At 40.0% G+C, this 120,958-nt stretch overlaps 15 protein-coding genes and 1 pseudogene across 19 annotated transcripts; 10 read left to right on the top strand and 6 right to left on the bottom strand.

The window, feature by feature from the left end:
• Window positions 1–891: 891 nt before the first annotated feature.
• LOC148189379 (extracellular calcium-sensing receptor-like) lies at window positions 892–5,344 on the bottom strand. The gene is made up of 8 exons (XM_088078333.1): window positions 5,247–5,344; window positions 4,467–4,761; window positions 4,080–4,369; window positions 3,485–3,780; window positions 2,831–3,036; window positions 2,489–2,710; window positions 1,890–2,013; window positions 892–1,796 (listed from the first exon to the last, which is right to left on the bottom strand). Exons 1-8 carry the CDS (start codon window positions 5,303–5,305, stop codon window positions 892–894), a joined length of 2,397 nt encoding a protein of 798 aa, XP_087934459.1. The 5' UTR covers window positions 5,306–5,344.
• A 697-nt stretch (window positions 5,345–6,041) lies between these two features.
• On the bottom strand, window positions 6,042–10,480 carry LOC148189380 (extracellular calcium-sensing receptor-like). Of its 3 annotated transcripts, none has more exons than XM_088078287.1 (8): window positions 10,341–10,480; window positions 9,605–9,899; window positions 9,218–9,507; window positions 8,626–8,921; window positions 7,972–8,165; window positions 7,630–7,851; window positions 7,031–7,154; window positions 6,042–6,937 (listed from the first exon to the last, which is right to left on the bottom strand). In XM_088078287.1, the coding sequence occupies exons 1-8, from the start codon at window positions 10,445–10,447 to the stop codon at window positions 6,042–6,044; spliced, it is 2,424 nt and encodes an 807-aa protein (XP_087934413.1). In that variant the 5' UTR covers window positions 10,448–10,480. The 3 variants fall into 3 exon arrangements, with proteins under 3 accessions (XP_087934413.1, XP_087934412.1, XP_087934414.1); XM_088078286.1 differs by having other exon boundaries at window positions 7,972–8,177; window positions 8,596–8,921; window positions 10,341–10,447; XM_088078288.1 differs by having other exon boundaries at window positions 7,972–8,177; window positions 10,341–10,438.
• A 655-nt stretch (window positions 10,481–11,135) lies between these two features.
• LOC121963169 (extracellular calcium-sensing receptor-like) lies at window positions 11,136–16,865 on the bottom strand. Of its 3 annotated transcripts, none has more exons than XM_088078290.1 (8): window positions 16,750–16,865; window positions 15,911–16,205; window positions 15,528–15,817; window positions 15,018–15,313; window positions 14,427–14,620; window positions 14,080–14,301; window positions 13,495–13,618; window positions 11,136–12,031 (listed from the first exon to the last, which is right to left on the bottom strand). In XM_088078290.1, the coding sequence occupies exons 1-8, from the start codon at window positions 16,806–16,808 to the stop codon at window positions 11,136–11,138; spliced, it is 2,376 nt and encodes a 791-aa protein (XP_087934416.1). In that variant the 5' UTR covers window positions 16,809–16,865. The 3 variants fall into 3 exon arrangements, with proteins under 3 accessions (XP_087934416.1, XP_087934415.1, XP_087934417.1); XM_088078289.1 differs by having other exon boundaries at window positions 14,427–14,638; window positions 15,009–15,313; window positions 16,750–16,856; XM_088078291.1 differs by having other exon boundaries at window positions 14,427–14,632; window positions 16,750–16,847.
• A 700-nt stretch (window positions 16,866–17,565) lies between these two features.
• On the bottom strand, window positions 17,566–22,035 carry LOC148189381 (extracellular calcium-sensing receptor-like). Its single transcript, XM_088078334.1, has 8 exons — window positions 21,896–22,035; window positions 21,157–21,451; window positions 20,773–21,062; window positions 20,224–20,519; window positions 19,547–19,740; window positions 19,200–19,421; window positions 18,539–18,662; window positions 17,566–18,470 (listed from the first exon to the last, which is right to left on the bottom strand). The coding sequence occupies exons 1-8, from the start codon at window positions 22,030–22,032 to the stop codon at window positions 17,566–17,568; spliced, it is 2,463 nt and encodes an 820-aa protein (XP_087934460.1). The 5' UTR covers window positions 22,033–22,035.
• Window positions 22,036–23,474: 1,439 nt separating this feature from the next.
• LOC121964171 (extracellular calcium-sensing receptor-like) lies at window positions 23,475–28,266 on the bottom strand. The gene is made up of 8 exons (XM_088078335.1): window positions 28,160–28,266; window positions 27,347–27,641; window positions 26,958–27,247; window positions 26,382–26,677; window positions 25,597–25,802; window positions 25,230–25,451; window positions 24,475–24,598; window positions 23,475–24,379 (listed from the first exon to the last, which is right to left on the bottom strand). The coding sequence occupies exons 1-8, from the start codon at window positions 28,264–28,266 to the stop codon at window positions 23,475–23,477; spliced, it is 2,445 nt and encodes an 814-aa protein (XP_087934461.1).
• A 706-nt stretch (window positions 28,267–28,972) lies between these two features.
• Window positions 28,973–33,692, bottom strand: LOC121939904 (extracellular calcium-sensing receptor-like). Its single transcript, XM_088078336.1, has 8 exons — window positions 33,586–33,692; window positions 32,887–33,181; window positions 32,505–32,794; window positions 31,977–32,272; window positions 30,921–31,126; window positions 30,574–30,795; window positions 29,954–30,077; window positions 28,973–29,877 (listed from the first exon to the last, which is right to left on the bottom strand). The coding sequence occupies exons 1-8, from the start codon at window positions 33,690–33,692 to the stop codon at window positions 28,973–28,975; spliced, it is 2,445 nt and encodes an 814-aa protein (XP_087934462.1).
• Window positions 33,693–37,751: 4,059 nt separating this feature from the next.
• Window positions 37,752–41,756, top strand: LOC148189382 (extracellular calcium-sensing receptor-like). The gene is given in 10 exon segments (XM_088079011.1): window positions 37,752–37,948; window positions 38,046–38,340; window positions 38,495–38,581; window positions 38,837–39,106; window positions 39,259–39,465; window positions 39,550–39,825; window positions 40,183–40,410; window positions 40,508–40,551; window positions 40,553–40,629; window positions 40,843–41,756. Coding segments are annotated over 10 exon segments (2,592 nt in total). The 5' UTR covers window positions 37,752–37,754.
• Window positions 41,757–44,279: 2,523 nt separating this feature from the next.
• LOC121938255 (extracellular calcium-sensing receptor-like) lies at window positions 44,280–48,488 on the top strand (annotated as a pseudogene).
• Window positions 48,489–51,007: 2,519 nt separating this feature from the next.
• LOC121938295 (extracellular calcium-sensing receptor-like) lies at window positions 51,008–55,494 on the top strand. The gene is made up of 10 exons (XM_088078337.1): window positions 51,008–51,047; window positions 51,244–51,409; window positions 51,507–51,801; window positions 51,956–52,042; window positions 52,298–52,567; window positions 52,718–52,924; window positions 53,012–53,287; window positions 53,646–53,873; window positions 53,971–54,094; window positions 54,581–55,494. The coding sequence occupies exons 1-10, from the start codon at window positions 51,008–51,010 to the stop codon at window positions 55,492–55,494; spliced, it is 2,607 nt and encodes an 868-aa protein (XP_087934463.1).
• Window positions 55,495–58,034: 2,540 nt separating this feature from the next.
• LOC148189383 (extracellular calcium-sensing receptor-like) lies at window positions 58,035–62,321 on the top strand. The gene is made up of 10 exons (XM_088078338.1): window positions 58,035–58,074; window positions 58,267–58,432; window positions 58,530–58,824; window positions 59,077–59,163; window positions 59,434–59,703; window positions 59,825–60,031; window positions 60,119–60,394; window positions 60,752–60,979; window positions 61,077–61,200; window positions 61,414–62,321. Exons 1-10 carry the CDS (start codon window positions 58,035–58,037, stop codon window positions 62,319–62,321), a joined length of 2,601 nt encoding a protein of 866 aa, XP_087934464.1.
• A 1,663-nt stretch (window positions 62,322–63,984) lies between these two features.
• Window positions 63,985–67,986, top strand: LOC121964917 (extracellular calcium-sensing receptor-like). Its single transcript, XM_042515094.2, has 9 exons — window positions 63,985–64,094; window positions 64,360–64,654; window positions 64,810–64,896; window positions 65,134–65,403; window positions 65,584–65,790; window positions 65,880–66,155; window positions 66,535–66,762; window positions 66,850–66,973; window positions 67,052–67,986. Exons 1-9 carry the CDS (start codon window positions 63,985–63,987, stop codon window positions 67,984–67,986), a joined length of 2,532 nt encoding a protein of 843 aa, XP_042371028.2.
• Window positions 67,987–70,928: 2,942 nt separating this feature from the next.
• On the top strand, window positions 70,929–75,504 carry LOC121964167 (extracellular calcium-sensing receptor-like). Its single transcript, XM_088078339.1, has 9 exons — window positions 70,929–71,038; window positions 71,221–71,515; window positions 71,645–71,731; window positions 71,999–72,268; window positions 72,792–72,998; window positions 73,466–73,741; window positions 74,060–74,284; window positions 74,392–74,515; window positions 74,594–75,504. Exons 1-9 carry the CDS (start codon window positions 70,929–70,931, stop codon window positions 75,502–75,504), a joined length of 2,505 nt encoding a protein of 834 aa, XP_087934465.1.
• Window positions 75,505–81,456: 5,952 nt separating this feature from the next.
• On the top strand, window positions 81,457–88,127 carry LOC121940731 (extracellular calcium-sensing receptor-like). The gene is made up of 9 exons (XM_088078340.1): window positions 81,457–81,587; window positions 81,869–82,163; window positions 82,297–82,383; window positions 82,631–82,900; window positions 83,172–83,381; window positions 86,202–86,468; window positions 86,683–86,907; window positions 87,016–87,139; window positions 87,217–88,127. The coding sequence occupies exons 1-9, from the start codon at window positions 81,478–81,480 to the stop codon at window positions 88,125–88,127; spliced, it is 2,499 nt and encodes an 832-aa protein (XP_087934466.1). The 5' UTR covers window positions 81,457–81,477.
• A 3,876-nt stretch (window positions 88,128–92,003) lies between these two features.
• On the top strand, window positions 92,004–97,892 carry LOC148189384 (extracellular calcium-sensing receptor-like). The gene is made up of 9 exons (XM_088078341.1): window positions 92,004–92,158; window positions 92,434–92,728; window positions 92,878–92,964; window positions 93,205–93,474; window positions 93,778–93,984; window positions 95,080–95,355; window positions 95,758–95,982; window positions 96,078–96,201; window positions 96,982–97,892. Exons 1-9 carry the CDS (start codon window positions 92,049–92,051, stop codon window positions 97,890–97,892), a joined length of 2,505 nt encoding a protein of 834 aa, XP_087934467.1. The 5' UTR covers window positions 92,004–92,048.
• A 6,585-nt stretch (window positions 97,893–104,477) lies between these two features.
• Window positions 104,478–110,259, top strand: LOC148189385 (extracellular calcium-sensing receptor-like). Its single transcript, XM_088078343.1, has 9 exons — window positions 104,478–104,632; window positions 104,908–105,202; window positions 105,352–105,438; window positions 105,593–105,862; window positions 106,176–106,382; window positions 107,461–107,736; window positions 108,138–108,362; window positions 108,458–108,581; window positions 109,349–110,259. The coding sequence occupies exons 1-9, from the start codon at window positions 104,523–104,525 to the stop codon at window positions 110,257–110,259; spliced, it is 2,505 nt and encodes an 834-aa protein (XP_087934469.1). The 5' UTR covers window positions 104,478–104,522.
• A 4,440-nt stretch (window positions 110,260–114,699) lies between these two features.
• On the top strand, window positions 114,700–120,615 carry LOC148189386 (extracellular calcium-sensing receptor-like). The gene is made up of 9 exons (XM_088078292.1): window positions 114,700–114,809; window positions 115,082–115,376; window positions 115,526–115,612; window positions 115,847–116,116; window positions 116,429–116,635; window positions 117,696–117,971; window positions 118,373–118,594; window positions 118,698–118,815; window positions 119,581–120,615. The coding sequence occupies exons 1-9, from the start codon at window positions 114,700–114,702 to the stop codon at window positions 120,489–120,491; spliced, it is 2,496 nt and encodes an 831-aa protein (XP_087934418.1). The 3' UTR covers window positions 120,492–120,615.
• The last annotated feature ends 343 nt before the right edge of the window (window positions 120,616–120,958 follow it).

Below are 120,958 nucleotides of genomic sequence, written 5' to 3' on the forward strand. Positions count from 1 at the left end.
ACACAGTCTAACATTGTCTTATCTCCCACTGCTTCCTCTTACTCACCTCCCTTTGCACTGTATTGGCTCAGGCATGGTGGTGTAGTTGTGCTTTACTGTGTGCATTAAGAAGTGTAGGGAGAAAACACCACCAATGACATAGTCACCATCAATTGAGAATGCAGGTAGAAGAGTTTTACCCATGAGTTTACATTTCACAGATGAAGCCTCAGTGTTAACCGCAGCACCAGTCCTATCCTCTGTAAACCCAACCCTTTGTCCCAGAGCATCCTCACAACCACACAAACCCAGAGACAGGATCAGGCCAATAAAGAGAGCTGAGATCTCCATCCCCCTCTGCGTGTAATCTAAAGTATTTTATCACTGGTTTATATAGATTTTCAAATAAAAGCCTCCCTCCTTCCTCTGAACGTCAGCTTCCTGCATATGGGAAAAATGATGTTCTCACCCCTTGGTCTTCGATTAACTATTGTCCAAACCTTTTCTATGGGTTGTATGTACAATAGCTCGTATTTGAATTTTTCTGAAGAAATACAAACCTCCATTGCGTAGTTTGTGCAATTTAATATTGTTTTAAATATTGCAGACACGGAAATATTATTGAAATTGTAATATTGATATATATATATATATATATTGCCAAGAAAGAACTCAGTACCACTCATTAATGCAATTCATTTTGATTTATTTACTCACATTGTTTTATGTTTTCAGCCCATGAAATGTGAAAAATTTGTCAATGAGACACAAAAAGCAATGAACAAAATTAAAACACTTAATATGAAATAACCTGAACATGTATATCAAAAAATAAGCAGAAGAATGTGTTGAAAGTGCACACAATAGGCTTTATACTGTTGCCATCTTAACTGTTTCCAAATCTCAGATGTATTAGTGTTGATTTTTGTTCATTAAATGTTTCTTGGTGTTCTTCTCTGGCTTGAACAATATGATGAAACATTTTGGAGCAAATATACAGAGTATTAGTCCAAAACTGGAGGCCAGAATGGCAAAGATCTCCACAGCCACTGTAAATTTCCCAGGAGAGCTGACATATGCTGGAATAAACGTGATCCAGACAGCACAGAAGATCAGCATGCTGAAGGTGATGAGCTTGGCTTCATTAAAATTATCAGGTAGTTTTCGGGCGAGGAGAGCTAACACAAAGCAAAAGCCAGCCAGTAGACCTATGTACCCGAGAACAGCCCAGAACCCAACAGCTGAGCCTAATGCACACTCCAAAATGATTCTCTCCTTGTATGTGGTCAGGTTTTTCTTTGGAAAAGGGGGACTAACAACCAACCAAATAGTACATATCAAAACTTGAATGAATGTGAAAATGACTACAGTCATTCTCTGCTGTGGAGGACCAAACCATTTCATCACATTACTGCCTGGGAGTGTAGCTTTAAAGGCCATTAACACTACGATTGTTTTTCCAAGAACACAAGACATACAGAGGACGAAGGTGATCCCAAATGCTGTGTGGCGCAGCATGCAGGACCACTCAGAGGGTGCTCCAATGAAAGTTAATGGACATAAGAAACAAAGAGTCAGGGAGAAGAGCAGCAGGAAGCTCAGCTCAGAGTTGTTGGCCCTGACAATCGGGGTTGTCCTGTGACGATAAAACAAAACTGCTGTTACAATGGCCAGACAGGCACCACCGACTGAGAATACAGTCAGGATGATTCCCAGGACCTCATTGAAGGAAAGAAACTCTGCGGGCTTTGGGAGACAAGTGTCTCTCTTTGCATTAGGCCAGAACTCCTTGGGGCAAATGAAACAATCAGGGGAATCTGTAAAAAAGATAAATAAAAAGGATCATTTGGCAGTGTCGTGCTTTATTTTGGATGTTGTACAGTAGTTATGTGTTAGAGCAACAGAGGTACCTGTGTCATTACTGATCTCTCCCTCAGGACATGGTATACAATCATAACAGCAGATGGGTTTTCCTTTCTGCAGAACTTTACGAGTCCCTGGAGGACAGCTGTCACTGCACACTGACACAGGAACCTGTCACATAGATACAAGCAGATTCACACATATTCAGGTGTGCCAGGAGCCTCTGAGGATTAAAGTACAGGTACGCATTTTCCAGTCTGTCTTAAAAAAACTTTCATGTCAATATGTGTATTGAAAGTGTTAATGGTTACTGCTACCTCTAATGGAATTCATACTGGCTGTGACAATAACTTCTACCTTTTCAGTGGAACTGCTGGGGGACAAATCTTTTACTTTGACAAATCCAGTTGTTATCTTCCAAAGTTAGTCTTTTTAGCTCAAATTATCTCTTTGTGTTTGTAGCTCTCTGTCACAGGTACACAAGGGAACATACTTGAAAAATACAAAGGGGTAATTTTATGATTCAGCCAGTATGACAAAGAGAATTAGGGACCAAAAACACATACTGTATCATTTAAAATTTTAAAAAATGAATTAATAAAAAAAATAATTTTAGATGTAAAATTAATTTGTTTGAGCTCCTTACTTGTGTGCCACCCTCCACCCAGGTGAGCTTCCTGGTGATCCTGAACTCCTGGCCCACTGGCAGTGATGCATCATAGCGCCCTACTGTCACTAACTCAATGCTCCCACTCTCACTTTTCTGCCAGTTAACCAGCTCGTATGTGGCCACAGGATCTCCGTTGGCATCAAATGACACATCATAACCATTTTGGGAAAAATTGACTTTCTTCAGCTGCATAAAAACCTATGAGGATAAATGAAAGACAAATAAAAAAAAAGTCATATATGATAAAAATTAATACTTCACAAAAGGTGCATTTTTTGAAGAGGTCATTGGAGCATTGACATACTTCTGTCGACTGACCTGTTCGGGCTCTATCCTGGTCAATTTGTCACAGTGAGTTGTAGAATTAGTTTCCTGACACACTGCATTATGGATGGCATGTGCTGTTGCATAAACAGCCTTGTACACCATGTTAGTGATTCGGAGCTGAGATGTGTCAGTGTACGTTCCCGGGATCGTCTGTATGTTTTCAGTTCCATCACACACCCTCTTTTCTGTGGCTGCACCTAAACACACAGAGACAGAAGGTTTTGGTTTTTTGTTTATTGTTGTTTTTTTACAATGACATGATCATTCTTTTTTGTGTGTTGTTATTCTTCTGATGGCATGAAAGATGTACCATATATCTAAACTAATATATTGATATTGCATAAATCATGCCTGTTTCACATTACCTTTTCTCACCTCAATATACTGTATATGTCAGCTCACTATCACAGACAATAAATAATATTAGAAAAAGGTGAAACACTGCTCTCCTATGATTTAATACAGACTTCACCTGTTTAATGCACTGAAAATAAAATGAATAAATAAATCATCTGAAATCATTCTCTGTATAATAGCCTAGTTATACATGTATATATGCTGTAACCAATACATGTTAGTAAGTACATTTTTTGTATCTGTATTCAGCTTGGTGACCTAGATGTTGTCTATATTCAACTTTCTCACTTTTTCCCAGCCTGCAGTTGAAAGCATCCTCCCAGAACTCAGTCAGCACCGGAGAGGCAGACACTTTAGAGGGAGAGAGATCCAGCAAGAAGTCTCTCAGACCTGGGATGACAGATTTCTCAATGCCAAATCCGATGGCTCCAGTACAAAAGCTGAACCTCAGCATGTCTGGGTCAGTTACCCAGGACTCACTGCCTATCCACTGGCGAGGTGGAGAGGGCTTGCGTGACAGCTCCTCCAGCAGGATCCTCATGTCTCCAGAGGCTGCAAATGCTACAACAACCATAGCTGTGGACCTGGAGAGAGATTAGAGCACATTATGTAATGTAAACAAGAAGTTTTAAGATATCTACAAAGGTAGTTAAAACCAACAAACATGCAAGATGCCTTAATATGTGGTTCCACTGACTGCATTTTTTATAACCATATTAGTAATTGTGAGAGAAATACAAACTGAAAAAGAATATGACTTATTTGCAACTAAGAAAATAAACAATTTGCCTTCATCCATTTAAAAAAAAAAACAAATTGTGGTTTTGTTTACATGAGGCCAGTGTCAAAACAGTTAACAAAATCACAACCAATGATGTAGAACCTGCGGATAACATTGGCCACTCTCTGGATCCTGCTGCGTGGATGGGTTCGATAAAAAGATGCTGAGTATTCCACACAGATTCCCTCTTTGCGTGCTGCTTCCAGGAAAGACGCCATGCCATTATTGCCATAATCTGAATCTGACCGGACAGCACCTATCCAAGTCCAGCCAAAGTGTTTCACCAGCTTGGCCAGAGCGTCAGCCTGGAACTGATCACTGGGGATTGTTCTGAAGAAACTGGGGTGCTCATGCTTATCAGACAGGCATGCACAAGTGGCAAAGTGGCTCACCTAAAGGAAAAGCAACAGTGTTATTCTTTAGTTAATGGGACAGATAAAAAGCACTCTATATAAAACACATGATTTTCAAAAAAATTTAAATATTTACTTGAGGGATGTTAAAGGACCCAAGGATGCGTGACATGCTGATAGATGGTGTGGATCCAGACTCACCAATGACAGCCATCACCATACCAGACTGAGAGCAGTTGTCACCGGTGTAAAATACAGGGTCCAGGCCATTTGAAAGCAGAAATGCCACATGCACTGCCACAGGCACAGAGGCGCATGAGTCGTAGATCTGATAACCGAGCCTAATGCTCGGCAGCAGCTCTGTGCTGTTGTTAATCTCTTCAATGGCAAAGATCATTGCACGTGAGAAGCGCAGTTCACGGGAGATAATGCTGCACACAGACAATCATGTCACTTTTCAAATATCCAAGTGACAATTAAAAAGAAAAAAAAACACATTGTAAAAGAAAATTGCAGGTCATATCTATGTGTTAACACTGATAGTTGCAAGTGCATCTTTAAAACAAAATTAGGCCTAAAGAGTCGACTGAACAACAAAGATCGCAACACGGTGTTGGATATCAGGCAAAAATCCATAGCAATTGTAAAGGATGGATTAACATCCCATTTATATTTATATATCCTATTAACGTATAGATATTGGTTGTTAAACACATTTATACTTTCAGTTAAAAAAAAAACCTCTTTCATGATAAACTGTACTTTTCTTTACATTTTTTTTAAACTAATACATGTATTTGTTGGATCCAAAAACTGGATTTGGACTGTGTGAAAGAATAGAATCATACAAATCAAAACATTTCAATCCCTACACAGTCTAACATCATCTTATCTCCCACCTCCTTCTCTTACTCACCTCCCTTTGCATCGTATTTGCTCAGGCATTGTGGTGTAGTTGTGCTTTACTGTATGCATGTAGTAATGTAAAGAGAAAACACCCCCAATAATATAGTCACCATCCATTGAGAAGGCAGGCAGACGAGTGCTACCCTGGAGCCGACATTTCATAGAAGAAGCATCAGTCCTATCCTCTGTAATCACAGCCCTTTGTTTTATGCCATCCCCAAAACCACACAAACCCAGAGACAGGATCAGGCCAATAAAGAGAACTGAGCTCTCCATCCCTCAGCTCTCTGCATGTGATCTTACTGCGTGTTACTACTGGTTTATATAGATTTCAGACAAAAGCTTCCCTCCATCTTCCACATTACATCAGCTCCCTGTGCGTCAGAGAGAGTATAATCTCACCCAGTGGTGTTTGACTCTTGTTCAAGTTTTACTTTTGAGCTATGTACAATATACAGTAATCTACACCAAGAACCCATGCTTGTTTCTCATTTTGTAAAGTTATCATTGTGAACACCAGATATCTTACTAATTTTGTCCTACCTTTACTACAATTAGTCCAACAAATGGAAACATTGACTTGTTGTTTGTGTTGTTTAATCCCAATGAAAATGATAACAGATACAGTATATGTATTTGTGCAAAAGCAATTACTTTGTAAAAGTGTTGAGACAGAAATCAGAACCATGGACTGACTTATTTATTTATCTTAATTTATATTTTCACCCCGAATAAAGGAACATTTGTAAAATCAGAAAATCCCATATTAAAGCACATATACAGGATCAGTTGTGGGTCAGTGTTGCTATTTGTTCATCAAATGTTTCTTGGTGTTCTTCTCTGGCTTGAACAATATGATGAAACATTTTGGAGCAAATATACAGAGTATTAGTCCAAAACTGGAGGCCAGAATGGCAAAGATCTCCACAGCCACAGTAAATTTCCCAGGAGAGCTGACATATGCTGGAATAAATGTGATCCAGACAGCACAGAAGATCAGCATGCTGAAGGTGATGAGCTTAGCTTCATTAAAATTATCAGGTAGTTTTCGGGCAAGGACAGCTAACACAAAGCAAAAGCCAGCCAGTAGACCTATGTACCCGAGAACAGCCCAGAACCCAACAGCTGAGCCTAATGCACACTCCAAAATGATTCTCTCCTTGTATGTGGTCAGGTTTTTCTTTGGAAAAGGGGGACTAACAACCAACCAAATAGTACATATTAAAACTTGAATGAATGTGAAAATGACTACAGTCATTCTCTGCTGTGGAGGACCAAACCATTTCATCACATTACTGCCTGGGAGTGTAGCTTTAAAGGCCATTAACACTACGATTGTTTTTCCAAGAACACAAGACATACAGAGGACGAAGGTGATCCCAAATGCTGTATGGCGCAGCATGCAGGACCACTCAGAGGGTGCTCCAATGAAAGTTAATGGACATAAGAAACAAAGAGTCAGGGAGAAGAGCAGCAGGAAGCTCAGCTCAGAGTTGTTGGCCCTGACAATCGGGGTTGTCCTGTGACGATAAAACAAAACTGCTGTTACAATGGCAAGACAGGCACCACCAACTGAGAATACAGTCAGGATGATTCCCAGGACCTCGTTGAAGGAAAGAAACTCTGCAGGCTTGGGGAGACAAGTGTCTCTCTCTGCATTAGGCCAGAACTCCTTGGGGCAAATGAAACAATCAGGGGAATCTGTAAAAAAGATAAATAAAAAGGAACATTTGGCGGTGTCATACTTTATTTTGGATGTTGTACAGTAGTTATATGTTAGAGCAACAGAGGTACCTGTGTCATTGCTGATCTCTCCCTCAGGACATGGTATACAATCATAACAGCATATGGGTTTTCCTTTCTGCAGAACTTTACGAGTTCCTGGAGGACAGCTGACACTGCACACTGACACAGGCACCTGTCACACAGATACAAGCAGATTCACACATATTCAGGTGTGCCAGGAGCCTCTGAGGATTAAAGGACAGATACACATTTTTCAGTCTGTCTTCAAAAAACTTTCATGTCAATATGTGTATTGAAAGTGTTAATGGTTACTGCTACCTCTAATGGAATTCATACTGGCTGTGACAATAACTTCTACCTTTTCAGTGGAACTGCTGGGGGACAAAACTTCTACTTTGACAAATCAAGTTGTTATCTTCCAAAGTTAGTCTTTTTAGCTCAAATTATCTCTTTGTGTTTGTAGCTCTCTTTCACAGGTACACAAGGGAACATACTTGAAAATTACAAAGGGGTAATTTTATGATACAGCCAGTATGACAAAGAGAATTAGGGACCAAAAACACATACTGTATCATTTACAATTTTAAAAAATGAATTAATAAAAAAAATAATTTTAGATGTAAAATTATTTTGTTTGAGCTCCTTACTTGTGTGCCACCCTCCACCCAGGTGAGCTTCCTGTTGATCCTGAACTCCTGGCCCACTGGCAGTGATGCATCATAGCGCCCTACTGTCACCAACTCAATGCTCCCACTCTCACTTTTCTGCCAGTTAACCAGCTCGTATGTGGCCACAGGATCTCCGTTGGCATCAAATGACACATCATAACCATTTTGGGAAAAATTTACTTTCTTCAGCTGCATAAAAACCTGTGAGGATAAATGAAAGACAAATAAAAAAAGTAATATAAAATAAAAATTAATACTTCACAAAAGGTGATTTTTTTTTTAAGAGGTCATTGGAGCATTGACATACTTCTGTCGACTGACCTGTTCGGGCTCTATCCTGGTCAATTTGTCACAGTGAGTTGTAGAATTAGTTTCCTGACACACTGCATTATGGATGGCATGTGCTGTTGCATAAACAGCCTTGTACACCATGTTAGTGATTCGGAGCTGAGATGTGTCAGTGTACGTTCCCGGGATCGTCTGTATGTTTTCAGTTCCATCACACACCCTCTTTTCTGTGGCTGCACCTAAACACACAGAGACAGAAGGTTTTGGTTTTTTGTTTATTGTTGTTTTTTTACAATGACATGATCATTCTTTTTTGTGTGTTGTTATTCTTCTGATGGCATGAAAGATGTACCATATATCTAAACTAATATATTGATATTGCATAAATCATGCCTGTTTCACATTACCTTTTCTCACCTCAATATACTGTATATGTCAGCTCACTATCACAGACAATAAATAATATTAGAAAAAGGTGAAACACTGCTCTCCTATGATTTAATACAGACTTCACCTGTTTAATGCACTGAAAATAAAATGAATAAATAAATCATCTGAAATCATTCTCTGTATAATAGCCTAGTTATACATGTATATATGCTGTAACCAATACATGTTAGTAAGTACATTTTTTGTATCTGTGTTCAGCTTGGTGACCTAGATGTTGTCTATATTCAACTTTCTCACTTTTTCCCAGCCTGCAGTTGAAAGCATCCTCCCAGAACTCAGTCAGCACTGGAGAGGCAGACACTTTAGAGGGAGAGAGATCCAGCAAGAAATCTCTCAGACCTGGGATGACAGATTTCTCAATGCCAAATCCGATGGCTCCAGTACAAAAGCTGAACCTCAGCATGTCTGGGTCAGTTACCCAGGACTCACTGCCTATCCACTGGCGAGGTGGAGAGGGCTTGCGTGACAGCTCCTCCAGCAGGATCCTCATGTCTCCAGAGGCTGCAAATGCTACAACAACCATAGCTGTGGACCTGGAGAGAGATTAGAGCACATTATGTAATGTAAACAAGAAGTTTTAAGATATCTACAAAGGTAGTTAAAACCAACAAACATGCAAGATGCCTTAATATGTGGTTCCACTTACTGCATTTTTTATAACCATATTAGTAATTGTGAGAGAAATACAAACTGAAAAAGAATATGGCTTATTTGCAACTAAGAAAATAAACAATTTGCTGTCTTCCATTTTACAAAAACAATTTGTGGTTTTGTTTACATGAGGCCAGTGTCAAAACAGTTAACAAAATCACAACCAATGATGTAGAACCTGCGGATAACATTGGCCACTCTCTGGATCCTGCTGCGTGGATGGGTTCGATAAAAAGATGCTGAGTATTCCACACAGATTCCCTCTTTGCGTGCTGCTTCCAGGAAAGACGCCATGCCATTATTGCCATAATCTGAATCTGACCGGACAGCACCTATCCAAGTCCAGCCAAAGTGTTTCACCAGCTTGGCCAGAGCGTCAGCCTGGAACTGATCACTGGGGATTGTTCTGAAGAAACTGGGGTGCTCATGCTTATCAGACAGGCATGCACAAGTGGCAAAGTGGCTCACCTAAAGGAAAAGCAACAGTGTTATTCTTTAGTTAATGGGACAGATAAAAAGCACTCTATATAAAACACACCATTTTCACAAAATTTAAAATATTTACTTGAGGGATGTTAAAGGACCCAAAGATGCGTGACATGCTGATAGATGGTGTGGATCCAGACTCACCAATGACAGCCATCACCATACCAGACTGAGAGCAGTTGTCACCGGTGTAAAACACAGGGTCCAGGCCATTTGAAAGCTGAAATGCCACATGCACTGCCACAGGCACAGAGGCGCATGAGTCGTAGATCTGATAACCGAGCTTAATGCTTGGCAGCAGCTCTGTGCTGTTGTTAATTTCTTCAATGGCAAAGATCATTGCACGTGTGAAGCGCAGTTCACGGGACATAATGCTGCACACAGACAGTCATGTCACTTTTCAAATGTCCAAGTCACAATTGAAAAGAAAAAAAAAAAAAACATTGTAAAGGAAAATTGCAAGTCATAGTTATGTGTTATAACTGATAGTTACAAGTGCATCTTTAAAACAAAAATAGGCCTGAAGAGTTGCCTGAACAACAAAGATCGAAACACGGGGTTGGATATCAGGCGAAAATTCATAGGAATTGTAAAGGATGGATTAACATCCCATTTATATTCATATATCCTATTAACATATAGATATTGCACATTTATACTTTAAGTAAAAAAAAACATTGTTTGTTAATACCTGCAATTGTTTATCAAAAAACTGGATTTGGACTGTGTGAAAGCATGGAATCATACAAATCAAAACATTTCAATCCCTCCACAGTCTAACATCATCTTATCTCCCACTTCCTTTGCGTACTCACCTCCCTTTGCATCGTATTTGCTCAGGCATTGTGGTGTAGTTGTGCTTTACTGTATGCATGTAGTCATGTAAAGAGAAAACACCCCCAATAATATAGTCACCATCCATTGAGAAGGCAGGTAGATGAGTGCTACCCTGGAGCCGACATTTCATAGAAGAAGCATCAGTCCTATCCTCTGTAATCACAGCCCTTTGTTTTATACCATCCCCAAAACCACACAAACCCAGAGAAAGGATCAGGCCGATAAAGAGAACTGAGCTCTCCATCCCTCAGCTCTCTGCATGTGATCTTACTGCGTGTTATTACTGGTTTATATAGATTTCAGACAAAAGCTTCCCTCCATCTTCCACATTACATCAGCTCCCTGTGCGTCAGAGAGAGTATAATCTCACCCAGTGGTGTTTGACTCTTGTTCAAGTTTTACTTTTGAGCTATGTACAATATACAGTAATCTACACCAAGAACCCATGCTTGTTTCTCATTTTGTAAAGTTATCATTGTGAACACCAGATATCTTACTAATTTTGTCCTACCTTTACTACAATTAGTCCAACAAATGGAAACATTGACTTGTTGTTTGTGTTGTTTAATCCCAATGAAAACGATAACAGATACAGTATATGTATTTGTGCAAAAGCAATTACTTTGTAAAAGTGTTGAGACAGAAATCAGAACCATGGACTGACTTATTTATTTATCTTAATTTATATTTTCACGCCTAATAAAGGAACATTTGTAAAATCAGACAATCCTATATTAGAGCACATATACAGGATCAGTTGTGGGTCAGTGTTGCTATTTGTTCATCAAATGTTTCTTGGTGTTCTTCTCTGGCTTGAACAATATGATGAAACATTTTGGAGCAAATATACAGAGTATTAGTCCAAAACTGGAGGCCAGAATGGCAAAGATCTCCACAGCCACAGTAAATTTCCCAGGAGAGCTGACATATGCTGGAATAAATGTGATCCAGACAGCACAGAAGATCAGCATGCTGAAGGTGATGAGCTTGGCTTCATTAAAATTATCAGGTAGTTTTCGGGCGAGGACAGCTAACACAAAGCAAAAGCCAGCCAGTAGACCTATGTACCCGAGAACAGCCCAGAACCCAATAGCTGAGCCTAATGCACACTCCAAAATTATTCTCTTCTTGTATGTGGTCAGGTTTTTCTTTGGAAAAGGGGGACTAACAACCAACCAAATAGTACATATTAAAACTTGAATGAATGTGAAAATGACTACAGTCATTCTCTGCTGTGGAGGACCAAACCATTTCATCACATTACTGCCTGGGAGTGTAGCTTTAAAGGCCATTAACACTACGATTGTTTTTCCAAGAACACAAGACATACAGAGGACGAAGGTGATCCCAAATGCTGTGTGGCGCAGCATGCAGGACCACTTGGAGGGTGCTCCAATGAAAGTTAATGGACATAAGAAACAAAGAGTCAGGGAGAAGAGCAGCAGGAAGCTCAGCTCAGAGTTGTTGGCCCTGACAATCGGGGTTGTCCTGTGACGATAAAACACTACTGCTGTTATAATGGCAAGACAGGCACCACCGACTGAGAATACAGTCAGGATGATTCCTAGGACCTCGTTGAAGGAAAGAAACTCTACAGGCTTGGGGAGACAAGTATCTCTCTCTGCATTAGGCCAGAACTCCTTGGGGCAAGTAAAACAATCAGGGGAATCTGTAAAAAAAAAAAAAAAAGTTATGAATAATAGGGATCTTATAGCAGTGTCATACTATATGTTAGATGATTTACAACAGATATGCATTAGAGAGGCTTGATAAACCGCCACATGGTTGTATGACTGTGCACCAGCCAAGTTGCACTTACAGTTTACATCCATGTCTGTGAAAACATGGATGCTCAACACACATTATGGTAGAAAATCATTACATATGAAAGTATGTAAATGTAATCATGAATAATTGTGTGGAGACATATGATATACACATATTAATGGTTTAGAAAATGTTGAAGACTTTAGAGTCCCTCACTGAGTCAAGGGTGTCTAAATATTAAGATGCTTCAAAACAAGACAGTGTTGATGTGTAGAGTACAATGATATACACAGTTGTATGTCATGTGAAAAGTAATGTATAAAGCTGAATGATTCTGCCATTACTCAAAGTTGTTGGTATGTCTTTGTCCATATATGTTCTGTGCCAAGAGCTTCTTGGATGCGATTTGTGTTGTCATTAAACCTACATTTTCATGTGAGATCAACTTTGGCTCATCAAGTTAATGCTGTTCTTCATCAAAATTAAGACTGACGAGAGTACAGAATAGAACAATTAGGTGTTGTCAGCAGAATCTCAAGAGAAAAAAGACTTGGTAGTAAAGAAAGTGTTATTTTGTCTTGTCCTGTGTGCTAAGTGACGGCATACTTTTATATTTAATAATTTTCTATGACTAATTTCTTTCCCGTGGCAGCACAGAAGATCTACACAATCTGCACATTTAAAGATAGGCACCTGAGATTAGTGCCACCAATCCAGTATCTTATCGAATATCTCCCCCTCTGTTCCTGACTGTTTTTGCAGAGCATTATTATGTCACAGTTGACCTTTGACCTCTTGGATAATAAAATGTCAGTACTTCATCATTATATCCTATTGAAAATATGTGTGAAATCTGAGCACTTGAATTCTTGAGTTATATCCCGAAACCCAACCTTGACTTTTGACCATCAAAATCACGTAAGTTTATCTTATATACCACTCGAACGTTTGTGCCAAATTTTAAGAAATTCCCTTAAGGTCTTCTTAAGATATTGCTTTCACAAGTATATAACGTATGCAATGTCTGCGTGACCTTGATCTTTGACCACCAAAATCTAATCAGTTCATCTTTGAGTCCACTCAAACATTTATGCTAAATGCAAAGGACTTCCCTTGAGGCGTTCTTGAGATATTGCGTTCACAGGAATGAGGCAGACAATCAAAGTCACTTGACTTTTGACCTATGATCACCAAAATTGAATCAGTTCATCTTCAAATCCAAATGGATGCTTGTACTAAATTTGGAGAAATTCTCTCAAGGGATTTATATTCACAAGAATGGCAGAAGAGATGGACGTATGTACAGACAGATAGACATACGGATGGACAACCTGAAAACATAATGCCTCTGGCCTTGTCTAGTACCTGTGGCATTGCTGATCTCTCCCTCAGGACATGGTATACAATCATAGCAGCAGATGTGTTTTCCTTTCTGCAGCACTTTATGAGTTCCTGGAGGACAGCTGTCACTGCACACTGACACAGGTACCTGGCACAGAGAAATAAACAAATTTGCACATATTGAGCTGTGTTACAAAGCTCTGAGGATTAAAGGATAGGTTCAAATTTTTCAGGTTTGTGCAGTGAAAGTGTTTCTGGTTACTGTGACCATTCCTCCTACTCATACTGGCTGTGACAAAAGCCTGCTCAGTGTAACTGCTGGGGGACTAAATTCAGTAGTCTGACTTGGACAAATCCAATAGTTATCTTCCAAAATCACAGTCTTTTTGGCAAAAAATATCTCCTTGTGTAAGTAAACCTCTGCTGCAGTTAAGCAAGGAAACACCTAATTGGAAAATACAAAACAGGGATTTTTGTGAGAAAAATACTTAAAGTTTGTGATTTATCTCTTCACAGCCAGTAATACCCAGGGGCCAAAACAGATATGGTATGCTTTGAGATCACAGAACTTGAAGTTTAGATGTTAACTATTTATTTTGGGCTTCTTACCTGTGTGCCACCTTCCACCCAAGTGAGCTTCCTGTTGATCCTGAACTCCTGGCCCACTGGCAGTGACGCATCATAGCGCCCTACTGTCACCAACTCAATGCTCCCACTCTCACTTTTTTGCCAGTTAACCAGCTCGTATGTGGCCACAGGATCTCCGTTGGCATCAAATGAAACATCATAACCATTCTGGGAAAAATTTACTTTCCTCAGTTGACTAAGAACCTGTTAGGATGAGGTTTAGTTACACAGTGAGGGAGAGAAATTTAACAGTGTACAATAAATGAATGTTTATTTCATACTGTAGCAAAAATGAACATTGGGGTGTTCAAAAATTTGTTTCTACTGACCTGTTTGGGCTCTATCCTGGTTAATTTGTCACAATGAGTTGTAGAGTTAGTGTCCTGGCACACTGCATTATGAATGGCATGTGCAATTGCATAAACAGCCTTGTACACCATGTTAGTGATTCTGAGCTGAGATGTGCGAGTGTACGGGCTCTGGAGTGTTTGTATGTCTTCAGTTCCATCACACACACTCTTGTCTGTGGCTGCACCTAAACACACAGAGACAGATGTGGGTTTTTTTGGTTCAGTTTGGACAATGACATGATCATTCTTTCTTGTGTCTTTTTTTTCATCTATGTAACTTGTAAATTGTACCTTATATCTTAACTACTGTATCAATATTGCATAAAACATGGTTATTTTACGCTACTTTTTAACCTTCATATATACAAGGTCACTCCTACAGCTCAGACAATAACTAACATTTATAAAGGGTAAAACACTATTTTCTTATTATTTAATACCGACTTCATACATTTAAAATAAAAGATCTGAAATAATTCTCTGTATAATGTCCTAATAAGACTTACATGTATTGTCACATTTACATGTTCATAAGTACACATTTTTGTATCTTTATTCAGCTATTCTCACTTTTTCCCAGTCTGCAGTTGAAAGCATTCTCCCAGAACTCAGTCAACACTGGAGAGGCAGACACTTTAGAGGGTGAGAGATCCAGCAAGAAGTCTCTCAGACCTGGGATGACAGATTTCTCAATTGCAAATCCGATGGCTCCGGTACAGAAGCTGAACTTTAACAAATCTTGGTCAGTTACCCAGGACTCACTGCCTATCCACTGGCGAGGTGGAGAAGGCTTCCGTGACAGCTCCTCCAGCAGGATCCTCATGTCTCCAGAGGCTGCAAATGCTACAACAACCATAGCTGTGGACCTGGAGAGAGATTAGAGCATATTACATAATATAAACATGAGGTTTTAAGATGTGTACAAACACCAGCTAACACCAGCAAACATGTGAGATGCCTTAATATGTGGTTCCGCTGACTGTATTTTTTATAACCATGTCAGTATGCAGAAGGTCAGTTTCAAGGAAAGGGCAAAAAAAAAAAAAAAAAGAAAAGAAAAACAAGCAGTGATGTAGAAACCTGCGGATAACATCTGCCACTCTCTGGATCCTGCTCCATGGGTTGGTCTGATGCAAAGATTCAGAGTATTCCACACAGATTCCCTCTTTGCGTGCTGCTTCCAGGAAAGACGCCATGCCATTATTGCCATAATCTGAATCTGACCGGACAGCACCTATCCAAGTCCAGCCAAAGTGTTTCACCAGCTTGGCCAGAGCGTCAGCCTGGAACTGATCACTGGGGATTGTTCTGAAGAAACTGGGGTGCTGCTCTTTATCAGACAGGCATGCACAAGTAGCAAAGTGGCTCACCTAATGGGAAACAACAGTATTCATATTTAAAATTTCGGACAAAATAATCAGTACTCTATATTACATAGTTTGCCAGAAATTCAAAATCTTTACTTGAGGAATGTTAAAGGACCCAAAGATGCGTGACATGCTGATGGACGGTGTGGACCCAGATTCACCAATGACAGCCATCACCATACCAGACTGAGAGCAGTTGTCACCGGTGTAAAATACAGGGTCCAGGCCACTTGAAAGCTGAAATGCTGCATGCACTGCCACAGGCACAGAGGCGCATGAGTCATAGATCTGATAACCGAGTTTGATGCCCGGCAGCAGCTCTGTGCTGTTATTAATCTCTTCAATGGCAAAGATCATTGCACGTGAGAAGCGCAGTTCACGGAAAATAAACCTGCACACAGAAAATAATGTCATGGTTCAAATTTTTCAATTAATAATTTTAAAAATAAAATACGTAGTGAAAGAGATCTGCAAGTCATAGTTAAGAGCAAAAATTGATTGAACACGTGCATCTTTGAACCAAATATAGACCTACATCAAAGATCAAAATGCAGAAATACGAATTGTTATTGTAACGCATGGATAAATAATAGCCAACAAAACCTATAGTCATATTTGTTTCATATCCTGTTAATATGTATATCATCAAAATCAAATGTATGTATATTATATATATATATATATATATATATATATATATATATATAGAGAGAGAGAGAGAGAGAGAGAGATGAATCATAGTGTGTCCTTTTCTTTTTTTGAATATAATACCTGCAGTTTATAAAGCAATAAAAGAGATTGGTGCTGAATGTGAAATAGAAATTATTTGTTTTAAAGGTGTCAGTATAAAAGTTTTTAAATGTAAGTACATTATACAAATCTTTACATTTCCATCCCCACACAGTCTGACATCCTCTCATCCCCCTCTTACTCACCTCCCTTTGCACTGTATTGGCTCAGGCATGGTGGTGTAGTTGTGCTTTACTGTGTGCATTAAGAAGTGTAGGGAGAAAACACCACCAATGACATAGTCACCATCAATTGAGAATGCAGGTAGAAGAGTTTTACCCATGAGTTTACATTTCACAGATGAAGCCTCAGTGTTAACCCCAGCACCAGTCCTATCCTCTGTAAACCCAACCCTTTGTCCCAGAGCATCCTCACTGCCACACAAACCCAGAGACAGGATCAGGCCAATAAAGAGAGCTGAGATCTCCATCCCCCTCTGCGTGTAATCTAAAGTATTTTATCACTGGTTTATATAGATTTTCAAATAAAAGCCTCCCTCCTTCCTCTGAACGTCAACTTCCTGCATATGGGAAAAATGATGTTCTCACCCCTTGGTCTTCGATTAACTATTGTCCAAACCTTTTCTATGGGTTGTATGTACAATAGCTCGAATTTACCTTTATTGGGTTGTTTGTGCAGTTTAATCTTGTTTTAAATAATGCAGACATGAAATTATTATTGAAATTGTAATAATAATATATAAAATTTGCCAAGAAAGAACTCAGTACCACTCATTAATGCAATTCATTTTGATTTATTTACTCACATTGTTTTGTATTTTCAGTCCACAAAACGTGCAAAATTTGACAATGAAACACAAAAAGCAATTAACAAAATAAAAATACTTAATATAAAATAACTTGAACATGAATATTAAAAAAAAAAACAGAAGAATGTGTTGAAAGTGCACACAATAGGCTTTATACTGTTGCCATCTTAACTGTTTCAAAATCTCAGATGTATTAGTGTTGATTTTTGTTCATCAAATGTTTCTTGGTGTTCTTCTCTGGCTTGAACAATATGATGAAACATTTTGGAGCAAATATACAGAGTATTAGTCCAAAACTGGAGGCCAGAATGGCAAAGATCTCCACAGCCACTGTAAATTTCCCAGGAGAGCTGACATATGCTGGAATAAACGTGATCCAAACTGCACAGAATATCAGCATGCTGAAGGTGATGAGCTTGGCTTCATTAAAATTATCAGGTAGTTTTCGGGCGAGGACAGCTAACACAAAGCAAAAGCCAGCCAATAGACCTATGTACCCGAGAACAGCCCAGAACCCAACAGCTGAGCCTAATGCACACTCCAAAATGATTCTCTCCTTGTATGTGGTCAGGTTTTTCATCGGAAAAGGGGGACTAACAACAAGCCAAATAGTGCAGATTAAAACTTGAATAAACGTGAAAGACACTACAGTCATTCTCTGCTGTGGAGGACCAAACCATTTCATCACATTACTGCCTGGGAGTGTAGCTTTAAAGGCCATTAACACTACGATTGTTTTTCCAAGAACACAAGACATACAGAGGACGAAGGTGATCCCAAATGCTGTGTGGCGCAGCATGCAGGACCACTCAGAGGGTGCTCCAATGAAAGTTAACGAACATAAGAAACAAAGAGTCAGGGAGAAGAGCAGCAGGAAGCTCAGCTCAGAGTTGTTGGCCCTGACAATCGGGGTTGTCCTGTGACGATAAAACAAAACTGCTGTTATAATGGCAAGACAGGCACCACCGACTGAGAATACAGTCAGGATGATTCCCAGGACCTCGTTGAAGGAAAGAAACTCGACAGGCTTTGGGAGACAAGTGTTTCTCTCTGCATTAGGCCAGAACTCCTTGGGGCACGAGAAACAATCAGGGGAATCTGAAAAAAAGGGTCTTTAGCAGTTGTACATTTAAAGTTGTCAATATGGATTTAGAAGAAAAAAGTACCTGTGTCATTGCTGATCTCTCCCTCAGGACATGGTATACAATCATAACAGCATATGGGTTTTCCTTTCTGCAGTACTTTACGAGTTCCTGGAGGACAGCTGTCACTGCACACTGACACAGGCACCTGTCACATAGATACAAAGTAAAGAGGTTTATTTGTCTTTATAACCATTCCTCCAGTTCATGCTGTCTGTAAAGGACTACCACTAACTGACAACACTGTGATGTAACTGTAAAGTAAGGCCTCAGCAGTCAGACTTGGGCAAATCAAGTGTTTGTCTTTGATAGTCAGTCCTTTAGTGCAAATTCCCTCTTAGTAGTACTGTACAATCTCAGCTAGGACATTCTTTTTGAATATAAAGGAGGAATTTTATAGTAGAAATACTGGAATATAACCTCCTGATTTGTATTTCTTGGACTTCCGAAGTTGCATGTTGGCCATGGCCGAATTTCAGATGGCACCTAAACACAAAATGAGGATGGTGGATTTTGCCACCATCTTTTACACAATAATCGTATTAGGAATGGATTTCTTCACAAGTAGTATGGACAGGAAGAACTATTAAAGTAACCAAAAAGGCATTCATTGTACAAATATACCCTTTAAAATCACAAAATTCGAATTCCAAATATGTTAAACTTTTAGTTTTGGGCTTCTTACCTGTGTGCCACCCTCTACCCAGGTGAGGTTCCTGCTGATACTGAACTCCTGGCCCACTGGCAGTGATGCATCATAGCGCCCTACTGTCACCAACTCAATGCTCCCACTCTCACTTTTTTGCCAGTTAACCAGCTCGTATGTGGCCACAGGATCTCCGTTGGCATCAAATGACACATCATAACCATTCTGGGAAAAATGTACATTCTTCAGTTGACTAAGAACCTGTGAAGATGAGGTAAAGAAAGAAGAAATGTAATTATATAGATTAAAATAAATATACAATATAATAAAATATATGTTATAGCAAAAAAAAAACATTGGGGTGCTCAGTTATTTTTTTGACCGACCTCTTTTGACCCTATTCCGGTAAATTTGTCACAATGAGTGGTTGAGTTAGTTTCCTGACATACTGCATTATGAATTGCATGTGCTATTGCAAAAACAGACTTGTATGCCATGTTTGTGATACGAAGCTGAGATGTGTCAGTGTACGGGCTCTTGAGCGTCTGTATGTCTTCAGTTCCATCACACACACTCTCGGCTGTAGTGGAATCTTAAAAAAAACCATAGAGACAGGTGTTTATCAGCTTTTGCAATAATATTCTCATTATTTCCTTTGTGTTTTTCCTTCTTTTTTACTCAACCCATCAAAAGTACCTTGTATCTAGTCTCACATATCTATATTATTCTAATTCATCTGTAGAACATGCTTAATTTAAAAAACATTTTATAGCGTTCATCCGCAGACACATCTTAAACTTATTTTTAATGGTTGCAGTTTCAGTCTTTGTCAGGTCTTTTTTTACCTGTGTCAACTCACATTCACACCAATCACATTTTCAAAAGGCAAAAAAAGATGTTTGCCTAAATTTATACTGACTTAACCCATATCAGTGTGGCTTAAAATCTAGAAATGACCTGAAATCAATCTAAATATAATAGTCTATTTACATGTACATATACAGCAACATCATGAAAAAAAAATATAGTGTGGTGACTTGGAGACTGTCTATGTTCAACTCACTTTTTCCCAGCCTGCAGTTGAAAGCATTCTCCCAGAACTCAGTCAGCACTGGAGAGGCAGACACTGTAGCGGGAGAGAGATCCAGCAAGAAGTCTCTCAGACCTGGGATGACAGATTTCTCAATGCCAAATCCGATGGCTCCAGTACAAAAGCTGAACCTCAGCATGTCTGGGTCAGTTACCCACGACTCACTGCCTATCCACTGGCGAGGTGGAGAGGGCTTGAGTGACAGCTCCTCCAGCAGGATCCTCATGTCTCCAGAGGGTGCAAATGCAACAACAACCATAGCTGTGGACCTGGAGAGAGATTAGGTTGCTTTGGATCATATTAAATGTAACACAATTAAATATAGAGGAAGGAAGTAAACACAGCCAAAATAATTGCCATATCAGTGATAACTATGAAAGAAATAAAGGTGATGAAAAAAAAGGATTTCCAATATGCCACTAATATCAAGACAGTCTTTCATTTTATATTTCACATAGTTTTTATGGTTTTGGGTGCAGAAGGTTGGTGTCAGCAGAAAAGCGAAATCAGTGATGTAGAAACCTGCGGATAACCTCAGCCACTCTCTGGATCCTGCTACGTGGGTTGGTCCGGTAAAATGCTTCTGAGTATTCCACACAAATTCCCTCTTTGCGTGCTGCATCCAGGAAAGATGCCATGCCATTATTGCCATAATCTGAATCTGAATGGACAGCACCTATCCAAGTCCAGCCAAAGTGTTTCACCAGCTTGGCCAGAGCGTCAGCCTGGAACTGATCACTGGGGATTGTTCTGAAGAAAGTCGGGTACTGCTGTTTATCAGACAGGCATGCACAAGTAGCAAAGTGGCTCACCTAAAGGAAAGCAACAGTATAAATATTTAAAAGGAGAGATGAAAAACCAGTACTGTATATTAAACATAGTTTGCCATAAATTCAAAATATTTACTTGAGGGATGTTAAAGGACCCGATTATGCGAGAGATGCTGATGGATGGTGTGGATCCAGACTCACCAACAACAGCCATCACCATACCAGACTGAGAGCAGTTGTCACCGGTGTAAAACACAGGGTCCAGACCACTTGAAAGCTGAAATGCCACATGCACTGCCACAGGCACAGAGGCGCACGAGTCATAGATCTGATAACCAAGTTTGATCCCTGGCAGCAGCTCTGTGCTGTTGTTAATCTCTTCAATGGCAAATATCATTGCACGTGTGAAGCGCAGCTCACGGGAGTCAATTCTGCAGACGGACAGTCATGTCACTGTTCAAATTTACAATTCACAATTCCCCTTTGAACAATCAAACATCTAAAATTTGCCTGAACACCAAAATTTAAAACACAGAATAAGATGTCTGCCCTGCAATTCACTGATTAATAACGGTCAAACTGTTATTTTCTTGTTAAATATGTTTAAATCAGTTGTTAGGAACACCTATATTTTCCAGGTAAAAACCATGAAAATCTTTTTTACAGCTACACTCTACTATTATTGGGGATATAATACCTAGAGTTTATAGTCATATACTCATCTGGCACATACTGTGAAATAATAATTCGTTTTTTGAAGGTTTAACTTAACACAAAAGTCTGCAACAGAAATGTGAGCACATCATACAATCAAAACATTTCCATCTCCACTCAGTCTAACATCCTCTTATTATCCACTTTTCTTTCCTACTCACCTCCCTGTGCACCTTACTGCTTCAGGCATGGTGGTGTAGTTGTGCTTCACTGTGTGCATGTAATGGTGTATGGACAATACACCACCGATTATGTAGTCACCATCCATTGAGAAGGCAGGTAGGCGAGTGGTACCCATGAGCTTACATTTCATGGATGAAGCCTCAGTGCTAACCCCAGCACCAACTCTATCCTCTGTAAATTCAGCCCTTTGTTTCATACCATCCCTAGAACCATTTAAAGCAAGAGCTGCAATCAATTCACTCAAACCCCGTGACAGGATCAGGCCAATAAAAAGAGCTAATGTCTCCATCCTTCAATTGTCTAGATGGGATCTTAAGTGTGTGTTATGACTGGTTTATATAGATTTACAGAGGAAAGCTTCCCTCCTTCTCCTATACGTCAGCTTACTGTGCATCAGAGAGAAAATGCTTTTACCCAGTGGTCTTTGATTAACTCTTGTGCAAGTCTTTTCTGTTGGCTATATTTAAAACATCCAGCAATGTGTACTTAACATACCAAGGAAACATGGTCTTAAAATGTATCTATATTAAAAAGGTAACTGCGCACCCCCCTGAATGTTGAGTCTTTGTTGACCTCCAGTGATAGAACTTTTCTTGACTCTGGGACCCAACTAACTGTGTACTGATACACCCTATCACACTTCATTGAAGTATAATAAGTATAATGTTATACAAAAAAGAGATTCAAGAGTATGTGTCAAAGGTGGAATGTTATTATGTTTCCTTTGGAGTAATGCTCGATACTGGCTGACAGGTGGTCATACTATAGGAAAGGTTCAGTACATTATGCCTCAATAGCACATAGTTTACATTTAGTTTATGTTGAGCACTGTTTGTCTTCACATGTAAGGTTGAGGTGTTCAAGTTATCACAAAGTTCAAAGACAAAACCTCGCCATAGAACCTTTCTACTTGGGACTCAGTGTTGAGAGCAGTTCCATTCCTCGTCGTCCAAATAAGTTGATCTCACAAGTCTTTAAACTATGGCAAAGGATGTAGAGAGTGGCACTGTTGCAAACAACCCTGCACTTCTGACAAGCATTCTCAAGCCATCATACAGGTAATCTAAAAAGAGGCTTTCTCAGTGGAATTCTCTACTGTAGCTGATGGCATCTTCCTGCCAAAGAGGAGCCCACTTTTCAAACTCGGTCTTGTGGTTAAAAAAGGCCTAATTAGAATTAGAGACATGCTTAAACATGCACCACTGGAACATGCAGAGAAGAACCCTGTAGTTCTACCCATATCAGCAAATGGGCTATCAGGTTTTACGGCCTGTAGATCGTCAGATGCAAAAGACTCACTAAGAAACTAAAGAGTTAAAAGTTAAACTTCATGTTGTACACTTGCTGCATTTCATCTGTTTGCAGTTTGAGAATATTGTGGCAATTATTATTTAATGAAAAGGTTGAGACATTTTTGTTATGTATTTTTAATTAATTTATTCACTTCAATTGTGTAAAAAAAAAACATATATAAATCAACAAGCTGAAGATCATGTTTGTTGTGCACATAATGAGTTTTATAATATTGCTATCTCTACTGTTTCTAAATTTCACATATTAGTGTTGATTTTTGTTCATTACATGTTTCTTGGTGTTCTTCTCTGGCTTGAATAATATGATGAAACATTTTGGAGCAAATATACAGAGTATTAGTCCAAAACTGGAGGCCAGAATGGCAAAGATCTCCACAGCCACTGTAAATTTCCCAGGAGAGCTGACATATGCTGGAATAAATGTGATCCAAACTGCACAGAAGATCAGCATGCTGAAGGTGATGAGCTTAGCTTCATTAAAATTATCAGGTAGTTTTCGGGCGAGGACAGCTAACACAAAGCAAAAGCCTGCCAGTAGACCTATGTACCCAAGAACAGCCCAGAACCCAACAGCTGAGCCTAATGCACACTCCAAAATGATTCTCTTCTTGTATGTGGTCAGGTTTTTCACTGGAAAAGGGGGACTAACAACAAGCCAAACTGTACAAATCAAGATTTGAATAAATGTGAAAGACATTACAGTCATTCTCTGCTGTGGAGGACCAAACCATTTCATCACATTACTGCCTGGGAGTGTAGCTTTAAAGGCCATTAACACTACGATTGTTTTTCCAAGAACACAAGACATACAGAGGACGAAGGTGATCCCAAATGCTGTGTGGCGCAGCATGCAGGACCACTCAGAGGGTGCTCCAATGAAAGTTAACGAACATAAGAAACAAAGAGTCAGGGAGAAGAGCAGCAGGAAGCTCAGCTCAGAGTTGTTGGCCCTGACAATCGGGGTTGTCCTGTGACGATAAAACACTACTGCTGTTATAATGGCAAGACAGGCACCACCGACTGAGAATACAGTCAGGATGATTCCCAGGACCTCGCTGAAGGAAAGAAACTCTACAGGCTTTGGGAGACAAGTGTCTTTCTCAGCATTAGGCCAGAACTCTTTGGGACAAGAGAAACAATCAGGGGAATCTGTAAAATAAAAAGAAGAAGAAGAAGAAGAAGAAAAATAGAGGGTTTTTGACAGGTGTGTATTTGATTTAGATATTCATTAAAACAAAAAGTACCTGTGTCATTGCTGATCTCTCCCTCGGGACATGGTATACAATCATAACAGCAGATGGGTTTTCCTTTCTGTAGAACTTTACGAGTCCCTGGAGGACAGCTGTCACTGCACACTGACACAGGCACCTGGCAGAGAGAAATAATTAATTTCACTTATTCAGGTATGCAAAAAATCAGGGGACTGAAGGATAGGTTCACATTTTTCAAGTCCGTCTTACTCACTGTGTCAATATGTATACTGAAAGTGTTGGTAGTCATTGTGTAACCATCCCTCCTTTTTGTAATCTGGCTTTAAAGAAATCCTATCTTAAAACTAGCTCAATGTAAGTGGGAATGATCAGAATTTTTGTCTAAGAATACATTTATTAGTTCATCAGGGGATGAAATGAGGCTTTGGCAGTCTTAGTTTGAGAAATCAAGTGGTTATCTTCAACAGCCATGGTCTTTTAAGCACAAATTCTGTGTTTTTGTTGCAATGCCTCAGTTGCAGCTCAGCAAGAGAGTGGATTTAGTTATGGGTTTATTCAAGGTCATAATGGACATGAGAAATAATTATAAATTTAGGTTTGAATGAATGAATGCATGACTTTATTTTGAATCAAAGAAAATTTAAACATATTATAAACATACAAACAAAACAAAACTCCAGTGTCCAAAAAGGAATAGGTAGAAGTCATATCCCTACTCCTTTCTTACTATTTCTTTTAACACATGCATCTTATGTCAACAAATTCCTTACTTTCCTTTACTTTCTTACTTGTGTGCCACCATTCACCCAGGTGAGCTTCCTGTTGATCCTGAACTCCTGGCCCACTGGCAGTGATGCATCATAGCGCCCTACTGTCACCAACCCAATGCTCCCACTCTCACTTTTCTGCCAGTTAACCAGCTCGTATGTGGCCACAGGATCTCCGTTGGCATCAAATGACACATCATAACCATTCTGGGAAAAATTTACTTTCCTCAGTTGACTAAGAACCTGTTAAGATGAGGTTGAGTTAGACAGTGAGGGAGAGAAATTTACATTAGGTCAAAATGAATGTAAAATGTAAAATGAATAAAATTTAATTTCATATTATAGCAAAAAAGAACATTTGGGTGTTCACATGTTTGTTGTGACTGACCTCTTTGGACTCTATCCTGGTGAATTTGTAACACTGAGTTGTAGCATTAGTTTTCTGGCACACAGCATTATGGATGGCATGTGCTATTGCATAAACAGCCTTGTACACCATGTTAGTTATTCGCAGCTGAGATGTGTCAGTGTACGGGGTTTGGAGTGTTTGTATGTTTTCAGTTCCATCACACACAGTCGTGTCTGTGGCTGCACCTAAAACACACAGAGATGGAGGCAGGTGTTAGTGAGCCTTGACAGTTACATTATAATGTAAATTATTATTTAACTTTCATGTGTACCAGCTTGTGTTAATACCAATGAGTCATTACACCTATTTATAAAGGGAAAAAAATGTATTTCTCTTCTAATTGCATACTGACATTATCTGTTATAATGTGTTTACATCTTTTTTTAAAGAGAGACTGTTGTCAGGACAAAAGCATAATAACTGCACACATAATAACATTTATAATACATACTACTATACAATTTTCAATCTCTATGAAACCCATTGGCCCTGGAGAAGATCTATACTGTATGCTTTTGTATAAGGTTTTAGTGTTGACATTGTGAATCCACTCCAGCAAAGTTTGCACAAAACACAGAAATCACCTCATGAAGTGAGGAATGGAAGAATAAATCTCACTGTTAATCTGGGGTTTCGCCTTAAAACATATGGGGATAATTTAACACAGGAAGCTCCACTCACACAGACAATCAAAAAGCAAGGCACAACCACACAGACTTTAATGTAAGTGCCTTTTATATTAAAAATCAGTACAACTGTCTCACTTTTTCCCAGCCTGCAGTTGAAAGCATTCTCCCAGAACTCAGTCAGCAACGGAGAGGCAGACACTGTAGAGGGAGAGAGATCCAGCAAGAAGTCTCTCAGACCTGGGATGACAGATTTCTCAATACCAACTCCAATGGCTCCAGCGCAAAAGCTGAACCTCAGCATGTCTGGGTCAGTTACCCAGGACTCACTGCCTATCCACTGGCGAGGTGGAGAGGGCTTGAGTGACAGCTCCTCCAGCAGGATCCTTAGGTCCCCAGAGGATGTAAATGCCACAACAACCATAGCTGTTGACCTGACAAGAAATTATAGAACGTTATTTTTTAATAGATAAAAATACATGTATAAAATGAATACTCTAAATATGATTTAAGATAGTTAACACCAAAACCATGAGATACTTTTGAAATTTGAAATGAACATGATGAAATTGAGATGAATATCCACGTTTCCACTAACATAAAAGTAAACCTTCCATCTCATATCTATAATTAATTTAATGAAAAAAAATGTGGTCAAGTGTGCAGGAGGTTAGTGTTAGCACAGGATTCAAAAGCACAATCAATGGCAGAAACCTCCGGATAACATCTGCCACTCTCTGGATTCTGCTACGTGGGTTTGTTCGATAGAACGCTTCTGAGTATTCCACGCAGATTCCCTCTTTATGTGCTGCTTCCAGGAAAGACGCCATGCCATTATTTCCATAGTCTGAATCTGAATTGACAGCACCTATCCAAGTCCAGCCAAAGTGTTTCACCAGCTTGGCCAGAGCGTCAGCCTGGAACTGATCACTGGGGATTGTTCTGAAGAAAGTCGGGTACTGCTGCTTATCAGACAGGCATGCACAAGTGGCAAAGTGGCTCACCTAAAGGAAAGCAACAGTATAATTCTTTTACAAGACAGACAAAAAAAAACAGTCTTCCATATAAAGCACACAATTTTCCAAAAATTCAAATATATTTACTTGAGGGATGTTAAAGGACCCGATGATACGTGACATGCTGATGGATGGTGTGGATCCAGACTCACCAACAACAGCCATCACCATACCAGACTGAGAGCAGTTGTCACCGGTGTAAAACACAGGGTCCAGGCCACTTGAAAGCTGAAATGCCACATGCACTGCCACAGGCACAGAGGCGCATGAGTCGTAGATCTGATAACCGAGTTTGATGCCCGGCAGCAGCTCTGTGTTGTTGTTAATCTCTTCAATGGCGAATACGATTGCACGTGAGAAGCGCAGTTCACGGGCATCAATGCTGCACACAGACATATATATGATACAGGGGAACTGCAACTCATAGTTATGGACAATAACTGATAGATGCACTGCATCTTTGAATAAAATATACATCAGAATTGTGCCTTGACAGAATTGTAGCATTGACTCCCGTGCCACGGGAGTCAATGCTACACACAGACTCTCGTGTCCCTGTTCAAATTTACATATGGACTATCACAGTTTTAACAGAAATACACAGGCTTGGATTTCTGTCCAAAATTCACAAAAAATTCAAAGCAGGGATTAAGAAGATTGATGTTTTGTCAGTTAACAAATAAAATAAAAATATTTCCTTTACATGGAGTAACACCCTTTTGTGATTAAAAAACCTGCAAGTTATAAAGCCATATCATCTGTCCCTTAATGTGAAACTATATAAATTATTTGTTCTTAAGTTTTCAGTACCACCATAACTATGACTGTAAGCACATCATACAAATCAAAATGTTTTCATCCCCACACAGTCTAAAATCTTCTTATCTCTCTCACACTCACCTCCCTGTGCACATTTGTGGCTCAGGCATGGTGGTGTAGTCATGCTTCACAGTGTGCATGTAATGGTGTATGGACAAAACACCACCAATAACGAAGTCACCATCCATTGAGAAGGCAGGTAGACGAATGCTACCTTGAAGTTTACATTTCACAGATGAAGCCTCAGTGTTGACTCTAACATTGGTCCGATCCTCTGTAAACCCAACCCTTTGTTTCAGACCATCCCCAGAACCATTCAAAACAAAAGCTGAGTTTCGCTTACACAAATGGAGAGTCAGGATCAGGCCAACAAAGAGAGCTGACGTCTCCATTCCTCAACTGTCTGCATGTGATCATAATGCGTGCTATCACTGGTTTATATCGATTTTCAGACAAAAGCTTCCCTCCTTCTACTGTGCGTCATTTTATGCATAACGGAGGGAGGTCTCACCCAGTAGCATTGGATTAACTCCTTTGACCTAATGTAAAATCTGCACTTAGTGACTGTATCTCTTTTCTTTTCTTTTCTTGTGAAGTTATCATTGTAAACACCACATGCCTTACTATGTCCTACCCTTGTTACAAATAAATCTTACAAATGCACTCCTTTGTTTGTTTGTGTGGTCTTATACAGTCTTAAATTATTAGGAATATGGATATAGTATTGAAAAAGCAATTACTTTAGAAAAGTATTGAGACAGAACTCAGAACCATACATTTATGTTATGACTTTGGACTTAATTTGTTCACTTTAATTTCAGCTCATGATAAAAGAACATTTGTAAAATAAGACAACCGCATATTAAAAGCACATAAACGGTATCGACTGAGGGGTTAAGATTGATTTTTGTTCATTACATGTTTCTTGGTGTTCTTCTCTGGCTTGAATAATATGATGAAACATTTTGGAGCAAATATACAGAGTATTAGTCCAAAACTGGAGGCCAGAATGGCAAAGATCTCCACAGCCACAGTAAACTTCCCCGGAGAGCTGACATATGCTGGAATAAATGTGATCCAGACAGCACAAAATATCAGCATGCTGAAGGTGATAAGCTTGGCTTCATTAAAATTATCAGGTAGTTTTCGGGCAAGGACAGCTAACACAAAGCAAAAGCCAGCCAGTAGACCTATGTACCCGAGAACAGCCCAGAACCCAACAGCTGAGCCTAATGCACACTCCAAAATGATTCTCTCCTTGTATGTGGTCAGGTTTTTCATTGGAAAAGGGGGACTAACAACAAGCCAAATTGTACAAATCAAGATTTGAATAAACGTGAAAGATACTACAGTAATTCTCTGCTGTGGAGGACCAAACCATTTCATCACATTACTGCCTGGGAGTGTAGCTTTAAAGGCCATTAACACTACGATTGTTTTTCCAAGAACACAAGACATACAGAGGACGAAGGTGATCCCAAATGCTGTGTGGCGCAGCATGCAGGACCACTCAGAGGGTGCTCCAATGAAAGTTAACGAACATAAGAAACAAAGAGTCAGGGAGAAGAGCAGCAGGAAGCTCAGCTCAGAGTTGTTGGCCCTGACAATCGGGGTTGTCCTGTGACGATAAAAAACCACTGCTGTTACAATGGCAAGACAGGCACCACCAACTGAGAATACAGTCAGGATTATTCCCAGGACCTCGCTGAAGGAAAGAAACTCGACAGGCTTTGGGAGACAAGTGTCTCTCTCTGCATTAGGCCAGAACTCCTTGGGGCACGAGAAACAATCAGGAGAATCTGAAAATTTAACCAAAAACATTTTTTAGCAGTTGTATATTTGTTTTCATAGATATTCATTCAAACAAAAAAGTACCTGTGTCATTGCTGATCTCTCCCTCAGGACATGGTATACAATCATAACAGCAGATGGGTTTTCCTTTCTGCAGCACTTTACGAGTTCCTGGAGGACAGCTGACACTGCACACTGACACAGGCACCTGTCACATAGATACAAACAAACATACATATCTGGGTGTGCTACAAAGCTCTGAAGATTTAAGGATAGGTTAACAAATGTTCAAGTCTGTTTAAAAAGTACTTATGTGTCTAAATGTGTGTTGTCATTACAGCTGTTGGTGAGACAAAATCCACAATTTTTTGTTTAAAAACGTGTTCTCGTGTTAAGCTGAAGCTAAATGAGGGTTCAGCAGTCTGACCTAGACAAACTGAGTTGTTAATCTCTAAAATTAGAGTATTTTTAGTATAAATAACCTCTTTGCATTACTGTTCCTCTGCTGCAGCTCAGCAAGTAACACTTCCTTGGAAAATATTATGATGGAATTTCTCTCTAAAAGCACTGTTTAGCAAATAAAGTTTGGTAATTTTCTCTTCTCAACTAGTATGGAGAAAAGGATGGAAAACCAAAAACACATATTATACCCTTTGACATAACCAACTCTGAAATTGTTAAAATGTTGCTTTTGGGCTTTTTACTTGTGTGCCACCATCCATCCAGGTGAGCTTCCTGTTGATCCTGAACTCCTGGCCCACTGGCAATGATGCATCATAGCGCCCTACTGTCACCAACTCAATGCTCCCACTCTCACTTTTCTGCCAGTTAACCAGTTCGTATGTGGCCACAGGATCTCCGTTGGCATCAAATGACACATCATAACCATTTTGGGAAAAATTTACATTTTTCAGTTGACTAAGAACCTGTCAGGATGAGGTTGAGTTAGACAGTGAGGGAGAGAAATTGAAAAATGTAAAATGAATAAAATTTAAATTCGCATTAAACCCCAAAAGAACATTGGGGTGTTCACATGTATGTTGTGACTGACCTCTTTGGATTCTGTCCTGGTGAATTTGTCACATTGAGCTGTAGCATTAGTTTTCTTGCACACTGCATTATGGATGGCATGTGCTATTGCGTAAACAGCCTTGTACGCCATGTTAGTGATTCGCAGCTGTGATGTATCAGTGTATGGGGTCTGGAGTGTTTGTATGTTTTCAGTTCCATCGCACACACTCTTGTCTTTTGCTCCACCTAAAAACAAACAGAGACAGATGCAGTTGATGTTTTAGAGTTCACAGATACATTTTTTTTTTCTCAGGTCATTTGTGTTTTTCTACAATAACTAATAGTTTTACCTGCCAAACCTGCCTTGTGAAACTGTTATATCTCTACTGACACATTTATTTATAAAACATGCTTATTTTACATTACATTTCAACGCACTGTTTTGCAGACATGTCTTAAGATGTCATTTTTCCTGTAACTTTTTTAGTTAGTCTCAGTCCTATGTTTGAACTTTTCTGCATACCAGCTCTGTCCACACACAGTTAGTCACATAGATAAAAGGCATAAAATGTCTTTTGCTTTAATTTAATCCTGACCTGATCTCTGGAAATGTTCCCTGGAGGAACTCTACACTCAGCAGAAGGCCAACAGGGTTATCAGAGACCCCGGTCACACCTGCTACAAACTACCTGTTGCTGTGTGGCAGACGGTAACACAGCACTTGATCCTGCACCAGGCTTCATCAGGCTTCATCCCACCAGTCATAGGACTGCTTAACGTAACTCATCAGCTCATCAGTATAACACAGTCACCTTTATACCTAACCATATGTTGACTATACACCTTTCTCTGTCTCTCTCAGGCTCTCTCTTGCGGCCTTTGCCATTAAAGGAACTTAAATGTCATCATAATAAGTGAGATTATTCACAAAGATGTCCCTCATCATGTCTTTGTTCAGCACAAGCAATGTCCCTGTCAATCTGGGGTTGGGTCTTAAAGCAGCTGCTGCTCCACACAGCTAGTCTATCAAGAAAACAACACTTACAAGGACCCAACTGTGATTGTCACATGTGAAAAAACAGAAGAATTTTCTCACTTTTCCCCAGCCTGCAGTTGAAAGCATCCTCCCAGAACTCAGTCAGCAACGGAGAGGCAGACACTTTAGAGGGAGAGAGATCCAGCAAGAAGTCTCTCAGACCTGGAATGACAGATTTCTCAATGCCAAATCCGATGGCTCCAGTACAAAAGCTGAACCTCAGCATGTCTGGGTCAGTTACCCAGGACTCACTGCCTATCCACTGGCGAGGTGGAGAAGGCTTGCGTGACAGCTCCTCCAGCAGGATCCTCATGTCTCCAGAAGCTGTAAATGCCACAACAACCATGGCTGTGGACCTGGAGAGAGGGTGCATAATAATAAATCAATGAAGACGTACAAAATAGTATTTTTAATTTTCAGTCAAGATAGTAAACAATGGCAATGGAAAAATGGAAAAAAACAGATATGTTTCCAATTTACCACTGTGACAGTTTTTTATCTTATATTTTACAGAACATTTTTGTGGTTTTGTTCACAAAAAGCCAGTGTCAACACAGAGAACAAAAGCAAAATAAGTGATACGGAAACCTCCGGATAACATCTGCCACTCTCTGGATCCTGCTATGTGGATGGGTTCGATAGAAAGATTCAGAGTATTCCACGCAGATTCCCTCTTTGCGTGCTGCTTCCAGGAAAGATGCCATGCCATTATTGCCATAATCTGAATCTGAATTGACAGCACCTATCCAAGTCCAGCCAAAGTGTTTCACCAGCTTGGCCAGAGCATCAGCCTGGAACTGATCACTGGGGATTGTTCTGAAGAAACTGGGGTACTGCTGCTTATCAGACAGGCATGCACAAGTGGCAAAGTGGCTCACCTGGAGAAAAACAACAGTGTAATTATTTTACGAGACAGACAAAAAAATAGCACTGTATATTAAACACTGATTGCAAGAAACAAAATATTTACTTGAGGGATGTTAAAGGATCCAGTAATACGTGACATGCTGATGGACGGTGTGGATCCAGAGTCACCAACAACAGCAATCACCATACCAGACTGAGAGCAGTTGTCACCGGTGTAAAATACAGGGTCCAGGCCATTTGAAAGCTGAAATGCCACATGCACTGCCACAGGCACAGAGCCGCATGAGTCGTAGATCTGATAACCGAGTTTGATGCCTGGCAGCAGCTCTGTGCTGTTGTTAATCTCTTCGATGGCAAAGACCATTGCACGTGAGAAGCGCAGTTCACGGGAGTCAATGCTGCACACAGACATATATATGATACAGGAGAACTGCAACTCATGGGCAATAACTGATAGCTACACTGAATCTGTGAAGCAAATATACATCAAATTTGTGTTAAAATACAAATTTCAAAGTACAAGACTATTCATAAGTCCATAATTCAAAAAGAATTTAAGACATTACCAATTGTCAACAGAATCTGAATTCTTAAATATCTGGATAAAAAATAAGCAGCCGTTAAAAACATTAAACACATGTCAGAAAGAACAAAAAAAAAATCTTTGTTAATGCAATTTATAAGGCAAAATACTGAGTTTACAGTGCTACACAATACACAATTTTAAGCACATTATACAAATGAAAACATTTCTATCACCACACAAACATCCTCTTGTCCCCCATTTCGCCCTCTTACTAACCTCCCTTTGCACTTTATTGGCTCAGGTATGGAAGTGTAGTTATGCTTCACTGTGTGAATGTAGTAGTGTATGTTAAAAACACCCCCAATAACGAAGTCACCATCCATTGAGAAAGCAGGCAGGCGAGTGCTACCCTGAAGCTTACATTTCACAGATGAAGCCCCAGTGCTGAACCCAGCAACAGTCCTTTCCTCTGTAAACCCTGCCCTTTGTTTCAGATCATCCCCAGAACCATTCAAATCAAGAGCTGACTTCAGCTCAAAAAAACCCAGTGACAGGATCAGGCCAATGGAGAGAGGTGACATCTCAATTCCTCAACTGTCTGCATGTGATCACACTATATGTGTTTTCACGGGTTTATATATGACATTTTCAGGCAAAACTTCCCTCCTCCTACTACACGTCAACTTACTGTACATCAGAGAGGGGGTGTTCTTACCTAACGATCACAAGATTTATTGTTCCACTACGATATAGTTTAAAATATATAGTAATATTATAATTATGTCATGAAAATAAATGTTGTAGTATTCCCTTTAAATGTTTAGATGTTATATAATTTGACTCGGCTGCAAATACTTTAAGTGTAACAGTTGAAAATGGTTGATTTAATTTTCAAGCAAAACATGGCTGACATGTTACATTTTTCACTCCCAAGTAAAGAGAAAGCATTGTATTGTTAGCCTATTCTTGAATTTGACTACTAAGTTCTGTAGCTGAGTCTGATTGATGGTAAACTAAGCCATGACATAGTCATACAGTTTAGAATGATGACAGTTAAGCCTAATCTAAAGCTGCCAAAGCAGAACTGGCCCTTACAAACTAAGGTATCCTACAATGGCCAATATACTGAACTAATATTTTCTTTGGGTTATCTTTGATTTCATGTCATTAAAACATATTTTGTCCACTTTTAGTTTGTATTTTTGGTAAGGGATTAACTGGACAACAAAAGATTTATGGGGTTATCTGTCTTGCATGCTTGTGTACATATCTGCTATCCATCGAATTGCCAAATGCAAGGTGCCATACAGGTATACTGTAAATCTTTCACTAAATAGGTCTCTCTGCTGCTACCATCTAGTGGACATTTTAGTCAAACTCAGGGAATATATGACAATGAATTGGATATGATCAGGGATGATATACAGCTCTGTAGTTATATTGCATAAGAAACCTGATAAAGGTATTGTGAAAGCATTAAAAGATGGTTTGAAAGAGACGTTAAAGACGCTAAATCTGTCAAAGTGGAATGACCATTGTTAAACGGAGGAGGTGGCTAACAACACCACAATGCAATCCTGAGCTCCCTCCCCAGACAGCTGAACACCCTTTCACACCTGGACCTGGTAAGCCTAACAATCCACAAGCCAACCATGTGGGTCAACGACTCACATGTGATCCTAACGACTCTGTCGGGGTTCACATCCACACAAAGTCTGCAACTCCCCAAAAGTCAGTTTGAATTTCAAACGCTGAAATGTCTCAAGAAACTCAGGCAAGCCCAGCTGCCTACAAAATGGTACTTTGCATTACCATGACCTGGATGACTGAGAATCTTCACCAACATTTTAAGGACATGTCTTACTTGAAGGTGGGCCCACACAATTCTTCATTCACAGTGAACAATTTTAAAAGTAAACCACAAACTACTCCTTGAAAAATAAACCTATATCTCATGCTCAAGCATTTTTGACCAGAAACCAAAATAATTTGCATTACACATGTTCCAAGAACAGCAGTTAAGCACTAAAAGAAAACTCAAAGGCACTCTTTTGCAATGTTAAAATGGCTTTATTTCTGCGCCATGGTCATGGTGAACCTTAAAAACACTCCTACGCGTTTCGGCATACAAGCTTTCATCAGGGAATCAAACTGATCTCAAGACACCAAAGGTCCTTATACTGGTAAACACAAATAGGAATTTTACACCTGTATCTAGCGGTTGCATCCTGGAAAGAGTGTAGGTGTTTACATATTCAAGCTGATGGCATTATTCAGGTCCACAATACTCATAAACAGTAAATATAGCAACAAAACAGTGAAAAAACAAAATACAAACACTGAACAAAAAACTTTAATTTACACATGGTGACAAATGTTAACATAAAAGCAGTAGAATCTAGGTCCTCATTTAAGCCTGGGTGTTTAGTGGCCTGTAATTTATAAATACAAAATGTTTCATGTTGGTTAAGCTTCCTTTGTCTGTCTCCTTTTCTGATGGAGGGTGGGATGGTGGTCAGTGCCAGAGGCTTGTAATGTGGATAGTTTACATTACCTCTGTGAATGACATACTTTTTTAAAGATTTTTTCTCTTTTTGGCTTTTCTTGCCTTTATTATAGTGCAGTTAGAGAATGACAAAAAAGGGGTTTAGAGAATGGGGATGACACACAGCAAAGGGCCTCAATCCTGAATCAAACACGGGCCACTGCAAAACATGGGTCGGACACTCTTCTCAGTGTGCTAGAGGCTGCCCCCCGACTGACTTTTGACTCCAGGAAGCACTTCTTTTCTAGCATTTTTGATGACTACAATATGACATTAATTTAAATTTTCTCAAACCGGATTACAGTTGTTTTGTTAACCAAAATTTTATTTTGAGAGCTAATTGCCCCAGAACATGAATACATTTGATTAGCAAAGAAGAGGGTGTACTTTAAAGTCATTTGAGCACTTCAGTGGTGCTTGCAGATGATTGTTCTACAGCATCACTGTCATGCTTAAATTACATGTAAGCACACCCTCTTGTGTAAAATTTCTTAATTTGAACACAGCATATGATTGGCTAGTACTAATTTCCCTCCGGTTTTCTTCTTTAGTTAATTTAACCGTATGTTTGAAAGTGGAGTTGAGATGTGAACAAGAATGCTTCTTTGACATGGCCTGCCATTTATACTGCAATAGAGTGAAGAAGAAAAAAGTGGACCAAATTGCTACAGCTTATGAAATCCTCTTAAGTACACTGTATAATGTAAGCAAGCGAGGTAACAACTGCATGGGCTTCCTGCAAGCTAACATGTTCCACGGGGTTGTTTGCTGTTAGCCTGCCGGCTAACTGTTTCAACTGAAACTTGCCAGCTTGAAAAATGCCATGTATATGAAAAAAAGTTAACAATCTTAAACTGAGATATCAGGTTAGCTTCGAGGCTAATAGCGAACATTGCAGTGACTTAGCTTGCAAATTGCCTGTTTGGGATGGGAATGGGCTAGCTAGCTAGCGTTATATCATTTTGCATATAGCATCCTCACTTGGGATTTCAAGGGCTGCAAAAGTTTCTGCCCACTTTTTTTCCATTTGAAGCTGCAAATTGTGACAAAGATCAGTCTTTGCAAAATCTGATTCTGTGACTTAAAACTCTAAGACTTCTTACACATTGTCTCAAGATGTGAGAGAGTGTCAGACTTCAGTCTTTTAAATGTTTTTCAAAGTATTCTAGCGCATGGTTGGCATTACTATCTTATGATGCACCATAGATTATTCTAAATGCATGAAAATGAATCACACTTTACTTGTCACCATAAAATATTATAAACGCATTACAATTCACTATAAATGCCCTTATAATGCATTATAGACATGGACTGGAGGACGTAATGGACAATATGTACAAGGCTGTCATGCCCCTGATGACATACTGCAATGTGTGCCACTATGCATTTGTGTCCATAGATTTAAGGGAGAATAGGAGAGTTTTTAGCTTTTAATGTTTGAGACAAGATTCACACTTCCAGGCCATGATTTGGATGCTAGTAAGAGAAAGACCATTCATAAAACATAAACACAGGAGAGACAAACAAATGATAACAAGACGTATTCATCAGTGAGGTGGAGGATCATCAAAAATTGATCAGTCGTCTAAGGGGAGGGACAGGAGGGGGTAGACGGGCATTGAAACCCAATGTCCTGCATTTAATCATTTATTCTTGATGTGATGTGTTTATGAAGCTAATCTGATATACGTATGTCTTGCCCTGCCCCAACACGACTGTCTCTGCCCAATGGGTGGTGCGAAACAATGACAAACACTACCAAAGGAGATGACATAGCCCCCTATATAAAGTTTGGTAATCTAACATAAAGCTTAGAAACAGGGGTGTAGGAAGGATTGCAGTCATGGGGGCATTTCTAGACACATTTTTCCTCTTGTTTGTTGACCTGATATTGACTATGTTCTCTTCCTTTTTTTCCTTGTCAGAGTCTTCCCCTCTTTTCACATCATGCAAATTAAGGAGACAATTCTATTTTAATGGGGTGCACAAGCCTGGTGATGTGATTCTCGGTGGGTTGTTTGAGGTCCACTACACCTCAGTCTTCCCTGAACTGACGTTCACCTCAGAACCACATCAGCTCAGCTGCCAAGGGTAAGTTTTACACACATGTATTCATAAACAGCATGTACAGATGATTATAAATAATTTATTACTTTTTAGTGGTTGATCATGACATTTTATCTACCAGCTTTGTTACTCAAGGGTTCAGGCACGCCATGACCATGGCTTTTGCTATTGATGAGATCAACAAAAACTCCAACCTGTTAACTAATGTGACTCTGGGATACAGTCTTTATGACAACTGTGCCACACTTGTAATCGGATTCAGTGCTGCATTGTCATTGGCCAGTGGTCGAGAAGAGCAGTTTCTGCTTCAGGACACCTGTTTGGGGACCCCTCCAGTTCTGGGGATTGTGGGTGATTCCATCTCAACATTCTCGATTGCCACCTCTGATGTGATAGGCTTATTTAGACTGCCCATTGTAAGTTTATTTTCTTAAAGTTCCAGCTTTTTCTTCAAGCCTTTATTTGGTTTGGAGTTATTTTTCAATTTATGATGCTAAATATTTAATAGATTAAATAATTTCTAGTAATTTGCATGAAAATTAAAACCTGTGTCCATACTATGTGTTTCAGGTGAGTTACTTTGCCACATGCTCCTGCCTGAGTAACAGGGGAAGGTTTCCATCCTTCTTTAGAACGATCCCAAGTGATGCTTTCCAGGTGAAACTCTGAAATAACAAATAAAAAAATGTGATTCGTAGAGATTATAGTGAGCTTTAATGTTCCTCCCAATGAAAGACATGATTTTGCCTTGTAAAGTAATCTACTTGACTTACTTTTTGAATCACAAATGACACTAAATGCACAGTGTAATGGTTTTAATAATATTTTTTATTGTGAAATATAAATCAGTTAGTTTCAAAATAAAGATTATCCTAAACTTTGTTCTAATCCCTTCACTCCCTAATAAATTAGGTTCGTGCTATGATTCAGATTCTGAAACGCTTTGGCTGGACCTGGGCAGGTCTGCTGGTCAGTGATGATGACTATGGACTCCATGTTGCGCGATCCTTTCAGTTGGACTTGACTCAGTCTGGTGAAGGTTGTCTGGCCTACACAGAGATTTTGCCCTGGGGTGACAACCCAGCTGAACTAAAGAGGATTATTGAAGTGATGAAGAAATCTACAGCTCGTGTGGTCATTGTGTTCGCACATCGGATCCACATGATTCAACTAATGGAGGAGGTATCTATCTCAGATTTTTTTTTTTTTTCTATTTACATTTTCTGGTCTATAATTTGTAGCTATTCAGTCCTACAAAGTTGATTGTATTTGCTCAATCAACATTAGTCTGAGAGATTAGTCTGTATAAATATTTAAAATTTTGCAATTCACAGGTAGTGAGGCAGAATGTGACAGGCCTGCAGTGGATGGCCAGTGAAGCATGGACAGCAGCTACTGTGCTCCAAACCCCCCGACTCATGCCATATCTGGGTGGCACACTGGGAATTGCCATTCGCCGAGGGGAAATACCAGGATTCAGGGATTTTCTGTTGAGAATACGTCCTGACATGCAGGACAATAATAATTTTGGCCATAGCATGGTACGGTAACCTTTCAATCAGATCTGTAATTACAATATTGAATGTTGTTACTTCTGTAAAGACTTTGTTTTAAATACATTTCAGGTTAGGCAGTTTTGGGAGCACACTTTTCAGTGTAGATTTGCTCCACCTCCAGCAGGTTGGGTAGAGGCTGGGGGAGAAGTGTGCACTGGTGATGAAGACCTAGAGAGTGTGGAGACTGAACTTTTGGATGTTTCCAACCTCAGGCCTGAGTACAACATTTACAAGGCTGTGTATTCTCTGGCATATGCCCTTGATGACATGCTGCACTGTGGACCAGGGAGAGGGCCTTTCAGTGGGCACAGCTGTGCCACCATGCAAACGTTGGAGCCATGGCAGGTGTGATATAAGTTGACACCCCACCTGTTTAGTTTTTTAAAAAATTTCTATTGCACCCTGAGCTACTCTTTTGAGGAAGTGATAGGCCTTGTTTAAGTCTTTGAGTTGAGACTGAATATTTAAGTGGCAACACAAAATAAAATGTATTTTCTTTTAATGTGACAAGCCAGTGGCAACAGTGGTTGATTAAATTTAGAGAGCTTACATTTTCATATTTTGAGTGCAGGATTTGAGGACTAGCATGAATAAATCCACAACCTATCACATAGAATATCTGAAAGCATGTGCACAATCAGGAACAGCATATTTTTCAATTCTCCTTGTCACAGTACTTATCTGTATTGTACCCCTTTATAGCTCACATATTACTTGGAAAAGGTCAACTTCACCACACCGTTTGGTGATCAAGTATCATTTGATGAGAATGGTGATGCCTTGCCAATATATGATATCATGAACTGGCTGTGGCTCCCTGATGGAGGAACTAAAGTTCAGAGTGTGGGGTTTGTTAAGAAGTCGGCCTCCAGTGGTGAAGAACTCACACTTGATGAAGACAAAATCTTTTGGAACTTTGACTCGAAACAGGTTTCTTATTTTTATTGTTGTTTTAATCTTGTATGACATATGGTGACATGATTAAACGAGTAGACTAACAGTTATACAACTCTGCCAATCACTACAGCCACCCCAGTCAGTGTGCAGTGAGAGCTGTCTTCCTGGTACTGCATGGCCAGAAAAAAGGGCAGCCTGTGTGCTGTTTTGATTGTGTCCCTTGTTCTGAAGGAAAGTTCAGCAATAGAAAAGGTTGGTTTCATTATAAAATCATATCTTCAATTGTGGAATAAGAATTTATGTTCAGGAATAGTCCCCTTCGTCTTGGTGATTTAGACAAAGAAGCACCTTTCTACCGCCACAGATATCAAAATTCCTGGTATTGGTGGCCAATCCAACATGGCTGTCAGTGTTCACAGTTGTAAATGATCCTGTCTTTAATGCACTGTTTCCCTGTTTTCTTAGACTCCAGGGAGTGCACCAGTTGTCCAGAGGACTTCTGGTCCAGCGCTCAACGTGACCACTGTGTTCCTAAGAAAACAGAGTTCCTGTCCTACCATGAGCCTCTTGGTATCTGCTTAACAACCACCTCATTAGTTGGGACATTTATCTGTGCTGTTGTATTGGGCATCTTCATCTATCACCGCAGCACACCCGTGGTACGTGCCAACAATTCAGAACTGAGTTTCCTACTCTTGGTGTCACTTAAGCTATGTTTCCTATGTTCACTGCTGTTTATTGGCCACCCCAGGCTGTGGACATGTCAACTGAGACATGCAGCATTTGGGCTTAGCTTTGTGCTTTGTATATCTTGTATACTGGTTAAAACCATGGTGGTTCTGGCCGTATTCAAGGCCTCAAAGCCAGGAGGTGGAGCCAATCTGAAGTGGTTTGGTCCTCTGCAGCAGAGAGGAACAGTTCTGGTTCTTACTTCTATTCAGGCAACAATATGCATCGCTTGGCTTGTCTCTGCATCACCAGCACCTCATAAAAACATGCAATACCACAATGACAAGATAGTTTATGAGTGTGTAGTTGGGTCAACTGTTGGTTTTGCAGTGTTACTGGGTTATATTGGCTTACTGGCTCTACTCAGCTTCATGTTAGCATTTCTAGCAAGGAATCTTCCAGACAACTTCAATGAGGCCAAACTCATCACTTTCAGCATGCTGATCTTCTGTGCTGTTTGGGTGGCCTTCATCCCTGCTTATATCAACTCTCCAGGCAAATATGCAGATGCAGTGGAGGTATTTGCCATCTTGGCCTCCAGTTTTGGTCTTTTGGTGGCACTTTTTGGACCAAAATGCTACATAATTCTGCTGAGACCAGAGAGGAACACAAAGAAAGCAATCATGGGTCGTGAAACCCCCAAGACATAAAGCGAAACCTATGATGCTGTCTGTATTTTACTGTGCTTTACAACCTTAAAATAGCTTAGTTGGGTTTTAAAGTTTCTTTATATAAAAGAAAAAAGCAGAACAAAATGAAGAGGAATAAAGTTTAAAATGAATATCCAAGTGTTCTATTATCATTGCTTTTTTGTAATTTACTAATTCCAGGGATTTGATGGAAATTAATAAACAAAATCCATAGATGTCTGACTGTTAGGTAGTTTTTTTTGCTCTCTGTTGACTCAAAAGATTAGAGGCTATACTTTATTCCAAATGGCATAGGCTTGGCACTAGTCTCTCAATTACCCTTTCATTGGTTGTGATTTCTTGAAGCATTCACAATTGTGCTCTTCTCAACTGAAAATTCTATTTCTTAGGTTTGAAAAGACCCAATAACAATGTTAATTTAAATTAACTTTCAGGTAGAAAACCCTTGTGTCACTTCCATAAAATTAAATGGCGCTGAGCAAACGCTGCCTTAATTGTTATTTTGCATTCGACCAAAAGGACTGACACCATGAACCCTATTCAAAGACTTATACATGCCTGTGAAGAACACACACTGAAGACTGAATCCACCAAAGAAGGTGCTGTCACAGGCTGTAAAACTGAAAATTGCATTTGAACTCCAGTCAGCTGGCCACAGCCGATTTGACGCATTCCCTGTCAACATACTGTAGTTCTTGGCAGTGACAGAAAGAAAGCAAGAATGCCATGTTTTGGGATGCAGGCTTTCATAAAGGGGCTGACCCTGCCTTTGCAACTCTGATCATTGGTCTGTTCCTTGAACAACATGGTGGTAGTTGGGCTTCTGTGATCTCTAGTGCCAGAGAGCACTTCTTACAGTGAAGCACACTAAATGTAGTCTTAAATCTTCAGGCCCAAACACACCAACAGACATCAGAGAGCTAGCGGCGATGAAAGCCCCATGCTGCATAGCCTTGTGTCGTGTTTGCCAAAAAGGTTGCATATGAACACATCTGGCCAACCACCCACAACAACAAGACCTATGGTCTGTGCCTGTGGAAATAGGAAATACCCCTCCATACTAGCAGCTGGTGGTGGTCTGTAGTTGCCATTCAAAAAGGAAAAGTGAGAGGTCATCTTGACACTAGTCATCACCATTTAGCACATCAGCAACCCAATACAATGTTGAATGAATATTCACCTTTCACCAGTGAACAACAAAACAAACCATCAGGAAACATTTCTGCAAGCGCTCATTTCTGCAATTGCTAAAGAAAACAATCTTGCCTAATATAAGGTTTGTTTCAGCCTCACTCCCTCTTGACTTTAGCTTTGTTTACATTCCTCACTTCCATTTCTCTTTTCGTGTGCTGAGCTGAACTGCCAGAGTATTTTCATTCACTGACAGGCTCCACTGTTGCCCACACAAATTCAAAATGCTAACTCAGTGGAAAAGAAGCTGACAAGGGGCGACGAGTGTTAAGTTGTGCATTCTGAAAGAAACAGCAACATTTCTTCACATATAGTACTGAAACATAATTGAAAAGAGGTATGAATTTTTCAAGTCACTTTTTAATCACATCTAGAGCAATATTTGTGAACTTTGTCAGATTTATATTTTTTTCGTAAAAAATATGCATAAGATAATGTCACTGTTGAATAAAAACGTTTTAAAAAAGTAAATCTAACTGTTAAATGTTGTATGTAAATGTTATATGTTAGATATTAAATCTAAATGTTAATATTAAATGAAAATCAGTTGGGCGCCATGTACACAGAACTTCAATACATCAAGCTCTCATTTTGGTACTTCTGCCAAGCAGCATAGTCAATTTGCATATTAGCTAAATATTTTGAATCATGAAATGAAGATGTAATATTTAGATTTAACATATACCATTAGATATAACATTTAGATTTAAGATTTAGATTTAACATATAATGCTTAGATTTAATAGATTTTGATTTAACATATAACATTTCGATTTAATATTTAACATTTCGATTTAAGATTTAATATTTAGATTTAACATATAACACTAAGATATAACATTTAATATCTAGATTTAATTTTAAAACATTTTATTTAACAGTGAAATGTTGCTGTTTCTTTCAGAGTGCACAACTTTACAACTGGCGACGCATAGGCCAACAGCAGCTGATTGGTTGGTGTGTCAGGGCCTTGAAGTTCACACAAGAAGAAAAAAGATGGCCATTATAATTAAAGAGATTTTGCCCTTTAGACTGTATATCCTTATACTCATAGTGTGAACATAACTATTTTTCTTGTGCTGCTTTGTTCATGTTTATTTTTCATTCTTATTGCACTTTAAGAGTTTTCCCTTGATGTGTAGATAAGACAAGAACATTACTTATCAGTCGTTAATTTTAGAATAATTATATTATGTTTGAGAGATAGAAAAGCAAGAAACTCCAACTTCACGATAAAAAATAATTAAGATCTTAAACATTAAAGTAATTAACAGAAAATACAGCACATAAATTATATATCTATGACATGCTGTGTCTGTCAAGCAATTTAATATGTGCCATGACCTGCCTCCATACGACTGCCCATGCCCTAGTGGGTGGTGTTGAAACAATGACATAACCACCAAAGGAGATGGTATAGCCCTGTGTATAAAATGAAGTTGCTGTGTATAAAGCTAAGAAACAGAAGTGAGGGAGGAGGACAGTTATGGAGACATTTGTACACACAGTTTTGTTCTTGTATGTTGACCTGATCCTGACTATGTTCTCTTCCTCCTCTTTCTTGTCAGAGTCTTCCTCTCTTTTCTCATCCTGTAAATTGAGGAGACAATTCTATTTTAATGGGGTGCACAAGCCTGGTGATGTGATTCTCGGTGGGTTGTTTGAGGTCCACTACACCTCAGTCTTCCCTGAACTGACGTTCACCTCAGAACCACATCAGCTCAGCTGCCAAGGGTAAGTTTTACACACATGTATTCATAAACAGCATGTACAGATGATTATAAATAATGTATTACTTTTTAGTGGTTGATCATGACATTTTATCTACCAGCTTTGATACTCCAGGGTTCAGGCACGCCATGACCATGGCTTTTGCTATTGATGAGATCAACAAAAACTCCAACCTGTTAACTAACGTGACTCTGGGATACAGTCTTTATGACAACTGTGCCACACTTGTAATCGGATTCAGTGCTGCATTGTCATTGGCCAGTGGTCGAGAAGAGCAGTTTCTGCTTCAGGACACCTGTTTGGGGACCCCTCCAGTTCTGGGGATTGTGGGTGATTCCATCTCAACATTCTCGATTGCCACCTCTGATGTGATAGGCTTATTTAGACTGCCCATTGTAAGTTTATTTTCTTAAAGTTCCAGCTTTTTCTTCAAGCCTTTATTTGGTTTGGAGTTATTTTTCAATTTATGATGCTAAATATTTAATAGATTAAATAATTTCTAGTAATTTGCATGAAAATTAAAACCTGTGTCCATACTATGTGTTTCAGGTGAGTTACTTTGCCACATGCTCCTGCCTGAGTAACAGGGGAAGGTTTCCATCCTTCTTTAGAACGATCCCAAGTGATGCTTTCCAGGTGAAACTCTGAAATAACAAATAAAAAAATGTGATTCGTAGAGATTATAGTGAGCTTTAATGTTCCTCCCAATGAAAGACATGATTTTGCCTTGTAAAGTAATCTACTTGACTTACTTTTTGAATCACAAATGACACTAAATGCACAGTGTAATGGTTTTAATAATATTTTTTATTGTGAAATATAAATCAGTTAGTTTCAAAATAAAGATTATCCTAAACTTTGTTCTAATCCCTTCACTCCCTAATAAATTAGGTTCGTGCTATGATTCAGATTCTGAGACGCTTTGGCTGGACCTGGGCAGGTCTGCTGGTCAGTGATGATGACTATGGACTCCATGTTGCGCGATCCTTTCAGTTGGACTTGACTCAGTCTGGTGAAGGTTGTCTGGCCTACACAGAGATTTTGCCCTGGGGTGACAACCCAGCTGAACTAAAGAGGATTATTGAAGTGATGAAGAAATCTACAGCTCGTGTGGTCATTGTGTTCGCACATCGGATCCACATGATTCAACTAATGGAGGAGGTATCTATCTCAGATTTTTTTTTTTTTTCTATTTACATTTTCTGGTCTATAATTTGTAGCTATTCAGTCCTACAAAGTTGATTGTATTTGCTCAATCAACATTAGTCTGAGAGATTAGTCTGTATAAATATTTAAAATTTTGCAATTCACAGGTAGTGAGGCAGAATGTGACAGGCCTGCAGTGGATGGCCAGTGAAGCATGGACAGCAGCTACTGTGCTCCAAACCCCCCGACTCATGCCATATCTGGGTGGCACACTGGGAATTGCCATTCGCCGAGGGGAAATACCAGGATTCAGGGATTTTCTGTTGAGAATACGTCCTGACATGCAGGACAATAATAATTTTGGCCATAGCATGGTACGGTAACCTTTCAATCAGATCTGTAATTACAATATTGAATGTTGTTACTTCTGTAAAGACTTTGTTTTAAATACATTTCAGGTTAGGCAGTTTTGGGAGCACACTTTTCAGTGTAGATTTGCTCCACCTCCAGCAGGTTGGGTAGAGGCTGGGGGAGAAGTGTGCACTGGTGATGAAGACCTAGAGAGTGTGGAGACTGAACTTTTGGATGTTTCCAACCTCAGGCCTGAGTACAACATTTACAAGGCTGTGTATTCTCTGGCATATGCCCTTGATGACATGCTGCACTGTGGACCAGGGAGAGGGCCTTTCAGTGGGCACAGCTGTGCCACCATGCAAACGTTGGAGCCATGGCAGGTGTGATATAAGTTGACACCCCACCTGTTTAGTTTTTTAAAAAATTTCTATTGCACCCTGAGCTACTCTTTTGAGGAAGTGATAGGCCTTGTTTAAGTCTTTGAGTTGAGACTGAATATTTAAGTGGCAACACAAAATAAAATGTATTTTCTTTTAATGTGACAAGCCAGTGGCAACAGTGGTTGATTAAATTTAGAGAGCTTACATTTTCATATTTTGAGTGCAGGATTTGAGGACTAGCATGAATAAATCCACAACCTATCACATAGAATATCTGAAAGCATGTGCACAATCAGGAACAGCATATTTTTCAATTCTCCTTGTCACAGTACTTATCTGTATTGTACCCCTTTATAGCTCACATATTACTTGGAAAAGGTCAACTTCACCACACCGTTTGGTGATCAAGTATCATTTGATGAGAATGGTGATGCCTTGCCAATATATGATATCATGAACTGGCTGTGGCTCCCTGATGGAGGAACTAAAGTTCAGAGTGTGGGTTTGTTAAGAAGTCGGCCTCCAGTGGTGAAGAACTCACACTTGATGAAGACAAAATCTTTTGGAACTTTGACTCGAAACAGGTTTCTTATTTTTATTGTTGTTTTAATCTTGTATGACATATGGTGACATGATTAAACGAGTAGACTAACAGTTATACAACTCTGCCAATCACTACAGCCACCCCAGTCAGTGTGCAGTGAGAGCTGTCTTCCTGGTACTCGCATGGCCAGAAAAAAGGGGCAGCCTGTGTGCTGTTTTGATTGTGTCCCTTGTTCTGAAGGAAAGTTCAGCAATAGAAAAGGTTGGTTTCATTATAAAATCATATCTTCAATTGTGGAATAAGAATTTATGTTCAGGAATAGTCCCCTTCGTCTTGGTGATTTAGACAAAGAAGCACCTTTCTACCGCCACAGATATCAAAATTCCTGGTATTGGTGGCCAATCCAACATGGCTGTCAGTGTTCACAGTTGTAAATGATCCTGTCTTTAATGCACTGTTTCCCTGTTTTCTTAGACTCCAGGAGTGCACCAGTTGTCCAGAGGACTTCTGGTCCAGCGCTCAACGTGACCACTGTGTTCCTAAGAAAACAGAGTTCCTGTCCTACCATGAGCCTCTTGGTATCTGCTTAACAACCACCTCATTAGTTGGGACATTTATCTGTGCTGTTGTATTGGGCATCTTCATCTATCACCGCAGCACACCCGTGGTACGTGCCAACAATTCAGAACTGAGTTTCCTACTCTTGGTGTCACTTAAGCTATGTTTCCTATGTTCACTGCTGTTTATTGGCCACCCCAGGCTGTGGACATGTCAACTGAGACATGCAGCATTTGGGCTTAGCTTTGTGCTTTGTATATCTTGTATACTGGTTAAAACCATGGTGGTTCTGGCCGTATTCAAGGCCTCAAAGCCAGGAGGTGGAGCCAATCTGAAGTGGTTTGGTCCTCTGCAGCAGAGAGGAACAGTTCTGGTTCTTACTTCTATTCAGGCAACAATATGCATCGCTTGGCTTGTCTCTGCATCACCAGCACCTCATAAAAACATGCAATACCACAATGACAAGATAGTTTATGAGTGTGTAGTTGGGTCAACTGTTGGTTTTGCAGTGTTACTGGGTTATATTGGCTTACTGGCTCTACTCAGCTTCATGTTAGCATTTCTAGCAAGGAATCTTCCAGACAACTTCAATGAGGCCAAACTCATCACTTTCAGCATGCTGATCTTCTGTGCTGTTTGGGTGGCCTTCATCCCTGCTTATATCAACTCTCCAGGCAAATATGCAGATGCAGTGGAGGTATTTGCCATCTTGGCCTCCAGTTTTGGTCTTTTGGTGGCACTTTTGGACCAAAATGCTACATAATTCTGCTGAGACCAGAGAGGAACACAAAGAAAGCAATCATGGGTCGTGAAACCCCCAAGACATAAAGCGAAACCTATGATGCTGTCTGTATTTTACTGTGCTTTACAACCTTAAAATAGCTTAGTTGGGTTTTAAAGTTTCTTTATATAAAAGAAAAAAGCAGAACAAAATGAAGAGGAATAAAGTTTAAAATGAATATCCAAGTGTTCTATTATCATTGCTTTTTTGTAATTTACTAATTCCAGGGATTTGATGGAAATTAATAAACAAAATCCATAGATGTCTGACTGTTAGGTAGTTTTTTGCTCTCTGTTGACTCAAAAGATTAGAGGCTATACTTTATTCCAAATGGCATAGGCTTGGCACTAGTCTCTCAATTACCCTTTCATTGGTTGTGATTTCTTGAAGCATTCACAATTGTGCTCTTCTCAACTGAAAATTCTATTTCTTAGGTTTGAAAAGACCCAATAACAATGTTAATTTAAATTAACTTTCAGGTAGAAAACCCTTGTGTCACTTCCATAAAATTAAATGGCGCTGAGCAAACGCTGCCTTAATTGTTATTTTGCATTCGACCAAAAGGACTGACACCATGAACCCTATTCAAAGACTTATACATGCCTGTGAAGAACACACACTGAAGACTGAATCCACCAAAGAAGGTGCTGTCACAGGCTGTAAAACTGAAAATTGCATTTGAACTCCAGTCAGCTGGCCACAGCCGATTTGACGCATTCCCCTGTCAACATACTGTAGTTCTTGGCAGTGACAGAAAGAAAGCAAGAATGCCATGTTTTGGGATGCAGGCTTTCATAAAGGGGCTGACCCTGCCTTTGCAACTCTGATCATTGGTCTGTTCCTTGAACAACATGGTGGTAGTTGGGCTTCTGTGATCTCTAGTGCCAGAGAGCACTTCTTACAGTGAAGCACACTAAATGTAGTCTTAAATCTTCAGGCCCAAACACACCAACAGACATCAGAGAGCTAGCGGCGATGAAAGCCCCATGCTGCATAGCCTTGTGTCGTGTTTGCCAAAAAGGTTGCATATGAACACATCTGGCCAACCACCCACAACAACAAGACCTATGGTCTGTGCCTGTGGAAATAGGAAATACCCTCCATACTAGCAGCTGGTGGTGGTCTGTAGTTGCCATTCAAAAAGGAAAAGTGAGAGGTCATCTTGACACTAGTCATCACCATTTAGCACATCAGCAACCCAATACAATGTTGAATGAATATTCACCTTTCACCAGTGAACAACAAAACAAACCATCAGGAAACATTTCTGCAAGCGCTCATTTCTGCAATTGCTAAAGAAAAACAATCTTGCCTAATATAAGGTTTGTTTCAGCCTCACTCCCTCTTGACTTTAGCTTTGTTTACATTCCTCACTTCCATTTCTCTTTTCGTGTGCTGAGCTGAACTGCCAGAGTATTTTCATTCACTGACAGGCTCCACTGTTGCCCACACAAATTCAAAATGCTAACTCAGTGGAAAAGAAGCTGACAAGGGGCGACGAGTGTTAAGTTGTGCATTCTGAAAGAAACAGCAACATTTCTTCACATATAGTACTGAAACATAATTGAAAAGAGGTATGAATTTTTCAAGTCACTTTTAATCACATCTAGAGCAATATTTGTGAACTTTGTCAGATTTATATTTTTTCGTAAAAATATGCATAAGATAATGTCACTGTTGAATAAAAACGTTTTAAAAAAGTAAATCTAACTGTTAAATGTTGTATGTAAATGTTATATGTTAGATATTAAATCTAAATGTTAATATTAAATGAAAATCAGTTGGGCGCCATGTACACAGAACTTCAATACATCAAGCTCTCATTTTGGTACTTCTGCCAAGCAGCATAGTCAATTTGCATATTAGCTAAATATTTTGAATCATGAAATGAAGATGTAATATTTAGATTTAACATATACCATTAGATATAACATTTAGATTTAAGATTTAGATTTAACATATAATGCTTAGATTTAATAGATTTTGATTTAACATATAACATTTCGATTTAATATTTAACATTTCGATTTAAGATTTAATATTTAGATTTAACATATAACACTAAGATATAACATTTAATATCTAGATTTAATTTTAAAACATTTTATTTAACAGTGAAATGTTGCTGTTTCTTTCAGAGTGCACAACTTTACAACTGGCGACGCATAGGCCAACAGCAGCTGATTGGTTGGTGTGTCAGGGCCTTGAAGTTCACACAAGAAGAAAAAAGATGGCCATTATAATTAAAGAGATTTTGCCCTTTAGACTGTATATCCTTATACTCATAGTGTGAACATAACTATTTTTCTTGTGCTGCTTTGTTCATGTTTATTTTTCATTCTTATTGCACTTTAAGAGTTTTCCCTTGATGTGTAGATAAGACAAGAACATTACTTATCAGTCGTTAATTTTAGAATAATTATATTATGTTTGAGAGATAGAAAAGCAAGAAACTCCAACTTCACGATAAAAAATAATTAAGATCTTAAACATTAAAGTAATTAACAGAAAATACAGCACATAAATTATATATCTATGACATGCTGTGTCTGTCAAGCAATTTAATATGTGCCATGACCTGCCTCCATACGACTGCCCATGCCCTAGTGGGTGGTGTTGAAACAATGACATAACCACCAAAGGAGATGGTATAGCCCTGTGTATAAAATGAAGTTGCTGTGTATAAAGCTAAGAAACAGAAGTGAGGGAGGAGGACAGTTATGGAGACATTTGTACACACAGTTTTGTTCTTGTATGTTGACCTGATCCTGACTATGTTCTCTTCCTCCTCTTTCTTGTCAGAGTCTTCCTCTCTTTTCTCATCCTGTAAATTGAGGAGACAATTCTATTTTAATGGGGTGCACAAGCCTGGTGATGTGATTCTCGGTGGGTTGTTTGAGGTCCACTACACCTCAGTCTTCCCTGAACTGACGTTCACCTCAGAACCACATCAGCTCAGCTGCCAAGGGTAAGTTTTACACACATGTATTCATAAACAGCATGTACAGATGATTATAAATAATGTATTACTTTTTAGTGGTTGATCATGACATTTTATCTACCAGCTTTGATACTCCAGGGTTCAGGCACGCCATGACCATGGCTTTTGCTATTGATGAGATCAACAAAAACTCCAACCTGTTAACTAACGTGACTCTGGGATACAGTCTTTATGACAACTGTGCCACACTTGTAATCGGATTCAGTGCTGCATTGTCATTGGCCAGTGGTCGAGAAGAGCAGTTTCTGCTTCAGGACACCTGTTTGGGGACCCCTCCAGTTCTGGGGATTGTGGGTGATTCCATCTCAACATTCTCGATTGCCACCTCTGATGTGATAGGCTTATTTAGACTGCCCATTGTAAGTTTATTTTCTTAAAGTTCCAGCTTTTTCTTCAAGCCTTTATTTGGTTTGGAGTTATTTTTCAATTTATGATGCTAAATATTTAATAGATTAAATAATTTCTAGTAATTTGCATGAAAATTAAAACCTGTGTCCATACTATGTGTTTCAGGTGAGTTACTTTGCCACATGCTCCTGCCTGAGTAACAGGGGAAGGTTTCCATCCTTCTTTAGAACAATCCCAAGTGATGCTTTCCAGGTGAAACTCTGAAATAACAAATAGAAAAATGTGATTCGTAGAGATTGTAGTGAGCTTTAATGTTCCTCCCAATGAAAGACATGGTTTTGCCTTGTAAAGTAATCTACTTAACTTACTTTTTGAATCACAAATGACACTAAATGCACAGTGCAATGGATTTAATAATATTTCTTATTGTGAAATATAAATTAGTTAGTTTCAAAATAAAGATTATCCTAAACTTTGTTCTAATCCCTTCACTCCCTAATAAATTAGGTTCGTGCTATGATTCAGATTCTGAAACACTTTGGCTGGACCTGGGCAGGTCTGCTGGTCAGTGATGATGACTATGGACTCCATGTTGCGCGATCCTTTCAGTTGGACTTGACTCAGTCTGGTGAAGGTTGTTTGGCCTACACAGAGATTTTGCCCTGGGGTGACAACCCAGCTGAACTGAAGAGGATTATTGAAGTGATGAAGAAATCTACAGCTCGTGTGGTCATTGTGTTCGCACATCGGATCCACATGATTCAACTAATGGAGGAGGTATCTATCTCATCTTTTTTTTTTTTCTATTTACATTTTCTGGTCTATAATTTGTAGCTATTCAGTCCTACAAAGTTGAGTGTATTTACTCAATCAACATTAGTCTGAGAGATTAGTCTGTATTAATATTTAAAATTTTGCAATTCACAGGTAGTGAGGCAGAATGTGACAGGCCTGCAGTGGATGGCCAGTGAAGCATGGACAGCAGCTACTGTGCTCCAAACCCCCCGACTCATGCCATATCTGGGTGGCACACTGGGAATTGCCATTCGCCGAGGAGAAATACCAGGATTCAGGGATTTTCTGTTGAGAATACGTCCTGACATGCAGGACAATAATAATTATGGCCATAGCATGGTACGGTAATAACCTTACAATCAGATCTGTAATTACAATATTGAATGTTGTTACTTCTGTAAAGACTTTGTTTTAAATGCATTTCAGGTTAGGCAGTTTTGGGAGCACACTTTTCAGTGTAGATTTGCTCCACCTCCAGCAGGATGGGTGGAGGCTGGGGGAGAAGTGTGCACTGGTGATGAAGACCTAGAGAGTGTGGAGACTGAACTTTTGGATGTTTCCAACCTCAGGCCTGAGTACAACATTTACAAGGCTGTGTATTCTCTGGCATATGCCCTTGATGACATGCTGCAGTGTGAACCAGGGAGAGGGCCTTTCAGTGGGCACAGCTGTGCCACCATGCAAACGTTGGAGCCATGGCAGGTGTGATATTAGTTTATACTGTTCCTGATAAGTTTTTTGAAAACAGCTGCTGCATTACGAGGTGTTACCTAAATAGATTTCAGGAAAAGAAAACTATGGCTGTAGTAGGTCAATTGATTCTCCCCATTGTCTTTAAATAAAGGACAAAATCAAGATTAAGTAAATTACCCTCTATTTCTTGTGACAAATCTAATTCATGGCAACAATAGTTGATGAAATTTAGAAATCTTACATTTGCATGTAAATCTGCACATTAGCACTACAATCTGTCACACAGAACCTCTGACTGCATATGCACAATTAAGATTTTTGAATTCCCTTTTCACAGTTTTTATCTATATTTTACCTTTTTTTGCAGCTTATGTATTACTTAGAAAATGTCAACTTCACCACATCATTTGGTGACCAAGTGTCATTTGATGAGAATGGTGACGCCTTACCAATATATGATATCATGAACTGGCTGTGGCTCCCTGATGGACAAACTAAAGTTCAGATTGTGGGGTTTGTTAAGAAGTCGGCCACGCGAGGTGAAGAACTGACACTCAATGAAGACATAATCTTCTGGAACTTTGACTCCAAACAGGTGACCTTCTTTTATTATTGGCTTTTGACTGTATGACACACAAATACTGAAACAAATGTGAAGAATAACTGTGACATAACGCTGCCAATCACTACAGCCACCCCGGTCAGTGTGCAGTGAGAGCTGTCCTCCAGGTACCCGCATGGCTAGAAAAAAGGGGCAGCCTGTATGCTGTTTCGACTGTGTCTCTTGTTCTGAAGGAAAGTTCAGCAACAAAACAGGTTGGTGTCATTTTAAAATTTTATGTTATCAAGTGGAAAATGAACTCGAATTTAGAAATATTACCCTTCTTGATGGCCAGATGATGCTGACAAGAAAGCACGTTGCCACTCCACTGGAGAATCACAGTATATTTCCTGGCATTGGCACTGGCCCACCCAACCTAACTGTCATTTATCACAGCCACAGTGTTCTTGCAGCAACAACCAACTAATATGGTATAATAGGCAACTTGTATCACAATCTCTTTTATTTTTTTGCATATTGTACAGCCCTAATCGGAGGAGCGTATTATCCTTAGAGTTTAGTAGAGGACATAGCCTATGCGAGATAGAACCCTTGTGTGTATTTCCATCTGCTTTCTACACAGGCAATGTGAGTTGTGACAGAGACCACAAGAAATGAAAAAAATGCCTGTTCTAATTTGCGACAGTAGGGAATTATTGTAAAAAGTTGCAGGGACAAAAATAATCTCTTGTTTTTTTTAGATTCCATGGAGTGCGCCAGTTGTCCAGAGGACTTCTGGTCCAGTGTCCAACGTGATCACTGTGTTCCTAAGAAAACGGAGTTCCTCTCCTATCATGAACCTCTGGGCATCTGTCTGACAACTGCCTCATTGCTGGGCACATTTATCTGTACTCTTGTCCTGGGCATCTTCATCTATCATCGTAGTACACCCATGGTACGCACCAACAATTCAGAACTTAGTTTCCTACTCTTGGTGTCACTAAAGTTATGTTTCCTTTGCTCACTGCTGTTCATCGGACGTCCCAGGCTGTGGACTTGCCAGCTAAGACATGCTGCATTTGGAATCAGCTTTGTGCTTTCTGTTTCTTGTATTTTGGTGAAAACCATGGTGGTTCTGGCCGTATTCAAGGCCTCAAATCCAGGAGGTGGAGCCAGTCTGAAGTGGTTTGGTCCTTTGCAGCAGAGAGGAACAGTTCTGGTTCTTACTTCTATTCAGGCAGCAATCTGCACTGCTTGGCTTGTCTCTTCCTCACCAGCTCCTCATAAAAACACTCAATACCACAATGACAAGATAGTTTATGAGTGTGTTGTTGGGTCCACAGTTGGTTTTGCAGTGTTACTGGGTTATATCGGCTTACTGGCTGTCTTCAGCTTCCTGTTAGCATTCCTAGCAAGGAATCTTCCAGACAACTTTAATGAGGCCAAGCTCATCACATTCAGCATGCTGATCTTCTGTGCAGTATGGGTGGCCTTTGTTCCTGCTTATGTCAACACCCCAGGCAAATATGCAGATGCAGTGGAGGTATTTGCCATCCTGGCCTCAAGCTTTGGCCTGTTGGTTGCACTGTTTGGACCAAAATGCTACATAATTCTGCTGAGACCAGAGAGGAACACAAAGAAAGCAATCATGGGTCGTGAAACCCCCAAGACATAAAGCGAAACCTATGATGCTGTCTGTATTTTACTGTGCTTTACAACCTTAAAATAGCTTAGTTGGGTTTTAAAGTTTCTTTATATAAAAGAAAAAAGCAGAACAAAATGAAGAGGAATAAAGTTTAAAATGAATATCCAAGTGTTCTATTATCATTGCTTTTTTGTAATTTACTAATTCCAGGGATTTGATGGAAATTAATTAACAAAATCCATAGATGTCTGACTGTTAGGTAGTTTTTTTGCTCTCTGTTGACTCAAAAGATTAGAGGCTATACTTTATTCCAAATGGCATAGGCTTGGCACTAGTCTCTCAATTACCCTTTCATTGGTTGTGATTTCTTGAAGCATTCACAATTGTGTTCTTCTCAACTGAAAATTCTATTTCTTAGGTTTGAAAAGACCCAATAACAATGTTAATTTAAATTAACTTTCAGGTAGAAAACCCTTGTGTCACTTCCATAAAATTAAATGGCGCTGAGCAAATGCTGCCTTAATTGTTATTTTGCATTCGACCAAAAGGACTGACACCATGAACCCTATTCAAAGACTTAAACATGCCTGTGAAGAACACACACTGAAGACTGAATCCACCAAAGAAGGTGCTGTCACAGGCTGTAAAACTGAAAATTGCATTTGAACTCCAGTCAGCTGGCCACAGCCGATTTGACGCATTCCCCTGTCAACATACTGTAGTTCTTGGCAGTGACAGAAAGAAAGCAAGAATGCCATGTTTTGGGATGCAGGCTTTCATAAAGGGGCTGACCCTGCCTTTGCAACTCTGATCATTGGTCTGTTCCTTGAACAACATGGTGGTAGTTGGGCTTCTGTGATCTCTAGTGCCAGAGAGCACTTCTTACAGTGAAGCACACTAAATGTAGTCTTAAATCTTCAGGCCCAAACACACCAACAGACAACAGAGAGCTAGCGGCAATGAAAGCCCCATGCTGCATAGCCTTGTGTCGTGTTTGCCAAAAAGGTTGCATATGAACACATCTGGCCAACCACCCACAACAACAAGACCTATGGTCTGTGCCTGTGGAAATAGGAAATACCCCTCCATACTAGCAGCTGGTGGTGGTCTGTAGTTGCCATTCAAAAAGGAAAAGTGAGAGGTCATCTTGACACTAGTCATCACCATTTAGCACATCAGCAACCCAATACAATGTTGAATGAATATTCACCTTTCACCAGTGAACAACAAAACAAACCATCAGGAAACATTTCTGCAAGCGCTCATTTCTGCAATTGCTAAAGAAAAACAATCTTGCCTAATATAAGGTTTGTTTCAGCCTCACTCCCTCTTGACTTTAGCTTTGTTTACATTCCTCACTTCCATTTCTCTTTTCGTGTGCTGAGCTGAACTGCCAGAGTATTTTCATTCACTGACAGGCTCCACTGTTGCCCACACAAATTCAAAATGCTAACTCAGTGGAAAAGAAGCTGACAAGGGGCGACGAGTGTTAAGTTGTGCATTCTGAAAGAAACAGCAACATTTCTTCACATATAGTACTGAAACATAATTGAAAAGAGGTATGAATTTTTCAAGTCACTTTTTAATCACATCTAGAGCAATATTTGTGAACTTTGTCAGATTTATATTTTTTTCGTAAAAAATATGTATAAGATAATGTCACTGTTGAATAAAAACGTTTTAAAAAAAGTAAATCTAACTGTTAAATGTTGTATGTAAATGTTATATGTTAGATATTAAATCTAAATGTTAATATGAAATGAAAATCAGTTGGGCGCCATGTACACAGAAATTCAATACATCAAGCTCTCATTTTGGTACTTCTGCCAAGCAGCATAGCCAATTTGCATATTAGCTAAATATTTTGAATCATGAAATGAAGATGTAATATTTAGATTTAACATATACCATTAGATATAACATTTAGATTTAAGATTTAGATTTAACATATAATGCTTAGATTTAATAGATTTTGATTTAACATATAACATTTAGATTTAATATTTAACATTTCGATTTAACATATAACATTTCGATTTAAGATTTAATATTTAGATTTAACATATAACACTAAGATATAACATTTAATATCTAGATTTAATTTTAAAACATTTTATTTAACAGTGAAATGTTGCTGTTTCTTTCAGAGGGCACAACTTTTCAACTGGTGACCCATAGGCCAACAGCAGCTGATTGGTTGGTGTGTCAGGGCCTTGAAGTTCACACAAGAAGAAAGAAGATGGCCATTATGATTAAAGAGATTTTGCCCTTTAGACTGTATATCCTTATACTCATAGTGTGAACATAACTATTTTTCTTGTGCTGCTTTGTTCATGTTTATTTTTCATTCTTATTACACTTTAAGAGTTTTCCCTTGATGTGTAGATAAGAACATTATTTATCAGTCGTTAATTTTAGAATAATTATATTATGTTTGAGAGATAGAAAAGCAAGAAACTCCAACTTCACGATAAAAAATAATTAAGATCTTAAACATTAAAGTAATTAATAGAAAATACAGCACATAAATTATATATCTATGACATGCTGTGTCTGTCAAGCAATTTAATATGTGCCATGACCTGCCTCCATACGACTGCCCATGCCCTAGTGGGTGGTGTTGAAACAATGACAGAACCACCAAAGGAGATGGTATAGCCCTGTGTATAAAATGAAGTTGCTGTGTATAAAGCTAAGAAACAGAAGTGAGGGAGGCAGTTATGGAGACATTTGTACACACAGTTTTGTTCTTGTATGTTGACCTGATCCTGACTATGTTCTCTTCATCCTCTTTCTTGTCAGAGTCTTCCTCTCTTTTCTCATCCTGTAAATTGAGGAGACAATTCTATTTTAATGGGGTGCACAAGCCTGGTGATGTGATTCTCGGTGGGTTGTTTGAGGTCCACTACACCTCAGTCTTCCCTGAACTGACGTTCACCTCAGAACCACATCAGCTCAGCTGCCAAGGGTAAGTTTTACACACATGTATTCATAAACAGCATGTACAGATGATTATAAATAATGTATTACTTTTTAGTGGTTGATCATGACATTTTATCTACCAGCTTTGATACTCCAGGGTTCAGGCACGCCATGACCATGGCTTTTGCTATTGATGAGATCAACAAAAACTCCAACCTGTTAACTAACGTGACTCTGGGATACAGTCTTTATGACAACTGTGCCACACTTGTAATCGGATTCAGTGCTGCATTGTCATTGGCCAGTGGTCGAGAAGAGCAGTTTCTGCTTCAGGACACCTGTTTGGGTACCCCTCCAGTTCTGGGGATTGTGGGTGATTCCTTCTCAACATTTTCTATCGCCACCTCTGATGTGATAGGCTTATTCAGAGTGCCCATTGTAAGTTTACTTACCTCAGTTCTAGCTGTGCTTTTAATGTACCCAATTTGAATATGTTAGGAATTTTAAAATGTTACGATATGACATATACAGTGAATCTCAACCACAGCTTCTCCAACGAGTCTTTATTTAGCTAGAGGTGATATTTTTTATATTTTTGATTATGACTTGTTAAGTAGGCAAAACAGTTTAAATGTTTTACTGACTTGCATGACAAGTAAAACTTGTGTCCACATGTATGTTTGTTTATAGGTGAGTTATTTTGCCACATGCTCTTGCTTGAGTGATCAGCAAAGGTTTCCATCCTTCTTTAGAACAATTCCCAGTGATGCCTTCCAGGTGAAACTCTATTCTAAAAATAACAATTGCAAAATATGTTTCATAGAGAGTTTAGTGAGTTAAAATTTCCTCTATGCCCAATCAAACAAATATTTTGTCTTGTATGGAAACGTATTGCATTTGATTTTCTATCATTGCTCAAACTGTGTTTTTTAGAAGAATGTGCAAAGAGGGACCAATTAATTGTCATTTTATTATGAGACACAAATGGCTAAGTTTCCATTGAAGTATTATTCAGTGGGGTAATCATTTTGCTCTCTATTCAATTAGGTGCATGCTATGATTCAGATTCTGAAACGCTTTGGCTGGACCTGGGCAGGTCTGCTGGTCAGTGATGATGACTATGGACTCCATGTTGCGCGATCCTTTCAGTTGGACTTGACTCAGTCTGGTGAAGGTTGTCTGGCCTACACAGAGATTTTGCCCTGGGGTGACAACCCAGCTGAACTAAAGAGGATTGTTGAAGTGATGAAGAAATCTACAGCTCGTGTGGTCATTGTGTTCGCACATCAGATCCATATGATTCAACTAATGGAAGAGGTATCTTTCTATTTATCTATCTACGTATGTAATTCTTGTGGGGATTCAGTCCGACAAAGTAGATTCTTTCTGTTTCACATTAGTCTGAATCAATATATGTTTAAATTTACTCAATTCACAGGTAGTGAGGCAGAACGTGACAGGCCTGCAGTGGATGGCCAGTGAAGCATGGACAGCAGCTGCTGTGCTCCAAACCCCCCGACTCATGCCATATCTGGGTGGCACACTGGGAATTGCCATTCGCCGAGGGGAAATACCAGGACTCAGGGATTTTCTGTTGAGAATACATCCTGACCTGTATGACAATGAAAATTTTGGCCATAGCTTGGTAAGACTGAAAAATTACAATCAGATCTGTAATTACAATATTGAATGTTGTTACTTCTGTAAAGACTTTGTTTTAAATACATTTCAGGTTAGGCAGTTTTGGGAGCACACTTTTCAGTGTAGATTTGCTCCACCTCCAGCAGGTTGGGTAGAGGCTGGGGGAGAAGTGTGCACTGGTGATGAAGACCTAGAGAGTGTGGAGACTGAACTTTTGGATGTTTCCAACCTCAGGCCTGAGTATAACATTTACAAGGCTGTGTATTCTCTGGCATATGCCCTTGATGACATGCTGCAGTGTGAACCAGGGAGAGGGCCTTTCAGTGGGCACAGCTGTGCCACCGTGCAAACGTTGGAGCCATGGCAGGTGTGATATTAGTTGACACCCCACCTGTTTAGTTTTTTTTTAAATTTCTATTGCACCCTGAGCTACTCTTTTGAGGAAGTGATAGGCCTTGTTTAAGTCTTTGAGTTGAGACTGAATATTTAAGTGGCAACACAAAATAAAATGTATTTTCTTTTAATGTGACAAGCCAGTGGCAACAGTGGTTGATTAAATTTAGAGAGCTTACATTTTCATATTTTGAGTGCAGGATTTGAGGACTAGCATGAATAAATCCACAACCTATCACACAGAATATCTGAAAGCATGTGCACAATCAGGAACAGCATATTTTTCAATTCTCCTTGTCACAGTACTTATCTGTATTGTACCCCTTTATAGCTCACATATTACTTGGAAAAGGTCAACTTCACCACACCGTTTGGTGATCAAGTATCATTTGATGAGAATGGTGATGCCTTGCCAATATATGATATCATGAACTGGCTGTGGCTCCCTGATGGAGGAACTAAAGTTCAGAGTGTGGGGTTTGTTAAGAAGTCGGCCTCCAGTGGTGAAGAACTCACACTTGATGAAGACAAAATCTTTTGGAACTTTGACTCGAAACAGGTTTCTTATTTTTATTGTTGTTTTAACCTTGTATGACATATGGTGACATGATTAAATGAGTAGACTAACAGTTATACAACTCTGCCAATCACGACAGCCACCCCAGTCAGTGTGCAGTGAGAGCTGTCTTCCTGGTACTCGCATGGCCAGAAAAAAGGGGCAGCCTGTGTGCTGTTTCGATTGTGTCCCTTGTTCTGAAGGAAAGTTCAGCAATAGAAAAGGTTGGTTTCATTATAAAATCATATCTTCAATTGTGGAATAAGAGTTTATGTTCAGGAATAGTCCCCTTCGTCTTGGTGATTTAGACAAGGAAGCACCTTTCTACCGCCACAGATATCAAAATTCCTGGTATTGGTGGCCAATCCAACATGGCTGTCAGTGTTCACAGTTGTAAATGATCCTGTCTTTAATGCACTGTTTCCCTGTTTTCTTAGACTCCAGGGAGTGCACCAGTTGTCCAGAGGACTTCTGGTCCAGCGCTCAACGTGACCACTGTGTTCCTAAGAAAACAGAGTTCCTGTCCTACCATGAGCCTCTTGGTATCTGCTTAACAACCACCTCATTAGTTGGGACATTTATCTGTGCTGTTGTATTGGGCATCTTCATCTATCACCGCAGCACACCCGTGGTACGTGCCAACAATTCAGAACTGAGTTTCCTACTCTTGGTGTCACTTAAGCTATGTTTCCTATGTTCACTGCTGTTTATTGGCCACCCCAGGCTGTGGACATGTCAACTGAGACATGCAGCATTTGGGCTTAGCTTTGTGCTTTGTATATCTTGTATACTGGTTAAAACCATGGTGGTTCTGGCCGTATTCAAGGCCTCAAAGCCAGGAGGTGGAGCCAATCTGAAGTGGTTTGGTCCTTTGCAGCAGAGAGGAACAGTTCTGTTTCTTACTTCTATTCAGGCAGCAATCTGCACTGCTTGGCTTGTCTCTGCATCACCAGCACCTCATAAAAACACGCAATACCACAATGACAAGATAGTTTATGAGTGTGTAGTTGGGTCAACTGTTGGTTTTGCAGTGTTACTGGGTTATATTGGCTTACTGGCTCTACTCAGCTTCATGTTAGCATTTCTGGCAAGGAATCTCCCAGACAACTTCAATGAGGCCAAACTCATCACTTTCAGTATGCTGATCTTCTGTGCTGTTTGGGTGGCCTTCATCCCTGCTTATATCAACTCTCCAGGCAAATATGCAGATGCAGTGGAGGTATTTGCCATCTTGGCCTCCAGTTTTGGTCTTTTGGTGGCACTTTTTGGACCGAAATGCTACATTATTCTTTTGAGACCAGAGAGGAACACAAAGAAAGCAATCATGGGTCGTGGAGCTACCTAGTTATAAAAGTAGCAGTTACATTAAAATGATTAACTGGCCTGAAATAGTATGTATTCCTGCTTTCATTCAGTTGTGATCTGCCCTTCGAATAACCAATACATATGTTTTTTTTCTACCATAAAGAACACATTTAGAAGACAGCAGCAGCAATAAAGAAATGTTTGTGTGAGCAGATAATGTACTATTGCCCTTTTTGCATCATCCTGTTTCCTAGGATTTGTAAGACTTTGATAGGCATTGCCTTAGTTTTCACTTTTTATGTGACTGTTGTAGTTGCTCTATTAGGTATGTCAAGAAGGATTATTTAAATTTCAAGGAATCTGCTTTCATGAAGTAAGCTAAACAAACCACTTTATGCTTACAAGAGTGTAATCACATTCCATTTTAACAACTATTAAACATGATGGTACATGTTTGTCCAAATAATTGAGTAAATTGATAAAGTTTGACTGGGGGCACCATTTTATAACCAAAGAAGCATGGCCTGTTCAGTTTGCTCTACATTTTTACAGTACCACATGAAAGGCAGGTAAACACCGCACAGTCTTCTAACATCATGCATAGGCTTCTATTTTTTTTTCTTTTGTTTACATTTATGACAAATAGCAGAATATCATTTGCATTCAATGTGATTTTGTGAGTTTTCGTTCACTGATTTGTGTCCCAAATAACATCATGAGTTCTCAATTCTGCCAGTGGCTCGTTTGCAGGCGCTAATAGTGATGGAGAGATGGCAAAACCTTGATTGGTTCCTCTCTCAATACATTTCCCATTTACAACAACTCTGACCCTTGGTGCAGAAAATAACTGCTGAAGCACTGAAATCCTCTAAATTTAAGCATCCCGTCTCTCCAGCCAAGTAAGTAAGCATTTACGCTTTTTATATTTAAACTTTTAACAACTGAATTAGTTATGATTGAGCTCAAAATAATGCCATGGCTATACCATGCCATCACTAGAGCAATAACTATAGTGTCAGAGGAACACCATTCCTGTCTATATCATGGTTGCAGACAGTATGATCCTTATTCACCTTTATGCATGAAAAGCTAATCTAAAACTACCACTCAAACATGTGGCACATACATTCAATGTTACTGACAAATTTCAATTACTTTTACTGTGTAAAAATAGAGAAAAGAGGACAAAAGCAAAAGACTCCCAATCAAAGCTATGTTGTCAATTGCAATTCCCAGGCATTTTCCAAATGTATTTAAATGATAAACATGATGGGTCTTAATTTTTTCAAAAAATAAATAAATAGGTAAACATTTAAGTGATTACAAATAAATAATGTGGCTCATAGTTTATATTTCCTAGAAAACTGGCTGATATGGCATAGCATTATGTTAAATGTGTTCCATTAATATAATTAAGTTGATATGTGTGTTATGTCCTGCCCCTAGAGCCTTGATGGGCGTTGTTGAAGACCAAACAGTGACAGAAGGCCTGCCCTGAGGATGACATATAAATTTTGGTAACCTTGAGCAAATAACAGAAACAAATGTGAAAGACAAGGGCAGTTATGGGCTCTTCACTTGATACATATTTGTTTTTGCATTTATGCCTTACCTTGGTCTTTCTCTTATCCTCCTCTTTATTCTGTCTGTCGTCCTCTTTTCCCTCATCTTGCGAATTGCGGAAAAAGTTCCATCTCAATGGAATGCACAAGCCTGGAGATGTGGTTCTGGGTGGGCTGTTTGAGGTCCACTACACCTCTGTCTTCCCTGAGCGGACATTTACCTCAGAGCCACAGCAGCCCAGCTGCAAAGGGTAAGTTTCACTCACAAGTATCATACACATGCAGGAGACAGCATGGGTCTATACAAGTTATGGTGTGTGCACAAAATAAAGTGAATAGTGAATCATGTAACTTTTAATTACACTTTTAGTGATACTTTTAAAACATGAAAATACAGTGTAAAAAGTATATTATTACAATAGTGTAACAGGTTTAGATTTTCTTTGTAAAGATCTACCCAGTTCTCTGGGTTACATATTACTTTTTGGTGGTTAAAAGTGAGACTTTGTGTGTTAGCTTTGACACTCTAGGGTTCCGGCACGCCATGACCATGGCCTTTGCTATTGATGAGATCAACAAGAACTCCAATCTGCTACCTAATGTGACTGTGGGATACAGTCTTTACGATAACTGTGGTGCACTTGTAATTGGATTCAGTGGTGCGTTATCATTGGCCAGTGGTCAAGAGGAGAAGTTTCTACTTGAGGAAAAGTGTTTAGGGACTCCTCCCGTTCTTGGGATTGTGGGTGACCACTATTCAACATTTTCTATTGCCATCTCCAATGTGCTAGGTTTATACAAAATGCCCATTGTAAGTTTCCTATCTTTTATACTTTGTACTGTTGTATATTTATGTATAATATTTGAATTAATGTAAATCCTGAGTGTAATACATTGTGAAAATACTGTGACGTCTGACTTTGATGAGATGCATACGTTGAGTTTATATTGTATGTTGCTTTACAGGTGAGTTATTTTGCCACATGTTCCTGCCTAAGTGATCAGCAACGGTTTCCATCCTTCTTTAGAACAATCCCAAGTGATGCTTTCCAGGTGAATTGCCATGAGTAAAATTAAGAACTGCAAGAATTTATGCCACAAGTGTACAGCAACTTTGTGAAAAATGCCCCAAGTGAAAGAATCCATTTTTCACTATTAATGTGATTAATTAACTTTCCTTGTGAAACTTGGATGTCTAAAATTTACAATAACTGAAGTTAGTTGTATATTTTATTACATACAAATAAAGTTGTCTGGGCACTAATCCCTTCACACCAATATATCCACTAGGTGCGTGCTATGATTCAGATTCTAAAACACTTTGGCTGGACTTGGGTTGGCCTTCTGGTCAGTGATGATGACTATGGACATCATGTTGCCCGATCATTTCGGTCGGATCTGGCTCAGTCTGGTGGAGGTTGTCTGGCCTACTTGGAGGTTTTGCCCTGGGACAGTGACACAAGTGAACTCAGGAGGATTGTACATTTGATAAAGACACCAACAGCTCGTGTGGTTATGGTGTTTGCTCATGAGTTCCACATGATTCAACTAATGGAAGAGGTTCAGATAATTTTTTTTAACATTTCTTAATTATGTGCTTATATTTTCCTTTATTACTGTAGACAAGATAATATTTGCTCCAAAACATTCTGTACTTTTTTAACAGAGGTATGACCAAATATGGTATATTTACATTTATGTTATTTAAAAACAATATCATACTTTTGTTTAATGCAATAGGTGGTGAGACAGAATGTGACGGGCCGCCAGTGGATAGTAAGTGAAGCCTTGACAACGGCTACTGTGCTCCTGACACCTCACTTTATGCCATACCTGAGTGGCACACTGGGCATTGCCATACGTCGGGGAAAAATACCAGGTCTAAGGGAATTCCTCCTACAAATACGCCCTGACCAGAATGACAGCGGCATCTTTGGAAATAGCATGGTAGAAGTTTAATCTTACAAATTTATCTAACATTGCAAGAATAATTTATTGTCATTTTATTTGATAACAAGTTTATATATACATTTCAGGTGAGACAGTTTTGGGAACACACATTTAAGTGTAGATTTGTACCACTTCCAGCAGGCTGGGTTGAAGCTGAAAGAGCATTATGCACCGGAGAAGAAGACATTGAAAGTGTTGAGACTGAGTTTTTAGATCTTTCTAACCTCAGGCCTGATTACAATGTTTACAAGGCTGTGTATTCTCTGGCATATGCCCTTGATGACATGCTGCAATGTGTGCCTGGGAAAGGTCCTTTCAATGAGCACAGCTGTGCTACTTTGCAAACACTGGAACCATGGCAGGTGTGATATCAGTTTACGCTCCAACTCTCTGTGTTTTAAAACAGCTACTAAACCTTATGGAACTTAATGAATGAAGTTTTTATAGTATAGAATATAGAAAAAGACTATACAGTATTTCTTTTTTTGTAATAATTAAATCAATAAAATTGGTCTTAATGTCATTATTTTATTTCAAAGTTAAGTACATAATACAAAACAGGAGCAAACACATTCTTATATTGTTTTGTTGGTGTGATGACAGACTAATGCTATTGAAGCAGTTAAAAATGAGCCTTAATTTCAGAAACAGAATTTATAGACATAAAAAGTCATACATTTTAATGCATATTATTTGAAGTAAGCCTCTAAATGAAATCTGTCCTAATCTCTTTTTTTGCAGCTTGTACATTATTTGCAAAAGGTCAACTTCACCACAACATTTGGCGATCAAGTGTCATTTGATGAGAATGGTGACGCCTTACCAATATATGATATTATGAACTGGCTGTGGCTCCTGGATGGAGGGACCAAAATTCAGAGTGTTGGCGAGGTTAAGAAGTCAGCCTTCAAAGGTGAAGAACTCACAATTCATGAGGACAAAATCTTCTGGAACTTTGAAACCAGAGAGGTTATTTCTGCTTTTTCTATCCTAGGTTATCCAAATCTCAGCAACAAATAACAACAATGCATTAAACATAAATTTTTCTTTCTACAGCCACCACGGTCAGTGTGCAGTGAGAGCTGTCCTCCAGGTACCCGCATGGCCAGAAAGAAGGGGGAACCTGAGTGCTGTTTTGACTGCATCCCTTGTTCTGAAGGAAAGATCAGCAATAAAACTGGTTGGTATTCAGTTTAAAACATTGCAATTCTGAAATTAAATAAAAACAAGTATCTAACTGGCTTCCCCTTTTTGTCAGACTCCATGGAGTGCACAAGTTGTCCAGAGGACTTCTGGTCCAGCACTCAGCGAGACCACTGTGTTCCTAAGAGAACTGAGTTTCTCTCCTATCATGAGCCACTAGGTATCTTTTTGACAACCACCTCATTGCTGGGCACTTTTGTATGTGCTGTTGTTCTTGGAATCTTCACCTATCATCGCAGTACACCTATGGTACGTGCCAACAATTCAGAACTGAGTTTTCTGCTCTTGGTGTCACTTAAATTATGTTTCCTGTGTTCACTGCTGTTTATGGGGCGTCCAAGTCTTTGGACATGCCAGTTGAGACATGTAGCATTTGGGATCAGCTTTGTGCTTTGTGTTTCGTGTATTCTGGTAAAAACCATGGTGGTTATAGCTGTGTTTAAGGCCTCAAAGCCAGGGGGCGGAACGAGTCTGAAGTGGTTTGGTGCTGTGCAGCAGAGAGGAACCGTTATGGCTCTGACCTGCATTCAGGCAGCGATCTGCACTGCTTGGATTGTTTCTGCTTCACCAGCCCCTCATAAAAACACGCAATACCACAATGACAAGATAGTTTATGAGTGTGTTGTTGGGTCCACAGTTGGTTTTGCAGTGTTACTGGGTTATATTGGCTTACTAGCTCTACTCAGCTTCCTGTTAGCATTCCTAGCAAGGAATCTTCCAGACAACTTCAATGAGGCCAAACTCATCACTTTCAGCATGCTGATCTTCTGTGCTGTTTGGGTGGCCTTTGTCCCTGCTTATATCAACTCTCCAGGCAAATATGCAGATGCAGTGGAGGTATTTGCCATCTTGGCCTCCAGTTTTGGTCTTTTGGTGGCACTTTTTGGACCCAAATGTTACACAATCCTGCTGAGACCAGAGAGGAACACAAAGAAAGCAATCATTGGTCGAAGTCATAAAATCAGCACTCAAAGTAAATTTATCAGTTAAACCTATCCAGTTTGTATTTTGCATTCAGTAAAAAAGTAATAGGCAATAAAGAAAAAAATGTATTTCTGTTTTTGTCCAATCTCTTTTTTTTTTTTGATAATTCCCATGGAATTGAAAGATTAAAAAAAAACTATTCTGTTTGCTATTAATTAGCTCATAATGAAGAAATAAATAATTAACTAACTTGTAACTGTTAACTAAGTATTGACCAATTAGCGATTAACTAATGAACCATTACATAACTTTTAACTTACAAATTACTAGCTTACTAAATGATAATGACTGTCATGATATTGTAACCCAAGTTCTACTAATACTTGATCAATACTGATACTTTGATCAATCACAAGCTCACATTAACCCACTGTAATTTGCTTAACTGTAGCCAGCCAATGAGGGCCTGCCAATGCAAATATGTTCAGGCCCCGTAGTATATAAGGGAATACATGACGTTGTCTGCCATTCTACACCCCTTTTGGTAAGCAGCAAAGGAGCATCAGTACCCTAGGCAGAGGGAACCACCTGTGCTAATAGAGCTAGGATTACAATATGGTAACCTTCGTTCTATCTCACACAGGCTCCACCCTCTACTGGACTCTATGGGTACAGTGGGTAAAGACAGTTAATTGAAAGCCCTGTCACAACATAACATCAACCAGCCACACCAATCTTTGCTAGTTTAAGGTTAGGCGCCACAGCCTGACTACTTCTTTACATCCTAGGCTACCCAGTGGGGAAATAGGAGGCCCCAGCCAACCCAGGAAGTATATCACCAAACTGGGTTGAGCCGTGGCCTAACCTTGTTGGGGTCGACTAGCTACAGACACCCTGCACACCACAATTTAATACAGGAAACATCGTGGTGCCAACTTCCTGTTTACAAATGTTCATACTACAAACAAACATAGTAACTTAGGTGTTTTGTGTTAGTAACTTAGGTGTCAGTTGTGTTATTATTTTCTGAAGGCTTCATGGAAATCAAGCTCAAACTTTAGAGTGTTTTGAAGTATTTGCCATAATTGTGACTTCAAATGCTTCAAGGCAATCTAATTTTCATTGGTAGTTTAATTCAACAGGGTATTAAAATCATTTTAAAATGTTGTTTATTGTCTGCTTTAAGGTATGAACTACTTGAATTCTGCCAGTAATTTAGTGTTTTTCTTTTCTTGTTTTAGGTTATTTTTCATGTCATTTTTAGTTTGTTTTTCATTTCTCCTAAATAAGATGTTTTCCTTGGTGAGGTTTAGACAAAGCCAGAGTTTGATATTTTAGGGAAGGGGGAATAGAGCTGAGTAAAGTCATCCTGCCTGGAGAGGTAATTGCATGCACTCACTAGGCATTGGGTTAAATAAGTAGTTAATGCCTCCGAAGGGGAAAATCTGTAACACACCTATTTCTGCTGAACTGATTATACCTATCAAGTTACTGGGTGCCAGGCCTATACAATACCCCTCCATCAAACAGGCACCATGCAAGGGAGGAATTATTATTTCACCAAATGTCTTGGTATGCTACCATCTAGTGGACATTCTCAGGGCTGATTTGAGTTTAATTTGGCATGTTTGTGACACAAGTTTGGGATTATACTCAATATGAGGTAGGTCCTCTGATACATATGAAACTGCAAAGTGATTTTGAAGAAAACTTATATGCTTTTACATATTGTGCTTGACATTAAGGTGAGTAAATATTTACTGAAAGGCTGTAAACATTAGGGTTGGTCCTATTTTCAAACCATTTAGATCCAGGATGGGTTTACCACATTTTACTAGGTGTCCCATATGATTCAGCAGTCAATCCTGAGAGGAACATAATGACACCATGTCCCAACACAAAGCAAACCTCTAACCATTACGCAGTATCACATAAATGTGGAGCTCTGTCCACACTGAGTCCATTAAGCACTTCTGTCACTTTTTGTCAATATAGTGCACAGCTGATATAGCTATCAGCTGTGCACTTGAGATCAAGCTGGAGATGTTAACACTTATAGGTGAGTAACAGACTTGCTATCTTCCTGCATTTGTAACATTCCTTTTTAATTTTTTCTTTCATGTTGCCAACACCAGCTGCTTCAGCTTGGCAGTAAATTACACACGACCTGTTGGACATTAGTGGCTTCATTAATAAGTTTACAAACATGATGCTTTATTAATTATGCCCTCATATTGTTTATTACTAGTGCCATTTGGAGTTGGACTTAGCTCTGTGACTCAAGATACTTTTAAAATTGCCAGCATGTACATAACAAATGTCAGTACAATCCATTTGCATAAGTCACACTGCTTGTATACTGGCAAAACCAGAAACTAACCCAACTCTAGTAAACATGTTTATTTCTACTGTAAGGCTAGGTAAGGCATGGATGGCCATCAAAGGAGCTGTAATTTTGGGCACTTCACGTTGGTATCATTTTTTAGCCCAAGAGGATGTCGCTTTATCAAAACATGATCTTTTCCCAACTGTAACCAGGTGGGGTTTTTGTTTGTTTGTTTTTCTTTCCTAAACATAACCACATGTTAACCAAAGCATTTTTGAACTTCAAAGTTTCAGGATATCCACTATATGTACGATGCCAACATTTATTCTGGCGATCAGATTGGGTCATCCACAACAAGGTTGCTAAAATAACCATATTGAAGTGTTATTAAAGGGGCACAAATGAATTCTGCATCAATACAAAAGTACAATGTCTGATAGGCCCAGCCCCTACTTTTGTGTATGCTCTGATGGGTGGTGTGCAAGATTCAACAAGTCAATAAAAGAAGTTGCCACTAGGTCAGAGAGGGGTAAACAGGAGGATAGTCATGTCAGCATTTTTAGATATCAACTTATTTATGCTTGTGCATTTCATTATATTATATTTCTACTTTTTATCTGCTATGCCTACTCATCTTTATCGAACCTCGTGCCAGTTACAGGGACAGTTTCGTCTTAATGGAATGCACAAAGCCGGAGATGTGGTTCTGGGTGGGCTGTTTCAGGTCCACTTCTTTTCAGTTTTTCCTGATCTCTCTTTTACCTCAGAGCCACAACAGCCTACCTGCCACAGGTCAGTCTTTAAATCATAAAGATATTAGGCTGACAGAATGACATTGTGTATTAATGCTAAGTATTATAATAATGTTTCCTATTTAACGTAATTGCCTTAAATAATCTGCAGTTGTGCACATACATGACAGCAAATTGACTATATCATGTTGTATTTTCCAACAGTGGTATTTTTTGTGTTAGTTTTGATGTTCTAGGATTCAGACAAGCTCTGACCATGGCCTTTGCTATTGATGAGATCAACAGAAACCCCAACCTGCTACCAAATGTGACTCTGGGATACAGACTTTATGATAACTGCCTCAAATTAGGAATTGGATTCCGTGCAGCGTTGTCATTAGCCAGTGGTCAAGAGGAGCAGATTAAATTATATGAGACCTGTGAAGGAAACCCTCCAGTTGTAGGAATTGTGGGTGATTCTTCCTCTACACGTTCTATTGCCATTTCCTCTGTCTTAGGTTTGTACAGAGTACCTATGGTAAGTTTTCTGCCATAATTATTTTGGATCATTTTGATTTCAGTTTTAATCATTAATCAACCTTAAAAAGTTTAAAGAGTGGATACATCCTCTGAATGTTTCTCAGAATGTACAGTCTGTCTTTCACAGGTGAGTTATTTTGCCACATGTTCGTGTCTGAGTGACCGGCAAAAGTATCCATCCTTCTTTCGGACGATCCCAAGTGATGCTTTCCAGGTGACCATCTATGAGCAAAATAAAAATACATTTAGAAAAGCATGTGCAGTCAAATATTTAAAGAAAGAAAATCCCTGCACTGCAATGACCTTTTTTTTTGTAAAAATCTGTCATATACTTTGTGTCATTGGAGCCGTTTGGGCTCAGCTGAAAGTTAATAATTAAACATTGTTGAACCTGTTTGACAGCTTCCCCACAGGAAGATTATTGTAGCCTGTGAACTAATCCCTCCACTCTGTATTTTTTTTTGTTTTATTTTTTTTTTAGGTGCGTGCTATGATTCAGATTCTCAGGCGCTTTGGCTGGACTTGGGCAGGTCTGCTGGTCAGTGATGATGATTATGGACTCCACGCTGCCCGATCCTTTCAGTCTGACCTCGCTCTGTCAGGTGGAGGTTGTCTGGCCTACGTAGAGGTTTTGCCCTGGGGCAATGATTCAGCTGAACTGAAGAGGATTGTGGATGTGATGAGGAAATCTACTGCTCGTGTGGTCATTGTGTTTGCACATGAAAGTCACATGATCAACATCATGAAAGAGGTTGGGTTTGTAATATGAATTAATTTTAACTTCAAATAATTTTTCAATTTTACATTTTAATGTGTGGAGTTTTCATTTTTTTCTGTCAGCACCAGTTTTTTCTGGATTTTCCAGCTTACTCCCACAGTCCAAAGATATGACGGTTAGATTAATTAGTGACTCCAAATTGGCAGTAGGTGTGAATGTTAGCGTGAATAGTTGTCTCCCTCTTTGTGTCAGTCCTGTGATAGTCTGGCAACGTTTCCAGGGTCCTATCCCACCCCACTTAGCTGAGATAGCCTCCAGCCTCTCTGTGACCCTATAATCATTAGGGTAATGAATGAATTAATGTGTAATTGCCGAACCAAATGCTTTGAGTTACAATAAAATAATAATAGATTCAATTAAATCACACCATTCGCTTATTAGAGGCACTGCAGGGTTTTAGAGTGAGATCATAATTGCAACTGTTGATGAATTAAGTCAGACAAGATATCAACCATGTCATGATGGTATGAATCTATATTATTCCTCTTATGCACAGGTGGTGAGGCAGAATGTGACAGGCTTTCAGTGGATGGCCAGTGAAGCTTGGTCTGCAGCTACTGTGCTTCAGACTCCCCAACTCATGCCGTACCTGGGTGGCACTTTAGGCATTGCCATCCGTCGAGGACACATACCAGGACTAAGGGATTTCCTGTCACAAACACGTCCTGACATACAACTTAACAACGGATATGAAAATAACCTGGTAAGAGTTTATCCTTGCAATCTGATCTGTGTGTAAGAATAACACAGTACTGTCATCACATTTATAACATGCAGTTTTAAATTAGTGCTGTAACTGCTCATGTATTTGTACCAAAACATCACAATACAAGGGTCACTGTCTGGTGCACACAGCCATGCGTTCAATACATGGGATGTAAATTGATGCACATAATGTGCCACTAAATTTCACAAATGAATTTCACAAGACAATTTTAGCCATGCATTGTGAGCAACATAGGTTAGCACAGCAAGCAATGTGCTTCCTTATGGGAAAGTGTTTGCTCAGTGTTTATACAGTGTACAACTGAAAAACAAAACAAAACAAAATCAATCAATAGGCATTTGGGTCCCCCTACCAAAATCGCACCGAACTGTGACTCCTAAACCAGGGTATTAACCCAATTGTTACTTTTGTCTTATGTTACCCCGTTTTTCAATACATTTCAGGTAAATCAGTTTTGGCAATACACATTTCAGTGTGGATTTGGACCACCTCAGGCAAGTGGGGTACACGCTGGGGGATCACTATGCACTGGGCGGGAAGATCTAGAGAATGTGGACAGTGAGTTTTTGGACATTTCAGACCTCAGACCAGAGTATAATGTGTACAAGGCTGTGTATGCCCTGGCGTATGCTCTTGATGACATGCTGGAGTGTGAGCCAGGGAGAGGACCTTTCAGTGGGCACAGCTGTGGCAGTTTGCAAAGACTGGAGCCATGGCAGGTGTGATATCATTTTAAAACTCCGCCACAACATTTCTTGCAGTGTATTATTTGTGGTATAGGACTGAATACAAGAGTATGACATTGCTAGTAAAGAACATTGCAGAGAGCCAAGAGGATTTTTCCCACTAATGGGTGACAGCATTGGATAGTATTATCAGGTCAAAGACAGCAATGTCTTGGCATTGGGGGTACACAATATTGTTAAAAGTTAAGGGATATGCAGTTTGATAATGGAATACGACTCTGTTCACTATGGTAAAAATGAGGTCCTTTAATTTTTGTTTTTTTCCTTTTCAACTTATTCTGAAATCCTTAGCTTGTGTATTACTTGGAAAAGGTCAACTTCACCACACCATTTGGTGACCAGGTGTCATTTGATGAGAATGGTGATGCCTTACCAATATATGATGTCATGAACTGGCTGTGGCTCCCTGATGGACAAACTAAAGTTCAGAATATAGGTGAGGTTAAAGAGTCAGCCAAAGGTGAAGAACTCACACTTGATGCAGACAAAATCTTCTGGAACTTTAAGTCCAAACAGGTTACTTATGATTTTCAGTCACTTTTTTTGTGTCCCACTGATAATCCATCATTAGCACCTGCAGTGATACGCAGGTAAGAATAACACATTTATTTTTCTACCTACAGCCACCCCGGTCAGTGTGCAGTGAGAGCTGTCCTCCAGGTACCCGCATGGCCAGAAAGAAGGGGGAACCTAAGTGCTGTTTTGACTGCATCCCTTGTTCTGAGGGAAAGATCAGCAATAGAACTGGTTGGTATTCAGTTTTAAACATTGTAGTTTGGAGATTTAATAGAAATATGTATCTAAAATATCTCCGTATTTTCACAGACTCCATGGAGTGCACCAGTTGTCCAGAGGACTTTTGGTCCAGCCCCCAGCATGACCACTGTGTTCCTAAGGAAACTGAATTCCTCTCCTATTATGAGCCTCTGGGTATCTGCTTGACAATCGCCTCATTGTTGGGCACAATTATATGCGCTGTTGTCCTGGGAATATTTATCTGTCATCGTGGCACACCTATCGTACGTGCCAACAATTCAGAACTTAGTTTCCAGCTATTGCTGTCCCTGAAATTATGTTTTCTTTGCTCACTGCTTTTTATTGGACGTCCCAGGCTTTGGACATGCCAACTAAGACATGCTGCATTTGGGATCAGCTTTGTTCTTTGTATATCATGCATCCTGGTGAAAACCATGGTGGTTCTGGCTGTGTTCAAGGCCTCAAAGCCAGGAGGTGGAACCAGTCTGAAGTGGTTTGGTCCTTTGCAGCAGAGAGGAACAGTTCTGGTTCTTACTTCTATTCAGGCAGCAATCTGCACTGCTTGGCTTGTCTCTTCCTCACCAGCTCCGCATAAAAACACTCAATACCACAATGACAAGATAGTTTATGAGTGTGTTGTTGGGTCCACAGTTGGTTTTGCAGTGTTACTGGGGTATATTGGTTTACTGGCTATCCTCAGTTTTCTGTTAGCATTCCTAGCAAGGAATCTTCCAGATACTTTCAATGAAGCCAAGCTCATCACGTTCAGCATGTTGATCTTCTGTGCAGTATGGGTGGCCTTTGTCCCTGCTTATGTCAGTTCACCAGGCAAATATGCAGATGCAGTGGAGGTATTTGCCATCCTGGCCTCAAGCTTTGGCCTTTTGTTGTCACTGTTTGGACCCAAATGTTACATAATCTTATTGAGACCAGAGAGGAACACAAAGAAAGCAATCATGGGTCGGGGCATTGAGTCATAAAACCTACACTTAGTTTAATGAGATAGAATTAGTCCATTTTCTCTGTACAATACAAAATAGAGGTAGAAAAAAAAGGTTGATAGTAATATCAGTGTTTGGTTGTTGGGAAAAAGATGATGAGAATTCGCGAACACAATAAATTAATCTATTTTTTTTCCCATGGATACAGTAAAATTATTGTCACCTTTGTCACTTTTCATGGTGTTATGTTGCATCTTATAAGACTTTAGTTACTTTTGCAGAATACATGACACAGATTGTGGGTTCATCCAACATTATTACATGCATTTAGTTTTGACCTGTCTAGACCTGATGTGGATACACTCCCCTTTTTTTCATAGTACCCCCAAATCCTCAAAGCTCTTTTCAGCTCCCAGGTTTCCAAAACATTAAAATATATAAAAAGCAGTCATGTATAACTTCCTGAGTGCAGTGTAAAGCAGTAATCGTCATTTTTTGCTCAAAGTGTGGTCCCGAAAAGTGTATCGGGTTGCCCACCAACCATTTTCTAATTCACAATGAAAATAAAATGATTCACACTGGGAATTGTTTTTAAACTTTTTGTGTACATATGGTGCCAGAGTGCATAAAACATCATCAAAATAGAGCTTGTTTAATTAAAAAAGGCCTGGAAATGTCCCCAAATTCTAGAAACGTCTTACACTCACTGCCCTAAGATCCTAGAGATATGCTAAAATCCTATTAACATCCCAAAATCTTGGAAACATGCATGGGGCTCCTGCAACTGGCCCATGGTTTCCTCTCATTTTGCAAAACTGACCCCCAAGCATAGCAAGTTGAGTATCCCTGGCATAAAGGAATTATCGGCAGCACTGATAGACTTATACAGTATCATATAAAAGCATCTGCGAAACTGACTGTGATTGCATCTGCATATTCTGACTATGCCAAACCTCTAAACTCCACTACACCACAATTTAAAGAATGGCATTGTCACAAGGTTACACCCAAACTTTACAACATAGAACCAGAGTTACTGTCTATAAAGTTTGCTTGATTTAGCACTAACTTTGCTGTCTCTACAAACATAAAAAAAGCTTGTTATTTTTTTATAATTATTTTAATTTAATTTAGTAAGTGCAAAAAGTGCTTCAGGTGTGATCACACACAGGTATTGCCGTCTAGTGGCAGAAGAAGTGCCGCGATCTCAGCATCTGAGATTCAACAATCTCAGTATCACTACTTACGATGACAGTCAACATACAACATCGCACAACTTTGTCAGTGCTAGATAATCGTTAGGTGCTGGGTTTTGGACCATCTGACTTAATCTACCCCAAAGGGCAAAGAGGAGAAGAGTCAGGTTAAGTGCCTAGGTGTTCTCGGAACAATTGAGTTTTAAATTGTCTCTTAAAAGTAGAAAGGGACTCAGCAGAACGCACAGAGTTTGGAAGTTTGTTCCACCATTTGGGAACAACAGAAGAGAAGAGTCTAGCTAGAGATTTAGAGCCGTGCTGGGCTGGAAGCACCAGGCGTCTTTCACATGCAGAGCATAGTGGGCGAGAAGGAGAGTAGACCTGGATCAGGGATTCCAGGTAGGCTGGAGCAGTTCTTGTGATTGTTTTGTAAGCCAAGAGAAGTGCTTTGAATTTGATTCTGACTGCCACTGGAAGCCAGTGAAGAGAAATTAGCAGCGGGGTGACATGTGCTCTTTTGGGCTGGTTGAAGACCAGACGTGCTGCTGCATTCTGGATCATCTGAAGAGGTTTGAATGAGCATGCAGGGAGGCCTGCCAGAAGAGAGTTGCAGTAGTCAATGCGTGAGATCACAAGAGCCTGAACCAGAAGCTGTGTGGCCTGTTGGGTCAGGAAGGGTCTGATCTTCCTGATGTTGTAGAGGGCATAACGACAAGACCGAGAAACTGAGGCCACATGAACCTTAAAGGTCAGCTGGTCATCAATCATGACACCCAGGTTTCTGGCTGAGTTTGTGGGCACAAGTAGGCTCGAGTCAAGTTGGACACTGATCCGAGGCTGAACAGATGGACAAGCTGGAAAGACCATGAGTTCGGTCTTAGACAGATTTAGCTGAAGGTGGCGTTCCTTCATCCATGTGGAGATATCAGCCAGACACGCTGATATCCGAGCTGAGACCGTTCTGTCATCAGGTGGAAAGGAGAGGAAGAGCTGAGTGTCATCAGCATAGCAGTGGTAGGAGAAACCATGGGAGCGGATCACTGCACCGAGTGAGGTGGTGTACAGAGAGAAGAGTAGGGGACCAAGCAGCGACCCCTGAGGAACCCCTGTCGATAGGCCATGTGACCTAGACACCTCTCCTCGCCATGACACTCTGAAGGATCTGCCTGTGAGGTAGGACTTGAACCACCATAGGACAGAACCTGAGAATATATATTAGCAATATTATACCTGATATTAATTACCCATTATCCATGCCACAGAACTTCAGAGTTATCCCAAAACAATTTAAAAGCAGGACAGACTTGGTGATCAACAGCGGGAGAATATTTCTTTATTCCCATGAACATGGCCGGTGTTGTCTTCATTCTCAAATTACTCAATGACTGCATTTTTATTTTTGAAGAGTAGCTGTTCAGATTTATTAAATGATTCACAGGTAACAATGTGGCAAGGGGTGACAGACTAAATATTGCCCCCATAGCAGGCTGATATCCTTCCACCAGCATTTGACTTTTAATGTAAACTGCCACTGTCAGCCAATGATGAATTGTTCGTAATTAGTGCATTTGGAGAGTTTGAAAACAGAAACTTTTGCCATATCCTGCATATTGGTTTCTTTGTTTGTTTGTTTTTAATTCAATAAAATTCCATGTGAATCAAACGAACTGCGGAAATGTGCTTTGCACCATGTAAACTGGAAAATATTTTTAATTCAAAACAGTATCAGAATCGCCAGTTTGGAAAAAAGAATAAAATATAAGGTGTCTGCTAGTCTACCTAGCGTTAGTCTCACCAATTCAAACTAACTGATAAAGTATGCACTATTATGACTTATGCCGGAGATATACTTGCTGCTAAATACATGTTTAGGGCCACTGACAGTCTCGGGGTGGCACACCAAAACTAAAGCCATAATTTTATAAATACTTTAAGCTCTATAAGTATATATTATGATTGTAAAGATACATCATTATCGGTATCTGTATCCATACAACCAACAAAATCATCTGTATCTGTCTCTGTCTTTATTCGTATAAATGACCGGAGGAGAGCGCGTTGTCAGTACTGGAAGTCACGTTAAATCAGATGTATTTTCTAACCTGTATTCATTGACGATGGAATTTTTGTGTCATCTATCTATCTATCTATCTATCTAGTGGAGGAATAGAAACATGTGGTCCATAGTTAAAATCAGAAATAATTAATAATTATTACACAAAGACAAGATGGCTGACAACAAAAATAACTGCAAATGAAAACTGCCAAATCATAGATGGCCACTCAGGTCGAGGGAGGTCCTGCCTAACTAACATGTGGTCGGTCAAAACAGGAGAAACCTCTGAAGCAGGAATTCTGAGTTCCCTCTCCGAGAGTGTTTATGTTAGCCAGTTATATGGTTTTATGTGTATCTGATCTTTGTTGTATAAAGATAAAGGTACCAGGGTTAGTACTTGGGTATCAGGATGTTTAGTTGCATGCAAGATTCTGTCTGTGTAAAGCATCAGCAAAGTAAAATCAACTTAGCTTTAGCAATAATTTAACCTAAAAAGTTCACAATAACTTTTGAAAAAAATCAAATCATTGACAAAAATGGCATTGACAAAGGTTAACAAGCTGCTTAGCCTGTACTGTTGTACAAATGCTATGCCCAGTTGTTCCACTACCAGTCATTAATGGAATGGAAGAGTTGCTTTGTTATGGTGCTTCTTAGCCGGCGGTTGTCATTTGTGGATTAGCCTGGCTTTGACGATGGTGTTTCCAGTGCAGTCTTTGCTGTGCTGTTACTATGGTGAGATTAATCAGAATCAGATTCCGGTTTCATTGCCAAGTACATTTATATATACAAGGAATTTGACTTGGTGTTTTGGTGTAAAACAATTGACATTAAGGAGAAGGTAGAAGGTAGATTTATTAGTCATTTTTTAAACAAAGTTTAAAACATTTTTTAAACAAAGTTTAAAAAACAAAACTACATTTGTCATTGATCCTGCTATATCTTTGGAGTTGAAGAATTTGCTGATTAAAATCAGCAGCTACTATGAAAATTCCATCTGGTTGCTCGGGCATATTGCTGCTGATGGTGTCATTCAATTCCTGCAGTGCATTTTTTGAATTTGCATCAGAGTCTTGTGTCTTGTGTGTGTATTAACCATGTCTCTGTGAAGATATGTGCAGAGCAGTCTCTGATTCCCTGTTGCTGAGTGAGCCTCAGTCACATCTCATCCTCTTTATTCTCCTCTGACTGGACATTAGCCAGCAGAATGCTTGGTAGAGGAACAGCTCTTGGTCCAAGTCGAGTTGGCCTTGCCCTGATGCTGGCTCTCCTTCCTTCACGTTGTCCGACGCTTTCGGTTTCGTTTCTCCCCTCTGGTCTCACTTGCCGCTCGGCACACGCCACCAGTGGGGATCCTCTTGTAGTCTGCTGCATTCAGTCCAAACCCCACACAACCTTTACCGATGTTGATATATGCTTCTCTGTCACAGAAAAGTCTTGCTTCAGTCAAAGGGGCCATGGACTCGAAATAATAGAATAATATAGCAAAAAAGTAGCAAGGAATTGAAGAGCTACTGGCTGTTGCATCTACGTGCACTGCCGCCATCAAAATAAAAAAAAAAGAGAATTTAAATACAATAAGACATAAGATAAAAATATAAAAGCAATTAAAAAATATTAAATAAAAAAATGAATATAACGATCACAAAATGTATGTACAAAAGGTACAGTAGAGGGATTGTGCAGTGCAAATATGTTCACTTTAAATAATTAACCTACAGTGTGCAGTATCATAGAAAGCCCAGTCCAGTGTGCGTAAATGTAACACATAAAAACTGATTTAGCCTTACATTAATAAAATGTTCTCAGACTCTGGGGCTGGATGAGAGCCTGTGTCATGTAGGCTGGTCCCTCTTTGTGTCCTTACAACGTTAGCAGTTCTGGACTTGGTTTCCTTCTCCTTGTTGCTTGAAGAGTTGTCTTGCAGCTTTGTGCCAATTATGACCTTTCCTATTATATCAAAAGCTAGATGTTAGCAGGTTTTAGCAGTTTTTTTGGGCAGTGGGAAAGAGGCTTTATTTGCATGTTCTTTATAGAAATTATAGAATTACAATAAGGAAACTGTATCCTTTTTTTGTTATTTTTATTTAGGGGTTAACATACTGGCCAAGCATTGCTGTCTGGTCAACATCACTTACATCACGGGACTTATCATAGGCAACTGAATAAGCCGTAGCTGAACTGATGTCCATAATCAGCCGGCTGGGGATGTTTGTAGCCGTTTTAATGGCTCTTTTACAGTCTTTGCAGAGAGGGGAGCTATCTTAAGCTGTAAGAGTTATCTAAAAATGTAATCCCCACATATTTGTCTAAAATGGGGAAATTAGAATTTTAGCTTGAGTGTCCAAGGGGACTGACTCTCTCTTGGAGCCAGCTTCATGTGGCCATTCAAGAAACTGCAGTTTCTAGTACTTCATGTTGTCTTCATTTTTAGCCCCAGAGGAGGGGCAAAACATCACCTTTTGCTAACCATAAGGAAGAGAATACAAAAATAATCTCAAGTGAAATGTATATTAGGCCCTACCCTTTGTTTTACTTATGCCCTAATGGGTGGTGTGCAACATTCAACAAGTCAATAAAAGGAGTTGACACTGGATCCGAAAAAGGGTAAATGGGGAGAAAGTCATGTCGACGTTTTTAGATGTAAACCTGTTTTTGCTTGTTTATTTCATATTGTATTGTTCCTACTTTTCCTCTGCTATGCCTTCTCCTCTTTATCCCACCTACTGCAATTTACAGGGATTGTTTCATCTAAACGGGATGCACAAGACTGGAGATGTGGTTCTTGGTGGGCTGTTTGATCTGCACTTCTTTTCTGTTTTTCCTGACCTGTCCTTCACCTCAGAGCCACAACAGCCAACTTGTCACAGGTCAGTCTGTCAGAGAAACAGCAAAAAGCAGAAACTAGGGGAAATCAATCTTATTACTTAAATACACTTTATATAATAAGATTTTACTCTGATATGTTTGTGTATTTATGCTATTTTATCATTCTTTTACAGTCTCTAGTTTTTGTTCAAGTATAATAGCTGATCTTAATAATTACTGCAAATCAGCTGGCTAATTGTTTGTGAAGTCTGCAACTGTGTATGTACATGTCAGCAAATTGACTGTTTCATGGATTGTTTTGTCCATTATTTTTTTGTGTTAGTTTTGATATTTTTGGATTCAGGCACGCTCAGGTGATGGTATTTGCTATTGAAGAGATCAACAAAAACACCAACCTGCTCCCGAATGTTACTCTGGGATACAGTCTTTATGATAGCTGCAACGCACTAGGAATTGGGTTCCGTGCAGCGTTGTCATTAGCCAGTGGTCGAGAGGAGCAGATTAAATTAGATGAGAACTGTACAGGAAACCCTCCAGTTGTAGGAATTGTGGGTGATGCTTCCTCTACACGTTCTATTGCCATTTCCTCTGTCTTAGGTTTGTACAGAGTACCTATGGTAAGTTTTCCACCCTCATTCATTTGGAACATTTTGATTTCCTGGTATTTTATGGCAAATATAGACATGGACTAATCACACTAATCAACAAAAGCTTTGAATGTTTTTAGGATGCTCAGTCTGTCTTTCACAGGTGAGTTATTTTGCCACATGTTCGTGCCTGAGTGACCGGCAAAAGTTTCCATCCTTCTTTCGGACGATCCCAAGTGATGCTTTCCAGGTGACCATCTATTAGCAGGATAAATACTCATTCAGAAAAGCATGTGCAATTAATCATTCAAAGAAAGAACATCACTGTACTGGCATGAGAAATATATTTGCGTGGTTCAAAGTCATATTGTTTGTGTCACTGGAGCTTTTTGGTCTCAGCTGACAAAGCTGAAAGGCAATATTGTATTAAACAATGCAGGAACCTGTTTGACAGCTTTGCTACAGCTTTGCCTCTTTTTTTTTTTTTTTTTTTTTAGGTGCGTGCTATGATTCAGATTCTCAGGCACTTTGGCTGGACTTGGGCAGGTCTGCTGGTCAGTGATGATGATTATGGACTCCACGCTGCCCGATCCTTTCAGTCTGACCTCGCTCTGTCAGGTGGAGGCTGTCTGGCCTACTTAGAGGTTTTGCCCTGGGGCAATGATCCAGCTGAACTAAAAAGGATTGTGGATGTGATGAGGAAATCTACTGCTCGTGTGGTCATTGTGTTTGCACATGAAAATCATATGATCAACCTCATGAAAGAGGTTGGGCTTGAAAAACAACTTAGTCACATCAAAAGATTTCGGTTACAATAAATTATTATAACAAATAGATTTAATTATCAATGATACATCTCATTTATTAAAGGCACTGCATAGTTTTAGAGTAAGGTGATGACATGATTATGACATGTATCAGTTAACTCCGAATACTATGTAAAACACAGGATTCCACCAGTTTATGAGTTAAGTAAATCGAGATATCAGCCATGTCATGACAATATGAATTTATATGTTTTTATAATGCACTTCACAGGTGGTGAGGCAGAATGTGACCGGCATTCAGTGGATGGCCAGTGAAGCCTGGACTTCAGTTACTGTGCTTCATACCCCCCAACTCATGCCATACCTGGCAGGCACTTTGGGCATTGCCATCCGTCAAGGACACATACCAGGATTAAAGGACTTCCTGTTACAAACATGTCCTGAGATACGACACAACAGATATGAAAACAACCTGGTAAGAGTTTATCTTTGAAAAAATTGATCTGTCTGTAAGAATAGTATAGTATTTTCATTATTTATAACACACGGTCTTAAAGTAATGCCGTTGCTGTAACTACATTTATAGCAAAACATTATGGCATGGCGCATGCAGCGCATCGGACCTGTGGGACTACACCGCATGCACGCGCATGTAACTCTTGGAGTCCCTAACACAACACAGGCTTCGTGCCGGCTGTAGTAATGGATATTTTTGAATCATAGTTCATCATTTTAACCATCTTACAACACATCCATATGCTGTTGGCTGTAAAGCCTGTAATATGGATGTCTCACCGTGTCTGTATCACAGACCGTATATACAGTCTACAGTCTGTATTCAAACAACCGGTTATCAGTAAGCAGCACGGAGCATTAGTGACAGTTATTAAACAGTACTGAACGTAGTATTTACTTAAAGTTGAGCTGTGTAATAATACACAGGGCAATGTTACAAGGCACCACCTTTTATTATATTTTTGTGGGCACATTTTAATTCTGTAAATTTATTTTTTTCAGGCTGTGATTATGATATGATTCCCTGATAAATTGTATGTATATTTATGTGTGTGTGTGTGTGTGTGTGTGTATAGAAAGATAGATATACCATTATCTGATTATTACGGAAATATTAAAACCGTCAGCACCGCTGTTGCTGTACCGCCGATTAGCCACTGTTGGTAATAAGCTAAACTACTACAAGAGGAATGCTCGTGACCAAGTGCTGTTTGCTTCGAGCACTAGGGTCATCTGTGTGAGCGAGCGAGTGAGTCGGAGTCAGTGCTCCAGTCACATGACCACACTCGGCCGTGCTCGGCTGTTGTTAATCACTAGTACGCATGCTCTATGAGCGACTAGATCTAGGTATTTTACACTTTTCTAAACCCGGAAAAAGAGTTTTCCCCTGCTTCATGCGCCACTCATAGGAATGAATGAATTCCCACCCCCATGGCTGTATCCAGATTTATAATCGATCTATGACATGGAATGGCTGCAAGCTGATTTTCCATGGAGTTGCAGCGGCTTGCTTCCAGCACCCAGCCCATAAGACTGAGCTCTTCACACTGGACGCACCACGGCACCCAGTCCCACTTGCTATCTGCAGCACTTGTTCAGCCAGTTATCATTCTGAACTTAAAATAATGCTTTTTTATCAGTGGTTTTGGCATAAAAGTGCACCTTTTGTGAGCACATGAAATTCTACTGGACAGCACCGGGTGAGAACGTGGCCAGACAGAACCAATTGCGGTGTCATTATTCGCTGCCAGATGGCTGGATGGCTGGATGGCACCTGCCACGTCTGCCCACCACACGCACAGGCAGCGTCCCTTGAAAATCTAACGGGATGAAAACCCATCGCAGGCGCATGAAATGTAGTAATGACGTAACATACCTCAGGAGTGTGAGGCCATCTATAGTGTGGGTGGGAGGGGCAGTGGAAGGGTTGAGCAAACTCGATATTTGATGCAGGAGTCTGGTGTTCACTTCCCATTTGATTGTGATGGTTTGTGTTTTTCTTTAACCTTACCATGTTTCTTCTGTCCCTAATTCTATCCTTCTGTGACTTTGTCACATAAACCTAACCATCCATGGCAGTATGTTTGGTCAATGACATCCCAGAGTTGGTTACCATGTGCTGTTGTTGTCTTAACATAACCACATGCAGCATCAGATCCCACGATGTGCATTTGTTGCCATCATGGTAGCAGCATAGTGCAACCTAAAGAGCAGTTACAGAAGGACACCCAAACATAATATTTAGATCAGTCCAGTGCAAAGCTGCAATCCGAGACAACTTGCAATAAGAACATGTTGGATACTTCCCCTGTCTGGTCTCTTCTGTGACCTCTAAGCGAATTGTGCAGGAAAACACACTAATAATCTGTAACGAATGATATAAAGACTATATTAGATAAGACGTCAATGATTTGATTATGATAAATGATAAAATATGCGTCTAATGCTTCCACGTTTGTTAGATCTGTCTGAACAGAGAAAAGGAAACACACACACACACACACACACACACACACACACACACACACACACACAATTACACACAAGCCAAAAATAGAGACAGAGACAAACAAGTAAGCAGAGAGAGAGCTCTTCATGTGATTAGAACATAGCAGAAAAGCACAATCTCCTGCTGACTGGTGTAAATGGCCAGGTGACTGCTGACGGGCAGCTGTGCAACAATCAGGACATTTTTTCATCCAGTGTGAACCCAGCATCAGTCTGCAGAGCCCTGAATCCCCACCCACACCACTGCACGGAGCGCTGTTTGCATGTTTATTAAAATTTGACTATGTGTTTATATGTTTCTCTTATGGATGAGCACACCACAACAAATTCCAAATCAAATGTGGTGGATGTGGCAATAAAAATTGATTCAACAGGTCCATGGGTCCCTTGCAGTACAGGGACAGTACAGACAGACAGAGAGTCCTTCCTTTTTAGTTAAATGAGCTTTTCTGCTTTCAGCTGCGTTTCTGTTTTACAGGCTAATTTGACCTGTTTCCTTTTGGGAAAGTGTTTTAAAATGTTCTATGTTTAAAATGAAAATAGTTCAACAAAGTTGCCAGTGGGGAGAATGCTAGAAGAGTCTGCCTGTCTTTCGACACTTGCACTTTTCTCGATTCAAAATGGCTGAACCGAACAAACAAACAAAACATATCATTATGCATTTGGGATGTGTTTCCCCTATCAAACTCACACTGAAAAGTGACTCCTAAACCAAGGTGTAACTGTGTCATATGTGTCATGTCACACACTTCTTTTCAATACATTTCATGTAAATCAGTTTTGGGAATACACATTTCAGTTTAGATCTGCACCATCTCCATCAAGTGGGCTAGAAGCTGGTGGATCACTATGCACTGAGCAAGAAGATCTAGAGAATGTGGCCACAGAGTACTTGGACATTTCAGACATCAGGTCTGAGTATAATGTGTACAAGGCTGTGTATGCCCTGGCGTACGCTCTTGATGACATGCTGCAGTGTGAGCCAGGGAGAGGACCTTTCAGTGGGCACAGCTGTGGCAATTTGCAAAGACTGGAGCCATGGCAGGTGTGACATCATTTCACACACGCACACACACACACACACACACACACACACACACATACACACCATACATAGTTTATATGGTCAAATGCTATGCCTTAATATTTCTTACAGAGTGCATTTTAGGGTATAGGACTACTTCAATTATTATATACCGTGTTTTATGGAAAGATAGATTGGTTTTATTTTTGGCTGTCCCTTTTTCTGAAATCCTTAGCTTGTGTATTACTTGGAAAAGGTCAACTTCATCACATCGTTTGGTGATCAGGTGTCATTTGATGAGAATGGTGATGCCTTACCAATATATGATGTCATGAACTGGCTGTGGCTCCCTGATGGACAAACTAAAGTTCAGAATGTGGGTGAGGTTAAAGAGTCAGCCAAAGGTGAAGAACTCACACTTGATGAAGACAAAATCTTCTGGAACTTTGAATCCAAACAGGTTACTTTTGAATTTTCAGTTACCCATATATTACCCATATAGTGTCCCACTGATAGCATGTCACAACAGCGTGAAGCAGAATAACACAATTTCATTTTCTACCTACAGCCACCCCGGTCAGTGTGCAGTGAGAGCTGTCCTCCAGGTACCCGCATGGCCAGAAAGAAGGGGGAACCTGAGTGCTGTTTTGACTGCATCCCTTGTTCTGATGGAAAGATCAGCAATAGAACTGGTTGGTGTTCAGTTTAAAACCTTGCAATTCAGAGATATCATGTAAGCATAAGTTTTTAGCACTTTTTCTTTTCACAGACTCCATGGAGTGCACCAGTTGTCCAGAGGACTTTTGGTCCAGCCCCCAGCATGACCACTGTGTTCCTAAGGAAACTGAATTCCTCTCCTATTATGAGCCTCTGGGTATCTGCCTGACAACCACCTCATTGTTGGGCACATTTATATGTGCTGTTGTCCTGGGAATCTTTATCTGTCATCGTCGCACACCTATAGTACGTGCCAACAATTCAGAACTTAGTTTCCAGTTATTGCTGTCCCTGAAATTATGTTTTCTTTGCTCACTGCTTTTTATTGGACGTCCCAGGCTTTGGACATGCCAACTAAGACATGCTGCATTTGGGATCAGCTTTGTGCTTTGTATATCATGCATCCTGGTGAAAACCATGGTGGTTCTGGCTGTGTTCAAGGCCTCAAAGCCAGGAGGTGGAACCAGTCTGAAGTGGTTTGGTCCTTTGCAGCAGAGAGGAACAGTTCTGCTTCTTACTTCTATTCAGGCAGCAATCTGCACTACTTGGCTTGTCTCTTCCTCACCAGCTCCTCATAAAAACACTCAATACCACAATGACAAGATAGTTTATGAGTGTGTTGTTGGGTCCACAGTTGGTTTTGCAGTGTTACTGGGATATATTGGTTTACTGGCTATCCTCAGTTTTCTGTTAGCATTTCTTGCGAGGAATCTTCCAGATACTTTCAATGAAGCCAAGCTCATCACATTCAGCATGCTGATCTTCTGTGCAGTATGGGTTGCCTTTGTCCCTGCTTATGTCAGTTCACCAGGCAAATATGCAGATGCAGTGGAGGTATTTGCCATCCTGGCCTCAAGCTTTGGCCTTTTGTTGTCACTGTTTGGACCCAAATGTTACATAATCTTATTGAGACCAGAGAGGAACACAAAGAAAGCAATCATGGGCCGGGGCATTGAGTCATAAAACCTACACTTAGTTAAATATTACACCTGATTTAACTATAAGTTACTCTCTCAGAATCAGTGCTACAGACTGTTGGTTCATCCAAAATTGTTATATGCATTTAGTTTTTACTTGTCCGGAGCTGATGTAGATATATTTTTCATAGTGCCCCCACATTCTCAAAGCTCTGCTCAGCTTCCAAGTTTAGAAAACATTAACCGGAACAAAAAGCAGTAATCTACAACTTCCTGAGTACAGGATAAAGCAGTGACACTCAACTTAAACAAAACAGACAGACAGAGGTCCCTAATGTCCTAAGGGTTTAAGCTAAGCCCCTAATGTCCTAAAAACCTAGAAGCTTAAAACTAAAATCCTAATAACATGTATGGGGCTGCTGCAACTGGACTCTGGCATCCTGTCATTTTGTGAAATTTGCCCCCAAGCAAAGCAAAGTAAGTGATATCAATTATTAGCCCCATTATCCATTTTGTAGACATTGGGAATGCCTTGAACAATTAAAATGAATGAAAAACGTGGTGATCAACAGTACAAAAATATTGCTAAATAACATGTTTGCGTCATTCCACCAGCATGTAGAAAAGGGTTGAAATGAGTTCATTAGGTAAGGTTAAAACAGAAAATTCTGCCATATTCTGCCTTTTCTTTTTAATTCAATAAAATACTGTGCCGATGAAGTGAGCGGTAGAAATGTGCTTTATTCCATCATGTCAACTGGGAAAAATTTTCAAGAGAACTAAATATCTTGTGACTATCCATGACCCTAGCCTTCTGATTGTTAGCCTCACCAGCCCTCTAATACAAACTAACTGACAAAATACACACAATTAATTACTTATGCCGGAGATGTACTTGTTAAATTACATATTATGGACATGTTTGCCAGTGCTGCCTTCAGAAATTTTCATAGATCGAGCCATTAAAAAATCTTTGGGTGGCACAGCAAAACTAAATGCCATTATTTCAGGGATTAAAAATAAGATGTTAAATTGCATACAGAACTCAGTCTGGTTAAAGCATCAACATACTAATATCAACTAAGCCTGGCCAAAGCCAACTACCCAATAAACTGACTGCAAAATGATCACAACAATAACTTATTGAAAATATCCAATCAACGGATGTGCATGGACAAATGTGAACGGCCTTGCTTACTCTGCACTGTTGTACAAATGCTATAGGAAGTTGTCATTCTACCAGTCCATTAATGGAGGGAAAAGTTGCTTTGTTATGCTGCTTCTTAGCCAGCCGTTGTCTTTCGTGGATTAGCCTGGCTTGGAGGAAGGGGTTTCCAGTGCAGTCTTTGCTGTGCTGTGTTACAATGATGAAGTTTAGAGGGGGCTGGCCCCTCTTTTTGTCCTTTCAAAGGTCCGCACCAACTTTGCTTTGCTCTTGAGACCGTTGTGTCTTCCACGAGGAACTAACTGCTCTGGTCTTGGTTGGTGCTCTTGGTTTTGTGTCTGCTGGCATCAGGCCACATTCAGAGAGCTTTCTGGTATTTTAGCGGGAAAGGTTAGAAAAAGCAGGGGAGGGTGTAGCAGCTCCAGCTTCTTGGCATCTTACCTCTGTAGAGGTCCCAGATGGAACAGAGGGGGAAGAGCAACAGCTTGTTCTTTTTCTTTTTCCTGACAAGTCTTCACATGTCCAGTTTGAGGCTGCATAAATGAACACATTTGTTGAGTCCAGTTGTCCCAGAACCCATTTGGTGGCACAATCTCGTCAGGAAAGGAGGTAATGCCTCGGTAAAAAAACCCAACTGATTCTCATACTGCAATCCCACCTGGATTAACAGTGATGTTTTGGTCAGAAACAATAGCTTTCCAGGCCATGACCCACATCAAGGAGCAGCAATGTCTTGGTAATAAACAACCACTTGTTGTCGATGTTGAACGCAAATGGCTGATAATCAAAGGAAGCCACAGCAGACATTTACTCAGAGAGCTGAACTTAGAGGGCATGTCTTCATTTCTCCAATTTAAACCTGTATAAATAAGCAAATCATCTTCGAGATCCAGTGGCCCTAACAAAGTCGAGATCCTGTTGAGGAGGGTGAGCATGCAGATAAGCTTCCCCGAGGTGGTTTCTAAGGGTTTGTGCGGAAATTCTTTGGTTGTTCAAACCAATTGTTGCATCAGCAGATTGCTGATCTCAGACTTTCTTGCAGGTGAAGATGATATATATGTCGAGATCCCATGGAGAGCAACTGTAGCCATATATGGTCTGCAGTTCTGGGACCACTTGGATGAACTGCAAAATTAACAGGAATAATATTGGAAAGTGACCTTTTATTGTGACCATTTCAAGGCACACCTGTGTAGTAATGATGCAGTTCAGTTAGCATCTTGATACACAGCCTATCTCATTCCAAAGTTATTAAATACCTCCACTTTTGCAGCGATTTTGGCATAAGGTCCTGACTCTAAAAGCCACCTTTCGCGTCCGCATAATCCACCACTGAGTAGCGTCTGCTGAGAACACAGCCAGACAGAAGTATTTGTGGTGTTATTATAAACTGCCAGACAGAACTGATGGCACCTTCTGCAAGCAGCACGATACGTGGCCCCATGTTATGCCACTGGATGGCATCAAGTTGAAATGCTGCCAATGAAAACATAATATAAGGTGCACAAAAGGCCCTTTAGGGCAGGCGTGAGGGGCAGTGGATGGATCAAACAAACCCCTGACTTAAACATTAATAGCAGATGCAGAGGGTTACAATGAGTGTAATATGTAGATGTGGAAGTCAATTGCAAAGTGGCAATATGTGATGATTTGGGATGAGAACACGTGATATGCCACCCCTGTCTGAAATTAGCTGCCAAACTGTGATATATATATATATATATATATATATATATATATATATATATAGAGAGAGAGAGAGAGAGAGAGAGAGAGAGAGAGATACTCATTCTAAAGTAACATAGTTCTGATTACATGTATATGAGCTGACTTTGTCATTGGAAGGATGAGGGGATGGTGTTGCACTGCAGACCACTTTCTTAGGCCAACAAACAACACAACTAATTGTTTTTTGACAAGACATTACTGTGTTCTTAGTGATGACTGTTCCACCAAAAGTGGGTGTTTTTTTAGCAAGGTATTGCTATGATTCTAGTGGTGATTGGGGCACTAAGACCAGGTGTTTTCAGCCAAAAAATGTACTCTATATAAAAAAATGGACATAGCCACCAGGATTTCATCCATTGGTTTGGCATTTTGGCTGTCGCAAACTTGAATTTTGGAGCCAAAAGTGACCAAATTTGGTCTAGAGGGTAGCGCTGTGGAGAAGCAAAGTTTGGATTTTAATCATAGATGTAGCTAACACCTCCCAGAAAGCCTTTTACTTTAAGAGGCCACCACACATCTGAGTTATATTAAAATATATCCACAATATGTTTTTCTAAAATTGGAGAATTAGCTTTGGAGACCAAAACCATTTTTGTACCAGGCTGTATGCTTATTTTTGCTATTAAGTTATGCATTTTGACATGAGTGTCCATGGTGATTGTCTCTGTCAGAACCAGCCTTGCCATTTAAGGTACTGCAGTTTTTGGCTTTTCCGTATATCATGTTTCAGCCCCAGAGAATGTCGCTTTGGCCAAAACATGACCTTTTCCTAATCATAACCAAGTGGTTAATACAAAATTAATCTCAAATTAAATGTACGTTTTATTAGGCCCTGCCCCTTGTTTTACTTATACCCTGATGGGTGGTGAGCAACACTGAACAAGTCAATAAAAGAGTTTACAGCGGGTCAGAAAAAGAGTAAATAGGAAGAAAGCCATGTCTGCACCTTTGGATGTCTATTTGTTCTGGCTTGTGTATTTTATTTTGTTATATTCCTACCTTTCCTCCACTATGCCTTCTCCTCTTTATTCCACTTATTCCTGCCAGTTACAGGGAGTGTTTCATCTTAATGGGATGCACAAGACTGGAGATGTGGTTCTGGGCGGGCTGTTTGACACCCACTTCTTTTCTGTCTTTCCTGACCTGTCCTTTACCTCAGAGCCACAACAGCCTACCTGCCACAGGTCAGTCTATCAGGGAAACGGCAAAGAGCAGAAACTAGAGGAAATCAATCCCATTGCTTTAATGTATCTTTGATACTAAGATGTTACTCTGTTATTGTGTATTTATGCCATTTTATCATTATTTTACAGTATCCTGTTCTTAATACATGTATAACATTTGTATTAAATATATTTCTTTCAATTCAACTAGTGACATTATTTGCAAAATCTGTAATTGTGCACGTACATGTCGACAAATCTACTTGTATTTTCCAACTGTGGTATTTTTGTATTAGTTTTGATGTTCTAGGATTCAAGCAAGCTCTGACCATGGCCTTTGCTATTGAAGAGATCAACAGAAACACCAACCTGCTACCAAATGTGACGCTGGGATACAGTCTTTATGATAACTGCCTTACACTAGGAATTGGATTCCGTGCAGCATTGTCATTAGCCAGTGGTCGAGAGGAGCAGATTAAATTATATGAGACCTGTGAAGGAAACCCTCCAGTTGTAGGAATTGTGGGTGATGCTTCCTCTACACGTTCTATTGCCATTTTGTCTGTCTTAGGTTTGTACAGAGTACCTATGGTAAGTTTTCCACCCTCACTACTTTAAATCATTTTGATTTCCCTCTAAATTTAATGTCAAATATAGACATGGGCTAATCACACTTAAAAAGTTGAAAGGGTCAACAAAAGCTTTGAATGTTTTTAGGATGCTCAGTCTGTCTTTCACAGGTGAGTTATTTTGCCACATGTTCGTGCCTGAGCAACCGACAAAAGTTTCCATCCTTCTTTCGGACGATCCCAAGTGATGCTTTCCAGGTGACCATCTATTAGTATATTAAATATGCATTAAGAAAGGCATGTGCAGTTCAATATTTAAAGAAATAATATCCCTGCACTGCAATGACATTTTTTTTAAAAAAAACCTGTCATATACTTTGTGTCATTGGAGCTGTTTAGTCTCAGCTGAAAGTCAATATTTAAACATTGTTGAACCTGCTTGACAGCCTCCCCCTGTTATTTTTTTTTTTTTTTTGTATTTGTTTTTATCTTTTTTAGGTGCGTGCTATGATTCATATTCTCAGGCACTTTGGCTGGACTTGGGCAGGTCTGCTGGTCAGTGATGATGATTATGGACTCCACGCTGCTCGATCCTTCCAGTCTGACCTCGCTCTGTCAGGTGGAGGCTGTCTGGCCTACTTAGAGGTTTTGCCCTGGGGCAATGATCCAGCTGAACTGAAGAGGATTGTGGCTGTGATGAGGAAATCTACTGCTCATGTGGTCATTGTGTTTGCACATGAAAATCATATGATCAACCTCATTAAAGAGGTTGGGCTTGAAATACAACTTAATTCTAACATTGAATAATTTCCAATTTATTTTTCAAAATTCAAATCAAATTATTAAATTTACAGTAAAATATTGTCCAACAAATAGATTCAAATGAATAAAGCAGACCTCTTTTTTGCAGCAGGGTTTTAGAGTGAAATTATGTTGTTAATTTATGATGACATTTGTCACTTTGCTCATAATGCTGTGTAAAACCAGTTAATGAATTGAATTGAGTAAGACAAGATACCAACCATGCCATGACAATATGAAATTATATATTTTTTATAATGCAATGCACAGGTGGTGAGGCAGAATGTGACAGGCCTGCAGTGGATGGCCAGTGAAGCCTGGACTGCAGCTACTGTGCTTCAGACTCCTCAACTCATGCCGTACCTGGGTGGCACTCTGGGCATTGCCATCCGTCGAGGACACATACCAGGGTTCAGGGACTTCCTGTTACAAATACGTCCTGACCTTGAACACAATAACAGCTTTGGAAATAATATGGTGAGTGTTTATCCTTCCAAATAATATATCATTTATAAGAATAAAACAATAATGTTAGTTTCGTAACAACAGTTTTAAATTAATGCTGTAAATGTTTGCGTATCTGTACCCAAATGTCACAGTACTGGGGTTATGGTCATGCAACCTTGTGCAGAATGGTATGTAAATTCATGCAAGTTATTGGGAACTGAAGCTCATAAGCATGTGTTCAAAAACTCAGAAACTTTGAAATGTAAACTTCTAGCAGTATAGCTGAGCACAATAGCTAACTGACAATAGCTGACTGACATGCAAGATAGGTGGACTGTGGGCCTAAGATATGACATATGCGAAGGACATACAGACACACGTTGCATATGTGAGTGAAGACTCAACTCTCAACTCATTTTGCAAAACCCTGCATCACCACCCACATTGCTGCACAGAGTGCTGTTTTATTGTTTACTTACATTTTACTATATGATTATATGTGTTTGTTATTTTTGAACACGCCCCAAAAATTTCAAATCAACAGTGGTGGATGTGGTGATCAACAATTGATTTAACATATCATGTGTCCAAATTGCACCAAAATCAGCACAACTTATTCTTGGGTCCACAATAATAAATGCACCTCTGGGGAAGTCAGACAGACCATACCTGAGAAATTTAAAGGACAGACAGACAGACAGACAGACAGACAGAAAGACAGAAAGTTCTTCTTTTATAGTTAGATATGAATTGCTTTTCTGTTTTATAGCTTATTGTGACCTGTTTCCTTTTTTGAAAGTGTTTGTTCAGTGTTTATACAGTGTAATACAGAGGTCGTTGAGTTGCTATTTAGCCAAATGCTGCAGTAACCAGCAAGAGGATTTGGTCTGTCTTTTAATATTTATTTATTTATTTACATTGGATCCCTATTAGTTGTTACCGTAGCAACAACTATTCTTCCTGGATAGTTGCACTTCTGTCTGTTCAAAATAAGTGAAAGTTTAGTTTTTGGTTTTTGTTTTTTCTACCGTAGGTCACTTGCACTGAACTGTAAACCCTAAACCAGGGTTTGACCTAACGTTGACTTTTGTGTAACGTTACACTCCTGTTTTGAATACATTTCAGGTAAATCAGTTTTGGGAACACACATTTCAGTGTAGATTTGTACCACCTCAAGCAGGTTGGCTAGAAGCTGGTGGATCACTATGCACTGGACAAGAAGATCTAGAGAATGTGGACACAGAGTTCTTGGACATTTCAGACCTCAGACCAGAGTATAATGTGTACAAGGCTGTGTATGCCCTGGCATACGCTCTTGATGACATGCTGCAGTGTGAGCCAGGGAGAGGACCTTTCAGTGGGCACAGCTGTGGCAATTTACAAAGACTGGAGCCATGGCAGGTGTGACATCATTTTACACACATGTGACACACCTCTGTTTATATGACTAAATGCTATGCTTTAGTTTTTCTTGCAGAGCGGCTTTCTCAGAATAGGACTGAATTCAAAGCTATGAAATTACTAATGATTAAGTGCTTTTTAGATAGCTCAAAGGATATTTCCTATCGCTGTGTGACAGCATTGCATAGTATTATCACGACAGAGACAACAATGTCTTGGTATTGGGTGCACTTACACTCACAGTTGATGTGACTTCAACTTTAAAGAAATTATTTGTTGGAATTGTTAAGGTATTCATACGTTCATGAGTGCATTATTTTACCATGGTTATTATTTACCATGGTCATAATGGAATTGTTTTCATTTCTGGCTTTCCTCTATCCCTTTTTCTGGAATCCATAGCTTGTGTATTACTTGGAAAAGGTCAACTTCACCACACCATTTGGTGATCAGGTGTCATTTGATGAGAATGGTGATGCCTTACCAATATATGATGTCATGAACTGGCTGTGGCTCCCTGATGGACAAACTAAAGTTCAGAATGTGGGTGAGGTTAAAGAGTCAGCCAAAGGTGAAGAACTCACACTTGATGAAGACAAAATTTTCTGGAACTTTGAATCCAAAAAGGTTGCTTTTGATTTTTCAGTCACCTTTTTTGTGTCCGAAAGATAACTGATTTCAACAGTGTAAAACAAAGTCGAGTAACACATATTCACCAACAGCCACCCCGGTCAGTGTGCAGTGAGAGCTGTCCTCCAGGTACCCGAATGGCCAGAAAGAAGGGGGAACCTGAGTGCTGTTTTGACTGCATCCCTTGTTCTGAGGGAAAGATCAGCAATGGGACTGGTTGGTGTTCAGTTTAAAACCTTGAAATTTAAAGAAATCATATAAGTGTTATCACTTTCTCTCTTTTTTAAAAATACATTTTATTAATTTTCAAAGTGCACAACAACAACAACAACAACAAAAGAAAACAAGAGACAGCAAACAAAACAAAAAGAACAAGAAGATTATGACAAGTAAATGTACTCTAACATATGTCCTCTGTGTAAAAAACTGTCAGAAGGAAGTGGGAACTTACTTTCACTTAATATGGCAATGCCCTGTGATTACTCGTTTTTGGAAAAATGTTAATAAAGAGCTCTATATAATCTTACACATGAAAGTTTAACTGCATTGCATTGATCCTGCATTGTTTCTGTTGGGATTCCCGCCAGAAAGTTTTGATCTTAACGCCTCACAACACACTGTTAATAAAATCGCTGTTGCTACCTGAACAATGTATTTTACTCCAATGGATTAAAGACAAACCCCAACGCTAACACCTGGCAACCTGTCTTAATTCAGTCACCATATGAAATTACAGATTTACTACAGAGGGGTGGACTAACTTTCAGTGTGAATTCCATCTCATAAAAAAATGGACTGAAATTATTATTTTTGATAACTTTTATTTCCCCCCCCCCCCCTTTTTGTTTTACGAAAACTTATGGAATATTAACAGAATGCTGCTGATCTCTTTTAATGTTCATCACACTGGTTTTGGAACTTATATTGTGAAATATTCTATGGCTCTGAGTCTTGCTGTGTTGTCATAATCTTCTTGTTCACTTTCTCCTTGTACAGACTCCATGGAGTGCACCAGTTGTCCGGAGGACTTCTGGTCCAGCCCCCAGCATGACCACTGTGTGCCGAAGGAAACAGAATTCCTCTCCTATTATGAGCCTCTGGGTATCTGCCTGACAACCACCTCATTGTCAGGCACATTTGTATGTGTTGTTGTCCTGGGAATCTTTATCTGTCATCGTGCCACCCCTATAGTACGTGCCAACAATTCAGAACTCAGTTTCCAGCTATTGCTGTCCCTGAAATTATGCTTCCTTTGCTCACTGCTGTTCATCGGACGTCCCAGGCTGTGGACATGCCAACTAAGACATGCTGCATTTGGGATCAGCTTTGTGCTTTGTATATCATGCATCCTGGTGAAAACCATGGTGGTTCTGGCTGTGTTCAAGGCCTCAAAGCCAGGAGGTGGAACCAGTCTGAAGTGGTTTGGTCCGTTGCAGCAGAGAGGAACAGTTCTGGTTCTTACTTCTATTCAGGCAGCAATCTGCACTGCTTGGCTTGTCTCTTCCTCACCAGCTCCTCATAAAAACATGCAATACCACAATGACAAGATAGTTTATGAGTGTGTTGTTGGGTCCACAGTTGGTTTTGCAGTGTTACTGGGGTATATTGGCTTACTGGCTGTCCTCAGTTTTCTGTTAGCATTTCTTGCGAGGAATCTTCCAGATACTTTCAATGAAGCCAAGCTCATCACGTTTAGCATGTTGATCTTCTGTGCAGTATGGGTGGCCTTTGTCCCTGCTTATGTCAGTTCACCAGGTAAATATGCAGATGCAGTGGAGGTATTTGCCATCCTGGCCTCAAGCTTTGGCCTTTTGTTGTCACTATTTGGGCCCAAATGTTACATAATTTTGTTGAGACCAGAGAGGAACACAAAGAAAGCAATCATGGGTCGGGGCATTAAGTCCTAGAACCTGCATTTAGTTTCATAAAACGATGCAACAGCATTCTTTATGGTACATCATCCAAAGTCCTAAATGGACGGCAGTACATTTAGGACTCTGCCCCTCTCCTGTTTATGCATTACCACTTGAGTGATCAGCTCACCACTGTCTTCTAAAAGCTCAAAGTCCTTCTCCTTTCTCACATAGTCATCCATAACCAGGCCCTCCTTCCTCACCAACATGCTCTACTGCCACACTCCTCGCTGCAGTCTTTGTTCTTCTTACGCCAACCTCCTGTTTCCACTTCTCTGGTGATAGAGAAGGTTCTGTTGCCCCAGGTCTGGTGCTTAGTTCAGCCATTCCCTCTGGAACTCTCTTCTCAAACACATTCAGGACTGCAATTTTTCCCAGTGCAATCAAAACTTTCAAAACTGCATTTGATGTGGGATTAACATTGGGTATGAAATTTATTTTAGTGTATCCTTTTTTATGATTGTTAATTTATTTATTTAAGTGTCTTTGAGTGCCATGAAAGGTGCTCTAAAAATAAAATGAACTATTGTTATTAATATTTTTTAATTATTATTAATCTTAACTAATTGAATGTATAAATAATGGACTCAGCTACTGTGACATCACCCATTGGTTTGTGACTGCTGTTTTTGAACCTCAAGTTCAGTAATTTGGCTGTTGCCATCTTGTTGTTTTAGAGCCAGAAGTGACCACATTTGGATTTGAGGCTGAAGATGTGATCCTGGAAGCTGTGTTGTCCAAGAAAAATAACCGCTGGCAGGGTCTCTGAAGGCAAAGCGGTCCCAGGGGAGTGGCCAGACTATAAACCATTAAAGAAAACCCTGGGGCCGGTCAGGCTCCACCTGAATAGACAATATGGTGCTGCCACCCTGAAGGTCCACCACCTGCAGGGATAGATATTGGGGTCAGGTGTAGTGTATGCAATGTGTGCATTGTGTGCCAGGCAGCAGGCAAGGGCCAGAGATCCAGGCATGCTGTGCCTCGGCATTGCAGGCTGGATCTGGGGAAGCTGAATGTCACCTCTCTAGCAGAGAAGGAACTGGAGCAAACGTGAGTCGCTGAGAAAAGGTTTCTGAATGTTGTTTGCGCCTATGCTTCAAACAATGGTTCAGAGTACCTGGCCTTCTTTGAGTCTCAGGGCAGTGTCCTGGAAAGGGTACTGAGCTGGGAGTCCATAGTTATTCTGGGGAACTTCAATGCTCACCTGGGCAATGACGGAGAAAGAGGGGGGTAGTATTAGGGATTTGGACTTCTGTCCTAGTCATTGATTGGTAATAACATACGTACACCATGTTCAAGCATAGGGAGGTGTTTAATTGTACATAGTTCCACAACACCCTAGGCCAAAGATCTGTGACTGGCTTTGTGGTCCAATCATCTGATCTATGGCTATATGTCTTTGACACTAAAGTAAAGAGTGGAGCAGAGTTGTCAAGTGATCATCACCTGGTGGTGAGTTTGATCAGGTGGAAGGGGAGGCTGCTGGATAGTCTTGGTAATCCTAAAAATGTAGTGAGGGTGAACTGGGAATGTCTAGCTGAGGCCCCTTCAACTCCAGACGTGTGAAGTCTTCAACTCACACATCTGGAAGAACTTTTCATGCATTCTGGGGTAGGTTGGGACATGGACTCTAAGTGGTTCTTGTTCAGGTCCTCCATTTTGGAGGAAAAAAAAATAAACTAACTTATTTAAACTAAAAATTGTGGTCAGAGGGTCATTGGTGCCTGTTAGGGCACCGATAGAAGAACCTGCTGGTGGACGCCAGCAGTAACGGAGGCCATCAGGTAGAGAAGAGAGGGCTTTTGGTGGGTTTTGGCCAAAGCGTCCCCTGAAACAGCACAGACTGGTTGGCCAGAAGGCTGCAGCTGAAGCAGTTGCCAGTGAAAAAGACCCAGGTTTGAGAGAAGTTCAGGGAGGCTACAGAGAGGGAGTCTTGGTCAGAGTCAAGGCAATTCTGGCAAACTGTGAGGAGAGAAAAGCAGGGCTTGTCTCAGTCCGAAGGCTCAGGGTCCCTGATGTAGTCAGAAAGCTCCTTGTCAGCAAGATGCCAGGTGTGGATGAGATTGCTCCTGAGATGCTAAAGGTTTTGGACATTGTTTGGCTGTCTTGGCAGACACGCATTTTTAGTGTGGCATTGAGATCAGTTACAGTGACTATGGAGTGGAGTGGCAGATAGGTTGGTGGCTCCCATTTAAAAAAAAAGAGGGGGGGGGTGGGGTGGAGGGTGTGCTCCAATTATCGAGGTATCGCACTGCTCAGCCTTCCTGAGAAAGTTAACTCCAGGGTGCAGAAAAGGAGGCCGCAAACAATTGTTGGATATCGAATTCAGCAGTAGTGCAGATTCCGTCCTGGTCTTGAAACAGTAGACCAGATCTTTACCCTTGTAGGGCTGCTCGAGGTATCATGGGAGTTTGCCCATGCAGTCTACATGTGTTTTTTTGTTTTTTTGTCCTGAAGAGGGCTTACAACCATGTGTCCTGGGAAGTCTTGTGGGATCGACTGTGGGAATAGGAGGCACTGGGGTTGTACTTCTGGCCATCCAGTCCCTGTATGACCAAAGCTAAAGCTGTGTTAGCATACTCAGCATAAAGTCAGCCATGTTCCCAGTTGGTGTTTTCTTTTGCCAGGGTTGTCCCTTGACACAGATTTTTTTTTTAATTTTTGATATTCATGGATAGAATCTCAAGGTAAAGCCAGAGGAAGGAAGGGGTCCGTTTTGGGGACCTCAGACCTGGATCTTTGCTTTTTGCAGATGATGTGGTTCTGTTGGCTTCTTCACACTGTGACCTCCAGCATGCATTGGAGTGTTTTGTAATCAAGTGTAAAGCAGTTGGGATGAGGCACAGCACCTCCAAGTTTAAGGCCATGGTTCTCTGACAGAAAATAAAGGATTTCTCTCTGTGGGTTGGGGGAGTAACTGCCCGAAGTATTTCGGGGTCTCGTTTACAAGTGAGGGAAAAATGGAGTGTGTGATGGATAGGCAGTTTGGTCCGGCATCAGCAGTGATGCAGGCATTGTGTCAGACTGTTGAGGTGAAAAGGGACAAGAGCCCAAGGGCAAAGCTTTGAATTTACCAGTTCATCTGGGTTCAGACACTCAACTATAGTCATGAGCTTTGCATAGTGACTGAAAAAGTTGAGATCCCTGTAGTGGACTGCCTTGGCGTGGTCATTACATTTTTCCTCTGAGGAACTCCAGAGCTCAACGTTCCCTGGGCAAGTGGGGGACACGTCAAGAGACACTGTTTTACAACCCAAAACATCCAACAGAGGGTTGTTAATTAACTTAACTGATACTCCATGTAGGCATCTGGAAACACATTCTGCTTTTAAGCCACAGAAAGTGTCAGTACTTGTATAAGTACTTGGCCCTTTCCATCACAAGATGCGTGGGAGATAGGCATTCTTGAGGCCACGTCCAGCATACCACAGGATGTAAGATATCTGAATGACCTCCTGGGGTCACTCAGGCACATAAAGCAACAGTCATTCATTGCCCCCCCCGCTGAGATGTCAAAAGGCAGGACATGTTGTAAATTCATTATGCAATCCTTGTGTTGAGACTAACATCTGATAGAATAAAGTTTAACTTAATTCTCTAAACCTTCTCTTTGTAGGTAAGAGTTTGTCTATGTACTTTGATGAAGAAGTAGGACCAAGTCCCATTCTTTTATCATTTAATTTGAATGATTTAGGTAAAAGCATGTTTTATTCCCTTTTTGTGATGGAGCCCAATTGCCATCTAAGTGACCTTAATTATCAGTAACCAACTTTATAGTTACATCTTATTTTTGCATTCATTGTATAATGTTAAAAAGTAATCCTAAGTAAGTAGTATCCATGTATCCATGGTACAATGTTATGTTATGTGTGGTCATTTCACAGAATTGAAAGTAAAGGATCTTCAGAATCATGTGTTACGTTATAAATTACTTTTAGGTCTCCTAACATGTATTTGAAGTTACTGTGATGAGACGATAGTGGTGATGAGATGCATGAAATTATACACCACGGGTTAGATCGCGTAATTCGTCATAAAGTTCAGAGACATAAATGTCTCTTAAATTACATTAGGTCTTTTAGAAACTAATTCCAGATGTGCCATCGCTTGGTGCAAAAGGTCGCTAACTCCGCCTTCCATCGCAACTTTTTCTTTTCTTAAATTTTATAAGCAGAGCCGCAACAGCTCACCAGAGCTTTGCTGAACTTTAACTTTTGAAGCTATTTTCTTTTAAATCTCTTTGACGCTTTTCTTTATACCAGTTTTTGGTCAGTAAAGACACTTTGGTAATTCGTTTTAAGTAAAATCAAATTAATAATTTAAAGTGACTCCTTCAGACCAATGGGACTACTTTTGATTATTTCTGCGAGTTTTAATTGAGAAGGACACTCCGCGATTCGCCATCAACTCTGCCACGGATCTAGAAGCAACACCTGCTGCACAAACTATCAGCATCCGTTGCCTGCCCTTAAGGACTTTGTTTAAAGACTTTTACCGATTCGCTGAGGCGAACACCGAGGCCAGTTAAAGACTGCCGCACACCGACTCCACCTGCTCGGCCGCCGCCGCCTTTCAGCGGGTCACCTCGTCTGGAAGACGCGCCACAGCTCTCCCCTGGAGTGACGCGAGGACCTGGACCTCCCCGGAGAAGTCTAATCAAGTCGGCAAAAGTAGGCAGAACAATATTTTCTAGTGATCAGAGTTGATGTCGTATAGCGAAGCTTTAATGCCAAATTTCTAAATTCTACGTCACCGTTCAGTGCGCATCCATGCTTTAGACGGACACGTATTTCGCCCACTATCATCCATAATTAATTATTTACCTGAACATCCATCACTTAGGTTCCCTTTCATGTGTTCACTGTCCTTTATATGTCATACTATTTCCTCTATTTACTCATCATTTTATCAGTCTAAATAAATTATTCTCATCTATTGCCAAGTCGTTGTCTGTGGATATTATTTCATGAGAGAAACAAAATCAATGTATACAGGATAAACGGTACAGATTATGAGATTGATTAAAGTAATGACATGTCTTAACACTGTCACAATTTAAGATTTAATATTCTCTTGAATGGAGAATGGTGCCCCTTTTACTTTAACGAGTGCAAAATCCAAATTCTAACGTAGTTATTAATAACCGCTACATCCCATACATAAGCAGCTAAAAGAGTTTTTTTGGGAGGGTGGCTGGGCTCAGCCTTAGAGATAGGTTGAAAACCTGAGACATCCGGAGGGAGCTTGGAGTAGAGACACTGCTCCTTTGTGTCAATATATATAGATATAGATATAGATATAGATACTCATTCTAAAGTGACATAGTTCTGATAACATGTATAGGAGCTGACTTTGTCATCGGAAGGATGAGGGGATGGTGTTGCACGGCAGACCACTGTCTTAGGCCAACAAACAACACCACTAGTTGTTTTTTGACAAGGCATTACTGTATTCTTAGTAGTGACTGTTCCACCAAAAGTGGATGTTTTTCAGCGAAGAATTGCCATGTTTCTAGTGGTGATTGGGGCACTAAGACCAGGTGTTTTCAGCCAAAAAATGTACTCTATATAAAAAACGGACATCGTCACCAGGATATCACCCATTGGTTTGTGGACTGACCTTTTGAAGCCTAGAGGTTGGCATTTTGGCTGTCTCAAACTTTGATTTTTGGAGCCAGAAGTGACCAAATTTGGTTTAGAGGATAGCGCTGTGGAGAAGCAAAGATTGGATTTGACTCATAGATGTAGCTAACACCTCCCAGAAAGCCTTTTACTTTAAGAGGCCACAAAACTGATTATTATTCATTAGGATCATTTTAAAGCCATAACAAATTTGAAACACGAGTTACATCTGAGTTATAAACTCAGCTGCACGTATCATTACACGCACTCCTTCAATCCATCACATCACACCTATTCTACAATACCTACATTGGCTCCCCATCACATACCGCATCAACTACAAAATACTCCTCCTTACCTTCAAAGCTGTCCACAACCTTGCCCCACCATATCTCTCTGACCTCCTCCACATTGCTACACCCACCCGCACCCTCAGATCTTCTTCCTCCATCCATCTCATCGTCCCCCCCGCCTGTCTCTGCTCCCCAGCTCTGGAACTCACTCCCACCTGACCTCCGTAACTCAGAGTCACTACCACATTTCAAATCTAAACTCAAAACCCATCTGTTTAAACTGGCTTACTCCCTCTGATCACAATTGCACCAGCCTCGCAATTTAAGGTAATGCAGTTTTTGGCTTTTCCGTATATCATGTTTCAGCCCCAAAGAATGTCGCTTGGCCAAAACATGACCTTTGCCCAACCATAATCAAGTGGTTAATACAAAATTAATCTCAAATTAAATGTACAGTTTATTAGGCCCTGCCCCTTGTTTTACTTATACCCTGATGGGTGGTGAGCAACACTGAACAAGTCAATAAAAGGAGTTTACATCAGGTCAGAAAAAGAGTAAATAGGAAGAAAGTCATGTCTGCAACTTCAGATATCTATTTGTTCTGGCTTGTGTATTTTATTTTGTTATATCCCTACCTTTCTTCCGCTATGCCTTCTCGTCTTTATTCCACTTATTCCTGCCAGTTACAGGGAGTGTTTCATCTTAATGGGATGCACAAGACTGGAGATGTGGTTCTGGGCGGGCTGTTTGACACCCACTTCTTTTCTGTCTTTCCTGACCTGTCCTTTACCTCAGAGCCACAACAGCCTACCTGCCACAGGTCAGTCTATCAGGGAAACAACAAAGAGCAGAAACTAGGGGAAATCAATCCCATTGCTTTAATGTATCTTTGATACTAAGATTTTACTCTGTCATTGTGTATTTATGCCATTTTATCATTATTTTACAGTATCCTGTTCTTAATACATGTATAACATTAGTATTAAATATATTTCTTTCGATTCAACTAGTGACATTATTTGCAAAATCTGTAACTGTGCACATACATGTCGACAAATCTACTTGTATTTTCCAACTGTGGTATTTTTGTATTAGTTTTGATGTTCTAGGATTCAAGCAAGCTCTGACCATGGTATTTGCTATTGAAGAGATCAACAGAAACACCAACCTGCTACCAAATGTGACGCTGGGATACAGTCTTTATGATAACTGCCTCGCACTAGGAATTGGATTCCGTGCAGCGTTGTCATTAGCTAGTGGTAGAGAGGAGCAGATTAAATTATATGAGACTTGTGAAGGAAACCCTCCAGTTGTAGGAATTGTGGGTGATGCTTCCTCTACACGTTCTATTGCCATCTCCACTATCTTAGGTTCATACAGAGTACCTATGGTAAGTTTTCCACTCTCATTACTTTAAATCATTTTCATTTCCCTCTAAATTTAATTTCAAATATAGACATGGGCTAATCACACTTAAAAAGTTGAAAGGGTCAACAAAAGCTTTGAATGTTTTTAGGATGCTCAGTCTGTCTTTCACAGGTGAGTTATTTTGCCACATGTTCGTGCCTGAGCAACCGACAAAAGTTTCCATCCTTCTTTCGGACGATCCCAAGCGATGCTTTCCAGGTGACCATCTATTAGTAAATTAATATGCATTGAGAAAAGCATGTGCAGTTCAATATTTAAAGAATTAATATCCCTGCACTGCAATGACATTGTTGAACCTGCTTGACAGCCTCCCCCTGTTATTTTTTTTTGTATTTGTTTTTATCTTTTTTAGGTGCATGCTATGATTCAGATTCTCAGGCGCTTTGGCTGGACTTGGGCAGGTCTGCTGGTCAGTGATGATGATTATGGACTCCACGCTGCTCGATCCTTCCAGTCTGGCCTCACTCTGTCAGGTGGAGGCTGTCTGGCCTACGTAGAGGTTTTGCCCTGGGGCAATGATCCAGCTGAACTGAAGAGGATTGTGGATGTGATGAGGAAATCTACTTCTCATGTGGTCATTGTGTTTGCACATCAAAATCATATGATCAACCTCATTAAAGAGGTTGGGCTTGAAATACAACTTAATTCTAACATTGAATAATTTTCAATTTATATTTCAAAATTCAAATCAAATTATTAAATTTACAGTAAAATATTGTCCAATAAATAGATTCAAATGAATAAAGCAGACCTCTTTTTTTGTGGCAGGGTTTTAGAGTGAACTCAGGGAAATTATGTTGTTAATTTATGATGACATTTGTCACTTTGCTCATAATGCTGTGTAAAACCAGTTAATGAATTGAATTGAGTAAGACAAGATACCAACCATGCCATGACAATATGAAATTATATATTTTTTATAATGCAATGCACAGGTGGTGAGGCAGAATGTGACAGGCCTGCAGTGGATGGCCAGTGAAGCCTGGACTGCAGCTACTGTGCTTCAGACTCCTCAACTCATGCCGTACCTGGGTGGCACTCTGGGCATTGCCATCCGTCGAGGACACATACCAGGGTTCAGGGACTTCCTGTTACAAATACGTCCTGACCTTGAACACAATAACAGCTTTGGAAATAATATGGTGAGTATTTATCCTTCCAAATAATATATCATTTATAAGAATAAAACAATAATGTTAGTTTCGTAACAACAGTTTTAAATTAATGCTGTAAATGTTTGCGTATCTGTACCCAAATGTCACAGTACTGGGGTTATGGTCATGCAACCTTGTGCAGAATGGTATGTAAATTCATGCAAGTCATTGGGAATTGAAGCTCATAAGCATGTGTTCAAAAACTCAGAAACTTTGAAATGTAAACTTCTTGCAGCATAGCTGAGCACAATATACAGACTTACATGCAAGATAGGTGGACTGTGGGCCTAAGATATGACATATGCAAATGACATACAGACACATGTTGCATATGTGAGTGAAGACTCAACTCTCAACTCATTTTGCAAAACCCTGCATCACTACCCACATTGCTGCACAGAGTGCTGTTTTATTGTTTACTTACATTTTACTATATGATTATATGTGTTTGTTATTTTTGAGCACGCCCCAAAAATTTCAAATCAACAGTGGTGGATGTGGTAATCAACAACTGATTTAACATGTTGTGTGTCCAAACTGCACCAAAACTTATTCTTGGGTCCACAATAATAAATGCACCTCTGGGGAAGTAGATCAGACAGACCATACCTGAGAAATTTAAAGGACAAACAGACAGACAGACAGACAGACAGACAGAAAGTTCTTCTTTTATAGTTATATATATATATTTTTTTTTTCTGTTTTATAGCCTATTGTGACCTGTTTCCTTTTTTGAAAGTGTTTGTTCAATGTTTATACAGTGTAATACAGAGGTCGTTGAGTTGCTATTTAGCCAAATGCTGCAGTAACCAGCAAGATGATTTGGTCTGTCTTTTAATATTTATTTATTTATTTACATTGGATCCCTATTAGTTGTTACTGTAGCAACAACTATTCTTCCTGGATAGTTGCACTTCTGTCTGTTCAAAATAAGTGAAAGTTTAGTTTTTAGTTTTTGTTTTTTTCTACTGTAGGTCACTTGCACTGAACTTTGACCCCTAAACCAGGGTTTGACCTAACGTTGACTTTTGTGTAACGTTACACTCCTGTTCTGAATACATTTCAGGTGAATCAGTTTTGGGAACACACATTTCAGTGTAGATTTGTACCACCTCAAGCAGGTTGGCTAGAAGCTGGTGGATCACTATGCACTGGACAAGAAGATCTAGAGAATGTGGACACAGAGTTCTTGGACATTTCAGACCTCAGACCAGAGTATAATGTGTACAAGGCTGTGTATGCCCTGGCATACGCTCTTGATGACATGCTGCAGTGTGAGCCAGGGAGAGGACCTTTCAGTGGGCACAGCTGTGGCAATTTACAAAGACTGGAGCCATGGCAGGTGTGACATCATTTTACACACATGCACACACCTCTGTTTATATGACTAAATGCTATGCTTTAGTTTTTCTTGCGGAGCGGCTTTCACAGAATAGGACTGAATTCAAAGCTATGAAATTACTAATGATTAAGTGCATTTTAGACAGCTCAAAGGATATTTCCTATCGCTGCGTGACAGCATTGCATAGTATTATCACAACAGAGACAACAATGTCTTGGTATTGGGTGCACTTACACTCACAGTTGATGTGACTTCAACTTTAAAGAAATTATTTGTTGGAATTGTTAAGGTATTCATACGTTCATGAGTGCATTATTTTACCATGGTTATTATTTACCATGGTCATAATGGAATTGTTTTCATTTCTGGCTTTCCTCTATCCCTTTTTCTGGAATTCATAGCTTGTGTATTACTTGGAAAAGGTCAACTTCACCACACCATTTGGTGATCAGGTGTCATTTGATGAGAATGGTGATGCCTTACCAATATATGATGTCATGAACTGGCTGTGGCTCCCTGATGGACAAACTAAAGTTCAGAATGTGGGTGAGGTTAAAGAGTCAGCCAAAGGTGAAGAACTCACACTTGATGAAGACAAAATTTTCTGGAACTTTGAATCCAAAAAGGTTACTTTTGATTTTTCAGTCACCTTTTTTGTGTCCGAAAGATAACTGATTTCAACAGCGTAAAACAAAGTCGAGTAACACATATTCACCAACAGCCACCCCGGTCAGTGTGCAGTGAGAGCTGTCCTCCAGGTACCCGAATGGCCAGAAAGAAGGGGGAACCTGAGTGCTGTTTTGACTGCATCCCTTGTTCTGATGGAAAGATCAGCAATGGGACTGGTTGGTGTTCAGTTTAAAACCTTGAAATTTAAAGAAATCATATAAGTGTTATCACTTTCTCTCTTTTTTAAAAATACATTTTATTAATTTTCAAAGTGCACAACAACAACAACAACAAAAGAAAACGAGACAGCAAACAAAACAAAAAGAACAAGAAGATTATGACAAGTAAATGTACTCTAACATATGTCCTCTGTGTAAAAAACTGTCAGAAGGAAGTGGGAACTTACTTTCACTTAATATGGCAATGCCCTGTAATTACTCGTTTTTGGAAAAATGTTAATAAAGAGCTCTGTATAATCTTACACATGAAAGTTTAACTGGATCCTGCATTGTTTCTGTTGGGATTCCCACCAGAAGGTTTTGATCTTAACGCCTCACAACACACTGTTAATAAAATCGCTGTTGCTACCTGAACAATGTATTTTACTCCAATGGATTAAAGACAAACCCCCAACGCTAACACCTGGCAACCTGTCTTAATTCAGTCACCATATGAAATTACAGATTTACTACAGAGGGGTGGACTAACTTTCAGTGTGAATTCCATCTCATAAAAAAATGGACTGAAATTGTTATTTTTGATAACTATTATTAACCCCCCCCCCCCTTTTTGTTTAATGAAAACTAATGGAATATTAACAGAATGCTGCTGATCTCTTTTAATGTTCATCACACTGGTTTTGGAACTTATATTGTGAAATATTCTATGGCTCTGAGTCTTGCTGTGTTGTCATAATCTTCTTGTTCACTTTCTCCTTGTACAGACTCCATGGAGTGCACCAGTTGTCCGGAGGACTTCTGGTCCAGCCCCCAGCATGACCACTGTGTGCCGAAGGAAACAGAATTCCTCTCCTATTATGAGCCTCTGGGTATCTGCCTGACAACCACCTCATTGTCGGGCACATTTGTATGTGTTGTTGTCCTGGGAATCTTTATCTGTCATCGTGGCACCCCTATAGTACGTGCCAACAATTCAGAACTCAGTTTCCAGCTATTGCTGTCCCTGAAATTATGTTTTCTTTGCTCACTGCTGTTCATCGGACGTCCCAGGCTGTGGACATGCCAACTAAGACATGCTGCATTTGGGATCAGCTTTGTGCTTTGTATATCATGCATCCTGGTGAAAACCATGGTGGTTCTGGCTGTGTTCAAGGCCTCAAAGCCAGGAGGTGGAACCAGTCTGAAGTGGTTTGGTCCTTTGCAGCAGAGAGGAACAGTTCTGCTTCTTACTTCTATTCAGGCAGCAATCTGCACTGCTTGGCTTGTCTCTTCCTCACCAGCTCCGCATAAAAACACTCAATACCACAAGGACAAGATAGTTTATGAGTGTGTTGTTGGGTCCACAGTTGGTTTTGCAGTGTTACTGGGGTATATTGGCTTACTGGCTGTCCTCAGTTTTCTGTTAGCATTTCTTGCGAGGAATCTTCCAGATACTTTCAATGAAGCCAAGCTCATCACATTCAGCATGTTGATCTTCTGCGCAGTATGGGTTGCCTTTGTCCCTGCTTATGTCAGTTCACCAGGTAAATATGCAGATGCAGTGGAGGTATTTGCAATCCTGGCCTCAAGCTTTGGCCTTTTGTTGTCACTATTTGGGCCCAAATGTTACATAATTTTGCTGAGACCAGAGAGGAACACAAAGAAAGCAATCATGGGTCGGGGCATTAAGTCCTAGAACCTGCATTTAGTTTCATAAAACGATGCAACAGCATTCTTTATAGTACATCATCCAAAGTCCTAAATGGACGGCAGTACATTTAGGACTCTGCCCCTCTCCTGTTTATGCATTACCACTTGAGTGATCAGCTCACCACTGTCTTCTAAAAGCTCAAAGTCCTTCTCCTTTCTCACATAGTCATCCATAACCAGGCCCTCCTTCCTCACCAACATGCTCTACTGCCACACTCCTCGCTGCAGTCTTTGCTCTTCTTACGCCAACCTCCTGTTTCCACTTCTCTGAACTAAGCACCAGAACTGGGGCAACAGAGCCTTCTCCATCACCAGCCGTTCCCTCTGGAACTCTCTTCCCAAACACATTCAGGACTGCAATTTTCCCAGTGCAATCAAAACTTTCAAAACTGCATTTGATGTGGGATTAACATTGGGTATGAAATTTATTTTAGTGTATACTTTTTTATGATTGTTAATTTATTTCATTTATTTATTTAAGTGTCTTTGAGTGCCATGAAAGGTGCTCTAAAAATAAAATGAACTATTGTTATTAATATTTTTTTAATTATCATTAATGTTAATTAACTACTGGAATGTATAAATAATGGACTCAGCTACTGTGACATCACCCATTGGTTTGTGACTGCTGTTTTTGAACCTCGAGTTCAGTAATTTGGCTGTTGCCATCTTGTTGTTTTAGAGCCAGAAGTGACTACATTTGGATTTGAGGCTGAAGATGTGATCCTGGAAGCTGTGTTGTCCAAGAAAAATAACCGCTGGCAGGGTCTCTGAAGACAAAGCGGTCCCAGGGGAGTGGCCAGACTATAAACTATTAAAGAAAACCCTGGGGCCGGTCAGGCTCCACCTGAATAGACAATATGGTGCTGCCACCCTGAAGGTCCACCACCTGCAGGGATAGATATTAGGGTCAGGTGTAGTGTATGCAATGTGTGCATTGTGTGCCAGGCAACAGGCAAGGGCCAGAGATCCAGGCATGCTGTGCCTCGGCATTGCAGGCTGGATCTGGGGTAGTTGAATGTCACCTCTCTAGCAGGGAAGGAACTGGAGCAAATGTGAGTCACTGAGAAAAGGTTTCTGAATGTTGTTTGCACCTATGCTTCAAACAATGGTTCAGAGTACCTGGCCTTCTTTGAGTCTCAGGGTAGTGTCCTGGAAAGGGTACTGAGCTGGGAGTCCATAGTTATTCTGGGGGACTTCAATGCTCACCTGGGCAATGACGGAGAAAGAGGGGGGTAGTATTAGTATTGGTTATTGGGGGGTAGTATTGGTTATTGGACTTCTGTGCTAGTCATCAATTGGTAATAACATACGTACACCATGTTCAAGCATAGGGAGGTGTTTAATTGTACATGGTGCCACGACACCCTAGGCCAAAGATCTGTGACCGACTTTGTGGTCATATCATCTGATCTATGGCTATATGTCTTTGACACTAAAGTAAAGAGTGGAGCAGAGTTGTCAAGTAATCATCACCTGGTGGTGAGTTTGATCAGGTGGAAGGGGAGGCTGCTGGATAGTCTTGATAATCCTAAAAATGTAGTGAGGGTGAACTGGGAATGTCTAGCTGAGGCCCCTTCAACTCCAGACGTGTGAAGTCTTCAACTCACACATCTGGAAGAACTTTTCATGCATTCTGGGGTAGGTTGGGACATGGACTCTAAGTGGTTCTTGTTCAGGTCCTCCATTTTGGAGGAAAAAAAAATAAACTAACTTATTTAAACAGAGGGTCAGAGGGTCATTGGTGCCTTTTAGGGCACCCATAGAAGAACCTGCCGGTGGATGCCAGCAGTAACGGAGGCCATCAGGTAGAGATGAGAGGGCTTTTGGTGGGTTTTGGCCAAAGCGTCCCCTGAAACAGCACAGACTGGTTGGCCAGAAGGCTGCAGCTGAAGCAGTTGCCAATGAAAAAGACCCAGGTTTGAGAGAAGTTCAGGGAGGCTACAGAGAGGGAGTCTTGGTCAGAGTCAAGGCAATTCTGGCGAACTGTGAGGAGAGAAAAGCAGGGCTTGTCTCAGTCTGAAGGCTCAGGGTCCATGTCCTTGACAGAGGTCACTGATGTAGTCAGAAAGCTCCTTGTCAGCAAGATGCCAGGTGTGGATGAGATTGCTCCTGAGATGCTAAAGGTTTTGGACATTGTTTGGCTGTCTTGGCAGACACGCATTTTTAGTGTGGCATTGAGATCAGTTACAGTGACTGTGGAGTGGAGTGGCAGATAGGTTGGTGGCTCCCATTTAAAAAAAAAAAGAGGGGGGGTGGGGTGGAGGGTGTGCTCCAATTATCGAGGTATCGCACTGCTCAGCCTTCCTGAGAAAGTTAACTCCAGGGTGCAGAAAAGGAGGCCGCAAACAATTGTTGGATATTGAATTAAGGAGTAGGAGTGCAGATTCTGTCCTGGTCTTGAAACAGTAGACCAGATCTTTACCCTTGTAGGGCTGCTCGAGGTATCATGGGAGTTTGCCCATGCAGTCTACATGTGTTTTTTTGTTTTTTTGTCCTGAAGAGGGCTTACAACCATGTGTCCTGGGAAGTCTTGTGGGATCGACTGTGGGAATAGGAGGCACTGGGGTTGTACTTCTGGCCATCCAGTCCCTGTATGACCAAAGCTAAAGCTGTGTTAGCATACTCAGCATAAAGTCAGCCATGTTCCCAGTTGGTGTTGTCTTTTGCCAGGGTTTTCCCTTGACACTGATTTTTTTTATTTATTTTCTATATTCATGGAAAGGATCTTAAGGTAAAGCCAGAGGAAGGAAGGGGTCCGTTTTGGGGACCCCAGACCTGGATCTTTGCTTTTTGCAGATGATGTGGTTCTGTTGGCTTCTTCATACTGTGACCTCCAGCATGCATTGGAGTGTTTTGTAATCAAGTGTAAAGCAGTTGGGATGAGGCACAGCACCTCCAAGTTTAAGGCCATGGTTCTCTGACAGAAAATAAAGGATTTCTCTCTGTGGGTTGGGGAAGTAACTGCCCGAAGTATTTCAGGGTCTTGTTTACAAGTGAGGGAAAAATGGAGTGTGTGATGGATAGGCAGTTTGGTCCGGCATCAGCAGTGATGCAGGCATTGTGTCAGGCTGTTGAGGTGAAAAGGGACAAGAGCCCAAGGGCAAAGCTTTGAATTTACCAGTCTATCTGGGTTCAGACACTCAACTATGGTCATGAGCTTTGCATAGTGACTGAAAAAGTTGAGATCCCATACATAAGCAGCTAAAAGAGTTTTTTTGGGAGGGTGGCTGGGCTCAGCCTTAGAGATAGGTTGAAAACCTGAGACATCCGGAGGGAGCTTGGAGTAGAGACACTGCTCCTTTGTGTCAATATATATAGATATAGATATAGATATAGATACTCATTCTAAAGTGACATAGTTCTGATAACATGTATATGAGCTGACTTTGTCATCGGAAGGATGAGGGGATGGTGTTGCACGGCAGACCACTGTCTTAGGCCAACAAACAACACCACTAGTTGTTTTTTGACAAGGCATTACTGTATTCTTCGTAGTGACTGTTCCACCAAAAGTGGGTGTTTTTCAGCGAAGAATTGCCATGTTTCTAGTGGTGATTGGGGCACTAAGACCAGGTGTTTTCAGCCAAAAAATGTACTCTATATAAAAAATGGACATCGTCACCAGGATATCACCCATTGGTTTGTGGACTGACCTTTTGAAGCCTAGAGGTTGGCATTTTGGCTGTCTCAAACTTTGATTTTTGGAGCCAGAAGTGACCAAATTTGGTTTAGAGGGTAGCGCTGTGGAGAAGCAAAGATTGGATTTGACTCATTGATGTAGCTAACACCTCCCAGAAAGCCTTTTACTTTAAGAGGCCACAAAACTGATTATTATTCATTAGGATCATTTTAAAGCCATAACAAATTTGAAACACAAGTTACATCTGAGTTATATTAAAATATATCCCCCATTCATATGTCTAGTCTAGTCTATGTCTGTCTGTACCAGGCTGTATGCTTATTTCTGCTGTAAAGTTATGCATTTTAACATGAGGGTCCATGGTGATTATCTCTGTCAGAACCAGCCTTGCAATTTAAGGTAATGCAGTTTTTGGCTTTTCTGTATGTCATGTTTCAGCCCCAGAGAATGTCGCTTTGGCCAAAACATGACCTTTTCCTAATCATAACCAAGTGGTTAATACAAAATTAATCTCAAATTAAATGTACGGTTTATTAGGCCCTGCCTCTTGTTTTACTTATACCCTGATGGGTGGTGAGCAACACTGAACAAGTCAATAAAAGGAGTTTACATCAGGTCAGAAAAAGAGTAAATGGGAAGAAAGTCATGTCTGCAACTTCGGATATCTATTTGTTCTGGCTTGTGCATTTTATTTTGTTATATTCCTACCTTTCCTCTGCTATGCCTTCTCCTCTTTATTCCACTTATTCCTGCCAGTTACAGGGAGTGTTTCATCTTAATGGGATGCACAAGACTGGAGATGTGGTTCTGGGCGGGCTGTTTGAGACCCACTTCTTTTCTGTATTTCCTGACCTGTCCTTTACCTCAGAGCCACAACAGCCTACCTGCCACAGGTCAGTCTATCAGGGAAACGGCAAAGAGCAGAAACTAGAGGAAATCAATCCCCTTGCTTTAATGTATCTTTGATACTAAGATGTTACTCTGTTACTGTGTATTTATGCTATTTTATCATTATTTTACAGTATCATGTTCGTAATACATGTTTAACATTTTTATTAGATATATTTCTTTCAATTCAACTAGTGACATTATTTGCAAAATCTGTAACTGTGCACATACATGTTGACAAATCTTGTATTTTCCAACTGTGGTATTTTTGTATTAGTTTTGATATTCTAGGATTCAAGCAAGCTCTGACCATGGCCTTTGCTATTGAAGAGATCAACAGAAACACCAACCTGCTACCAAATGTGACGCTGGGATACAGTCTTTATGATAACTGCCTTACACTTGGAATTGGATTCCGTGCAGCGTTGTCATTAGCCAGTGGTAGAGAGGAGCAGATTAAATTATATGAGACTTGTGAAGGAAACCCTCCAGTTGTAGGAATTGTGGGTGATGCTTCCTCTACACGTTCTATTGCCATCTCCACTATCTTAGGTTCATACAGAGTACCTATGGTAAGTTTTCCACCCTCACTACTTTAAATCATTTTCATTTCCCTCTAAATTTAATGTCAAATATAGACATGGGCTAATCACACTTAAAAAGTTGAAAGGGCCAACAAAAGCTTTGAATGTTTTTAGGATGCTCAGTCTGTCTTTCACAGGTGAGTTATTTTGCCACATGTTCGTGCCTGAGCAACCGACAAAAGTTTCCATCCTTCTTTCGGACGATCCCAAGCGATGCTTTCCAGGTGACCATCTATTAGTAAATTAATATGCATTGAGAAAAGCATGTACAGTTAAATATTTAAAGAAATAATATCCCTGCACTGCAATGACATTTTTTAAAAAGCCTGTCATATACTTTGTGTCATTGGAGCTGTTTAGTCTCAGCTGAAAGTCAATATTTAAACATTGTTGAACCTGCTTGACAGCCTCCCCCTGTTATTTTTTTTTTTTTTTGTTGTTGTTTTTATCTTTTTTAGGTGCGTGCTATGATTCATATTCTCAGGCGCTTTGGCTGGACTTGGGCAGGTCTGCTGGTCAGTGATGATGATTATGGACTCCACGCTGCCCAGTCCTTCCAGTCTGGCCTCGCTCTGTCAGGTGGAGGCTGTCTGGCCTACGTAGAGGTTTTGCCCTGGGGCAATGATCCAGCTGAACTGAAGAGGATTGTGGCTGTGATGAGGAAATCTACTTCTCATGTGGTCATTGTGTTTGCACATGAAAATCATATGATCAACCTCATGAAAGAGGTTGGGCTTGAAATACAACTTAATTCTAACATTGAATAATTTCCAATTTATTTTTCAAAATTCAAATCAAAATATTAAATGTACAGTAAAATATTGTCCAACAAATAGATTCAAATGAATAAAGCAGACCTCTTTTTTGCGGCAGGGTTTTAGAGTGAACTCAGGGAAATTATGTTGTTAATTTATGATGACATTTGTCACTTTGCTCATAATGCTGTGTAAAACCAGTTAATGAATTGAATTGAGTAAGACAAGATACCAACCATGCCATGACAATATGAAATTATATATTTTTTATAATGCAATGCACAGGTGGTGAGGCAGAATGTGACAGGCCTGCAGTGGATGGCCAGTGAAGCCTGGACTGCAGCTACTGTGCTTCAGACTCCTCAACTCATGCCGTACCTGGGTGGCACTCTGGGCATTGCCATCCGTCGAGGACACATACCAGGGTTCAGGGACTTCCTGTTACAAATGCGCCCTGACCTTGAACACAATAACAGCTTTGGAAATAATATGGTGAGTGTTTATACTTCCAAATAATTTATAATTTATAAGAATAAAACAATAATGTTAGTTTCGTAACAACAGTTTTAAATTAATGCTGTAAATGTCTGCGTATCTGTACACAAATGTCACAGTACTGGGGTTATGGTCATGCAACCTTAGTGCAGAATGGTATGTAAATTCATGCAAGTTATTGGGAATTGAAGCTCATAAGCATGTGTTCAAAAACTCAGAAACTTTGAAATGTAAACTTCTTGCAGCATAGCTGAGCACAATATACAGACTTACATGCAAGATAGGTGGACTGTGGGCCTCAGATATGACATATGCGAATGACATACAGACACATGTTGCATATGTGAGTGAAGACTCAACTCTCAACTCATTTTGCAAAACCCTGCATCACTACCCACATTGCTGCACAGAGTGCTGTTTTATTGTTTACTTACATTTTGCTATATGATTATATGTGTTTGTTATTTTTGAGCACACCCCAATTTCAAATCAACAGCGATGGATGTGGTAGTCAACAATTGATTGAACATATCATGTGTCCAAATTTCACCAAAATCAACACGACTTATTTTTGGGCCCCAGTAATAAATGCACCTCTGGGGAAGTAGATAAGACAGACCATACCTGAGAAATTTAAAGGACAAACAGACAGAGAGTTCTTCTTTTATAGTTAGATATGAATTGCTTTTCTGTTTTATAGCTTATTGTGACCTGTTTCCTTTTTTGAAAGTGTTTGTTCAGTGTTTATACAGTGTAATACAGAGGTCGTTGAGTTGCTATTTAGCCAAATGCTGCAGTAACCAGCAAGATGATTTGGTCTATCTTTTAATATTTATTTATTTATTTACATTGGATCCCTATTAGTTGTTACCGTAGCAACAACTATTCTTCCTGGATAGTTGCACTTCTGTCTGTTCAAAATAAGTGAAAGTTTAGTTTTTGGTTTTTGTTTTTTTCTACTGTAGGTCACTTACACTGAACTTTGACCCCTAAACCAGGGTTTGACCTAACATTGACTTTTGTGTAACGTTACACTCCTGTTTTGAATACATTTCAGGTAAATCAGTTTTGGGAACACACATTTCAGTGTAGATTTGTACCACCTCAAGCAGGTTGGCTAGAAGCTGGTGGATCACTATGCACTGGACAAGAAGATCTAGAGAATGTGGGCACAGAGTTCTTGGACATTTCAAACCTCAGACCAGAGTATAATGTGTACAAGGCTGTGTATGCCCTGGCATACGCTCTTGATGACATGCTGCAGTGCGAGCCAGGGAGAGGACCTTTCAGTGGGCACAGCTGTGGCAATTTACAAAGACTGGAGCCATGGCAGGTGTGACATCATTTTACACACATGCACACACCTCTGTTTATATGACTAAATGCTATGCTTTAGTTTTTCTTGCGGAGCGGCTTTCACAGAATAGGACTGAATTCAAAGCTATGAAATTACTAATGATTAAGTGCTTTTTAGATAGCTCAAAGGATATTTCCTATCGCTGCGTGACAGCATTGCATAGTATTATCACAACAGAGACAACAATGTCTTGGTATTGGGTGCACTTACACTCACAGTTGATGTGACTTCAACTTTAAAGAAATTATTTGTTGGAATTGTTAAGGTATTCATACGTTCATGAGTGCATTATTTTACCATGGTTATTATTTACCATGGTCATAATGGAATTGTTTTCATTTCTGGCTTTCCTCTATCCCTTTTTCTGGAATTCATAGCTTGTGTATTACTTGGAAAAGGTCAACTTCACCACACCATTTGGTGATCAGGTGTCATTTGATGAGAATGGTGATGCCTTACCAATATATGATGTCATGAACTGGCTGTGGCTCCCTGATGGACAAACTAAAGTTCAGAATGTGGGTGAGGTTAAAGAGTCAGCCAAAGGTGAAGAACTCACACTTGATGAAGACAAAATTTTCTGGAACTTTGAATCCAAAAGGTTACTTTTGATTTTTCAGTCACCTTTTTTGTGTCCGAAAGATAACTGATTTCAACAGCGTAAAACAAAGTCGAGTAACACATATTCACCAACAGCCACCCCGGTCAGTGTGCAGTGAGAGCTGTCCTCCAGGTACCCGAATGGCCAGAAAGAAGGGGGAACCTGAGTGCTGTTTTGACTGCATCCCTTGTTCTGATGGAAAGATCAGCAATGGGACTGGTTGGTGTTCAATTTAAAACCTTAAAATTTAGAGAAATCATATAAGTGTTATCACTTTCTCTCATTTTTTTAAAAATACATTTTATTAATTTTCAAAGTGCACAACAACAACAAAAGAAAACAAGAGACAGCAAACAAAACAAAAAAGAACAAGAAGATTATGACAAGTAAATGTACTCTAACATATGTCCTCTGTGTAAAAAACTGTCAGAAGGAAGTGGGAACTTACTTTCACTTAATATGGCAATGCCCTGTGATTACTCGTTTTTGGAAAAATGTTAATAAAGAGCTCTGTATAATCTTACACATGAAAGTTTAACTGGATCCTGCATTGTTTCTGTTGGGATTCCCACCAGAAGGTTTTGATCTTAACGCCTCACAATACACTGTTAATAAAATCGCTGTTGCTACCTGAACAATGTATTTTACTCCAATGGATTAAAGACAAACCCCCAACGCTAACACCTGGCAACCTGTCTTAATTCAGTCACCATATGAAATTACAGATTTACTACAGAGGGGTGGACTAACTTTCAGTGTGAATTCCATCTGATAAAAAAATGGACTGAATGAAATTATTATTTTTGATAACTATTATTAACCCCCCCCCCTTTTTTTTGTTTTATGAAAACTAATGGAATATTAACAGAATGCTGCTGATCTCTTTTAATGTTCATCACACTAGTTTTGCAACTTATATTGTGAAATATTCTATGGCTCTGAGTCTTGCTGTGTAATCTTCTTGTTCACTTTCTCCTTGTACAGACTCCATGGAGTGCACCAGTTGTCCAGAGGACTTCTGGTCCAGCCCCCAGCATGACCACTGTGTGCCGAAGGAAACAGAATTTCTCTCCTATTACGAGCCTCTGGGTATCTGCCTGACAACCACCTCATTGTTGGGCACATTTGTATGTGTTTTTGTGCTGGGAATCTTTATCTGTCATCGTGGCACCCCTATAGTACGTGCCAACAATTCAGAACTCAGTTTCCAGCTATTGCTGTCCCTGAAATTATGTTTTCTTTGCTCACTGCTGTTCATCGGACGTCCTAGGCTGTGGACATGCCAGCTAAGACATGCTGCATTTGGGATCAGCTTTGTGCTTTGTATATCATGCATCCTGGTGAAAACCATGGTGGTTCTGGCTGTGTTCAAGGCCTCAAAGCCAGGAGGTGGAACCAGTCTGAAGTGGTTTGGTCCTTTGCAGCAGAGAGGAACAGTTCTGCTTCTTACTTCTATTCAGGCAGCAATCTGCACTGCTTGGCTTGTCTCTTCCTCACCAGCTCCGCATAAAAACACTCAATACCACAATGACAAGATAGTTTATGAGTGTGTTGTTGGGTCCACAGTTGGTTTTGCAGTGTTACTGGGGTATATTGGCTTACTGGCTGTCCTCAGTTTTCTGTTAGCATTCCTTGCGAGGAATCTTCCAGATACTTTCAATGAAGCCAAGCTCATCACGTTCAGCATGTTGATCTTCTGCGCAGTATGGGTGGCCTTTGTCCCTGCTTATGTCAGTTCACCAGGTAAATATGCAGATGCAGTGGAGGTATTTGCAATCCTGGCCTCAAGCTCTGGCCTTTTGTTGTCACTATTTGGGCCCAAATGTTACATAATTTTGCTGAGACCAGAGAGGAACACAAAGAAAGCAATCATGGGTCGGGGCATTAAGTCCTAGAACCTGCATTTAGTTTCATAAAACGATGCAACAGCATTCTTTATGGTACATCATCCAAAGTCCTAAATGGACGGCAGTACATTTAGGACTCTGCCCCTCTCCTGTTTATGCATTACCACTTGAGTGATCAGCTCACCACTGTCTTCTAAAAGCTCAAAGTCCTTCTCCTTTCTCACATAGTCATCCATAACCAGGCCCTCCTTCCTCACCAACATGCTCTACTGCCACACTCCTCACTGCAGTCTTTGCTCTTCTTACGCCAACCTCCTGTTTCCACTTCTCTGAACTAAGCACCAGAACTGGGGCAACAGAGCCTTCTCCATCACCAGCCGTTCCCTCTGGAACTCTCTTCCCAAACACATTCAGGACTGCAATTTTTCCCAGTGCAATCAAAACTTTCAAAACTGCATTTGATGTGGGATTAACATTGGGTATGAAATTTATTTTAGTGTATCCTTTTTTATGAT

Source organism: Plectropomus leopardus, chromosome 6 (genome assembly GCF_026936395.1).
Source record: "Plectropomus leopardus strain MGB_pleo_1.0 chromosome 6, ASM2693639v1, whole genome shotgun sequence".
NCBI lineage: Eukaryota > Metazoa > Chordata > Actinopteri > Perciformes > Serranidae > Plectropomus > Plectropomus leopardus.

Excerpts from the sequence above, each read along its gene's own strand:
- LOC121939904 (XM_088078336.1), bottom strand. The coding sequence starts at position 33,692 with ATGGATGGTGACTTCGTTATTGGGGGTGTTTTTAACATACACTACTAC. Across the intron at positions 33,182-33,585 it reads CCAATAAAGTGCAAAGGGAG|CATTGACTCCCGTGAACTGC; the intron begins GTTAGTAAGAGG and ends GTCTGTGTGCAG. Across the intron at positions 32,795-32,886 it reads GATCCTTTAACATCCCTCAA|GTGAGCCACTTTGCCACTTG; the intron begins GTAAATATTTTG and ends GTTTTTCTCCAG.
- LOC121963169 (XM_088078289.1), bottom strand. The coding sequence starts at position 16,808 with ATGCACACAGTAAAGCACAACTACACCACCATGCCTGAGCCAATACAG. Across the intron at positions 15,314-15,527 it reads GTGGCAGATGTTATCCGCAG|GTCCACAGCTATGGTTGTTG; the intron begins GTTTCTACATCA and ends ATCTCTCTCCAG. Across the intron at positions 12,032-13,494 it reads AGAGATCAGCAATGCCACAG|ATTCCCCTGATTGTTTTACT; the intron begins GTACTAGACAAG and ends TTTTTTTTACAG.
- LOC121964917 (XM_042515094.2), top strand. The coding sequence starts at position 63,985 with ATGCACAAGCCTGGAGATGTGGTTCTGGGTGGGCTGTTTGAGGTCCAC. Across the intron at positions 65,791-65,879 it reads GCATCTTTGGAAATAGCATG|GTGAGACAGTTTTGGGAACA; the intron begins GTAGAAGTTTAA and ends TATACATTTCAG. Across the intron at positions 66,156-66,534 it reads AAACACTGGAACCATGGCAG|CTTGTACATTATTTGCAAAA; the intron begins GTGTGATATCAG and ends CTTTTTTTGCAG.
- LOC148189383 (XM_088078338.1), top strand. The coding sequence starts at position 58,035 with ATGTGCCATGACCTGCCTCCATACGACTGCCCATGCCCTA. Across the intron at positions 58,433-58,529 it reads CATCAGCTCAGCTGCCAAGG|CTTTGATACTCCAGGGTTCA; the intron begins GTAAGTTTTACA and ends TTTATCTACCAG. Across the intron at positions 60,980-61,076 it reads GGAACTTTGACTCGAAACAG|CCACCCCAGTCAGTGTGCAG; the intron begins GTTTCTTATTTT and ends CAATCACGACAG.
- LOC148189384 (XM_088078341.1), top strand. The coding sequence starts at position 92,049 with ATGCACAAGACTGGAGATGTGGTTCTGGGCGGGCTGTTTGACACCCAC. Across the intron at positions 93,475-93,777 it reads TGATCAACCTCATTAAAGAG|GTGGTGAGGCAGAATGTGAC; the intron begins GTTGGGCTTGAA and ends TGCAATGCACAG. Across the intron at positions 96,202-96,981 it reads AAAGATCAGCAATGGGACTG|ACTCCATGGAGTGCACCAGT; the intron begins GTTGGTGTTCAG and ends CTCCTTGTACAG.
- LOC148189386 (XM_088078292.1), top strand. The coding sequence starts at position 114,700 with ATGCACAAGACTGGAGATGTGGTTCTGGGCGGGCTGTTTGAGACCCAC. Across the intron at positions 117,972-118,372 it reads AAAGACTGGAGCCATGGCAG|CTTGTGTATTACTTGGAAAA; the intron begins GTGTGACATCAT and ends TGGAATTCATAG. Across the intron at positions 118,816-119,580 it reads AAAGATCAGCAATGGGACTG|ACTCCATGGAGTGCACCAGT; the intron begins GTTGGTGTTCAA and ends CTCCTTGTACAG.
- LOC121964171 (XM_088078335.1), bottom strand. The coding sequence starts at position 28,266 with ATGGATGGTGACTTCGTTATTGGTGGTGTTTTGTCCATACACCATTAC. Across the intron at positions 25,803-26,381 it reads CAACTGCAGGCTGGGAAAAA|GTGCAGCCACAGACACGACT; the intron begins GTGAGACAGTTG and ends TGTGTGTTTTAG. Across the intron at positions 25,452-25,596 it reads CCAGGATAGAGTCCAAAGAG|GTTCTTAGTCAACTGAGGAA; the intron begins GTCAGTCACAAC and ends TCATCTTAACAG.
- LOC148189379 (XM_088078333.1), bottom strand. The coding sequence starts at position 5,305 with ATGCATACAGTAAAGCACAACTACACCACAATGCCTGAGCAAATACGA. Across the intron at positions 4,370-4,466 it reads GGTCCTTTAACATCCCTCAA|GTGAGCCACTTTGCCACTTG; the intron begins GTAAATATTTAA and ends CTTTTCCTTTAG. Across the intron at positions 3,781-4,079 it reads GTGGCCAATGTTATCCGCAG|GTCCACAGCTATGGTTGTTG; the intron begins GTTCTACATCAT and ends ATCTCTCTCCAG.
- LOC121938295 (XM_088078337.1), top strand. The coding sequence starts at position 51,008 with ATGTGCCATGACCTGCCTCCATACGACTGCCCATGCCCTA. Across the intron at positions 51,048-51,243 it reads ATACGACTGCCCATGCCCTA|AGTCTTCCTCTCTTTTCTCA; the intron begins GTGGGTGGTGTT and ends CTTTCTTGTCAG. Across the intron at positions 52,925-53,011 it reads ATAATTATGGCCATAGCATG|GTTAGGCAGTTTTGGGAGCA; the intron begins GTACGGTAATAA and ends AATGCATTTCAG.
- LOC148189381 (XM_088078334.1), bottom strand. The coding sequence starts at position 22,032 with ATGGGTACCACTCGCCTACCTGCCTTCTCAATGGATGGTGACTACATA. Across the intron at positions 20,520-20,772 it reads GTGGCTGAGGTTATCCGCAG|GTCCACAGCTATGGTTGTTG; the intron begins GTTTCTACATCA and ends ATCTCTCTCCAG. Across the intron at positions 19,422-19,546 it reads CCGGAATAGGGTCAAAAGAG|GTTCTTAGTCAACTGAAGAA; the intron begins GTCGGTCAAAAA and ends TCATCTTCACAG.
- LOC121940731 (XM_088078340.1), top strand. The coding sequence starts at position 81,478 with ATGCACAAGACTGGAGATGTGGTTCTTGGTGGGCTGTTTGATCTGCAC. Across the intron at positions 82,901-83,171 it reads TGATCAACCTCATGAAAGAG|GTGGTGAGGCAGAATGTGAC; the intron begins GTTGGGCTTGAA and ends TGCACTTCACAG. Across the intron at positions 87,140-87,216 it reads AAAGATCAGCAATAGAACTG|ACTCCATGGAGTGCACCAGT; the intron begins GTTGGTGTTCAG and ends TTCTTTTCACAG.
- LOC148189385 (XM_088078343.1), top strand. The coding sequence starts at position 104,523 with ATGCACAAGACTGGAGATGTGGTTCTGGGCGGGCTGTTTGACACCCAC. Across the intron at positions 105,439-105,592 it reads TCCCAAGCGATGCTTTCCAG|GTGCATGCTATGATTCAGAT; the intron begins GTGACCATCTAT and ends TATCTTTTTTAG. Across the intron at positions 108,582-109,348 it reads AAAGATCAGCAATGGGACTG|ACTCCATGGAGTGCACCAGT; the intron begins GTTGGTGTTCAG and ends CTCCTTGTACAG.
- LOC121964167 (XM_088078339.1), top strand. The coding sequence starts at position 70,929 with ATGCACAAAGCCGGAGATGTGGTTCTGGGTGGGCTGTTTCAGGTCCAC. Across the intron at positions 71,039-71,220 it reads CAACAGCCTACCTGCCACAG|TTTTGATGTTCTAGGATTCA; the intron begins GTCAGTCTTTAA and ends TTTTTGTGTTAG. Across the intron at positions 71,516-71,644 it reads GTTTGTACAGAGTACCTATG|GTGAGTTATTTTGCCACATG; the intron begins GTAAGTTTTCTG and ends TGTCTTTCACAG.
- LOC148189380 (XM_088078286.1), bottom strand. The coding sequence starts at position 10,447 with ATGGATGGTGACTATATTATTGGGGGTGTTTTCTCTTTACATGACTAC. Across the intron at positions 8,922-9,217 it reads GTGGCCAATGTTATCCGCAG|GTCCACAGCTATGGTTGTTG; the intron begins GTTCTACATCAT and ends ATCTCTCTCCAG. Across the intron at positions 7,155-7,629 it reads GGGTGGAGGGTGGCACACAA|GTGCCTGTGTCAGTGTGCAG; the intron begins GTAAGGAGCTCA and ends TCTGTGTGACAG.